Source organism: Carettochelys insculpta, chromosome 8 (genome assembly GCF_033958435.1).
Source record: "Carettochelys insculpta isolate YL-2023 chromosome 8, ASM3395843v1, whole genome shotgun sequence".
NCBI lineage: Eukaryota > Metazoa > Chordata > Testudines > Carettochelyidae > Carettochelys > Carettochelys insculpta.
In genome coordinates, this window is record NC_134144.1 from 37,846,333 (window position 1) to 37,989,221 (window position 142,889).

Below are 142,889 nucleotides of genomic sequence, written 5' to 3' on the forward strand. Positions count from 1 at the left end.
ATCACCAGGGCCTGATGAAATGCATCCTAGAATCCTCAAGGAGCCGATAGAGGAGGTATCTGAGCCTTTAGCAATCATTTTTGGAAAATCATGGGAGATGGGAGAGATTCCAGAAGACTGGAAAAGGGCAAATATAGTACCCATTTATAAAAAGGGGAACACGAATAACCCGGGAAACTACAGGCCAGTCAGCTTAACTTCTGTGCCAAGAAAGAGAATGGAGCAGGTAATTAAAGAAATCATCTGCAAGCACTTGGAAAGTGGTAAGGTGATAGGGAACAGCCAGCATGGTTTTGTTAAAAACAGATCATGTTAAACCAATCTAATAGCTTTCTTTGATAGAATAATGAGCCTTGTGGATAAGAGAGAAGAGGTGGATGTGGTATACCTAGACTTCAGTAAAGCATTTGACACGGTCTCACATAATATACTTATCAATAAACTATGCAAATACAACTTAGATGGGGCTACTATAAGGTGGGTGAACAACCGGCTAGATAACCGTACCCAGAGAGTAGTTATTAATGGTTTTCAATCCTGCTGGAAAAGTATAACTAGTGGAGTTCCGCAGGGGTCTGTTTTAGGACCAGTTCTGTTCAATATCTTCATTAACGATTTAGATATTGACATAGAAAGTACACTTACTAAGTTTGCAGATGATACCAAGCTGGGAGGGGTTGCAACTTCTTTGGAGGATAGGGTCATAATTCAAAAGGATCTGGATAAACTGGAGAAATGGGCTGAGGTAAACAGGATGAAGTTTAATAAGGACAAATGCAAAGTGCTCCACTTAGGAAGGAACAATCAGTGTCACACATACAGAATGGGAAAGGACTGCCTAGGAATGAGTACAGCAGAAAGGGATCTAGGGGTTATAGTGGACCACAAGCTAAATATGAATCAACAGTGGGATGCTGTTGCAAAAAGAGCAAACATGATGCTAGGATACATTAACAGGTGTGTTGTGAACAACACATGAGAAGTCGTTCTCCCACTGTACTCTGCGCTGGTTAGGCCTCAGCTGGAGTATTGTGTCCAGTTCTGGGCACCGCAGTTCAGGAAGGATGTGGAGAAATTGGAGAGGGTCCAGAGGAGAGCAACGAGAATGATCAAAGGTCTAGAGAACATGACCTATGAAGAAAGGCTGAAAGAATTGGGCTTGTTTAGTTTGGAAAAGAGAAGATTGAGGGGGGACATGATAGCAGTTTTCAGGTATCTAAAAGGGTGTCATAAGGCAGAGGGAGGGAACTTGTTCTTCCTTGCCTCTGAGGATAGAATAAGAGGCAATGGACTTAAATTGCAGCAGGGGAGGTTCAGGTTGGACATTAGGAAAAAGTTCCTAACTGTCAGGGTGATCAAACACTGGAACAAATTGCCAAGGGAGGTGGTAGAATCTCCATCACTGGAGATATTTAGGAAGAGGTTAGATAGATGGCCTTCAGGGATGGTCTAGAAAGTGCTTGGTCCTGCCATGAGGGCAGGGGTCTGGACTCGATGGCCTCTCGAGGTCCCTTCCAGTCCTACTCGTCTATGATTCTATGATTCTAAGTGATGTCAGCATTCTTAGCTGTTGATTAAGTTCCTGTTTATCCCTCACTTTTGATTTGACAGGGAGGGGTGTCTTTATTTTTCTTGCATCCTGTTGTAATTAAAGAGAGAAAATACCTAACAGTTCCTCCTGCTTTTATGTAACTGCCAGTCCATGGATTTCACATAGTGCAATAGACAGGTAAACAACCACAATAGAAAAGAGAAGTGTGAAACAAAGCTGGGGCAACTGTGGAAAAGAGAAGTGTGAATCATGAGCTACTGGCCAGAAAAACACATAGCTGTTGATGGAGAGGTAGAAAGGATTTCTAGGAGAGAGAAAAAGGCATACATCACTTTGATTGATCAGTTCTTCAGATCTTATACAGATTGCACCAAACAAAACACACCTTTTATTTTTCTTTTATCCTGGCCTTCCTTCTGCATGTGCTGCCGTGCTTTCACATGATAAAATCTTCCCATCTCCTTGGAGGTTTGCCACCTAGTGATTTCCGTTCCTGTGGGTGCCACTTAGTGACAGCTGCAATCCATCAGCTGTCATTGAGCCTTGCTTTAAGTCTGGTCTGCTGCATTACACTGTACCTGCTTTCAACAAGGATGGGAAAAAGAATTCAGGGGATTTCGATCCATGATTGTGCGCCATGGGAAGTGACCAGACAGCAGATTGGAGTGCAACACATTGCTATTGCAAGCAGGCATAGTAAAAGGACATATATTTGTAGAACATACTGAGAGACTGAAGATGCTAGTTGAGCTTACAACTTTTATCTAAGACAATCATACAGCTAAAAGGAAACTTGAGCAGTGCTGAAACCCTTTAAAAGCACAAATGGAAACATAGTACAACAGAAGAACAAAGGAACAGCTCACTAGAATATTTCTGGCTGTTTTAAATTGACAGCCTAAGCTCAAGTCAATTACTAGAAATATGTGATGAAGACTTAAGATAAAATCTTGATATTGATTTAGGAGACGTTACAATGGAAGAATTTAGACAATCTGTTGGAGAATTTAACAAGGGGAAAGCAGCTACAGAGGATAATATTATTGGGTAGATGCTTAAAGCAAGAGATGAAACAGCCCTCCTGACTTCCCTTGGATTTTGGAAAGACTGTAGAGGGATGAAAAGAATACAACACAGTGAAGAGAAGTCTTATACTAAAAGGGCCAAAGAAGAGAAGCCAGACAAACTGCAATAAAGGGAGAGAAATAGTCTTAATTCCACAGTTTGAGAAAAACACGTGCAACGTAATCCTGAAAGATATCAAGATGCAGATAGGTCTGCATCTTAGCGGAAGAAGCATGTTTAACATAATTAAGATCATGTACATTAAGATCATGCGCTCTTAGATGTAGTGTAGAAAAAAATATGGAGTGGCGCGCACCCCTCAAGGTAGCTGGTGTAGATTTCCAGGGAGTTTTGGAGAACATATACAGGCTGTTTTTGGAAAATTTTGGTGTACTACAGAATACCAGGAAAAATCCTTAGAATTATTAAGAATCAATGTGATAATGCTGATTGTGCAGTCAGAGATAGTGACATTGGTCAGTGAGTTGCAATGACAGTTAGAGTAAGGGTATGTTATATCCCCAGTGCTGTTTGCAATGGTCTTTGCAGAAAGCAACTGAGGAATCCTTTGCACAAATGGTAAATCACAATTGGATGACTTTGTTTTTCCTGATGACTTCGTCCTGCTTAGTTCAGCACATCGCGTAATGGAAGAAAAGATACAGTTTTTGGCAGAAACAACAAAAGAAATTGGTTTGTCCATTGGTAAGGGGAAGATGAAATATATGGCTAACAATGTTCCCAAAGCAGCAATCAGAGCAGACACAGAAAAACTACAAGTCATGTTGCCTTCTTAGGGAGTGAGGCAGGCAGTGATGGAGATGCCATGCTAAATGTCAAACAATGAATATCAAAGCAGCAAATTACTTCCATAAACTTGAAAAGGTTTAGAAAAGTCTCATGACTGGCAGTCGCACAAGCATATGAATTTTAACACCTGTGTCATGCTTTTTCTCCCTTATGGAGCACAGTCACGGAAATCTATAAATGACATTGTTAAGATCACCTCACTTCAAAGTAACTGCCTGTGGACAACCTTCAGAGTTTGTTGGAAAGAATTATTTGTGACATCAATAATTCCTAGGAGAGCAAATCAACTGAAAGCATCACATATAGTAAGGAGAGAACAACTGACATATTTAGAACACATCTTAAGGATGCCACAACCGTGACTTCCACTTTAAGGGACAATTTGGATATTACTAGGTAAAGAAAAAAGTGGGCAACATATACACACAGAACAATAAAGAAGCTAAATCCCTTAACAGGACACTCAGAAGCCTGAACTGACCAGCATAAGGCTGAAATAAGTGGCAAAAATAGGAAGCTACCCTGTGTGCCTGAGGGCATGCGACGATTAAAAAGAAAAAGGAGGGAACACACAAGTCAGGGCCAGTCAGTGGTCCCACAGAGCTTGGGAGACATGTGCTTCCATTCTTGAAAAGGTGAGAGTAAAGAGAGTGCAGAAGAAATGGAGGACTCCATGGACAGGATGAGGGGCCTCCTTGAGTCTTCTAGTGATTTCCAGCATATGTGAGAAGTCCTGGATGCTATATTCCCTGATCTATCCAGCCACTGAGATGATCCCAATGAGATGATGAGGCAGAACCAGGACCTCTCAAAATCCATTCTGGGTTTAACCATGTTAAAACTCTCAAGCTAATAAATGACCAGTGTGGTGTAATCTGGCCTGAAGCACTGTTTCTGTTACCATGGCCGTGTCTACACGTGCCCCAAACTTCGAAATGGCCATGCAAATGGCCATTTCGAAGTTTACTAATGAAGTGCTGAAATGCATATTCAGCGCTTCATTAGCATGCGGGAGGCAGCAGCGCTTCGAAATTGACGCGCCTTGCCGCCGCACGGCGCGTCCAGACGGGGCTCCTTTTCGAAAGGAAGCCACCTACTTCGAAGTCCCCTTATTCCCATGAGCTCATGGGAATAAGGGGACTTCAAAATAGGCGGGGCCCTTTCGAAAAGGAGCCCCGTCTGGACGCGCCGCGCGGCGGCAAGGCGCGTCAATTTTGAAGCGCTGCTGCCTCCCGCATGCTAATGAAGCACTGAATATGCATTTCAGCGCTTCATCAGTAAACTTCGAAATGGCCATTTGCATGGCCATTTCGAAGTTTGGGGCACGTGTAGACGTAGCATGACTGATAAAGATAAATCCCTGTTAGTACTGTATAGGCAAACTGGGCTACAACTGGGCAAGCTATGTTCAAGTGAGGGAAACCTTGGCTGAATAGAGAGTGCTCCACGCTCAGCTTGCAAGGTGATATTTCACTCCTTTTGAAAGACATAGGCTATGTCTACACTACAGCCATCTGTCAGCAGAACTTACTGTTGGAAGAGATCTTCTGGCAATATTTCTGTCGAAAGATCACATCCACACATAAAAGTGGATCGAAGGAGCAATCTGCTGTCGACAGAGAACAGCCAGAAGGGCTGACCGGCAGCTCAGCAAACAGGGCTGCCTGTAGAACTAGAATCCCTGTGGGTCCACAAAAGGGTCCCTGGAGTGTCTACATGGCTTCTTTGTCTACAAAGAACTGTTAACAAAGGAGTTATTCCTGAATGCGGAGAGGCACAATGCTGCCATCGGATATGCCAGATTTTGTTGACAATCTGTCTACAAAGAGCATTCTGATGTAGGCATGCTGAGGGTTTTTCCAACAAAACCCCAGTTGTGTCAGAGAAACCTTCTCATGTAGATGTCGCCTAACACTTTAGTCACTGATAGTTAAAAGTGCTTCTGTTTCTGCTTTCGTCACTAGCAGTAGTGTCACTAAATTTGTTGGACTGTATTCTGTTCTCAGTTACATTGGTATAAATCCAATGTGCTCAGTGGAGTTATACTGAAATAACATGAATGTAACTGTAGTAAGAATATGGCCTGTACAATATTGCCTTGTAATCTTAAAGGACATTACTGTGGTGATGTCTTTTTTATCTTTTCAGGGTCTCTGATTAAAGGCACAAATCATCATGTCCAATCCTGTTGTTCTGCGCAGTATTAAGAGATTTGAAGAAGATAACCACATTTATGACTCAGATGGATCATGTAAGACATTGACTTTTTAATCAGCTTCTGCTTTTAAATAGCACTTTAAAAGGTGCATGCTGGATAATTTTAATACTACTGATGCGTAGCAAATAGCCTGCTGAAAAAAAAATGTACCGTACTAGATATTGCAGTTCACATAATTATGGGCACATTTTTTTCAAAACAACTTTTGTGTACAAACCTAAAGCAACAATCCTTGTTAGGTGGATGATCTCTTCTTATCAGTCTAGCAACATCATCTGTCTGTCTACCAAATGTAAGTCAACTAGCTGGTTTCAGAGGGGTTGCCATTGTTAGTCTGTTCCAGTACAAACAGCAAGGAGTCCTGTGGCACCTTAGAGACTAACACATTTACTGGAGCATAAGCTCTCATGGATTGGATGCATCTGATGAAGCCGACTCCAGTCCACAAAAGCTTATACCCAAATAAATTTCATTGTGCCCCGGTCTTTTTTTGAAGGTGCTCGTTACACACCAAGCATCTCAGTTCAAATGAAACAGGAGGTGGGGGCAGGAGACTTGGGATTTTAGCTGAAGATGAGAAGGCAAAAGAAAAGGGAAGCTACTGAACGTCTTGACCCTATCTTATATGTTTGAGTGTTGACAGATAGAAAATTAAAGGGAAAATAGATTTTTATATTGAAATTGCACATGCAAGCAAGTTAACATGGTAAAATAGGAATTACGAATGTAGCAGGCAGAAGCGAGAGCACATCATAGGGAAACATATGGCCATTCATGCCCTCTGGATTTAATCACAAGCCCACCCCCATTCCATCTAATCCTATGAGCAATGTCCAAGATGCAGTGGAAATATTGTGCTTCCATTATATGAGAAGAGGCGGGTTGAGCATACCATAGAGTTCCTCGGTGTAGGAAATTCTTTGCACCCTGTGCACTGGAGCACACAGCTCTACAGTGACCATGCCAAGCCAGGGGCATGGAAGGGTTCATGCTAAATACCGGGTTGCAGAACTGTAGAGAATGTAAGAGGATGCAAGGTATAAGATTCCATTTCATGTCAGGACCTTAACATGAGCAGTAGGTTGCTAGCACACTGGAAAAATCTAGAGATATACACTGACTTTTTAGGAACATGCACAATGACTATTCAAGACAACTCTGTGCTGCCAGTGGTGTTGCTGTCCAGAGCTAGCTCTTCATTCTGTGTCACACACACTGACTTTGTAATAAATATTTTAAGCAGTCATCCTTAGGGTAAGGCCTTCCCAGAGGGAGCACTGTCAAGACAAGTTCCATTTTAGGGTCATCATCCTTGATGGTGTCTCTTGATGTGAAGGGTCGGATCACGGCTTGTAGGCCGAGGCCTGAATTGCTGTGGTGATTGATGTGCTGGAGTGTAGTGGAGTCCACTTTGGAATCTGCCTCTCTAAGTTACAGTTCCTTCAGGGGCTTTTCAGGAGAAGCCCCTCACAGGACTTTCCTGTGTGAGAGACAGTTCAGCCCTCTTCTTAAGAGATGGAGCAGGTAGTCCTTGCTTTGCCACATCACTGCTGGTGGATGGCTAAGTTACAGTCCTCCCCAACCTTCTTCCACTTTCAGTTGCCTGGCACACTGTATGCAACTGTGCCACTCATCAGCAGGGAAGGATTTTGACCTTCTCAGGCCCTAGGCTATGTTAAGTGTAAGAGGCCCTATGCCATAAAATTGGATTTGTTACTTTCACAGAAAGGACACAATATATAAACACAAAAGATTTGTGTTCTCATAGGACAAAGAGAGATGATATATAATATTTTTTACCTCATGAATACAGAAAATTAGCCCTCTTTTCATGGGAATAAATGATTAATTTTGTTAGGGAAACAAAGTTAAATGAGACCATATATAAAATATATTTACAAATGTTTATTCTGATTTAATTTTTGCTACCTAACACTGAATTGTTGGGATATTTCTTTTGCCACACTATGAAAATATGATGAAGATTCCCAAAACTGATGGAGGGAAGCCAACACAAATGTATCCTCCTCTAGACCCACTTGATCAAGTTCACAGACGATCACCTGCAAGCTCAACCTTGTGAGGAATGGAGAAAGTAGCATGTGCACTCATATACGTAATTGTACCTATGCACAGACCAAAAGAAGAAAAAACACACTAACACTTAAGAAAACAAAGAAAAACAGGAACAAAGGCCCTACATAACTGAGCATGCTGGTCTGTAAACAAGACATGGCAGCCTTCCAGCTATTACCAGCCTCAGAGGATTCAATATATGATGTCACTTCTAGGATGAGTCCTAGGGTTGAGCCCTAGGGTTTAGTTTAAGAGTGCGTCTGTCAGAGAAAATGCATGTTATCAATAATTATTAACTATGATTTGCATTTGTTTTCCCCCACAGATAACAATCATAAGAAGCCAGAGTAAGTCCTGTAGTTGCTCTCTATCAACAATTGTTGTTTGTTTCTAGACCAACCAAGTGAATTAAATATTAACTCAAGATATTAATGCATGCACGGTGTATATGGTATTTGAGAGGCAGACATGCACTGTGCTTCTTGAAGCTGCACTATTTGATTCAGATGAATAAGGCTAGAGAATTCCTTATGGAAGAGGTGAAAGGAAGTGTTGAAAATGTGTAGTAATGGCTGCAAGGTATCAGGGTGGCCTTCAACAACCCCTTCCACATACAGTTTGTGTCTTTTCATGTAAAACAAAAACATGCACCACTCAGTGTGATTTGGAGAATAACATTATAAGGGAAGTTTCAACATTAACTTCATTACTTTTAGAAGCATGAGGACAGAAATGAAGAAATCAGCCCAAATAATTTGGCAGTAGAGGAACTGAGATTGATATGTTAATGCCCAAATAGTCACAAGCTGAAATGTTATAGAGACACCAGTCTGCTGCTGCTGCGACTGGCAAGTGCTCGTAGGGAACATAACACTTCTGTGTTCTTTGAATCTGGAGCGGCTCATCACTAGACTAGATATCCTGGGAACTGCTGTAATTTGTATCCGCTGTTCATTGCCACAAATGGCTGTTTCAGGAACAGGGCATCCCTAGCACTGATTTATTTTTGAGTTAGTTTAATTTTAACAGGATCTCACAGGATACCAGACCCAAATGCAGACTGTCCCTGCCCTAAGTACAAGAGGTTTATTGAAATTGACAGGGGTCCATTATGACACACACGTCACATTGATATCTTATTTAGCACATGGGAGACTTGCTGGCTCAGGCTTTTGAAGAATGCTCAGTATAAATCTGGCTGTAATTTCTCTTACATATTTTAAAAATTGTAAACGTCATATAAACTCTGCACTATTCCACTACCCTTACATCTCAAAACATAAAAATATAATCTTCTGCTTGGTACAATGTACAGACCATTGCTGTTGACTTGATAGGACCTTTAGGCTTCATAAATTACTGCTGTGTGTAATAAGCTGATATGAGCATTGCTAGAGAGTCAAATATTCTCCAACAGAAAGTCTCTGGGATGGGTGAGGGAGAGAGACTCCAACTGACTCCAAGCAGGCGGGTGAGATGTGGTCCCATCTAGTCAGCTCTGCTAGCAGCCTGGTGGATGTGGGAGTAGGAGACGATGTTGAAATTTGAGATTCACAAGAAATACAGGCTAATATCTGTGGCTCTATGGCCCTCTTGCTAATCAGTCGTTCTCTTCTGTGATCTCAAGAAACTCCCAATCCATTTTATAAACAAGTGCAGTGAAATGGGACTTACGGTAGCCCTAGCAGCACGAGCCTTTGTGGTTCTTTAGCCACAGAGATGTGTTCCTAATCTCAGTGCTGCATATTAGCATTTGCTTCTTTGGTCCACCCCGTCTCTTGCACAGTGCTCCATCCTCCTGGTACTCCCAGGTGGAGGGGATTCCACAGGATCACAGGCCTGGGGGATTTTGAGATGGAGTCATCACTCCCCTTTTTGCCTATCATCTGTGACAGGCTAACATTCCCCTTCACCACCAAAGCTAGAAGAGAGTAATCAGGCCCAACAAGCTGTTTCAAGTAGGTTTAGAATTTGTGTTGTTCTGCAAAAGTCATATGTTTCCAGCTTACAGAAAGCCCTACAGCAAATCACTTCCCTTGAGCAAGTCTGACAGAGAAACAAATCATGTAGGAAGTTTGAAGCAAAGTGGTGCAAGTAAAGCATCCAAAAATTTTTGATGTCAAGTGCAAAAATAACAACAACAACAAAACTCCTCAGGTTAGACGTACTTACAGATATTTGTATAGAAATGAAAAACCTTCTCCAGAGAATGAGAGAAAGGGGACAAGTGCGTTAAATTCAGCTTTATGTGTAATCATTAGTCAGGAGAAAAATATGATATAGCTGGAAAGTGCAGTTTATAATTCTGTGTTTTTGTTTTCTTGGAGGTCCTCAAAAAAGACAAAAAATGACATTCGGGTTGGATTCTTTCAACTGGTAAGGAAAGTGTTGGATTTAAGTACTTTACACACATTGTGTTGGTGGGTCTCTGAAATGTATCTTTAATTGAAGTATGCAGTTTTGATTAAAACATTTATTAGGGTAAAGTTTTGACCCTACTAAAGTCAGTGGGAATTTTGTCACTGGCCTCAGTAAAGCCAGAATTTCTCACTGTGTCATGAAGCTATGTGTATATTGCTTATGGGTCATGATTGTCTGCTAGACACATTGTCATACATTTTTTTTCTGAAACTTTTACAAAAATTCCTGTTTTTGTCAAAATCAAAATGTTTTGAAAAATATGACAATTTTGAAAAGTTGCATGGCAAAATATTTTGAAAGTTTGCTTCAGAATTCTCACATTTCACTTTGAATTTTATTTTGTTTTATATTCTTTACAGCTGTGCCGACATGCCCCACCCCCTTTTGGAAGGTGCATGCAAATGTGGCCGATTGAAAATGCAAATAATGTGCAGATTTACAAGTCTCATGCCTCATTTGCATACTCTCGTGCAATTGGGTTTCTGGAAGTTAGTTTTAAAAAAAAAAAAATTAGAAGGTAGATGGGGTACCTTCAGGAAAAAAAAACATTTTTGAAAGATCTCTTCTTCCTATTTTGTTTCAGGAGCCATATAGATACAACTTACATGTTTATCCTATTTTTATTATATGTCAGTAGTAGTAGTAGTGCATAATGTGAACTTAGAAATTGAAATATAGCACTATTTTTATTTTTATTTTAAAAAATTATGAAGGGCAACTGCCACTTATCAAACACTGACTGAATGAAACATTTTACAAATAAAAAAAAATACCAACAATCGAAAATATTTTATGTCATAAAATAATTTAAATAATATAAAAATAACAATTAAAACAAAGTCAACATGAATTTTTGAAATTCCAAAATGAAACGTTTCCCAGAAATTTTGAAGATATTTGTTTTTGTTCTGGTATATAGTGGAAAAAAATTGAAATGTCAAAATTTCCCATGAAACAGAAATTCCAAATTTCAAAAACACGCTGATTATAGTATACTTTGGGGATGTATGTGGACAAAAGTTTGTGCAATGGTTAAAACACACCATTAAGGCTTTGAACATCTAGATTTGCCTCTCATTTCTGCAGTAACTTGCTATGTGACCTTCCGCAAACCAGCTACCTGCTCTGTAGCTCAGTTAAATCTTTACGCCCTGAGTATTGTGAGTTCATGAACTATTTTGAGACTGGTAGCTGGAAAATGGTGTAAGTACAGTGTTGTTAGGTATCTCACTGACAGATTTGTGGAGTTTTGCCTTCATATCACGTAGCTGTGATTTTGGAGCAAAAATTTCAGAGTTCTGTTCCCTGCATCATATATATGTTAAATTGATTGTATGATTAGGTGTAAAATACATTGCATGTATGTACTAGGGGTGGCAAGAGAGCAGATGCCACATACAACTGAACATTTTTCAAGGTTTCATGGCAAGATGATTGACAAGATTCATAAATACAAGGTTTACAAAAAAGATGATTTCGTTAATTTCTCAGACTTCTTTCTTTTTGTAGAAAGTGCTTCCCCCACCTGCCCTTTCTCCCTTTTAATACTGTAGCACTTTACTCTAGCCATGACCTATGCTAGTGGGAGGAATTATCTAGATGGCAGAAGTAATCTCCCTGCCCAAGAGGCAGTAGGCAGGTCAACAGAATATATCTTCAGTTGGTCTACCACTATCTACACTGGAGGGTGAGTCAGCTTCACTTTGCTGTGGGAGTGTGTGAATTTTTTGCATCTCTGAATAATGTAGTTAAGCTGACTTAATTTTCTTGTGTAGACCAGGCCTTTGTTTAGCTTATTGTCCTGAATTTCCCCACCACAATGTCTCTATTTTCCACATTCATTCTACCTATTTCTCTATCTTTTTTGGCCTTGGCACGTTACAGCATCAGCATATTACTTGTATCTCTTCCCCACCTCTCTCCAGTCTGGAAACCTAATATTTTACACTCCATAGTTATAAATACCTGTTCCCCTTTCAGCAAAGGGAGCTCATATCTCTAACTGTATAGTATCTATATAAGGCTCTACATACATAAATTGGTAGTGTGTATCTGTGCAGCATATCAATCTGAGATTGTTGAGTCAGATTTTTACCACATAATCACAGAGCTGTTAGGAGTAGGTTACAATAATTGACCTTATTGACAGGTTGTGTAGCATGTACTAAGTATGCAGATGAAATTGACTATCCATGTGACAATGTGAATTTAAAGGGCATATTCACAGTCAAGCTAGGAATCAATGTAAAGAATGCCAATACCTCTGGAAAGCTGATGCTCTGTTATTTGGGTTTCATTTGTTGTTATTCTCTGCAAGTCTGGTCATACATATACTTTTAAGGTCAAACTCTACACCCATATTCAGGGATAACTGTCATTGTAATCGGGAGGGAGATTGCACCCAGGCAATAAAGAATAGAATTAGTTCAACATCTTGGAGTTAAAAACAGTTCTGAATCTAGTATTCACTTGTAAACATTGCTGAAAATTACTTTCGTGAAATATCAACCAGAGACACGAGACTAAAATCACCTGCATGGCCCCACAATATGCTAATATATTTATGGCTGAACTGGAACAATGATTCCACAGCTCTTGCCCCCTATTACTCCTCCTCTACTTATGATACACTGATGTTATCTTTATGATTTGTACCCATGGTATAGAGAGTCTAGAAGGATTCCACAAAGACTTTAACAATCTGCACCCCCACCGTCAACTTATGCCTCGACTACGCCACATGATAAATGCATTTCCTGGACACTACAGTACAAATCAAGGATGGCCTGATTGGTACCACTGATCGCTATACTTACCTACATGCGTCTAGCTTCCATCCTGCACATGTAACTAGATCCATTGTTTATAGTCAAGCCCTTAGGTACAATCGCATTTGCTCTGACCCTACTGACAGAGACCAAAAACTACAAGATCTTTTCCAAATGTTCATAAGCCTGAATTACTCACCAGGAGAAGTAAAAAAACAAATCAACAGGGCCAGACGAATTCCCAGAGACCAGCTACTCCAAGATAGGCCCCAAAAAGACAAGAACAGAACACCACTGGTCATTACCTACAGCTCCCAACTCAAATCACTGCAATGCATTATTAAAGATCTACAACCTATCTTAATCAGGATGCCACACTCCAGAAGGCCCTAGGTGACAGGTCTGTTCTCTCCTACAGACAACCTCCCAACCTTATGAGGATTCTCACCCACAACCACAGTCTATATCGCAGGAACACCAGTCCTGGAACTTTGCCTTGCAACAAGGCCCGTTGCCAACTTTGTCCATATATCTATTCTGGAGGTACCATCACTGGACTTAACCAGGTTATTCACAGAATCATGGACACATTCTCATGTTCCTCAGCTAACATCATATATGCCATCATGTGCCAGCAATGCCCAGATGCTTTGTATATTGGACAGACTTCAAACTCTCTTAGACAAAACAAAAAGCAGTCAAGTAGCACTTTAAAGACTAGCACAAAACAGACATAAAAACACTCCTGATCCACAAACCGGCCAGTCAGCATTTTAATGGAGTGGGCCATTCTGTTAAAGACCTGAGGGTTTGCCTTTTACTGGAGGAATTTTCACAACAGATTGGAAGGAGAGGCTGCTGAACTGTCTTTTATATTCAAATTTGACACAATAACAAGTGGTTTGAACTGGGATGTGAATTTTCTAGGTCATTATAGGGGCTCTTTTGCATACTTGGCTTAATCTAATTATTGACTCCTCCCCCCACTTCTGCCCCTCTACTCTCTGATTTGCTCACCTTGGTAATATTTTTCTGATTTGTCAACCTTGATTACCTTTTTTTGGTTCTCTGTGCCTTAAATATTGAGTCTATTCTGGTATGGCTATGATCTGAAGAAGTGGGTCTGTCCCATGAAAGCTCATCACCTAATAAATTATTTTGTTAGTCTTTAAAGTGCTACTGGATTGCTTTTTTGTTTTCAAAATCACTTGGACACTTTTGTTTTTTCTCCTTTTAGTTTCGCTTCTCTTCATCAACTGAGATTTTAATGATCGCTTTTGGTAGTTTCTGTGCCATTCTTCATGGAGCAGCACAGCCATGCATGTTACTTGTCTTTGGTCTGATGACAGACACATTTATTCAATATGAAATTGAGAGGCAAGAGCTTAGCAACCCAGAGAAGGCATGTGTGAATAACACCATAGTGTGGATCAATGATTCCCTTCACCAAAATGAAACAAATTCATCAATAAGTTGTGGGTAAGTGGCCCATAGAATTTGTTTCTTTTTCTCTCTTGTGAAACACGGTAAGTGAATTTCTTGCTAGGGAAAAGGGCCTGGTTCAATCTAAGAAGCTAACTGTTTTATGTATAGGGAATGTGCTTATATTCTTTCTGCTCTATGACCATATCTTATGTCTCATTTTGGGATGGGAGGGTATCTGATGCCTATTCAATCCTTGGTCTCCCAAATAGAACTGTTAGAACATATGCTGGTTAGTGGTAGACCCGAAATCCAGGGAATAAAACTGAGACATGCGCCCCCAATGTATTTTACTCAGGTGATTAAACCTACTTTAGAGGGGAAAGAGTTTTGCTAATTTTCCACCTATCCAAACCAAATTTGAATTAGTCGCTTCAAGTAAAAAGTTTCTTAGATAGGTTTCAATTCCCTGAGTCATCTAGGCTGCCAGCAACTTTTGTTGAATTGAAAATTATTTGTCTGACATGCTTTGATGTTTTTAAATTTTCGAAACTCAGTTTCTCCAGGAGGTCATAGTGGTCCTTTCTGGCCTTAAAATCTATGGCTCTGCTAATTCTGAGTTTGATGAACTTCTAAGACAGTCGAATGGTACCTACTCTCATCACGATGCATAGAAATCTAGGGAAGTAGCCAGAAAGCTCCACAGAACTGTTTTGAAATAATGCAAAACTAATAGCAGCAAATTAGCACTCTCCAGGGAGATTAGGAATAATTTCCACATGGCCTAAAGAAAAGGTTCATTCCAGAATGAGTGCCTTTTTCATAATGTAACATAGTATTTAAATGTAAAACAACAGCCTCTTCCACTTGCCTGTACAGGTTGAACCTCTCTTATCCGGAACTCTCTCATCCAGCAACATCTATAGTTTGACATGATTTTGATTAGCCGCACGACCACTTATCATGGGTGTGGCGAAGTTTTCCCGTGGTCCCATAAAATTTGCCCTGGCTCTCACTGTTCTGTGCTGTTATTTACCTGTCATTTACCCTTAAATGTCTTCTCAGATCCCAATATGCAGTGGAAGTGTTGGTAATGTGCTAGACAATATTGACTTCCCATGGTCTGGCAAATTCTCTCATCCAGCACTGGTCATGTCCCCAGGGTGCCGGATGAGAGAGGTTCAGCCGTAGAACATTGTTTGATTTTTGCTTCCACAATGTCTCCATATTCATAAAAAGTAACCAAGGGCTTGTGTACATGAGCAGTTAGTTCACTGCAAGCTGGGGTGTGACGAACACGTAGTGAGGCTGCAATCTAACTGTCCATGTAGACCCTGCTGATGTGCACTAGCTGCTCCTAAGTGTGCTTTGATCTAGTCCTGCTTCATAGTGGGATCGAGCAAATACACTTTTAGTGCTTGGCTGTAGGGCCCACATGGACAGTTATTTCACAGCAGGCTAGTGTGGGATTAGACTCGTATCCTAGATCGGGGCCAGCAATCCTCCAGCACGTGTAACAAGAGTGGCACGTGAGCCAATGTTCATCAGCATGCCAGGCGGGAGCTCAGCCCCAACCTTCTTCCCCCATGCAGCTGGGAGCTTGCTCAAAGCCATGCTGTCTCTGGATTAAAAAAGGACCAGATAACACTACCAACCACCACCTAAATGGTAAAGCTCTGCAACTTAATTTATTATTAATGTTGTAAGTAGGACTATTAGTGACATTATAACATATCACTGGCACTCAGACTATACACAGAGGTCAAAAGGTCAAATTTCCCCACTTCGCCTCGGAAAGGTTGCTGACCCCTGCCCTAGGTTGTGGTGAAGTAAATGTTCATGCAGCCTCGCCTTTAGTTAATTTTGTTCGCAACAAGCTGGGGAATGAAACTATACCACACTAGCTTACCAGGCACTCACTGTCCCTTTAGCCAGCTCCTATGTAAGTTCACTATCTATTGAAAATGTGATGGACACCTCTTCCCCGAAACAATCCTTTCCTGCATCTTTTCATTGCATGTAGTCTAGTGATGTTTCATCTGCTGCAAACTACTTCCTGGCCCCCCGTTTCACTTGCCAGTTGCCCACCCACCTGCATGAGGCTCAGAAACAATGTGACTCTTGGAAACAGTAGCCTGAGTGTGAGTGAAGAGCCTTTAGGGGACTCCCTCTTGCTTTTGATTTCAGAAGAAACTGTTTTGTCACTTCTTACCTCAGTATGGGTGCGTCTACACTAGCTGGCTACTTCGAAGTAGCTGGTACAACGTCGAAATAGCATGTGTCGTGTCTATACGTGCCATGAGCTATTTCGAGGTGGAAATCGACGTCAGGCTGTGAGACTTCGAATTCACTGTTCCTGTCCAAAGATGGGAATAGTGCCCTACTTCGACGTTGAACGTGTAGATGATACGCATCCTTCTACATTGAAATAGTGGGGTCCTCCATGGCGGCCATCAGCTGAGGGGTTGAGAGGTGTTCTGCCCAGCCCCTGCGTGGCTCTGTGGTCGCCGTGTGCAGCAGCCCTTAGCCCAGGCCTTCTGGCTGCTGCTGCAGCTGTGGGGTCCATACTGTGTGCACAGGGTCTGCAACCAGTTGTTGGCTCTGCGGACCTTGTGCTGTGCAAGCCGAGTGTGTCTGTGAGGGGCCCTTTAAAGGAGTGGCGTGCTGTTGCCCCAGAAGGGCTAGTCCAGCCTGTGACCCCATCTGCAGGCTTTCCTGGCCCCTTATTTCAATGGGGAGCTCTTGCGTGTGTGGACGCTCCACATTTCCTTCCAGGGCGGCTCCTTTCAACGTTCCCCATCGCTACTTCGACGTTGAACGTCGACAGCACCAGCCCCGGACGATGTGTAGACAATACGCGTCGAAGTAGCCTATTTCAATGTTCTTACTTCGAAGTAAGCTACTTTGACATAGTGCGCTGGTGTAGATGTAGCTGATGTGATGTTGCACCAGCTCGAGCAATCGGTTACCAAAGTGCCCTTATTTTAAATTATCCTGAGTAATAAATGCAGTGAATGTCTTTGGACGCTGCTGCTAAGTGGATTGTTCAGCAGATTTGTTGTCAGAAATTGGTAATAATATTATTTAATTTTCTGTGTTTTGCTTTATAGGTTCCTGGACATTGAAAGTGAAATGATCCGATTTGCAAGTTACTATGCAGGAATTGGGTGTACGGTGCTTGTGTTAGGATACTTCCAAGTCAGTATTTGGTTCCCCGTGTTATTTCCAACATATGCTTCACTTCAAGGGCTCCTGATGATTGTTTATTTTTGTGCAATGTAATGGAGACGGCATGTGACCTTGCAATGTTTCAGATTTTAATTTCAGGGTGTGAAACTTGTGCTGTGCAGAGGGCTAGCCACTGTCTAGAAAACTGTAGGCTATAAACCCATGTTGGTCTATGGGTTGTACAGGGTGAATGTTCCCCAGTGTGAGACAAGTGCATGCAGCTTCTGTTGCACCACATGCAGAATTTGCTCCATCCTGGTCAGGGAAACAAAAACTACCTAACATGGCCAAGTTTAAAATGTCGTAAGGATCATATCCAACTGACAGTGAGGACAAGCTATTTTTCTGTCTTTGTACTGAACAATATATTATATATTTCACTCTGCTCGTTGAATGAAGGACATAATTCTCTCCAGACCTACATAGAAATAAATCAGGAATAGCTGCAGGGAAGCCTATGGAGATGCACTAGTGTAAAATTGGTCTGAGAGCAGAATAGGCTCAGAATTTTTGGAAGTAATGGCTCAAACCACTGCAGCTTACCTTGTGTGATATGTTGTGTGGTTTTGACCATTCCTGTAGAATCATCCAGGAGATTTTTTTTTTGTCTCTACCGCACATGCTATTTTCGATGGGAGAAGTCATTTTTCATTCTCCTAAACACTTGTGGAGTTTTCTGGTACAGAATGGCTGTATTTCAGCAGTGAGTGATGTGACCCCTACATTACATGCACATATAGATGGCCAAATTTTGTCCCCATTGGTAACCATGCAATCTCAATGAATTCAGTTGTCTTGCTTTACTTTTTCAGCTCCAGCTCTTATTAAAACAACTGCTTGGACCAGACCCTGCAAAGATCTGGGCAAAAAATAGTTTTGATAACCAGTGAAAATTTTCAAGGATTTGGAAATTTTCCCATTCTCCACTGGGACAAAAGTGAGGCCTGAAATAAACTTCAAAATGAGAGAGAGGGGGGCGGGGGAGAGAGAGAGACAGAGAGAGAGAGAGAGAGAGAGAGAGAGACTCTCACTCTAGAATAGCCAATATTCCAGGGATTAGGGCACAGAGTTGGGAAACCCATGCTCAAGTCTTTGCTCTGAATCTAGAAGCAGGGTCACCCAAATCCCAGGTACTGATGAAAATTCCCAAGCAGCTGTACACCATGTCAATGTCACAGGCATGTAGTTAGAATATACTTCATGTTAGTGGTTATCTTGTCACTTTTTTGAAGTTGTGGATGTGGAAAGAATTTTCTTAGCAGAAAGTCAGTACTCATATTACTGTCTTCCCAGATCTGTTTTTGGGTAATGTCTGCAGCTCGTCAGGTTCAGAAAATCAGGAAAGCGTATTTCAGGAAAATAATGAGAATGGATATAGGCTGGTTTGACTGTACGTCAGTGGGGGAACTGAATACTCGAATCTCTGAGTAAGTAATTTAGAAGAACCCTATGCCAAAGTGCATGTCTTTGCAGCTTCTAAAGTGCTACGAACCATAAGCAGTCCATGAAAAGACTTCAGAAACTCATTCCAGCAATGGCCTACTCTACCTCCTATTGATTTCATTGGAAGTTGGATCAGGCTCTAAACACCTGATCCCAACCCCTTCAGGTCTTTGAAAAGATTCATGTTTATCTCAGTGGGCTTTGTATGAGACCTTAAAACCCCAGTGGCAGTCTTTAACTTGGATAAAACAGATACTCTCACAACAGGGCTTCATGTAAATACATAGACTTTCAGAGAGGTTATCAGCTTACTTCTACAGTCCATATTTGGAGAACAGGAGAACTGAATCTTAGAAACAGCTAAAACAATACTACAAGGATCCCATTCAGAAAAAGTACAGCACACAGAAGCCGTGTCTACACGTGCACGCTACTTCGAAGTAGCGGCACTAACTTCGAAATAGCGCCCGTCACGGCTACACGTGCTGGGCGCTATTTCGAAGTTAACTTCGACGTTAGGCGGCGAGACGTCGAAGTCGCTAACCCCATGAGGGGATAGGAATAGCGCCCTACTTCAACGTTCAACGTCGAAGTAGGGACCGTGTAGTCGTTGCACGTCCTGCAACTTCAAAATAGCGGGGTCCGCCATGGTGGCCATCAGCTGAGGGGTTGAGAGACGCTCTCTCTCCAGCCCCTGCGGGGCTCTATGGTCACCATGGGCAGCAGCCCTTAGCCCAGGGCTTCTGGCTGCTGCTGCGGCAGCTGGGGATCCATGCTGCATGCACAGGGTCTGCAACCAGTTGTCGCCTCTGTGGATCTTGTGTTGTTTAGTGCAACTGTGTCTGGGAGGGGCCCTTTAAGGGAGCGGCTTGCTGTTGAGTCCGCCCTGTGACCCTGTCTGCAGCTGTGCCTGGCACCCTTATTTCGATGTGTGCTACTTTGGCGTGTAGACGTACCCTCGCAGCGCCTATTTCGATGTGGTGCCGCGCAACGTCGAAGTTGAACATCGACGTTGCCAGCCCTGGAGGACGTGTAGACGTTACTCATCGAAATAGACTATTTCGATGTTGCTACATTGAAATAAGCTATTTCGATGTTGGCTTCACGTGTAGACGTAGCCAGAGAGAGCAGGGAAGCTACATTCCAACTAGTGTCATTGTCACTTTCCTGTAACAAGCAGAACCTTTGTCCCTCCTGCTTCTTGCGTTGTATAGTGGTGCTTGTCACTGCCAGTAAAGTTCTGGACCAAGGTCACTTAAGTGTGTGGGGGAGAGGAAATTTGAGGAAAAGATTATATAAATAACATTGCATTTCCAGCTACTCATCTTTGGCATTACTTTGTATCACATGCCCATTGTTTGCTCAGCCGCAAAACATCCTGGAAACCTTCCAACCTTGTAAACACACCTCACAAATCAAACAGCATTGTTTTTGCCATGCAGAACTCATCTTACCAATTGCACCAGCAGCTCTGTTTCTCCTGGTGATTCCAAGCCTCCATGCCCTCTGCTCCTCAGGGTGACATGAGCAGGCAGCTTTGCAGTCCTCAGACTTGAGGTGATAGCCAAGAGTGCAGAAGTGTGTGATGCCCTGAGGCTCAGAACGTGCACCACACAAGCGAGATACAGCTGCGTGAGCATCGTAACTGAAAATTGTGCAGTTGCTTTAGGGCTAGATCATAACAGAGACTCATTGCCCTATCACACAGTAAGGGTAAGGGACTGCACAGGAAGCCTTCCAAAGGCCTCCTACAACAGCAGGAGCCCTCTCCCTCCTGCTCCATTTTCTCTCCCCTCCAGGGTAACATGAAGCTGGAAAAGGGGTGGAGAGAGGCTACAAGGGAGAGGGAAGAGTTGGGGTCCTGGCCTTGTTTTCCTTCCAAATATTCCCACCAGGCAGGGCTGGAACACCAAGGGAGGTGACACAGTCAATTTTAAGGGACAAAGGCAAAGACACTCAGCCTTTAGACTGCACACACAGATACCCCTCTTGCCAGTGGATGGAGTGGGGGTGGAATTGCATCAGCTCCCCCTTGCTCTAGCCCAGAGTAGAGGGCCCCAGTTCAGCTCTGGATGACAAGGCAGGGGAAATAAGATTCATTTGGCTTCGCTTTGCTTCTTCTCTACAGTGATATTAACAAAATCAGTGATGCCATTGCGGACCAGACAGCGCTCTTTATCCAGCGCTTCACCACCTTTCTTTGTGGACTCCTGATAGGATTTGCCAGTGGCTGGAAACTGACCATGGTTATTATTGCTGTCAGCCCACTACTTGGGATCGGGGCAGCTACTCTGGGCCTGGTAAGCGACTGTAATGCATTTCACATCTTAATGTGATGATGGTTTAGAGAGAGGGATTGGTGTGCCCTAGGACTGGGGGGGGGGGGGGGCAGGGTGACGAGGGGTCTGAACTGTACGTGTGTGAGGGGGAGGAGGTCCTGGTACAATATCCTGTCTTGTCTGCGTTTTTCCTTGTTCCTCACTTTTCATTATCTGAAATGCAAGTGAACAGGCGTGTCTCCTTTTGGCGATGGGTTCCGTCCGCCTTGCAATTCCCCACATTTCTGCCATGAACAGCAACAAAGTGTCAAAACATGCATCCAAAAGTCCCCCGAGAGGTCTGGCTGGCTGTTCAGGCTCTGCATGTTCTCTCTGGTGGTGTTCGGTCTCCTGCCTGTCCCTTTGGTGTTTTGGGATTCTGTCTATTGAATGTTTCCATCCCTCTTCCCTGCCTCTCCCTAGCACTTGTTTCATAGACTCAATGTCTCTCCTCCCTCCCCTGGCTTCCTCACTCCATCTTCTTCTGGTACCTTATATTTTTCTCCACACACAGAGTCTTCCTGACATCTTGTCCCAGGGTGTTTCCACCTCTCCACCCTGATGGATATTCTTTTCACCTCTGCTGGGCACCGCACTCCTAATTGGCCAGCATACTGAGGTGTGTGGGTGAAAAGCCCAAGCTGCTTGCAGGGCTGTGTGGCAGCACTACAGCTGATTACGGGACTGGAATCAAAGCGGATGTGGGATGTGGGAAGGATAGACATAAATGAGCTGCTGCAACTGTCCTGCCTGACGCTGCTCATGCATCTGGTCCCCAGTGGCTTTGTTCAGGACTGCCACAAAGGAACAAAACAGGAGTGTTGAAGTCTCTATTTCGTTTACTCCTATGATTACCCTATTGGCAACAGGAGCAGATACGCAGGCAGCTGGAAAACTCTTGCTGCTTTCCCCTTACTCTTTATTATTATCACCTCTGAAGAGCTTAGAGCAACTGCTCCCCTGGTCTTCCAGCTGGCATCCTCTACGATTCCGTCCCTTGCTGGCTAACGCTGCCTGACTCTTCCCAGAGCTGCTTACACACATACACACGCAGGAACAATGAAGAAGGAGAATTTGAAAGCGCTCAGGCTATGTCTACATGGTGGGAGCTATGTCAGGATACTGCAATATCCCAAAATAGCTTCCCAGCATCTGTACAATGCACTCATTATTTTGAAGTATTTTCCAAAATAACAGGCATGCTGTTCCAACACCCCTGTGCACCTCTTTGCAGGAGGAGGAAGGGGCACTGCAAAATAGCTCTTCATTTCGAACTACACTCGAAATAAGCGATGCAATTTGTGTAGTGCAAATTGCATTGCTTATTTCGAGTTCAGGCTGTCACGCAGACATAGCCTCATTGTCGGTTCTCTCCCCGGTGACTCACACATTCAGTAGAGTAGTTGGCAATGGGCCACGCATGGCCATGCTGTCCAGGGGGTGGGTCTGGATTGTGGCCACATGCTAGTGGGCATTAGTGCACCAGCAGGACAACACAGAAGATTTGGAGGAGACAAAGTCTGTGCTCTATAAATTGTGCTTACAGTATGCTGGGGAGACACCAACGTGGCAATTATGGTTGGCAGTGGGGAGTGCTTGCTGGCAATGCTTGATTGGCTAAACACTGTATGGGAAGCAGTAAAACGGGAGCAGGATAGTCTTTTACCACTAATACTTCTGGCTTTTTAGGCTTTGGCAAAACTGACAGGACTAGAGTTAAAGGCGTATGCAAAAGCCGGGGCTGTGGCTGATGAAGTGCTGTCATCAATCAGAACAGTGGCTGCTTTTGGTGGGGAGAGGAAAGAAGTCGAAAGGTTTGTTCAGTCATGTTTCATTGAGCTTCATTTCTGTAAATTGAAAAAGTGTTTTTTTTTAAATGGGCTGTTTGACACTGAAACATTTTCTAACACAGCTATGTAGCTAAAATCTATACCTTTACCTACACACATGATACAGACCCACAAGTAGCATAGATAGATTCAAGGCATCATCAGCTTTCATTTGACACCTCACACGGCACCCCTGGCACAATATTAGGGGCCAATAGCCACCTGGGGCATTAAAATGGTTTCCAGACCCAATATAAAAGTCCAACCATGTGACCCCCCACCCCATGCAAAATTGATGCAGGAAGGGATGCCAGTAATATCACTGAATGCATCTCCAGGCCTTCCCACGTTTGGCTTTGGGTCACTACAGCTTCTAAGCCAATATTAGAAGTTCCAATGATCAGTCTGAATGGCTTGTGAAAACCTTGCTTGTCCAACACAAGCTTCATCAGTGCAGACACAGGCTCAGTATATCCTGCTACCAAGTCAAAACAATGCTCAGTTAGAGCAAGAGCGCATGGGATCTGCTGTTGGAGCATGGCTCCTACACATCCCATGTACTCATGCCCAGAGCTGCACAAAAGAGCAAATTTAGCCCTGCAGGCTCCAAATGTTTGGAATTTAGTCCTTAACAGGTAAATGTACATAGAAATGTCTCCCATGGTGTATGATCATTGGCATTTAGCCCTACAAGCAAAATAGTTGAGTGCCTCAGTTTCTCTTTCCATACCACACATTAGGTTTGGAATGCTGCTTCTCATGAGAGAACTTACAAGTCTTGTTACAGACAACAACAGTGACATTTTAGGATTACAAAGTCTTTTACGTACATCTCATGTTTATATATTAATGTCAACATGTTATACGGTTCTTTCCAGCCATTATGCACATTGTACAATTTCACAGCTTTTGGTAACAGCAACACATCCGTTACAACAGTTAACATCAGTAGCAAGAACACAGTCATCGCAATTGTACATTTGCATTGCTTTGTGTCACACCACAGCCTTTGTGCAACAGCCTTGAGAATCTGTCATTCAGGGGCTGAATGGCTGAGGCTTTTCTTCGCACCATCAAGTTCTAGCCTCCCCCTTGCTGTCTGGGTGTGCCCTCCCTTCTAACAATGGCTATAGCTAGGGAGATTCTTCTCTGCCAATCAGTCTGGAAATTTTTAAAAGTTTATCTATTATCTATTATCAGTTGTACCTCTCAAACCTGAGACTCTCTCATCCAGAAACATCCATAGTCTGGCAGGATGTTCCAGGCCCAGAGAGTCCCAGGGCCGGGGCCGGGGTTGGCATCTGTGGGCCAGTGACTGGCTGCCAGGCCGGAGACAGTGTCTATAGGACTTGGGCTAGGGCTGGAACTGGTGCCTGCTCAGCTGGGACAATGCCCAGCCTCTGGCAGCCCTGCCATGGTCAGAGCTGGAGCCTACCCACAGTCGCATGGGGCCAGAGTAGAAGTCCTCTGGATGCCCCATGGAAGTGCAGAGCCAGGGCTGGGGCCCTGTGGCAGTCCCTGGGAGTATAGGTGTTCCTGGAAGCTGAAGCCCGGGAGCTTCCCTGGTCCAGGAGATTCTCTTGTTTGGGACTGCTCGGTCCCAACCATGCCGGACCAGGGAGGTTCAACTTATAGTTAGTCTGAAAACTAGAGAATAATAACTGTTGAAAAACCAAGGAGGTAGTTTACCATAAACTCAGCCTGCCAGCAGCATTGTCCAGTCATAAACTTTAACTCCTTATAACACAAACAGCCAGCGAATGACAGCAGCAGAATAACTCCTTTCCAGTTGCCCACCACCTCTAGGAGCATGTTCGGAGCTTTCCCTGCCAAACTGGCAGACCCACGGCTTTTTCAGTGTCCTTGGAAAGTCATCAAGGACAGGCTATTTCAAGGCACACAGAGCTGCCGATTCCAGCCACGATGTCCTTTAAGCAGCTCCGTGGCCTTTCTTTCTTTGAATTAGCAAACCCAATGACTAGAAATTGATGCAGACCGTACTGATCCCGCCACTGTCCTCTAACTAGCAAAAGTCACTTTCCTAATAAAACAACCCTTGTCATGCTTGTTGTGCCCACTTAAAGGCAGCTGTGCATTAAACACCAACATAGCAGTAGCTGTGGCTTTAAAATGAGCCCTTCAAAACAGATTTTAGAAACGCTGTCTCCAGGCCTGCCGATGGGGGAGGGGCAGCCATGGGTAGTTGCCCCCTGGGCCGCTTTGAAACACCTCAGAGAGCCATGCCACTGCTTCATGTGCAGTGCGTGGGCACGGGGGGTGCGGATGGGGATTGGCCAAGGATTCACTGTTCTAAGGCCACCCTCCCTCCTTGTCCCTGGGCCTGTGCCAGCTGTCTGCACCGCTGAGTGCTACAAGAGCTCTCTGTGTGGGTGTCTTTCAACGAGAAATTACTTGAAAAAAAAATGCAGCCTGTTTGGATGACTGGAAGCTCAGTATTGGGACGTATGATAAAGGCAGCAGATTAACTGAGATGCTGTCAGGTTCATTATAATATGGTTTAGCAATAAACAAGGTTCAATTACTGCAGTTATGAGACATTATTGAAAAAAAGTCAAGGAAACGCCACTCGTGCTCCAAAATAAAGATTTTTGCTGAAGACTCAAGAGAAATGATTCCTGATTTTTTAAAAAAAAATGGGATGAGGGTTGTGAATAATATAAGGACTGTATCTGAAAACACAGACATATGTTCCTTGCCTTGCTTGCAACCTAAAATATTACATTAGGGAGCCTGAGAAAGGGAAAGTGCAACTGATTACAAGCAGTCATGAAACTGGTGATTGCTTAAAAGTAAATTAGACTTTTTTAAAACAATTCTTCATTTTAATAATGTGAATTATTATTAATCACCAAAATTGGCTTTCTGAAGATATCTGTATAAATATACCTGAGCATAGAGACTATGAATCAGGCCTGTAGGCAAGGGTTGTGTGTGAAAGATGCAAATACACCTGCTCCCCGCCATGTCCAATTCTGCTTTCCTCTTCCCTGCTGTGCTGTTCGGGGGAACATGCAGGGCATGGGGGGGAACCCAAAGCACCCTCATAACTGTAGTTCCTTGGCCAGCTTCCTGCCTAGGACACTGGCCCTGAAGCAGGGAAGGGACTACATTTCCCAGTGCACCCCTTGGCTGCCAGCGATGGGAAAGGTAGGAGGACAAGGGAATAGTGTTTGTCATTTTTGATATTACAGCAAGATCCCAGAGGGTAATTTCTATAAAACTTTTATTACTGTACCAATTTTTAATATATCATAACAAAATCATTTTACCAGTCACTATTCCTGCTCAGACTTTTCTTATGCACACTCAATACATAACTGTTTTGAACACATTTATCAGTTAAAAAAAATTGTGGTCTGTAAATACATAGGGATGTGAACACAGGCAAAACAAAATATTATTTAGCGACTGATAAAACATTCACTTTATTCACCTGGGGCTAGTTAAGGCATTTTAAAATGTATTGTTTTAACCTCATTATTTTCTTTCACAATAACAACAACCAAACTTGCAGATGAATAGAGCCATGGTGTCAACTCTTAGTCGTAGCCACTCTGATGCTGAGCTGCATTTGAAGTCTCTTCAGACTGCCAAGGTGGCAGATTCTTGTTTAATTTACATTTTTGCAGTGACTGACTCTTTGTAATTAGATATACTGAGCTGATGTTGTTGTGCAGCAATTCTCTTTGAAATTAATTTAAAATATAGCAAGCTTGCAGGTCTGTCCCAAATTATCCAAAACTTCTGTCTTAGAACAACACAAAGTCATTTGGGTAGGTAGCTGCACTAATTCTGATATTTGTCTGTACTGATACTAGAACACATTTATTGACTGATGGTCCTGCTACACCCCAGCCTCCTGATGAGGTGTGGGGTGGGGAGCAAAGGGGGCAATTTTCCCCAGATGTGACATTTCAAAGGGGTCCAGGGCTTCGGCTGCTTCCTTTGCCAAGCATTAGCCAGAGCTCTGTGGCCCCTTGAATTGCTGCAGCAGTGAGGGAGCTGGGGGCCCAGCGCTGCATGCTGGGTGGTGCTGAGGGCAGAATGCTCTAGGTCCCTCCCTTCTGCTCTTAGTCCTGCCTCTTCCAAGGCACAGAGCCAGGCCCCCTCCCATCTCACCCTGGGGCCCACGGCACCTCTCAGTCCTGCCGACTACACCTTTGCAGTTGTTTTCAGTGTGAGCAGCTCTGGGTCCTTTCTGCAGAGTAGTAAATGCTAAATTTTTAATGGTACCTATCCTCTGTGTTACTGAAAGAGCAAACTTCCATGAAACAGCTTCATTGTACTGGTCATTCCTCATCCTGGTCTTCTGTTAAATGCATTTCATCCACTTCCATTTTCATTCTTTCCTTAGATACGATAAAAACCTAGTGTTTGCCCAGCGCTGGGGAATTAGAAAAGGGATGATCATGGGATTCTTCACTGGCTTCATCTGGTTCATAATCTTCCTGTGTTACGCATTAGCTTTTTGGTATGGCTCAAAACTTGTCCTTGACGATGATGAGTATTCACCTGGGACGCTCTTACAGGTACTGGTTATAATACTTGTCCCTTTATATCTGACAATTTTTCAGAACTGTCCCTCAAATGTACATGAGTTGTCACCAGCTTTCAGTGCGGTGAATACTGTCTGGCCATGCTTTCCTTTTCTGCTCTTTGCTTTTGTTGTTACCAAAAGTTCCATCTTCTCCTCTACTCCAGGATTCAGCTGCTAGTTCTGTCGGCAGACTTCAAACTCTGGTTTCTGCGGTAGTGTGTTGGAAGTATGTTGTACCAACTTTTATGCAGAGCTGTTAGGTAGAGCAGAATGGCTGTTCTAGACACCAGTGGTTTATACGTTATAGAACCTGAATCCTTAGATATTTTAATTATTCTCTACTGCTGCCAGATGGCCCTCAGATGGAAAAACCTGGAATTACCCTTGGCACTAGCAGGTCAAAGCAGTGATAAATCATGCCAGAGATGTTCTTGACTTGTATCCAATAACTTGTAGTTCCACACGCCCACCTGGCAAATGGCAGCAATCTTGGAGCTGACAAACTGCAGCCATCATTGGAAGGGCCTATCTCCAACGCTGCCTTTATTGTCTCTGCTCTCTTTCAGTTTCCAATTATCTTTCTTTTGCTTCAGCTGTCTCAGCACTCTAAACATACGCACCCGGGCTGCAAACATGCTTTCCTTGGCGATGGGGCGGTTGTGCTGCAGTGAACACCATCTGATTAATTCAATAGGGGTTAACCAAGCAATATTTCCCCTTGTTATAATGAAAACAACTGGGCCTGGTTCCCTCTTCCTTACTCTGATTTCACAGCAGCGTGGCTTGGATGAGTTCAGTGGGGTCAGTTATAATAATATGAATGAGAGGACAATCTGACCGGTGTGTTTTTCCTTCTCTCCAGGCAGTAGGGCTTCGCTGCCACACCCTGCCAGCCTCTCTTTTACAGAGGGATGCCTGTCTGTTGTTCTCAGAAGGCCACCTGAGTCCGTGACTGCTTCTTAGCAGAATTCCACAGGCATTCCCCAAACCAATGTAAACGCTCACACATAATACTCTTCGCATTTTCCATTTGTTTCTAAGCTGATCCGCCATGATAAAGCAAAAAGATGGGCCAAAATCAAAGAGCCTATGCCAGCCTTTCATTCTGTGCTATATCAAGCTACCACCTGAGTGCAGGCCTGCCGACAGGGTGGGTGGGGGCAAGGGGGCTGATGTGTCCAGGTCCGGCATTTCAAAGCGGCCCGAAGCTCCAGCCGCTGCCAAAGTAGTGCAACTCTGAGGGAGCAGGGAGGGGTGGGGCTCAATGCCCTAAGCCCCGCCCCTTCTGCCCATGGCCCCATCTGTTCCATAGCTGGGGAGCTGGGCTCTCCTCCCACTGTGCCCGCAGGCCCGCAGCAGCTATCGACGCTGCTGCCTCAGTGATAATCGTGAAAAAGGGATGGCAAAATCAAAGTAAATTCTAAGCGAAAACTGAATTCTAATGAGGACAACATGGAAAACACTTGCCAGGTTAATATTACATAGATTAAATTACATCCCAGTTCCTTGAAATAAAAACAGCTGAGTAATTATTATACTAATGTTCAGGAGGGTGTGTGTAATTATATAATGAAGAAGCCTTCCCTCTCCTGGATCTTTGGTCCCAGCACTCTATTCCTTGAGTTCCCTACCCTTGATTAGACTGACTGACACTATCAGACTTGGGAGCCTATAGTCAGGCATATAAATGTGCTTATTTGCACCTTAATAAAAGTGGTTTAATTTTCAGAGTGGCTGAGTAGTCACAGCTCCCAGTGAGGTCAAATTCTGGCAAATGCTTTTAGCATTCTGGCCTCCTCCCCAGCTTTCCTATTTCCCTGTTGAGCTCTTGGGGTATAGCTACACAGCAGAGTTATTTCAAAACAGCAGCTGCTTTTGTGAAATAATTATGTGAGTGTCTGTAGGCTACCATTATTTTGAAATACTTTCCAAATAGTGGCTGTCTTATTTCTAAATAGGCAAAACTCATTCCACGAGGAATAGCACCTATTTTAAAAAAGGTATTTGAACTAGGGGCTGTGGAGACAGGGAATAGAGCCTATTTCAAATTAAGCCACAGTGTGTCCAATGGCTCTATTCCAAAATAGGCTCTATGGCTATGTCTCCACTTGCATTCCTCTTTCGAAAGAGGAATGCAAATGAGGGAAATAAAAATGCAAATGAGGCACTGATTTACATATCTTGCACATCATTTGTATAATCTCTTTTCGGAAGAGATTCTTTTGAAAGAAAAAAAGCAGTGTAGACAGGGGTCTTTCGAAAATAAACCCCATCTTTGAAAGAACCCTTCTTCCTGAAATAAAAGAGGAAGGACGCTTTCGAAGATGAGGTTTAGGTTTAAGACCTATATGGCTTTTCCTTCGAAAGAAGTGCTTTCAAAAGACTATGAAATTGAGGCATCAGATATGTAAATCTTCACCTCATTTGCATTTTGATTCCCCTCATTTGCATGTCTCTTTTGAAAGAAGAATGCAAGTGTAGACACAGCCTGTATAGCTGCTCTAGTTTGAAATAGGTGAAATGCCTTTGGGCTATGTCTACACTAGCCCAAAACTTCGAAATGGCCATGCAAATGGCCATTTCAAAGTTTACTAATGAAGCGCTGAAATACATATTCAGCGCCTCATTAGAATGCTGGCAGCCGCGGCACTTCGAAATTGACGTGGCTCGCCACCACGCGGCTCGTCCAGACGGGGCTCCTTTTTGAAAGGAACCCACCAACTTCAAAATCCCCTTATTCCTAACAGCAGATGGAATAAGGTGATTTTGAAGTTGCCAGGGTCCTTTAAAAAAGGAGCCCCGTCTGGACGAGCCACGTGGTGGCGAGCCACGTCAATTTCGAAGTGCCACAGCTGCCGGCATTCTAATGAGGCGCTGAATATGTATTTCAGCGCTTCATTAGTAAACTTTGAAATGGCCATTTGCATGGCCATTTCGAAGTTTTGGGCTAGTGTAGACACAGCCTTGGTGTGTAGTGGTGTTATTTCAGAATAAGCTATTCCGGAATACCTTTTCCTACTGCTGTGTAGACATAGCTTTGGAGTGCATTGTCCTCAGTCCATCTGGATATGGCTCCTGCTGGTTGAGCTATCTAGTGATCCCTTCAGGAGGAGAGGCTGCCCGAGGAGCATGACATTTCTTCAGATCCCATGCCAGCTCCCCTCTTGTGCTCCCCTGACTTGGTTCAAAAGCAGAAGATCCTGGGATCTTCAGAAAGGGGTGATCAGCAAGTGATTCCTTCCCTGGGTTCTTGGCTAGAGCGGAGAAGAATGGGCAGGGGTGGGGTGGGTGGATACTGAAGCATTCATTTGGAAAACTGGAGGAACAATGTGGAGCTGCTGCAGAAGTGGAGCTGAGGCGTCCACAAGTACAGCACCTAGGAAGTGGTACAGCACTCTGTGCCCTGTCCCTTCCCTCACTTGCTCAGTTCAAGCACTGACAGGTGGCTCTGATGGCATAGGCACAACTGCTGTGGTTCACTTTTACATAGGGAGGGAACTCTCGGGGAGACCGGATCCTGCCTTTGTAGTAAGCTTTGCAGGTCTGATGTACAGGAAAGCCTTGAACTGCGCGATTTTGAGTTGCACTTAACTTATTACCACGAGTTAAGCACAACTCAGAATCTCACTTTCCCCAGCCCTGGTTCAAACCCCACCCTGCCCTGCACGGCTCTGGTTCACCCCCCGGCTCCCCGCCCCATTCACCACCCGCACATGGCTCCAGCTCATGCCCCACCCTCGCGCCTGGCTCTGGCTCTGGCTCACCACCCCTCATGTGTGGCTTCAGTTCAACCCACCCTCACTCCGGTTCAAACCCCCTGGATATGGCTCCTGTTCAAACTCGCCGTGGCCCAGCTCACCACCCCTGCACATGGGTCTAGCTCAATGCCCCCATGGCCCAGTTCAACCGCCCCCTCTGCTCTTGGCTCCACCTCAACTCCACGCTGCCATCCCCCTGCAGCCCTAATTCACCTCAGGCTTAACCCCTCCAAGCCCCTCTCCCAGGGCCGCAACCCATTGCCAGGCTTAACCCGCCCCAACTGCCTCCCCCAACCCAGGACTTACCTTGCTGATGCTTCCCCAGGCGCAGAACGTGTGTTCCGTGGATGGAAAAAGCTGTTCCCTGACATTCAAAATCTGAGTTACCCGAGGGTGTGTGGGAACAAGACACTACTGCATGTAGAGCCATCAGTCCCATGCTACCAGCAACATACTTTAACCACAGCATATTTTAAAGCTGCTGATCAGGAATAAAGCCAAATAGTACAATGCATTTAAAACAAGGGCACAATCACTGGATCATCCTATATGTTTCAATTATTGGCACATCTCTCCTGCTCGCTGGCCTCAAACATGCCTAGAAGGCTCAGCCCCTAGCTAGTTACTATGCAGGTTCTGTATCAGACTGTTTTCTGTGCTCTCATGAAAAAATTAACTTAAAGCAATCAATATCCTACCCTGCTTTTTCAGGTTTTCTTTGGAGTCTTAATAGGTGCTTTAAGTCTGGGTCAGGCTTCTCCTTGTTTGGAGGCCTTTGCCACTGGCCGTGGAGCTGCCACTGTCATCTTTGAGACAATAGATAATGTAAGTAGAGAATTCCTAAGCTCTTTCAGCCTGCTATGAAAAATTAGCTATCAATGAGCCCCAAGCAGCATAGGCTTTTATTAAGCATGTAAATGAAGGTATTTAAGGAAGAACTGGCTGGACAACAGACAGCTGCAATTCATAAAGCGAGTATCAAATTAATATCTTTAAATGTGTTCTCTAGTAATACTCAAGCTTTTACCAAACACTGAGGCTACGTCTACACGTGCACCCAACTTCGAAATAGCTTATTTCGATGTTGCGACATCGAAATAGGCTATTTCGATGAATAACGTCTACACGTCCTCCAGGGCTGGCAACGTCGATGTTCAACTTCGACGTTGCTCAGCCCAACATCGAAATAGGCACAGCGAGGGAACGTCTACACGCCAAAGTAGCACACATCGAAATAAGGGAGCCAGGCACAGCTGCAGACAGGGTCACGGGGCGGACTCAACAGCAAGTCGCTCCCTTAAAGGGCCCCTCTCAGACACACTTTCATTAAACAGTGCAAGATACACAGAGCCAACAACTAGCTGCAGACCCTGTATATGCAGCATGGACCCCCAGCTGCAGCAGCAGCAGCCAGAAGCCCTGGGCTAAGGGCTGCTGCCCACGGTGACCACAGAGCCCCGCAAGGGCTGGAGAGAGAGTATCTCTCAACCCCCCAGCTGATGGCCGCCATGGAGGACCCCGCTATTTCGATGTTGCGGGACGCGGATCGTCTACACTGTCCCTACTTCGACGTTGAACGTCGAAGTAGGGCGCTATTCCCATCCGCTCATGGGGTTAGCGACTTCGACGTCTCGCCGCCTAACGTCGATTTCAACTTCGAAATAGCGCCCAACACGTGTAGACGTGACGGGCGCTATTTCGAAGTTACTGCCGCTACTTCGAAGTAGCGTGCACGTGTAGACGCAGCCTGAGACTTAATGCTTAGATCTCATAAGTGATCTCCCTAATGATCAGCTATGAATTAAGGCTAAATGCATGGAAAAAGGTATTGATATTTGTACCACAGCCAAACTCCAGGAAATACCTAGCACCAAATCTCCACCTGATATAGCACCACTGATGTGATAGAGCTATACAGATGACACAGCTGCAGCTCCTTCTCCCAAAGTCCATCTATGGCTGTGGCTACACTTGCATTCCTCTTTGAAAGACGCCTGCAAATGAGGGAAATCGAAAATGCAAATAAGGTGCAGCTTTTCCTATCTGGCGCCTCATTTGCATAGTCTTCTTTCGAAATAGCTTCTTTCGGACGAAGAAAACCAGTGTAGACACTGCTCTTTCGAAAGTGAATCCCATCTTCGAAAGAATCCTTCCCATAAAAAAGGGAAGAAGGGCTGTGTCTACACTAGCCCCAAACTTCGAAATGGCCACGCAAAAGAGGAGTGCAAGCGTAGACACAGTGTAGATGAGAACAAAAACCATCCCAAAGGCACTGAGCTTTTAGCCAAGTTGTTAGATGACATTGTGACACTTATAGGGGGAATAAGCTGGATAAACAGCTGTCTATTTGTCATAGCCTGAATGTTCACCACTAAACTATGATTTCATAAAGCCATGGGATCTCCAGCCCCTTGCTCTAGTCTCAGACTGATGCAATTCCATTACCTTTAATGAGGTTACACCTAATTTATGCCTCTGTACAAGAGTGAAGAGTCAGGCAAATGGTACTTGTTGCCTGATGTGCCTGCTGACTGGGAGAAAATCTTCTGTGGGTTTTTCTGGCTGTGACCCTATTTAATATTTTTCATGTTGTTATGCTATCGTGTTATTAATTAACTTGAGTCTAATAGACAGTGAACTTACTTGTAAGTTAAACCATTGTATGCAATGACTTTTCCTTTTTTTTTCCTCTGTGATAAAGCCACAATATTCCTTATATTTTGCCATTACAAACACCCAGCTTTTCTGATGGATTGTTCCAAGTGACATAACAGACAGCGAACACAGAAGTCATTTCTCTTCCCAACTTTCCTCACCATTGACAACCACATTGTCATTCAGCCTGCAGCAGATTCTGTACTGCTTTGAAGTATAGCCCAGAGCAGCTCAAACTGAAGTGTGGCTGTTTTGTATGTTGGAGGGAATTCTGTATCTAATGCAGCGTCTCGGTTGTTTAACAACAAGTAAATAACATGACAAATTCTCCTTTAGGAACCTACCATCGACTGCATGTCAGAAGAGGGCTACAAGCTGGAAGCAGTAAGAGGTGAAATTGAATTCCATAATGTAACCTTCCATTATCCATCCAGGCCCGAAGTAAAGGTAATTTCTTACCACTTTTCTTTTGAATAATTTGCTGTAACTAACCAGATTGTGCTATTATGCTGTGAAGTTTTCCATTTCCAATGAATCCATTGCCATGAAAATTCTTTTCTGTGGACAGCAGGCCTGATGATGGAGGGGAGGCCAAAGGGGGCAGTTGCTTTGGGGCCTGGAGCATCAAAGGGGCCTAGTGGTGGTGGCCAGAGCCCTGGGGCCCTTTCAATTGCCACTGGAGTGCCAAAGTGCCACGTGGCTCTGAGGACTTGGGGGTGTGGGAACTGTGGTCTGGGTGGTGCTAAGCGCTGACTGCCCTCAGCCCTACTCCTTCCTCCCTTAGCCCTACCCCTTCTGGGGATGTGGAGCTGCCCCCACCCCCCACCACTTGCTCCAGGGCCCATGGTGCCTGTTGGCCTCACTGATAGACTGTGACCTCACAAAAATTCATTAGTGTTCATCTGCATACCCTTGATATCATAGATTCATAGGAATGTAAGTTGGATGGAACTTCAGAAAGTCACATAGTCCAGTGTTTCTTAAACTTTTTGGGCCCTCAGAACACCAAACAATAATATTTTTATGAGGAACACCTATGAAAATGTTCTTCAAAAATTGTTGTCAGATTAAAATAAAAGCCAGACAGCAACATATACAGCAAAAACAAAAGGAAATAATTTAATCAGGTATCATACAACAAAGTAATAACATTGTATCTGGTTTTAATAACAGAAAATATATACTTTTAGCATATGATACCAAACATTTGTGACCCATCTGCAAGTTGTTCACGGAACATAATTTAAGAAACACTGATCTAGTCTATCCCCTTGTGCTGAAGCAAGAACAAGGAAATTTATACCATCCCTGGCAGGTATTTGTTCATCCTGTTTTTAAAAACCTCCAATGATAGGGGTTCCACAACTTCCCTTGGAAGCTTTTTCCAGAACTCAACTACCCTTCTAGTTAGATGGTTTCCCCTCACAGCTGTCCTAAATATTCCTACCTCCAGATTAAGACCATTACTTTTTGTCCTCTCTTCATTGGACAGAGAGGAACTGATTGTTATCTTCATAACAGTCCTTAACATAATTGAAGACCGTTATCAAGTCCCCCATGAATTTTTGTTTCAAAAAAACCAAACATTCTTAGTTCCCCCTGAGGTCAGGTTTTCTAAACATTTTTTTCATTTTTGTTGCTCTTATGTGGACTGTCAGTGGTTTGTCCACCTCTTTCTTAAAATGTGCTACCAGAACTGGACACAGTATCTCTTGTGCTTTTAGATTTTGGATAATCTCAGCATGGTCATTAAATCAGGGGAAACAACTGCCTTTGTTGGACCCAGCGGAGCAGGGAAAAGCACCACAGTGCAGCTCATCCAGAGGTTCTATGACCCTACTGAAGGCATGGTGAGTGTCTCACTCCAGCAGGGTTTCTCTAACCCCATGGTGTCCAACCAGTTCTGAGGCAGTAGCCACAGTGAACTAGCCATTTTATTCTGAAAATATATTTATTGTTCAAGGCAGCTAGCCACACTCAACTGGCCAAATAGCCACTTGTGGCTATTGGCAAGCAGGTTGGACACCAAAGCTCTACACATATTCACTAAGGCTGTAAAGCGATTAAAAACAATTAATCAAGATTAATTGTGAAGCTGCTAGGCTTGTCCCGTGTCTGCAGGGCTGCCCCCAGCTGGGTTCTGTGGCCAGGGCTGCTACTGGGGCTCTGTGTCCCATCTGCTTGCACCTGTGGGGCTACTGGGGTTGCCCCGCCTGGGGTCCCTGGCCGAGGGCAGCCCCACTGCTGGGAGCTAGCTGGGACACGGAACCCAGGTAGGTGTTAATTAACACTTGTTAAGGCCTGCAGTTAATGAGTGTTAATTTTGTTCATGCGCTAAGTCTGCCCTGCATTAATCACAGGTGTTAATGCATATTGACAGCCCTAATATTCACTTGGAAGGGTATGGTTCTTTTTCCTCGGAGATGGGAAGCAGGATTCTGTGATGGAGGAAGTGAGCAGGATGCCTTGTTTAGTTCTGTTCTAGGCTCTCCTGAATGATATAAGCAGCAACATTGATGGGAAAGAAAAGAAGATCTTAATGAGGATAAAATATCAAATAAAAATTAAATGATAATTTCAGTGGGAATTGTACTTATGCTTATGAAGGTGGTATCGAGGCGCGCAAATCCAGAAGTGACAAACAGCCTGAGAAATGTGGCACAGAGCACTTAACCATTACCCTGTAATATTGCTACAGTATATGCTGAATGGATTAGCTATGCTTTATTACCAACAGCAGAAAAGTGTAATCTGTAAACCGTTTTATTTCATTTAAATGTGGCTTCACAGAATAAATCACATACAGGTCATTTCAGAGCAACTGTAAGAATCAATGGATGAGTGAAATAGAAACAGTCTCACTTGGAATTCATTCATATAAAAATCAGTCATATTATGGTGATCTTTCATAACTTCCTACTGTCCTAGTCAGAACACTCTCTATATTCAAATCACACCTTTCACCTGAGGCTCTGAATGCATTACAAATGGAGCAGGATGAAAATTACAAGGAAAAATCCTGGTGCGAATGTTTGGTTTCTTCAGTTAGTTTCAGAAAATGTTTATGAACAATGTCTGGTTTTGAACATTCTCATTTTCAAAAAAATTTGTTATTTTCATTATTCTTTCTTTCTTTCTTCCATTTTGTCAGTAAAGAAAGAAAGAGGAAAGGAAAAATGGGGAAAAGAGAGCAGGGGAGAAAATGTAGACTTGAAAAACAGAATACCCATACATTTTCATTTTCCACTCTTGTGTAAGAAACTAAACAAAACAAAACAAAATAACTGTGATTTTTTTTAATCTCATTTTTAAAAAAAAAAAATCCATTTTCTAGAGCCCAAAACCAAATCAGCTGAAATATTTCCACTAGTTCAATTACAAACACCAAGCTGTATTTTAGAGGTAGCCATGTTAGTCTGTTTCATCAAAAACAACAAGGAGTCCTGTGGTACCTTAAAGACTAACAAATTTATCTGGGCATACGTTTTCATAGGCTAGAATACAGTTTGTCAGATACCTCCCTGAGCTATAGTTATTAGAAATCGAAGCAAATGCAATAAAATGTTATTTTTGGGGGAAAAAATCATTCTGAATTAGGACGAAAAGTCAAATATGAAATTTGTCACATGAAGGGATTTATCTTGATAAATACACAGATTATAAAGTTGTGGGGACTGCTGTGATCATAAAGTCTTGTTAGAGGTAAGTTTACCATCTGCCCCATTTTTCCTAGGACAGTTCCTTGTTTAAGCTGTCTCACAGCCATCCCAACTTTTTTCAGAAACTGGGCTAATTATCCCTTATTTTGTGGGGCTTCTATTCCTTGGCACTTGGTGTCTTGAGGCGGCCTCCCCCACTGCCAGGAAGCTACTCCATTGGAGGACTTCCCCATTCCCAGGCATCCCACAGAGGACCTCTTCATTCCCTGACAGTTCCCCTGCTGGGAGGCTGTGGAGCCCCCATCTTCCACTCCCCCCTCATCAGAAGGCTCTGGAGCTCCCATCCCTGGTGCCCAACTGTGGGGCAGCTGCCCCCTTCTCTGAGGCGCCCTGCAATGGAACAACAGCCAGTGTCCCGTATTTGCCATTAGGCAATTTGGTCACCTTAGTTACAGGATTTTTGGTTTCTGTTTGAGCATTTTGTCAAGCATCCACTCTTGAGTACATTTACATGATACTGTACTGTATAGCAAACATCGCTGCTTATGTCGCTGAGGAGTGAGGGGAAGCAGTCATATTCTTGCAGGGTTGTGCTTAGTGTTATTTTTGACTGTATTCTCTGAAGTCCAGATAAGGCTGATATTAATCTCTCTCCTCCCAGAATGACTCTGGAGTAGCTTAGTTTGTGCCTGAAGAGTTACAGCCGCCTCTTCACTTTTAACTGGCATTCTTCTATAGGTTACCCTGGATGGCCATGACATCTGCTCCCTTAACATTCAGTGGTTGCGCTCACTGATTGGCATTGTTGAACAAGAACCAGTCCTATTTGCTACTACAATTGCTGAGAACATTCGCTATGGCCGAGATGACGCTACTATGGAAGATATAATCAAAGCAGCTAAAGAAGCCAATGCCTACAACTTCATAATGGAGCTGCCAATGGTAACTTGTGCCTGTTAAAGTATTTCATCAGAACTTGATGAATAGTGGGAAAATTTCTCTTCCTCTCTGTCTGTAACCATGACCAGGACTGGAGAATGGCAAAACATACTCCCTATCTTTCAAAAAGGGAAAAAAGAGAACCCAGGGTATTATGAGCCAGTCAGCCTAGCTTTGGTATATGGAAAGATCCTGGAACAAATGATTAAGTAATCAACTTATAACCACGTAGAAGATAATAAGGTATCAGGAATAGTGAACAATGGATTTATCAAGAACAGATTATACTGGATCAATCTAATTTCCTTCTTTGACAGGGTTATTGGCATAGTAGATGGTGGGTAAAGTGTGAACATGATATATTTGATATTTAGTAAGGCTTTTGACATTGTTCCACATGACATTTTCATAAGGCAACTGGGGAAATGTGGTCCAGATAAAATTACTATATGGTGGGTGCAAAACTGCTTGGAAGAGCATACTGAAAAAGTATCTAGGAATGGTTCACTGTCAAACTGGGGAAAAGTATTTAGTGGCATCCTACAGGGTTTAGTCCTGGATCTGGTGCTATTCAATGTTTTCATGAATGACATGGGTAGTGGAGCAAAGAGTATGCTTATATCATTTGCAGAAGACAAATTACATAAGCAAGCTCTTTGAAAACAAGATTAGAATTCAAAACAATCTTGACAAATAGGAGAATTCTTGCAAAATCAACTGAATAAACTTCGATAGAGACAAGTGCAAAGAACTACATTTAAGAATTAAAGACCAATCGCACAATTACAAAATTTGGAATAACTGGTTAGACAAGAGTGATGCTGAAGGGATTTGGGGGTTATAGTGGATCACAGATTGAATCTGATTCAGAAATGTGATATGGGTGCAAAAAAGGCTGCTATAATTGTGGGATATGTTAACAGGAGTGTTGTACGTCTGACATGGGAGGCAACTGCCTTAGGGCTAATCCATATTTACCAGAAGATTGCCATGTTGCAGTCAATCTTCCGGCATTTGATTTTGCCACATCTATTAAGACGTGGCAAAATAGACTTCTCTGGGCTCAGCCATCAGCCTCTGTTGGCGTGAGCCTAAAGCAACCCAGACTACGCTGGACAAGAAAGCTGATTCTGATACCTCGATTCGAGCTACATTAATGGCATAGCTAAAATTGCGTATTGGAAATTGACTTTCTTCCCTGGTGTAGATCTTCCCACATTCTACTTGATTCTGGTAAGCAGTCAGCTGCAGTACTGTGTCCAGTTATATCAGTATTGATATCAATGGGAGCAGAATAGAATTATTTGTTATTTATTCAATTTTTCTCTTCCTCACAGCAATTTGACACCCTTGTTGGAGAGAGCGGAAGCCAGATGAGTGGAGGTCAGAAACAAAGGATAGCTATTGCTCGAGCCCTTGTCCGAAACCCTAAAATCCTGCTACTCGATATGGCTACATCAGCACTGGACAATGAAAGTGAATCTATTGTCCAAAGAGCACTTCACAAGGTTTGATATGTTGTATCAGTAGTGAGTATTAATGGGACAGAAATACATTTTCAAAGAACTGAGTGGCAGGGTCTTTTGTATCATTGTTTGATCTTTTTAAAGAGTCTCAGAAGGGACTAAATTTGCTATCAACATTTTAAATCTAACTGAAATATTAAAATATCTGTACACCTGTGGACAAATGTTCTATTAATTCTTTACATTAACATTCCAAAATGGGCATTTGAAATTATATACAATAAGAATGATTTTATACAGAGATGTTAGTCATTGCCCACAGACTGTCAATATGAAAATCCAAGATAGTGCACCCAAACCTGAAGATCACTTAAGTTACTAGGAAACTTCTTCCAGAAAGCTAATACGATGGTGCTGGAGTCCAGAACATCCCTACGGAGGAAATACTTATGCTTTTAGGAGGACTCTGTTCAAGAAACTCATCCAGAACAAATATTTTCATCCATTCTTCTCTTGTCCAGTTTTGGCTTCCTTTAGTCCCTGATATCTAAAAAGACAAAAGAGTAACTCAGCAAGTTAACTCTTGCTTGCTGATTATACTGGTTCTCCAGATCGTCACAGAGCCTCCTTTCTCTTCTCTACTTCAGAGTTCAAGTTCTGCAGTTTCTGGAGGTAGAGAGTACCTGAGGGACAGCTTGAAGAGGCATGTTATTTATATCTTTCGTCAGTTGAATATAAGGGAGCTGTGTGTGTCTAGAGATCTGTGTGTGACTTCTGTCAACTTCTGCTTTAAAAAGTTCTGTGGTGCACAGATACTATGGTGATGTGCGCCCTTTACACACCCAGGTGGATTGGCTACATGTGAGGCACATTTCATACAGTGGCTCTGAGAAGGCAGTAAATTCCAAGAGCATGAGTTACTTTGGCAAGTGATCCCTTTTACTCAGGGCATGCTCATTCTTGAAACCAGAGAGTTCTATATGCACTGTAACTCCAGCTTAATTTTATAACCTTGAACCTTCCAATTACCATTCAAATGACCATTCTTTGCCCTCAGAAGTACCACCTTAGGTAATAATTATTGATATAGCACTGCTAATGTGTACGGTGCTCTACAATACTTGCAGAAGAACTTACAGTCTACAGGCAATGTCATGGGAGGTGCTGAGATCTGTAGAGGCTTGATCCAAAGCCAATTTAAGTCAGTCTTTGACTTCATTGGACTTCAGATCATGCTCCAGGTGCTCAGCTCAGCCCCTCTCAGAGCATCAGGTGGCTGGCCTAACAATGTTGTTTTCCTCTCTCCCCACATCCCTGTCTCTCTCAGGCTCGCCTGGGGCACACCGCCATCTCAATAGCTCACCGTCTGTCCACAGTCAAAGCTGCAGATGTCATCATTGGGTTTGAGCATGGAAGGGCTGTCGAGAGAGGAACACATGAGGAGCTACTGGAAAGGAAGGGGGTGTATTTCACACTGGTGACCTTGCAAACCCAAGGAGACAAGGCACTTACTGAAACAGTAGTGGAAAGCAAGTGTTTTACGTTATTTTTAAGAAATTAAGTTACATCTCACCAAACACAGAGAATCCATGTTGTTAGTTCTCCTGTGGTTTTTCTGAAGGATGAATTTTAGTATCCACAAAAGTGATATACCGATAGCACTGGTCAAAATGTATTTTTTGCACCTGTATGCTGAACAACCTTCCTCACTTAGATCTGTGAACGTATGTCATTTTTCCGCTGCAATTCCCTGGTATTTTATATCTCCTTTACTACTGCCAGTTTAGCAATGTTGTGTTGAAAAAACAGACACATTGTGGAATGTACTGAGGCCACCCCATCTGTTTTTCTAGTGACTGAAGGCAGAAGTAAAAACCTAATATAATGACCTGTTGCATTTTCTACCATTTAACAAGTTGTAATACCAAATGTTTAGAACACCCTAAATAGCTACACCTGGAGTTTCAAAATATAATTGTTACTGGATTCATATTAAATTTACTTAACTTTTCTAAGGTATGTTTTACATTAATTTATATTTGACATATTAATCTAAGGCATAGTGGCAAAGATGAATTACATTTCTTGATAATGTAGTCTAGGAAATATTCCAGCTTTGAACTTGGAATATTTTTCTGGTTTGCAAATAAACAATTGGTTTAGTGCAATTTCAATACAAAGTAAGGAGCTTCTAACGTAATATTTTACAATTGCAGAAAATAACCTGGTTGTCAAGCCACATCTTAAGAAAGGCCCGTCCTTTAGCCGTGGGAGCTATCGAGACAGCTTGCGGTAAGCCTTTAAACCACTGACACCTCTTGATACATTTCTAGACATTTCCATTCTTTAGTGACTTTCTAAATCACCTGGGGCTGAAGCTCTACTGCCATGGATGGTACAGAACATGGGAAGAGAATCCTGCAAAAACTTTTGATAAAGCACAGATGCTTGGCAGGCCTGGCAATATAGAAACTGTATTAAGCCATCCAAGCCCATGAAGTTACTGAAAAGACTCCTACAGTTAGTCTCTTTCCACCCTACATGCACTCTAATCTTATGCCCCTCTGCTCAAAGGGTACGGGAATTCGAAGAAAACTGCAGGAGGCCAGAGGCGAATTGTCATACCTCTCTGATCTCCTTACTAAGGCACAAGTCAAGTATTATTCCTGCTTTACAACAGTATGGATGTTTCTAAACAAGGCAGTTCAGAAGATGGTAATGAGGTGCTGACATGAATATGCAGCGCCTCATAGAATAATGGCAGACGCGCATGATTTGAAAGTGCCATTTTCAAAAAACATGCCACCTGTGCAGACAGGGGCCTTTCAAAAGGAACCCCCTGACTTCGAAAGCCCCTTCTTCCTAAAACCAAACACGGGTGGCGTGCGTTCTGACAGCGGCACTTTCGAATCACGTGCAGCTGCCATTATGCTAACGAGGCCATGCATATTCACGTCAGTGCGTCATTAGCATCTTGCAAACTGCCTCGTTAACATGGAGGGGCCTATGCAGAAAGAGCCTACATGGCTAAATCTACCCTAGAGAGATCTTTCGAAAGGAGCTCTTCTGGAAGATCTCTTCTGAAAGAACTTCTTTCAAAAGAGCGCATCCACACACAAAAAAGCAGATCAAAAGAGTGATCTGCTCTTTCAAAAGAGAGCACCCACACAGCCCCCCAACTGTCTTCAAAGAACAGGCCGGGGATCAAAAAATCAGGTGCCATGAGGACTGTTCTTTTGGAAGAAGGGCCCTGAGGCATGTCTATATACATTTTCTTTCAAATAAAGCTTTTGAAAGAAGGTGTTTTTCCTGAAAAAGGAAAGGAAGAGGGCTTTCGAAAGTAGCACCCCGTTCTTTCAATTTATTTTCAAAAGACTCCTTTTTGTGTGTATACACTCCATGGGTCTATCAAAAGAGCCCCCTTCTTTCGAAAAATCTTTTGAAAGAACTTGCTAGTGTAGACACAGCCCATGAAGCAATTGTGTAGCACTAATAACTTACTCTCATGTACTCGGCAGCAGACTTTGGTTTATGCAAGTGCAGGATCAGGGGCTTTAATATGTGTAATCATTTAGACTATTAAAGCCATCTCTCCTATCTTACACACTTGGATGACTGATACAGATAGCCACTGTGTTGAAGATAGAGGACCAAATTTTGCCTTGTGCTGCACAGGTAATGGAAGATGATATATGCTACCTTTTTGCCCCACACCAAAAGTAGTCAGGATTTTGGCGTAATGTTTTCATATATATGTACATGTCCATATGCATATTCATACAGTTTGCCGTAGTTAAATCAATCTAATAATTCGAAAAACATTACTTAGTGTGGAAGGTATTGGACAATGCGGGAAAGCTGGACATTCTGGCTCAGAAAATACATCTTAATGTTAACGTTCAAGAGCATTTTTGTTACCAGTTCTAGCCAGAATCAAGCTTTAAGGATTATAATCAACGGGCCAGATCCTGAGAGAAGCAACCAGTCCCAAATTCCATCTAACTCCATGGGATTCATGGGTGCTCAGCTGCTAATTTAGAAAAAGATTGCAAAGAAACTGATACTCCTCTTTTCTGCTTTGCAATCAAATTATTTATAAAAATGAGAGCAGGGTCTGCTTGGATTTCACAGCTCATTTCGGTCACTGTGAAATCTTCTGTGCAACAAATTTTATTTATTTTAGGCAGCATTGATTCAGACAATGCTGCCAAACCAGCCAGTATAGACCAGGGCATCATACTGTCATGGGTATGTGGAAAATTACAGTATGTTATTGAGTGCTCATGCTCCTGTTCTGTGCCTTTGGAGTACACAGCTGCTATGTTGTGACTGGGGGCCCTGTGGTGAAATTGAATAGTGTACTCCGAGGGAGCAGGAAACCCTGACTTTTTTGTAACCTTGGCAAAGATATTGCAAGTTGAACAGGAAACAGCCAACCACAATTTCCCTAATTTCCCAACAACTACAAGCTGTTTTTTTTCAGATCTAATAGGACACAGTATGGTATATAAGTCTGAATGGAAAGATCTGTTCCTACCAGGGAATTCATCCTTCCCATAGATTAGGATTGCCTTTTTTACTGCTCTCTTCTCCACTCTTTGGCTTTTGTGGACACAAAATGTGCAGGATTCCTCAGCTTTGCTTCAACAAGCTCTGGTGTCACGGCCCGATATTAGTTGCAATAAAAACTAACCCAGTTTTCACAGCCTATATTGTGTCATTCAGCCCATGAGGCACAGACCTTTTCACTCTTCCATTTCGCAGAGCTTCAATTCGGCAGCGTTCCAGGTCTCAGCTCTCTGATATGGTACCCAGTCATCCGTTATCAGCTGCAGGAGACCAGTCAGAGGCTTCGTATCAAACGCATCAATATGAAGAAGGCACATCCGTGCAAAAGGTCAGACGTCATCATTCATGCTTAGGTTGCCAATAGATAGGGCGTGGATTTACAGTTTTTGCCCCTGATAATAAATGTTACCACTATAGGTGGTTTTGGAGAGATATCATCTTTCATGTGCCCTTTTCTTATTTTTAAACAATATGCAGGCCTCGACTCTCTATGACCTAAGTGCTGCATTGGGTAGCACCTACTATGTATATACCTGAGCACAGAGTAAGTCTATAGAATTGGGTGGAAGTGAGGTTGAAGTGAACATACAAATGCAGGGACAGGTTACGTGAGAGGAAATGCTCATTTTATCGGCTATAACAGTTGCTCAGAAATAGAAATTGCACTGCTTGTTCATTTGTGGAGCCAGTCCCCATATCCTCTGTGGACCCATGGTAGTCCTTAGAGAGTGTAACTGGGGCTTTATTTTGAGGCCACTGAAGTAAATGTGAGAGTGCTGGTGACTTCACTGGGCTTTGAATCAGTTTTCTGGGGTGGTTCAGCTGCATGGAGGATGGGGCGGGATGTATTTCAATGGGCCGTTTAGCACTAACTAGTTAGTAACATGCACAGTGGTTATTTACAAACCTCCTTAAAGCTCCCAGCTTCAATTCCTAGCACTTCATCAGCTCCGTGCAGGGCAGTGCAGGAAGTGGTCCTGTTGCTGCCAGCACCATGCCAGGGTAAACAAAGGACTCCAGTGCTCAGGACTGTGGCTCTGGCACCTTTGGTTTTCATCATCCCACAAGGAAAAAGCCGACCATTCTTCTTCCCCTGCTCCTACATATTTCTGGCAAAACAAAAAAGTACAAAAAGGTACAGTTGCATTAACAGAAGATGAAATAAATGAGCAGGGCTCCACACAGTAGGTGTTCCAATAGCCATTCTCTCCTAAATCAAAGATGGAGGTAACGAATCATTTGACTATGAATCTTTGCACTTACTAGAGGTAATTATGGGCATTCTTGCATGTGATGTAAGGACAATTCACCTAACAGGAGGTGAAATTAGTGTACAACTCTGTGGCCTCCCTTTTATTCTCATTGTAATGGATGCCTAGTCATCTCCCATACACCAGGGACTCAATGTGTGCAACTGCAGTGTTTTGAAGTACTACTTAAGAATTTGCCATGAACAATACAATACATCACCTTCTGAGGAAATGGCAAACTCAGTAATGGCTCGTGCAGCCCTAGAGGGAGGGAGGACAAGGTGACCTGCCTGAATTGCAGCAGCTGGAAGTATAAGGCCAGCATAGGGAAGCAGCAAGTATAAAACTCTTCTTGATCCAGGTGTAATGACACTGGAATCTCAGATGTCACCCAAGGGATCCACGTCCCAGTGTCTTCTGAGGTGCTGGATGGAAAGTGCTTGGTGGCACTCCTGTGGCAGCAGGCCCCACCAGGGAGTTCAGGAGCATAAAGCACTCTTTTGCAAGGACAATGGGAAATAAAGGAACTCCCACCCTGCACTTTTTCTTACGGCCACTGAGGCCCTAAGTGTTCCAATGATACAGTTAAGAGACACGCTAACTTTTTACTACTGAATAGTGAGAGGCAGGGAGACATTCCAATAAAGCCTTTGAAATACACGCTTGAAAGAAAATGTGTAACATAGAAATGATGTATAGTAACAGAGAGGAAGCCGTGCTAGTCTATATACTATCAAACCAAAAAGCAGTCAAGTAGCACTTTAAAGACTAGCCACATAGTTTATTAGGTGAGCTTTCGTGGGACAGACCCACTTCTTCAGACCATAGCCAGACCAGAACAGACTCAATATTTAAGGTACAGAGACCCAAAAACAGTAAGCAAGGAGGACAAATCAGAAAAAGATAATCAAGGTGAGCAAATCAGAGAGTGGAGGGGTGGGGGCGGGAGGTCAAGAATTAGATTAAGCCAATACTATGGTCTGAAGAAGTGGGTCTGTCCCACGAAAACTCACCTAATAAACTATTTTTCTAGTCTTTAAAGTGCTATTTGATTGCTTTTTTGTTTTGATAGAAATGATGTGTCCGTGTCCCTTTTACTGCTTCCCCCAAAAGAAGTTCAGCTTGCTTTTCAACCTTTATGGCATGACATTTTTCTCAGCGAGTTGAGCTTCTCTTGAGCGCTGAAGCCTGTGAAACCATGTGGCAGTTTCAAGCCAGATCTATGAGTGGATGGCTCAGCTGCGAACACGTTTTTTTCTCCCTCTTGGCTCTACTTTCAGAACTAAGAGAATCTAGGAAGACCCAGGCAATGGAGGCCTTGGCTCCATCATATACGCTTATAAATTGTAGCTCTGAGAGACACAGTTGTCTGGTGATCTGAATACAGAGAGTAAAATTATGCTCCCAAGAGCCATAAAAGCCCCTGTGTGGTGCTTACTAACTCCCACATAGTAGTAGGGCATGAGCTGCCTGGGTGGCACTGTCCCTCTCCCTTGCAGGATAGGGATATCTCTGCATACAGCCAGCATTTCCATGGGTTATGGGGAGTATGCAGGCTGGGGCTGGGAGAGGTGGCTGCATGATCGGTAGGTGCAGGGGCTACACTTCATTCCAACACCAGCTTTTCAAAGATTGCCTGGGAAATACTCCTGTGTGCAGTATGGAGGTGTTGCTTGGCAGCCTGCTCAGAAGCAACCTGTGATGCCACATTTGTAAGAACACCATTTTTCTGTATTATTTTTAAAATCTGACTATGGTGAAGTAACATGCTGAAGTTGCAGTGCCTGGAAGTTCTCTGCAGATGTGCTGTCTGCGGGCCTGAATAGGATAGCATGGGGTAGGAAGTGGAGCTCACTGAAACTGTACTGATGTGGGGAGATGAATCTCTTCTGGGTGTCATAATGGGAATATTTATGTTTCATAAATCAAATATATTTTGTTAGCAGATGTTTGAGGAGGAAGAAGAGGAGGTGGAGCCTGCGCCAGTCACCAGGATTTTGAAATATAATGCTCCAGAGTGGCCATATATGGTGTTTGGATCTGTTGGTGCCGCTGTGAATGGGGCAGTCAGTCCCCTTTATGCTCTATTGTTCAGTCAGATTCTTGCAGTAAGTCATGCTAATATTTTAAAATCCATACAGTAGTGTTGGCTTTTCCTCTTACACCGTTAGAGCTTACAGCAGGCAAAAATGGGAGAACAAACTGAGCCAGGAACTATGGACTCAGCACTGACTTTGTCATCTTGGCAAGTCTTTTAACATCTCCACCTCATTTTCCTAGTCTAGCAAGTGGGGTAACCCTTCTTTCCAACCAGAGCAGGGTGATCTGATGAGTCAGACACTGTTACTTCTCTTTCTACATAGCTTCTCATGGCACGCCCATCAACTCAGTTTGTAAGCACCTTGCAGAACCACAGTAAGCCCTGTGACTAACATCTGTCCAGTGTGGTTCCTTCTTTCTGTCATCCTCTCCCCAAGGGGAAAGAAATGTGTGCCGTGTAATGTAATGTATCAGTAGCTTGGGGTGTTTTGTGTGCACATATGCTGCTTTGTGTTCACTTTAGATGTGGAGTAGTCAAAGACGTACACCGTACACTTGGGACAGGAGATGGTGAGGTTTGTTATGGCTCCTGAAGGAGTTTGTTCCACTGCCTTGGGCCAGCCCCCCAAGAAAGCATGTCTCCTGCACAGATGATCTTGTTTTTTAATTAACTTCAGATGAAGAAAGCTAGTTCCCAGAGCAGATGTAACAATTAACATATGAGCTGTTCTCATACTTGCGGTATTATGTGCTGGTTACAGGTACAAAATGCCTATTTTTATGAGCCATTTTCATCCCATTTATATGAAGCTTAGACATATATTATGTGCTTAGAATGTTATGTAGTGCAAGGATACAGAAAAGGACTAGCATTAAGAGTAATTAGATCTGTGTTCTAATCTAGACTCAGTGGGGGACACCATTTTTTGAGTCACTGAGTTCAGCTCCTTCTGTCTCATTCATCTCAGGTATAACACTAGACTAAATCTTATTGGGAAACAGATGCTAAATCCTAAATTTTATCTTTCCAGTTACATAAATTGCAAATATTTCCCAAAGTCACTCACAACTGGAGAAATTAGAGATAAAACGAGCTATAGAGAGGATGGAAAGGTTGCATCCAGGGAACAAGAACACCAGCAGATGCATTCTTGTATACTATGCTCATATTATGATGGATTAGTAAGAAGAGATGATATAAAACTGTGGTGTAATTTTTTTTAAATAAACAAAGTTAAGTTTGGCCAAGCAATACACTCTACTATTGAAGCACAGACATCTGGAGTGGACTTTAATCTCTCACCAATCAATGAATCATTCTTTTGGATTTTGCAGGGTTTAGTTTGTTGCCAGGGAGCTGATATTGAAAGTTTAACATTATGTTGAAGGGGCCCAGCCAGGGCCCAGTTTCTTCCAACCAATATTTTTTATAGAACACGGCTGACCTATAAATTCATTAGCATGACCTTTTAAGACTAAGGCTTAAATGTATTTTGTGGTATTATATTGGTTGCATTTGTAACTAAGAAAAAAATATTCCAGCAGTCCTTTTTATTGTCAGTTATTTAGTTGCAAGAATTTAGGACAGTGTAAATATAAGTCTTAAAGGTCAAATCTGCAACCTATTTTTAACTGCTCTCAAGAGCTAAACATGTCACTTGCCAAGAGGACTGTCAGATGTATAGTGATTGTATTTGTGAAACCCAGTTAGAATATTAGAACTGCTGTCAATTTAGCAGAGAAGTCCAAACACAAGCTGCTGCTAATACCCATGAGCTGTAAAATAAGCGGCTGGTAGGTATTCAAAATGACAGTAAGTCCTATGAACTGGAACTGCTAAAAGATTGAACAATTACCTCCTTGGCAATCAGTTTAATGGCAGTAGATAAAAAGAACAGACATAAAGAGAGGAGATAAAAGATCAACATTTGGAAAGGAAAACTATTCCTAATTGGAGCTCTGGGCTTGTTCTTCAAATGAATTCTTTTCCTTACTCAGATTGCCAAGAGAATGGCTTATTTTCACATTGGTTCAACAACGTGTGGGGACCTATGGTCTCCCTTTGAAGCACACCTATATCTCCCATTTGCAGCACCAATGAAAGCAGTTCATGTGTACCAAAGGGCGATTGTCTTGTTTTGCAAGTATGTATTTGGCACATAAGTACTTGATTTTGTACTTCCCAATGAACCAACAGTTGTCAGAGATGTTATGGGTGTTAAAGGAGTTGCTCTCTTGCTGCTTTACAGAAAGTAGAGAGTAATTGAGTCCACTAATCTTTTCCACAGGCTTGTGACTTCAGCCAGCATTCTCTGGCTCAGTATCAGAACCCTTAACTCTTTTTTTGAGCGTGGTAGTGGGGGAATTGTTTTGTCTGTAATTTGCTATGTGCAGCAAACAGTGACTGCACATAATATCTTGTGTGTCTATTTTTATTCTCATTAACCTTACAGCAAGCCTTCACCAGGAAGAAAAGGCCAGACTTAGTTTAATAGGGTGACCACCCATCCTGTATTGGGGACGGTCCTGTATTTGGGATGCCAAAAAGGTGTCCCAACTTTTTTTCAAAAGGGACTCATTGTCCCGTATTTGACCCCCACCCCCTCAGCCTTGAGGAAGCAGTGGGAGTGTGGGCAGCTGCTGCTTCCTCAGATCTCCCAAGGAGGCTGGCAGATGTGACTTCCCTGGGGCTCCTGGGGAGTGCTGGCAGCTGCCACCTCCTTCCCAGCTTCCCAGGGCTTGCAGGAGCCATCCCTCCCCCCATATCTCCCTGTCCTGTATTTGTAATTTAGGAAAATAAGAACTGCCACACTAATCTTAACAGGGCCATCCAATAGCCTGTCACTTCCAGTGGCCATTTCCAGGTGCTTTAGAGAAAAGAGTAAAACCCACCTAAAGGGTAACTATTCCAAGGGAAAATTTCTTCCACCATTGAAGCTGTTTTTCTCCCCAGTAGCAATTGATGTTTACGATTTTGTGGATAATTTCAAGAACAGGAAAGGTGAAAATAGGCACCTTTGTCACATATCAGAGTATGCTGAAGGATTCTGGATTATGTGCAAGACAACAGAAGGCCACCAATGCGGCATTCAGTGAACATCTTTCAAACAGCTAGAGGACACTGATTTTGCTGACGATGTCTCCCTCCTTTCACACTGACATGAAAGCATGGAAGAGAAGGTTGCAATGCTAGACAAAACTGCCTCAGTGACTGGACTGAGTATCAACAAGAGAAAGACCAAGACATTGAGTATCAAGCAGTCCAACAACAAAACCATCACACTGAGCAGGGATGACCTGGAAGATGTGGAGCAGTTCACCTACTTGGTGAGTATTATGGGCAGAGATGGAGAACCAGAGAAGAATATCAATGCCAGGATAGGGAAAGCAACAGCTGTATGCAAGACTCTTCTCCTCATATGGAGCTCACAAATAGTATCTGTGAAACTACAGATCTTCAGCAGAAATGTGAAGAATGTGCTCTTGTATGATGTGAGACCTGGCATCCTAAAAAGTCTTCAAATCACAAGCTACAAACATTCATAAACAGAGGCCTGAGGTACATCCTTCACATCAAATGGCAAGACTTGGTCACAAAAGGAGGTTTGGAACAGAGCAGGACAAGAACCACTTGACGTTCAAATCAAGAGAAGAAAGTGGAAATGGGTTGGCCACACTCTCAGAAAACCATCATCCAGCATAGTCCGTCAAGCTTTCCAATGGAATCTGCAAGGAAAAGGCTAAAGAGGAAGATCTTGAACAACGTGGAAGAGATCTACGGAGATTAAAGGACAACAACTGGGGTACTTCTTGAGTCAGACAGAACTTTTGTCTCACGACAGAGAGAGGTTGAGGAGACTTGTAGATGACTTATGCTCCACCTGGAGTACAAGGGTTTAAGTCTTCTTGTTAATTGGATACAGTGTAGTAGCTGTAGAGCACAAATGATAGAATACCCTGAAGCTCAAGACTGATATTTATGAGTTTACAAGAATACAATAAGGTTCATTCACTTTTGCTCTTGTTATACGGAGAGATGATCTTGAACTAGAATACTGAATCTAACCCCCTGATCTTGCAGAAGATCTGGATCTGGATTTGGACCCATGCTTTGTGGCTGAGGTCCATCTCAACAAAGTACATTTGAAGTAGAACTTATTTCAGAGCATAATCTGTTTCTTCTCTTTACATCTCAGGTTTTTCACTTATTATATTTGAAAGTTTGACTCTTCACAAGCAGATTGTAATAAGAAACCGGAAGCTGTGACTGTAAATAAATGCAACAAAACTCAGACACTAAAACACTTGCATATTTATAAGGCAGTATTGTGCTTTAATCTTGTATAAATCAACACAAATAAAATAAAACCCGGGCACTGAAAGTATGGTGTTATGCACCTGTATTTCTCCTGTGAAACTCACAGGAAGCCAGACCACATGAGTTTTCCAAAGGTTAGCCCACACCACAGTACACACAGTCCTGAAGACAGAACAGAATACAGGTTGGACCTCCATGGTCTGGCACCCTTGGGACCTGACTGCTCACAAACAAAGGAATTTGCCAGGCCAGGGGACATCCCCTGCCACAAACCACAACCAACCCCTAATCCCTCTCCCCACCCACTGCCAACCTTGACTCTGCCCTGGCTGGCCCACACTAGTGCCAGCCCTGGCCTCGCTGCTGCTGGCTGCAGCCCTGCTGCAGCTCTGACCCTAGCCCTGCTGTTACTGGTCATGGCTCCAGCTCCAGCTCCAGCTGCTGGCCTCTGGCTCCAGACCTGCTGCCGCCACCTCTGGCCCCAGCCACACATCTAGATGCTGGCTCTGGCTCCTGCTGATGCTGCTGCTGGCTTCGGTACAGCACTCTTTGGTCCAGGAATATTCATGGTCCTGCTGGACCAGAGATGTTGCCAGACAAGAGAGTGCCAGTTTTAGAAGTACAACCGTATTAATAAAAACATGAGCTATGCAGTGAAATGAAATCCACATCTATTGAAAAATTTAAAAGATTCTAAACAAGTGATTAAACTTTCTCTAGTATATTTAGACTGATTTATTTATATCGATGCCCTATAGCTCCAATTCTGCATGAAATAATCAAGTAATAAAGACTGGTTGAGTTTTTAATTTAGAGTACACCAATCAGGATCCCAGAATCTTATAAAGTCAGTGTAACCCTTCTATTAATGCCAGGTGCCTGACATAAGGGCCGGGTTCAGCTCCTAGGGGTTTCCTGTCAAGGATACAACCAACCGGCTCGAGCCCCGGCCCAGTGGCCTGGGACAATCTCACCCCACTTGCTGGGTGCCGGTAAGGCAGTCCCACCCCCCGGCAAGCACAGAGTCTAAGATAGAAACATCTTATTTAATGACAATAACCTACCCCAAGTTTACTGTGACAGATGCAGTATATCTAAGCAAAGGAGAGACAAACCCCTTTAACAAGATACCATCCCCATATGCTGTAAAACCAAGTCTCTTGCTGGGACTCTTGGCCTTTACCCCACACTCAGTTACAGGGTGTACCTCTCGTGGTGCAGTCCTGGACCCAGAGCCCACAGATACATCACCAGGGCAGTACTAGCTGTCCACTTGTCTGCAGCATCCCACCTGCTGGCCGCTGGCTACTCCTCCTACCGATCGCCTGCCGGTCGCGCCGTCCATCCAGCCGCTGCTGCTCCTCCTACTGGCCGCCTGATGGTCGCCGTCGTCCACCGCTCCTCCTACTGGCCACCTGATGGTCGCCGTCGTCCGCTGCTCCTCCTACTGGCTGCCCGCCGGTCACCGTCGTCTGTCGCTCTTCCTACCGGCCGCCTGCTGGTCACTGTTGTCTGCTGCTTTTCCTACCAGCCACCCGCCAGTCACTGTTGTCCGCTGCTGCTCCCTTACCGGCCGCCCACTGGTCGCGCTGCTGGAGGATCGCCCTGAAGCAGAACCCTGTGATTTCAGCTCTGCTTGGCCTCAGCTGCCACTCTGTGATTTCAGCTCTGTGTGGCCTCAGCTACCACTCTGTGATTTCAGCTTTTAATATCTCCAGTGTGGAGTTTCATGAAAACCCTAGTATCCAGCTCTGTCTTTCAATAGGTGGGAAGGACTAGTCAAACCAGGCTTATTGCTATATGGCCAAGGTACTCAGCAAGCTGGCTCAACTAATACCCCTCCCCTACTGCCTTACAGTACTTTAAACCAGGGAGCCCTGTGTAATCAATGTCTTATGCAGCTATGGCAACTGCCCTGTCCCCCACAACAACACAGAGCATTGGTGAGGTCCCACAACTCCCACACTGAGTGTCAGCATAAATTGTGATTTTACAACAATGTGTTTACAATAGACAAAATCTCATGGCTTACTTGCTACCCATTAGGCTTTGCCTGAAAGGTATCACACATGCACCCCTTTGCATTCTCATGCAAATGATCTCTGGGAGACACAATCCTCCCAGCCTTCAGCAGCATTGCATTCCTGCTGCCACATTCCTTCCAGTCAGATTAAGAAATAGCAGAATTTTATATTTGGAAGATCACAGATTTCTATTAGAGAAAGCAGGGAGTGTTCTCATAAGTCCTAACTACAAAAACCTGTACATGAGACAGTCAGCTGATGTAAATTGGCAAAGCTCCACTGAAGTCAGTGAATTTACACTGATCTATACCAACTGAGGATCTGGCCCATGACTTTTTTCATTTGATCTTCATCTTTAGGGGGGTGAAGTGAAAATTTTCTGCTATATTTCACTGGCTCAGACAAATTCTGCCCATCTTCTTCTAATACTAATACTACTATTGACATTCTGATGTTATGACATTCTTTTTTTGTTTCAAAAGACCTTTTCCATGCCTAATGAAGAAGAGCAAAGATACATGATCAATGGTGTCTGCCTGCTTTTTGTCCTGGTTGGAGCTGTATCATTTTTCACACAGTTCCTTCAGGTAATGAAAATTCATTAAACTTCTGCTTTGCTAGTTTCTCTTCATGTCTATTTGTTGTGGATGTCTGCATAATAAAACTATTTGTTTTTATACATACCAGGGATACACATTTGCAAAATCTGGTGAGTTGCTTACAAGACGATTAAGGAAAATGGGGTTCCAAGCTATGCTAGGGCAAGAGATTGGTTGGTTTGATGATCACAGAAACAGTCCTGGTGCCCTGACTACAAGACTTGCAACAGATGCATCGCAGGTTCAAGGGGTAAGAAACCCTATATTAGGAATTATTTTACTCTGTGCTAATTACTTCGTTATTATGATATATGATGTCATAAGAATTATCTAGTGTACAAATAGTGTATAGTATATCTAGTGTGTAAATAGTAGTATAAATATATATTTAATCCTCATTGTCTCTACTCTCACTCTATCTATATGAGTGTACTATCTGTTATAGACTGGCACAGTGATCAGTTACTCTCCATATAAAAAACTAAATGCAGCACTAGAGACCGATTCTGTTCTCCAGTGTACAAGTGTAAACAGATGATTCTTTAAAAGTCAGTAAAGTTACCACGACTCACCCATATAACTGAAAGATGAAGTGAGGGTATGTATGGTCTTTCATTTCTCATTCCCAAAGCAGGAGTTTTGCCATAAGCACTAAATGCAGATTTCTGAAGTGCATCACGGTCATTTTCAACCAAATTCATCAGTGGTAGTATCTGATTAAACAGAATTTTAGAGATCTACAATTTTAGTGCCTTTGAGATCTGTGCGTGCCTTACAGTAGCTGTGTAAGAGTATGCTTGTGCCTGCACTCTACATAGAAACAAAACCATAGCTGTGAAACGAACAAAGTCAATAACTTTTCCCAACTCTTCAGTTTAGTTTCAGTTCAGTTCTGTTATTAATAAGCGGTCAAATGAACCTCAGCTGGAATTTATTAATCAATGATAATTAGCCAAGGAGTAACACAACACAATACAAAACATAGGAAGGGTAGCATTACCAAACCAGTGTGAAAACTGGACAAATTACTGCTTTGAGGTCTCCCAGAATTAGTGCTGATCTGCCAGTGAGCAGTAAAAGCAATCCAGCTGATCTGAACAGGATATTTTAACAAAATGATATTACTTCATGTTGGAAAAAAAATCTCTTCAAACAGCTTCAGGCAGAGTTGGTAACCCTAGTTACTGCAGATCAGTTCTCTCCTGTCGAACGCCCAGGAACTCTGCTCTTTTTATACTTGTTCAAGACAAGGAAAAAAATCTTTCCCTTTCTGATCTACTGCAAGAGATCCTTTTATAGCATCTCAGCTTACCTAATCAATGAGCTAAAGAGCTGATCTATTCTTTTATGAAACCTTAGCTTATCTGTCCTGATGATAGAAAACATCTGTGGCACCAAGTAATTCTTAATAAGCTAAAACCATCTCTCAGTGGGTCATTATCTCATCAGTCATTGAGACACTATCTCATCCAGCAAAAGTGGTCCCCTATTCGACATTGGGATATATTCTTCACAGGTCAACAGGATCAGGGTAAAAATATTACAGACATTACACCATTTAGTCACACAGTAGACTTAACCTAAGGATACAGTCCCTAGGTACAAAATATTTAAGTTCATGCTTAAAATATCATGGGATTTTATACACAAAGAGTCACAAGGATTTTGACTCATCTGCTAACAGTCCCACCTTTTCTGCCTCGTTTACCAGTCCTTGCAATACTAAACTACTTGATGTTCTAGTTAGTGCATTCAGGATGGATAAATGGTGTTTTAATAAACTATGCAAGCAACAATACAAACATAACACAACTAAACCTAACAATGTTTGTATAAACAACAGACCCCTTAAAAGTAATTTCTATGTATATATTAGAAATAAATATGTCCAAATCACCATTGTATAGTAAGTCTTCCACATCTTTATACATGCTGTTGGTAATTTGAACAACATAAGGGCCGTTTCTACACATGCCACTTTTTCCAAAAGTGGAATGCTAATAAATGACCCAAAAATGCTAATGAGGCGCAGATTTAAATTTCCAGCACCTCATTAGCATATGGTCACATGATTTGGAGTCCAGAAAAAGGTCTTCCGGACTCCAAAACAGTGTGTAGAGGCACAGCCCTTGAGGGATCCCCTGGAAGGAAATCCTCCTATCGAAAGCCCCTTCTTCCTGAAAATTTCCTTCTGGGAGATCCGCGGGAGTGGCACCCTACACGCTGATTTGGAGTCCAGAAGAGCTCCCTCTGGAGTCTGAATCATGTGACTGAATGCTAACGAGGTGCTGCAAATTTACATCCATGCCTCATTAGCATTTTTGGGGCCATTTCTTAGCATGCCACTTTCGGAAAAAGTGGTGTGTGTAGAAACAGCCAAGTCTATTTTCAGGCTAGTAATGTTTTCAGATTTAAGGTCAGTGGATCAGTAATAGGTTTCCAACATCTTTTTTCAATGGTTGGGTTCGCTTTGACTAATAATTTCATTCTGAAAGGCTGGTACATGCATAATTGTAGTTTTTCCAATAATATTATATGCACGAGATGCAAAACAAAAATTTGGGTTGGTGACATTGCATGCAAGGTTTTCCTGAAGAAATCTATAGTCCCAGAACCAGCAAGGATCGGGAAATTCCCTTGCAGCTCCTTCTAAAGGAAACTCTTAAAACTAGATCCTCTGGACCTAATCAGGCATTGGAGCTTAGATCTCAGAGATCAGTCTCGGCTTCTGTGACTGCCAATGGCACCAAGCATCTGAAGGTTCCAAGAAGCCACAACCCTTATGAGGCCTGGATTTGGTTTCTGCAACTGTCTCAGTCAAATCTCTGTGGCTACATATATCTGAAAGATTGGTAGATCTGAACTTTCATTCCAGAAGGGAAATCAAGAGACAGTTTGGCCATCCTCACTGATTCCCCAATTTCTACCTTGCAGCTATGTGACCCCAACAGAACCCTATGGTTCCCGTTTCCATTTCCAGACCCAAGAAGATGGAATTGATCAGCATGTCAGAACTAGAGCCAAAAGCGTCTTCAGTTCCAGTTGTTGCAGCACTAATGAAAAAAAATCATAGAAATGGACCGGCCACTGTTAGCTGTGCCAGTTCTCATAGATCAGAGCTGCTGGATCTGACAAGGCTTCTCAAGTTCCAAAGTAGAGAAAAGTTCCAGCTCCAGGGAAAGGGGGTTGATTTGTTTGTAATGCTGGATTCAAGATTGCCCAAATCAACAGACCCGTTGTCAGTCCCCTGTTGGTTCTGGCTTGATTCCAGAGAGTCCTGGCATGGTGACAGCACAAATTCACTTTTGAACTCTGGTTCATGTGTACGATTCAAATGTGACATGCAAGGTTTCTAAACGAAGGCATGTTTCTCTGATCCCATGGTCGTCTTCCTTGCCTCATTCTGGAAGAGCAGACAAAAAGTTGTTGCTGGCCTTTTCCTGGAACACCCTATGCTTCGTCCTCCTACAAGCTCTACCAGGTCTCCACAGAGAGATGGGGCACCATACTGCCCACTGCATCTGTTGTTATTCCCAGTGCACTCTAAGATTCCAGACCTGGTTCTTTATTGTGAGAAAGTTAGAGGACAAATGTAAAGACCTGTGGTTCATTTCATGATGGCCTGTGGGGTCTGTCTTCTGTAAGCATACTCCCAAATCCAAAGTCATGGGGAAATTGGCCGTTCTGGAGTCTGTGCGTTTATAGGGACCAGCTCCAAAAATTATCCTCCACATGGATGGAAAGGTAATATGCCATCTACAGAGGATCTGGTAATCCAGAGATCCTTGGGACCCATCTCCTTTAGATTCATTGTCACTGAAGAAAATTATGCCAGAAATGCTGTCCAAGGACGAAAATGAGGAGATAGTTCTTCTCTTTGAGCAGGAGCTTATGAAACCAGACTTCAAAACTGATTGATTACTGGATGAAGATGACATTCAGGTCCACAGTTTGGTGGATTGCATGGTCACTTTTGTCACCTTTTTCTGGCTTCTCCTAACCATCCTTCCAAGAATACAAGTAGCCACTACACCACTCTGCATGATGTCCACTTTCAATCTACCTGCAGCAGTCTACCTGCATTATATTCACTTTACATCTATCGGCAGTCTCTCAAGAGACTTCTAACCTGGTGTTTAATATTGTTGGCATTAGGGTTTATATAGCCCATTATGATCACTTCTTTGTTATTCAAAGATAAATAAATGCATAAAAATAAATATTTGGGTCAAATTCAGCATATTGATGCACATAAACAGCTTTCATGGAAGTCAAAGGGGGTCATTTAAATGTTAAACATTCACCCCTAAATTACATGATATTGACTTTTATTACCATTTTTAGGGATCGTTTTTTTTTTACTAGTCCTTGGAAAGGTCCATGGGTCAGGGAATATTTGAGAATTCATCCTTCAGTCTTTATTTTGACAAAAATTGTCATTTAACTTCAATGGGAAACAGACCAGATAGACTGGGCACGTATTTATGCCAGTGCTCAGCAACCTTTATCACCTTGTGGCACACTTCAGCACTCATTATAATTTCATGCCACACCCAATATATATAAAACTTAATCACCTCCCTCTCTCTCAGAGCAGGCACCCTCAGCACCCACTGAAAATATATTCTAACCCAATCCACCATCCCTCTCCCAGAGCCAGGCACCCCTAGGCCCTGCCACACTAACTTGATGCTGGTGACTCACCAGACCCACCACCACTGCTGCTGCCACCCCAGAGTTGCTGCCACTACTGCCACCACACAGGTCTCCCACCAAGTGATGGGGCACCTGTGCAGAGCAGCGGACGGCACTCCTGGCGTGCAGGTCTGGTCGTGGAGCACTGAGCTATGTGGCCAATTTAAATATGCCAGTCCATGCTGTGTTATTTTAATACCTGACATACACTAAGTTTGATAGGAAGGTATTTTATTGTGCTGTGAAGGATATATGATGATTGATACCGTAGGAATACAATTCAGTAACCTACTTTTGTTTTATTTTAAGGCTACTGGATCTCAGATCGGAATGATTGTCAATTCCTTAGCCAACATTGGAGTGGCCATTATCATTGCTTTCTACTACAGCTGGAAACTAAGTCTAGTCATAATGTGTTTCCTGCCCTTTTTAGCCTTATCTGGAGCTGTGCAGGCTAAAATGTTGACAGGGCTTGCCTCACAGGACAAAAAAGCTATGGAAAAGACCGGACAGGTACATTTTTTGAAAACTAATGTTAGGTTAACAGGTATTTGGGGAGAAGGAGTTGTCAGTCATAACTCACACAGTTGGAATTATAACAGACAGAAAGCCGTGCTAGTCTACATACTATCAAAACAAAAAAGCAGTCAAGTAGCACTTTAAAGACTAACAAAATAATTTATTCAGTGATGAGCTTTCATGGGACAGACCCACTTCTTCAGATCATAGCCATACCAGAACAGCCTCTATATTTAAGGCACAGAGAACCAAAAATAGTAATCAAAGTTGACAAATCAAAAAGGAATTATCAAGATGAGCAAATCAGAGAGTAGAGGGGCAGAAGAGGGGGTGAGGAGTCAAGAATTAGATTAAGCCAAGTATGCAAAAGAGCCCCTATAATGACCCAGAAAATTCACATCACGGTTCAAACCATGTGTTAATGTGTCAAATTTGAATATAAAAGAGAACTCAGCAGCCTCTCTTTCAAGATTGTTGTGAAAATTCCTCTTCAGTAAAACACAGACTTTTAAGTCCTTAACAGAATGGTCCACTCCATTAAAATGCCGACTAACAGGTTTGTGGATTAGGAGTGTTTTATGTCTGTTTTGTGCCCATTAACTCTTTGTCTAAGAGAGTTTGAAATTTGTCCAATATACAAAGCATCTGGGCATTGTAGGCACGTGATGGCATATATGATGTTAGTTGAGGAACATGAGAATGTGCCTGTGATTCTGAATAACCTGGTTAGGGCCATTGATGGTATCTCCAGAATAGATATGTGGACAAAGCTGGCAGCGGGCTTTGTTGCAAGGAAAAGTTCCAGGACTGGTGTTTCTGTGGTATAGACCGTGGTTGTGGGTGATAATCCTCATAAGATTGGGAGGTTGTCTGTAAAAGAGAACAGGTGACTTTCCCAGCTTTACAAGTATACTTGGGCTCTGACTTCCTCCTCAAAAGGGTTGTCAAAAGACAGTAAAATGTGAGCCTCTAATTTCCATCCCTTTTCTTGTTAGGTTTGAAAATGCAGATCTGAAGGTGCCCTCTTGCACTCTTAGGCTACATCTACACAAGACGCTTCGGCTGACAGAAGTCACTGTTGGAAGGGATTTTCCAGCAAAATGTCCTTCCACGCATTGCATCTACACATAAAAGCAGATTGAAAGAACAATCTGCTCTGTTGACAGAGAGCAGCCAGACTGCCTGGCCATCTCTCAACAGAGTGGCCCCGGAGCATCTATATGGCTGTTCTGTCAACAGAACGTTGCTGAGAGAGGTGTTATACCTGAATGGGGAGAGGTATAACGCTACCAGCAGATGTTCCAGGTTTTGTAGACAAACTATGGACAAAGTGCATTTTGTGTGTAGATGCGCCACATTTTTTTCCGACAAAAGCCCAGTTTTGCTGGGAAAAGTCTTCTAGGAAAACTAAAAAAGTCATGTTTGTACACATCATGAATTAAAATAAGTACCACCTCATAACACTGATAACACTAGTTCAGACAGACATCCAAACTTTATCAAGAATTAATGCTGACTATTCACTCGTTCACAAAGGCTAAATTATTTACAGCAAGTGATCGATCAAAATACCTTCTTGTAATTGATGTAGAGATAGAAACTTGACAAATGACCAGAGTGTCAGCCATTACTCAGTGGAACGACACCAAGGCCAGGAAGAGAAGGGCATTCAATAGCACTGGCAATGACTGATTATGTTTGGAGATAGTTTTCTAATTTATTCAATAGCATAGCAGCCAAATACAAAAAGGTCTATTAACGTCTTTTCTACAAATGATTGCTTATCTGCTATTTTAAAATGCAGAACAAACATAGTCTGAATGATCAGGTTCACAGTGCTTGTTTCCTCTCCTTCAGGGTACATGCTAAACATACCAGGACTAATTGTTCTCACTGGCCTAGAAAAAGAACAATGGAAAACTGACCTAAAGCATTTCTAAATATTCATATTGAGGTCACTTACTCTGTACTGTGTGCAGAATGCTTCCCTCAGCAAGGAAACAAAATTTAGTAAACATATCTAGAGATAAGAGAAAGCAAAACAGACTGAGCTATTGCAGTTGGCAAGCAAGTGACAACAAGCACCTATAAACATGACAAACCAGTAAACTGAAATACACAAAACAAATGGAGTGAAGCAATCATCTGCTGTAGAGAATAAACTCAGTATATCACCCAGTGATGAAAACATAGCTCCGCTGGGGGGCTGAGACTTGAATTTTACAGGTAAACTTGAACTTTACAGGTAACAAATCTTGACTCTAATCCATACAACCGACAGGAGTTTCAAAGAAGATTCTAAAGCAGAGAAAAAGCAAATGAATAACCACTTCATACTCTGCATTATATTATTATACTGTATATTAGCATATAGTCAGGCCTGGGATTACTCTTTATCTACTCTCTGGCTGAAATCCCGGTCCCACCGAAGTTAACGGGCAATTTGCTATTGGTGCCAGCATGGTAAGGATTTTACCCTCATCTGTATGTTCCATCGAGACATTTTTTTTCTTGAACATGAACCAGCAAGATAGTAGTGGAAGAGATTAAGTAGTAAATTTAGCTGCCTTTAATATAGAAAAAGTTTAGATTCTGACGAAAGAGAGCTGGCAGGTACCCTTTCTCCCATGATCACTGGCGTACGAAAAAGAAAAAGAAAAAAATAGAGAAGAATTGAAATTAAAAAATGAATGTACAAATAAAAAATAGCTATTTTTCACCTGTGGTTAACACCAACCTTCCCATTGTACCATACGTTTAAATTGCTAAACATTATGGCATACTCTGCGTGGCTTTGTTTAGCTACAGATTACTGTCTAAAATGCCATTGACAAGACCATGTTCATGCTTAGATCTATATTACAAACCACTAGGCTTATGTTCAGATGAATACAGGTCTCCCTGCACAACACAGAAATATTTTGGAGATGTTTCAGCCAATGAAAGGGGCTGCCAGAACAACCACACTTCTTTGTTTGGAGATGGACACATTTTATTATAAAGCAACAGCTGTGTCAGTTCTATATAAAAAGTGAAATTCACTCAAGTGGGAGAACCCAAGCAGGGCCATCCACAGTATGAATGTTTAGCAGTAGCCTAGTCTGAAGAGGGTTGACTTCAGAAAAGGTCTTGTTTGAAATTTGGTTCAGTTCCTATTGTATCTCAACCAGTTCACACATCATTAGTTTCTATAATGTGCCAAACAATCATGTTGCCCTCCCACCAAAAAGTTAGGTAGAGATTTTCAGAATGATTCCTGTGTGTTTTACCTGTGACCTCTTCTTTCTTCTTCAGATTTCCAGTGAAGCCCTCTCTAACATTAGGACTGTAGCTGGAATAGGGAAGGAAAGAAAGTTTATTGAAGCCTATGAAGAACAGCTGAAAATCCCATATAGAGCCGCAGTCAAGAAAGCAAATGTTTACGGACTCTGCTTTGGCTTTTCCCAATGTATAGTGTTCATAACCAATTCAGTCTCTTATCTGTATGGAGGATTTTTAGTGGCAAATGAAGGACTTCATTATAGCTATGTGTTCAGGTAAGAAGACACCGGCAGACAGCAACATAGTCTTCTGCGGAAGTTTTTTGGTTACAATAAAATTCACAAATGTACATAACCCCAAGGTAAAAGGTTTCCTACTTGACTGCAGGGTGATTTCTGCCATTGTGACTAGTGGAACTGCTTTGGGAAGAGCTTCTTCATATACTCCAAACTATGCTAAAGCAAAAATCTCTGCTGCACGTTTTTTTCAACTGGTGGATCGGCTTCCCCAGATCAGTATTTACAGTGATGGAGGGGAAAAGTGGGTAAGAGCTGAGATGAGCAATTCAGGAAATGTCATTATTCCGCTCAGTATTGTAGAGCTTGAAACCTCAATTATGGCCAATTCCATACACACTGCTGTTGGTGAACAAGGTGAGGTGACATCAGAATACTAGCTCTATATCCTTGGCTTTTGGGAAGTACTGTGCTTTAATTTAAGCATGGGGCATGCTGTTCAGTTATGCCCAGTCTCTAGGAAATTTCACCCTGAGTATCAGTAAAGGATGAGTAGATTTTAATAACTGATCTCAGAGTTGAAAGTTAGATGGGATTCATTGGATAATGAGATTTTCTTCCACCTCCACAACACCGCACTAAATCCAGTTGAGTTCAGTAACTAACAATGGTTATAATCTGCTGCTTCTTGTAGGAGCACATCACAGAAACATCAAATATGTCATTAGGTGGCACCTCTGTTGTCAGTCAAAACCTCTGAATGGAGCTGGAAAATGTAGAACCTTCTCAGCTCAAGGCAACTGGGCAGTACGGTGTGGGTAAACTTATATTGGTAGAATGAGTACAGCAGCAAAGTTATGGCTAAATAGAAGATCCCCATCCCAGGAGAAAGCCTGTCAGTCTTCCAGCTCGTCAATCTACAGGGTTATTTCACAAGTACTTAAATCACTCACAAAAACTAATATTGGAAACAAGAGTCATATTTGACTTTTTTCACTCTTTATAATTCAGTTCTCAGTACTTTCTTTCTCACTTTTTCACCAGGACAATTTTAAGGGGAGCATTGAATTTATCAACTGCAAGTTCACATATCCTTCACGGCCTGATGTGCAAGTTTTGAATGGCCTGTCAGTGTCTGTACAACCTGCACAGACACTTGCATTTGTTGGAAGTAGTGGATGTGGCAAAAGTACCAGTGTCCAGCTTCTGGAGCGCTTTTATGACCCTGAGAAAGGACGTGTGGTAAGCAGCTTTTGCTATTTGGATCATTTTAATGCTTGGTATCTGCAGAAATTTTCACATTCAAAACTTCTTCTCCCATGTCACACAGGAGATCACTAAAGCATCACTAAGTAACGTTTGTACACCTGAGTGGATTTTTCAATCCATCCATAATAACTTTCTCAATCTTTCCTCAAATGCGCAGTCTGAAGTGCTGCAATGATCCAACTAAAGTTGATGAACCTTAGCTTTGATGCTCAGTGACGGACATAGAAAGGCTTTAAAGGGAGGTAACACATCTCTCTACAGAAATCCTACCACCCAGATGGGCCTGGCATCATGAAGAGGAGCACCTTCCCTTTCTTACACCCTGATGTCCAGTTTGGCCACCCAGAATCCACATAGCACAAGTGTAGCGGCATCTGAGAAGGTTAGGAAGGAAAATTCCCTGCCTTCGATTAGGACAGGGAGAGTCACACTCATAAGACTTACCTCTTCAAGGAAACCTGCTGGGAATGAGCTGGACCTTGCTTTTTTAATCAATCTTCGTAACAGCAAAAGTGTCATTGAAATCAGTGGGAGCTTTGAGTAAGAACTGAGCAGTTAAGGTCCATATATCAGGATATAAGTGATGAAATCTGATTAAAAGTCAATGCATACAGCTCTGAGTAAAGCCACTTGGTCACAATGAGTGTACAAACATTTTATGCCTGGTGTTGTCCAATGAGAGAATGTGGCATGTACATTGACCTCCTTGAACCTGTATAATTCCATAGATTTCAAGGCCTGAAGGGACCCTTTTTAATCATTCAGCTTGACCACCTGTGTAACATAGGTCATAGAATTTCATCTAGTAATTCCTATGTCATCAGAGCCAGACCAGCAGGGCCCAGCTGGTGGGTGGGGCCCAAGGCAGCATGCTGAAAATGGGGTCTAGCTGGTGGATGATGGAGTCAATTGGCGCACGAGGGCTCTAAAGCCCTGGCGCCCAAGGCAATTGCCTTTCCCGAAGGCCAGGACTGTGTGTCATACCCATAACTTCTGAATCTGTTAGAGAATTTAGATTTAAAAATTTTGAGTGCCTAAGAATCCACCACATCACTCAATAAATTGTTCGTGTGGTTAGTTGCTGTCATTGCTGAAAATGTGCACTTTCTGTCCAGTCTGAGTTTATGTAGGTTCAGCTGGTAGCCTTGGTCTTCTGACGCCTTTGCCTGCTAGACTAAAGAGCACACTGCTATCACAATTTTTCTCCCCATGTAGGTACTACAAAATGTAGCTTATTTTTCAGGGTGCCTTGGGCAACCAAAATACTCACACACAGACTTAACTTTTGGTAGTTAACCATTCCAGGTGACTTCAATAGGTTTAGTCACATGCATAATGTCAAGCATGGGTTTAACTGGATCAGAGACACACCCAGTACATGTTTATTTGCCAAGAACAAAAAAGCTAAATCTACACCAGAAGTCAGCAACCTTTCTGAGGTGGAATGCTGAAATTTGACCTTCTGACCTCTATGTACAGTCTGAGCGCTTGTGATATTTTTTCAAGGCACTAATAGTCCTACTTACAACAGCTTCATTAATACATAAATTAAGATGCAGAGCTTTACCATTTAAATGGTGGTTGGTAGCATTAGCTGGTCTTTTGTTCATCCACAGGCAGCAAGGCTTTGAGCAAGCCCTGAGCAGCATCAGGGAGGAGGGCAGCACTGAGCTCCTGCCTTGCATGCTGATGAAACTTGGCTCACATATCACTCTTGGCATGCATGCCAGGGGGTTCTGACCCCTGATCTAAACAGTATTCTCATTCCAGTTACTTAAAGTAGCATGCTGTCATGCAGACTTTACTTCACAAAGGCTACGTCTACACGTGAACGCTACATCGAAATAGCTTATTTCGATGAATAACGTCTACACGTCCTCCAGGGCTGGCAACGTCGACGTTCAACATCGACGTTGCGCAGCACCACATCGAAATAGGTGTTGCGAGGGAACGTCTACACGCCACAGTAGCACACATCGAAATAAGGGTGCCAGGCACAGCAGCAGACAGGGTCACAGGGCAGACTCAACAGCAAGCCGCTCCCTTAAAGGGCCCCTCCCAGACACACTTGCACTAAACAACACAAGATCCATAGAGCCGACAACTGGTTGCAGACCCTGTGCATGCAGCATGGATCCCCAGCTGCAGCAGCAGCAGCCAGAAGCCCTGGGCTAAGGGCTGCTGCACATGGTGACCATAGAGCCCCGCAGGGGCTGGAGAGAGAGCGTCTCTCAACCCCTCAGCTGATGGCCGCCATGGAGGACCCCGCAATTTCGATGTTGCGGAACGCGCAACGACTACACGGTCCCTACTTCGACGTTGAACGTCGAAATAGGGCGCTATTCCCATCCCCCATGGGGTTAGCGGCTTCGATGTCTCGCCGCTTAACGTCGATGTTAACATCGAAATAGCGCCCAACACGTGTAGCCGTGACGGGCGCTATTTCGAAGTTAGTGCCGCTACTTCGAAGTAGCGTGCACGTGTAGACACGGCTAAAGTCATATTTATTTAAAGCCTTGTTATTGTAACTATTTATTTTCAGCAAGAGCTGTTCATTCTCTGTATGCTGCGGTTCTGAATGATGTATCTCTTTTTTTTGTTTTACTGGTAGTTAATAGATGGCCATGATACCAAGAAAGTAAATGTACAGTTTCTTAGATCTAAAATTGGAATAGTGTCTCAGGAGCCAGTGTTATTTGACTGTAGCATTGCTGATAATATTAAATATGGTAATAACACCAAAGAGATCACGATGGAAGAAGTTATAGAAGCAGCAAAGAAGGCCCAGCTGCATGACTTTGTTATGTCCCTTCCAGATGTAAGTACACACTATTTGCAAGTAACTAAAAAACTGATTAAAAAAAAAAAATAAAACAGATGCCCTGATGGGGGCCAAGTAGAGACTACAAAGGACAGCTCAGGAAGGCAACAGATTTGTTACAATGAGATTTCTCACCACAGCAAACTAGACCTATCCATGGGCCAACACTGTGTTTTACATTCTCAGATCTCAGGGGGCGGGGTGGCTGGGTGGATGGAGAATAGCATTACGTTGTTTTTGTTGTGATTTGTTTCATGGGGACTGACTTTTTTTAAAAACACGTGTTGGGCAAACACTTGACAAATTAAATAACCAACAGAAAGCTCTGTTTTCTGAATTTAGAACTCCAATAGGAGACAGGAAGCAAATGTCTAGGCATAACAAAACAAAAAGTGGAGAAGGCAAGGTTTTGTGGACTCAGGGCCCACACCCCAGAGTATTGTTCTAGTTTATGCATTGTTGTGATTGCAAACATGCTCATTTAGGAATAAAATTTCCCCTGTTGTATATTTTTCAGAAATACGAAACTAATGTCGGGGCTCAAGGATCCCAGCTTTCTCGTGGGCAAAAGCAACGCATCGCTATAGCTCGAGCCATCATACGAGATCCTAAAATTTTATTACTAGATGAAGCAACATCTGCTTTAGACACGGAAAGTGAAAAGGTAAATGTGTAATAAAAGAACAGGGAGATTCAGTATAATTATCTAGGTGTGTTCTTGTAAAAGAAATGTCCATAGTAATGATTGATCTTCTGTCTGGTACAGAAATTTTGGAAAAGTACTAGAAAAAAAAGAGACCCTATTATCACAGTCAGTATTTGTTCTTGGAGTAAATTTAGCTGTAAAACACTATTTATGATGGTCTAATATGTAAAAATACAAAACCAACCAGCAGGGGACTGGACTCAAGGACCTCTCAAGGTTCCTTCCAGTTCCATGATATGACCTTTTTTATAGGGGAAGAGAACAGCTTAGTTGTTAGACCATTGGCCTTGTAAACCCAGGGTGCAGCCCGATGCAGCCTTGACCCACAGTTTGAGAACTGCTGGTACAGAGTAAACAGGGGGTCTCCATTCCAGCTGGCACATTTTCATTCTGATACTTTGCCTATTGTTGACAGACTGTGCAAGCTGCATTGGATAAAGCCAGAGAGGGACGGACCTGCATTGTCATAGCACATCGGTTGTCTACAGTTCAAAATTCGGATATCATAGCTGTCATGTCTCAAGGCGTTATTGTTGAAAAGGGCACTCATGATGAACTGATGGCCAGGGAAGGTGCTTATTACAAACTCGTCACCACTGGAGCACCCATTAGCTGATTGACTATGGGGTCTGAGTAAACTTGAAAGATGGCATTTTTCTAACTGAGACCTCTAAAGTAGGTATGGAAATATTGGTACCCTTTTGATTTATTACATGGTACAAAACTGTCTGTCATAGTTACATGGGAAACTATCAAGCCTAAAATGTATCTGGCCTTGCGGAGTAAGCAAACTCTGTCGGATCAAACATGGTAACTACAGAGTAGGCTGATTTGTTCAGAAGGTAGCCTCACCCATTGTGTAGTGGACAGAAAGAAATTTCCTGGAAAGGAAGCCTTTAAGTGGGGAGAGCAACAAAGGGTCCTTTGGCACCTTATAGACTAACAGAAAAGTTTTGAGCATGAGCTTTCATGAGCACAGACTCACTTCATCAGATGCCGGTCAATGAAGTGATGAAGTGAGTCTGTGCTCATGAAAGCTCATGCTCAAAACTTTTCTGTTAGTCTATAAGCTGCCACAGGACCCTTTGTTGCTGTTACAGATCCAGACTAACACGGCTACCCCTCCGATACTTTAAGTGGGGAGTTCAGGTAAAAATGGCTTTGTAGTACAGCTGCACAGTGCCTGACTGGATTGACTAAATGTCAATCAAGGAAGAAACTGCCCTGCATATTAGCCTGCTGCAGCTTCGACTGCTTCTTTTGGTAAGTTAGAGGGCTAAAACAATACCAGGGGGATGATGCTATATTTTATTTTAGTGGTGGGATCATGTATTTCTTAACATGAAGGTTTTACAGACAGAATTAAAATAGATACTGTCAGTGTGGTTCTATAACTCTGCCCCTGCCCTTTGTCTCTTATCTATGTGGATTGTGATCTCTTTTGGGTGAGGACTGCCTTATACTGTGTGTTTGCATAGTGCCTAGGACCATGGGACCCTGATTTATATTGGAGGATGTAATGATACTGTGAAACAAATAAAAATAGTAATAAGTAAGCTTCATGCCACTATGGTAAAGAGATTGAGAAGAGAAATAGATGCTAGTAAAAATTAGTTCTTTAAATTAGCCACTTGATTAAATGCTCTCAACTAATTGATCTGAATATGAATAAATAGTCAAAGCAAGTAACAACAATTATTTTTCAATGTTATTTCTTTCCTACCTTAAAATTGTCTTAGCTAAACAGAGAATATCATATTCTCATCCCTGGAGACCACATGATGCCATTTCTTTTTAAGGAGAACTTAAAAGATTTTCAGTCTTATAGATCAAGGAAAATGTTCACAGTTATATTAGGCTGGGTTGACCTTTTTACATATCATGCTTCAAAGCATAAGCCAAATACTAAGTGAAGGGTAAGAACAAATTTCCTCTGGAGTTATAAGTTATTCTGTAATTTTTCATTTTGAGATTTATTCCACTTTTCTCCAAAGTTTTCTTTCCTTTCTTTTTTTTTTTTGGCCTGCCTAATTATACTTTTACCTTTGATTTTTAGGTTTATGTTCCTTTATTTTTCTCACCAGAATTTCATTTCCAGTTTTATAAAGGATGCTTTCTTGCCTGTAATCAATTAATTTCCCCTGCTGTATGGTGGCATGATTTTGGGCCTCACTGGTTTCTTTTTAGTTGGGGTTATGCATTTAGTTTAAACCTCTATTATACTATTTTAAATAGTTTCCATGCAACTTGTAGGCATTTCACCTTTGTTACTGTTTCTTCTAATTTCCATTTAAATAGCTCCCCCATTTTTGTGTTATCAACTTATTTTGAAGGTGATACTGTGTTATTTCCCCCTGGCCCTACAAAATCACTTTGTGATTACTATGACCAAGAATTTCAGCCTTCATTTTGTTAAATTAAACAAGCTAACTGCTGCGTCTCCTCTCTTGAGATGGTTTGTCTATCCCGCTGATACAAAGGAAGTCAAAGCTAGAATGCTGGATGAGCTGGACTCCTGACCTGAAGTGGTATGACAGGTCCTCTGTTCGTAAGCTCCTCTTGATTTTAAGCACAGAGTAAATAATGTGCAAGAAGATTCACTCCTGGAGCTGATTTGTCTATTGAAAAACAGCCATCCTCCCTCTAGGGCAGGGGTTGGCAACCTGCGGCTCCAGAGCCACATGTGGCTCTTAGATAAGTCATTTGCAGCTCCAGGTGCTGCTGCTGCTGACACCTCTATGGCTTTTTACTGTGCCCCCTGACAAGAGCCCCCTGGGCAAGACCTGGCCACAGAGCTCGCCTCAGGTAGGCTCCCCACTCTGCTAGCCGATTGCCGACCCTGGGACACAAGAGAAGTCTGGGGTATGCGTGCCTGAGCCACACGTTCCTCTTTGAGCACTAAAATGCTTGGAGCTGTGGGAGCGCTGTGCACTGTTGTGTGTGCACGTGTCCTGCCCCAGCACTTCAAGGGAGAAGCACGTGGCAGCAGTGATGGTGGCAGCTCTGGTGAGTTCCAAGCTTTGGTTAACAGTGGGCGGGGGGTACTGTGGGTACCTGAGTCTTGAGGAGGGGAGAGGGGATTTAGTTAAAGTGGGGAAAGGGTTTGGGGGTGCCTGGCTCTAGAGAAGGGGAGGGGGGATTGCGTTAAAGCGAGCAGGGGCTGGGGAGCCTGCCTCTGGGGGTGAGGAGAGGGATTGGGTTAATGTGGGGGGGCAGAGATGGGGAGGGCCTGGCTTTGGAGGAGGAGGGGGGGGATTGGGTTAAAGTGGGGGGGGGGCTGGAAGTGCCTTGCTCTGGAGGATGGGAGGGGGGATTGGGTTAAACTGGGGAGGTCTGGGGGTACTTTTTTTTTTAAAAGGGGTACTTTTTAAGAAAAACAAAGAGGTTGAAAAACACTGGTGCAGAGTGTTGATGTGAATATTGCTCCTTCCTGCTTAAGAGCCTATCCCCAGGCACTGCGTTTTTCTTTTCCTCATTTGTTTTCCAACCCAGGGGTGAAAGTAACAAAATTTCTAACAGGCACAAATCATTGTGTTTGCTCTGTTCTTAAAATAGGGTTTACAAAACATACAATTTGACCTTATTTATTAAGGACTGTCTCGTAGTCAGGTGCACTGGAGCTCTTGAAGTATTGATTTTGTAACCAAATTTGAAAAAATGGCTCTTTTCACTGTTTAGGTTGCAGACTCTTGCTCTAGGTTTATGCCAAGGAGAGATTCAGTGATTGACAGCCAGGGCTCCATGAAACCCTAACAGTTGTGGCCACAGTTCATCTAAGTGCAGGGAGGGTTAGCCCAAGCTAGCTAACCAACCTTCTAAATTGAACTGTCCCCTTCTGAGCTTCTGAATACCATAGACATGGAGGGCAGACAACCTATTTAGTTTCACTAGCATTCTCCTGTTCTATTGATCACATTCAGGTATTCTGGTGTCTACTTAAATAATTGGGCCATTACCTCCTGGATGGAGAACCTTAAAGCCCTAAAGTACAGAGACCAATACATATTTAAGGCTGCATGTAAGAAATCTCCCTAGCAACAGCATTAATGGCAGATGGTTCAATAGCTGCTATGAGGTTTTCTGCCAAGACCATGCCATCCATATCGGTGGCCATGATTTCATCCATAGAAGATAGATACTACAGATGAGTCCTCTGCTCCTCTAGGCTACGTCTACACGTGAAGCCTACATCGAAGTAGCCTATTTCGATGTTGCGACATCGAACTAGGCTATTTCGATGAATAGCGTCTACACGTCCTCCAGGGCCGGCAACGTCGATGTTCAACTTCGACGTTGTGCAGCCCAACATCGAAATAGGCGCAGCGAGGGAACGTCTACACGCCAAAGTAGCACACATCGAAATAGGGCTGCCAGGCACAGCTGCACACAGGGTCACAGGGCGGACTAGCGCTTCCGGGGCAACAGCTAGCCGCTCCCTTAAAGGGCCCCTCCCAGACACACTCAGCCTGCACAGCACGCGGTCTGAGGAGCCATAGGCACGCAAACCTTGGGCGACGCAGTCATGGACCCCCAGCAGCAGCAGCAGCAGCAGCAGCAGCAGCAGCAGCAGCTAGAGGTCCACCCAGCCCTCCCGGCAGGAGCAGGGCTTGCCCTGACCCATGCCATGTGGGAGGCAGCTGAGCACCTCCTTGCCCCAGGGGAGGAGATGCCCCCAGGGCAGCAGGGCTCAACCCCTAACCCTGCAGCACCCCGCTCCACCCCCCCACCTCACACGCCGGCAGCTGTGGAGCTACCCCACCAGCACTGACTGGTGGGAGCGGCTGGTGCTTGGGGAGTGGGACGACGACCACTGGCTCAGGAACTTCAGGATGACCTGGCAGACATTCCTGGAGCTGTGCCAGTGGCTCACCCCCTCACTCAGGCACCAGGACACTGCCATGCAGCGTGCCCTCACAGTGCACAAACGGGTCGGCATCGCTGTCTGGAAGCTGGCCACTCCGGACAGCTACCGATCCGTGGGACAGCAGTTTGGTGTCGGAAAGGCCACCGTCGGGGCTGTCTTCATGGAGGTAAGCGAACCCACGGGGGGAGGCCAGGGCAGGGCAGGGGGGCCAGAGCAGGGGGGCCAGAGCAGGGCAGGGGGGCCAAGGCAGGGGGGCCAGAGCAGGGCAGGGCAGGGCAGGGCCACGCACACCCTGCTCACCCCTCATTGGTGCTGTCCCATGTGCTTTCTCTGCAGGTTGTGCGTGCCATCAACGCCATGCTCCTGCACAGGCTCGTGAGGCTGGGGGACCCAGATGCCACGATCGCCGCCTTTGCCACCCTGGGCTTCCCCAACTGCTTCGGGGCTCTGGATGGGACTCACATCCCCATCTGCGCCCCGCATCACAGTGGCGGACGATACCTCAATCGCAAGGGCTACCATTCTGTCGTCCTGCAGGCCTTGGTGGACAGCCGGGGACGTTTCCAGGACATTTACGTGGGCTGGCCTGGCAGCACCCACAACGCCCGGGTTTTCCGGAACTCGGGCCTGTGCCGCCAGCTGGAGGCGGGGACCTACATCCCCCAGCGGGAGATCCCTCTGGGGGACACCACCATGCCCTTCTGCGTCATCGCAGATGCGGCCTACCCCCTCCGGCCGTGGCTCATGCACCCCTACACGGGCCATCTCTCCGCTAGCCAGGAGCGCTTCAACGAGCACCTGAACCATGCGCGCCAGGTGGTGGAGCGCTCATTTGGCCGCCTGAAGGGACGCTGGAGATGTCTCCTGACCCGCCTGGATGCGGGCCCCGACAACATCCCCCAGATTGTGGGTGCCTGCTGCGCCCTGCACAATTTGGTCGAGAGCAAGGGGGAGACCTTTCTGCAGGGCTGGGCTGCGGAGGCTGGCAGGGCACACGTCCAGCCACCTGCTGCCCCCAGTTGGTAGGTGGACCCCAAGGGGACCCGGGTCCGGGAGGCCCTGCGGGCCCACTTCGACGAACAGGCCGCGGGGTGAACTCTGCCCAGGCCCCCTACTGCCCGCCCCTTCCTCCCCCACACTCCTGCCCCACCGCCCACACCATGGAGCACCCCACCGCCCCCCCCCCCCCCACTTGTCCTGGACAAATGACAGCACGCACTTGTGGCTGAACGTAAATTTTTTTTTTCTTGCCGAACCTTTTTTTTTTTGGGTGTAAATAAATATGTGAACCACAAACAGAAAACTAGGTACAAACGTTCAACAAAAGCAATATGTACAAAAATAAAACAATCCAAAGAAACAACTGTGTGCCATAAGTAATAAAAAGAAAACCAGGGAGGAGAAAGGGGAGAACTATTTACATGGGGGGGACGGGGCAAACGGGGGGACCAAAAAAACAGGGTGCAACTATATACAAGGGGGGGGGGCCATGTCCCGGGCCCCTCGCCCCTATAGCCCGGCACTGGGTGTGGCCGTCCGGGAGCCCCGCCGCCCTCGCAGCCTGGTCCGTGGCTGCGTGGGAGCGGGCTGGACCGGAAGGTATGGGGGCTGGCGAGTGTCAGGTGGCTCCAGGGGTCCCTCGGCGCTCTGGCCCTCGCGGGTGGGTGGCGGGGCGACGGCGGACGTGCCGGCGACGGGCGGAGCAGCTGGTGGTGGGGCTGCAGGGGCGGGCGATGGGTCGGCCGGCGCGGCATGGGGGGCCAGGTAGTCCACCAAGCGGTTAAATGTCTGCATATAGGCCCCCCATGCCTCCTGGCGCCAGGCCAGCGCCCGCTCCTGCAGCCGGAGGTGCTGCTCTGAGACCTCCAGCTGCCGGCGGAGGATGGCCAGCAGCTGGGGGTCCGTCGCCGGCGGCGCTTGGAGGCGCGGGGTCTGCCGTCTAGCCCGCTGCGGGGCCGGTCGGTCCTCAGCCGAGGGGCTGCCCTGGAGCGATGGTCCCGGAGGGCTCTCCGGGACGACTGACGCCTCGCCGGCACTCTCTTCCGGTCCTTCGGATGGTGCAGGTGCAGGTGCAGGACACAGGAGAGGAGAGGGGGAAGAAGAATGGAGACAGGCGTTAGTGTGGGCCCCGAGCCGTGGCCTTTGTCCCCCCAGCCCTGTGCTGCAGGTTCCCCATCCCCGTCCCCGGGAGATGCTGCTGTGATGGATGGGGTTCAGGGGTCCCCCTGCCCTGCACCCCGTCCCCTGGTGGGAGCGACTCTCACTTCACCCCGCAGGGTCTGAGAGCAGGAGAGGTTTCTTAGGCCACAGATAGCCAGTTTCTGGCAGGAGTGACAGCACCAGCTGTCGGAAGAGACAGTCCTTCCAACCCGTCGTGGGGAGAAGACCCCAAGGGGGGCCCCTCTGGGATGCAGCTTTCCCCCTCCTCCGGCTGGCTGCCTACCAGCTCTCCCTTCCCCTAGCCTCTACCTGTGGCCCCCGCCCTCGCCCCCCAATTCCAAGCCAGCTCGGCTCCTCCCTCCTGTTTGTTCAGGGCAGAGGTGTCACCTGCCAGCTGTAGCGCCAGGATCCTCCTTTGGCCCTGGGAGCTCTTCGGCTCTTGTGGCTCATATGTAGCCTGAGTCTCCCTTTGGCACTCCCCCCACTCCATCACATGCTGCTGCTGCGGGGTGTCCCACCCCCTCCTCCCGGGGGCCCCTCGAGGTTCCGCTCCCCCCTGGCCCGGGGATGGGGCATGGCACTGTCATGCGGGGTGGGGGGGGCAGGGGCTGATGGCTGCAGTGCTGTGAGGGCCATGGCCCTGGTGTCCTTGGGGCCATGGCCATGTGAGCATGTGGGGGGCCCTGGACACATCTCTCTTACCCCCGCCCCTCAAGCCCACGGGTGTCCACCAGAGAGGGGTACCTACCTGTTGGTCCGCTCCCACGGTCCAGAGATCCCCGGGGGTCGGAGGCCCTGCTGCTGCTCCGGGATGGCAGGAGGAGGATCTGCAGGCTGGATTCTGTGGAGGAGGAGCCCCCCTCCTCTCCTCCTCCTCCTCCTGCCGCGATGTCCCGGGGATGGCCTCCGGGGGGGGCTCCCGGGGTGCGGGGCTTGCCTCCGGGGCGGACTCCGGCTGCAGGGCCTGCTGGGGCTCGTCAGCCGAGGTGTCAAGGGTGGCCGGAGGGGAGGAGGTGTGCCGGGAGCCCAGGATGTCCCTGAGCTCCCTGTAAAAGGGGCAAGTGACGGGGGCGGCCCCAGATCGGCTGGCTGCATCCCGGGCCCGGGCGTAACCCTGCCGCAGCTCCTTGACCTTACTCCTGACGTGGTCAGGAGTGCGGGCAGGGTGACCCCGGGCAGCCAGGCCGTCGGCCAGCCGAGCAAACGCATCCGCGTTCCGCCTCTTGCTCCCCATTACCTGGAGCACCTCCTCCTCGCTCCAGAGCCCCAGCAGGTCCCGCAGCTCGGCCTCCGTCCAGGAGGGGCCCCGCTGCCGCTTCCCAGCCTGGCTGCCCTGGCTCCCCTTGGGGGGGGTCCCCTGGGGGCACTGGGGGGGCTGCCGGCCAGCCATCGCCGCTCTGTGGGGCTGAGGGTGCTGCAGGCTGCCCGCGTGTGCAGGCTGCAGCCTGCACGTTGCCTCAGCTTCCTGCAGAGGAAGGGAGGGGGAGGGGACCTTTAAGGGGCTGCTCCACGTGGCCACCAGTGAGCTGAGGGGCTGGAGAGAGCATCTCTCAACCCCCCAGCTGATGGCCGCCATGGAGGACCCAGCAATTTCGACGTTGCGGGACGCGGATCGTCTACACTGTCCCTACTTCGACGTTGAACGTCGAAGTAGGGCGCTATTCCTATCCCCTCATGGGGTTAGCGACTTCGACGTCTCGCCGCCTAATGTCGAAGTTAACTTCGAAATAGCGCCCGACGCGTGTAGCCGCGACGGGCGCTATTTCGAAGTTAGTGCCGCTACTTCGAAGTAGCGTACACTTGTAGACACAGCTCTAATTTCATAGGACATCTCCTTTTTGGAGAAAGATTGGGTAAGATAGTGGCTGAAAACTGCAAACTTAAACAGTCCTTTCCCATTACATTTAGTCTTTGAATAAGGCATTAGAAACTCACTATCAGACAGCCATGTCTTTCATCCTCCTTCCTCACAGAGATTTCAGAGGTGAGATAACAGATAGGGAAATGGAAAACCTTGGAACAAGTGGATAACCTTGAAGTACTTCCACAACATCCAAGGGCTTATTGCAACAGAGAGCTAATGTGTTCTCCCCAGATCCGAGCTAGAGAGGCCAGGATTTCCCACTTTCCAGATGACCGGTTTGTATCCACCAAAGACAAACCAATTTGAGAGATGGTGCCTCCAGAGCACTCCCTCCTGTCTCCACTCCATCTCTTCCTCATCCACTTGCACATCTCCAGCAGCCCTATCAGACAAGCTGGTTTAGAATGAGATCTTCCATCATCTGGATGTAGGTGTGTGCCTGCTTTGGGTCAGTTCCACAACATCACCAGCCTCTTAACATAATCTGAGCCGTCCAGGTCCCCACAGACCTTACTATTTACAAGCTAATGATAGGCACACTCCAGCCCACTAGCTATGCCTTCTAGAGCATCCAGCCCCTGATTCAGGGAACTGCTGCTCCCAAAGGAATAGCTCATACTAGTGTACTAAATGGGTCTCAGGATCATGATGTCACTCAACACACAGCACTTAGATATGCTAACAGTATGAACAAGAAATCTATTTAACAAATATATATTCAAAAAGAAGCAACTAGAAACAGTGGAAACAAATGGTTACATGTAAATTAAAATCATAATTTTTCTGTAACCTAAAACAAGACATTTTTACAGACTACAGAGCAAAACCTCACCCAAAAAGCCTTCCACTGTCTCACAGCCAGGCTTGGCTGTGATCTTCCACTCATCAGATAAGTAATGCTGTCCTCTTGACTCAGTGTAAAGAGCCTTTGTATTCCTTAGTAAGCTCACATACATCAAAACAGTCCTCTCATCTTCATTCATAATCAGGGGCCCCCTCCCCTGCCCAGTTGTCTTGCTCCCTCTGATCTTCCTTGCCTGTTCATCATCTAACCTTTCAAGAAGCATTTGGCTCTACACCAGATAGGCTTACATTGTGAGACACACACAATACACACTTGACTAGACAAAGCAAGAACTGTTTCCTATCCCTCACCTGGCCAGAATCTGTCCAAGGCTGGTCACCACATGGTGGCCTTCTTTTAACTTTAAGGCTTTAAGAACATAGTTTCCAGTAAATACACATAATGTCTTAATTATTATCTATATATACTTTGTACAATGTTTATGATGAAACACACAACACAGACTTTCAGTAAAAACTTAAAATGATATCCTTTGATGAACTAGTAGGAAGCTATCAGACCCAGTGGATCCCAGTAACTCTTATGCACGCCTGTGCCCTCTGCCTGGTGGCAGCATAGCACACATCACCTGGTTCATACATACATCTACAGTCCAGTATAAGCTGCCAAGACAAGCTACTGAGACTTGCTTATGGCATGGACTGCTACCAATACTGAACATTGCTATTTAGTTTCTCACCAGGGCATCTAACAAAGATGTAGGTGGTATTCACTACACAGATCCCAGGGAATTCACTTATACCTTTCTGGAAAGCATCTAAGTCAGACCTCTACCCAGACGTGGCTCTGAATCTCCTGCAAGTGCACAAATTCAAGATAAACACCTACAACCATTGCCTGGGACTGGACTGTTCACCATCTCAGGAAGCTGATGACCTGCTCTGGGACTAGAACCTGATCTCACATGGTTGCCAGAGATGGCCCCCATACTTTCAGGATAAAGACCTGGAGGCATTTGATCTGTGAGCTCGTTCATGCAGTGATCCCTCTCCCCAAGAACAGGAGGCCCCGTAGCTGAGGGCACTGAGTTATCGTTGGGCTCTTACGCTTAACTAGCATGGATATCAAATCTTGATTCGTGAAGAATCTGTTGAAGATGAGTAGCTCTGTATCAATGGCATGCCTATTTCTTAACCCAAATGAATAAATGAGGGAATCATGTAATTTTTCTTGGTGTTTATCATAAATCTGTGCATTTTCAAGAAATTCAAAGTCAAGAAACACAGCTCTTCAAGTGTCAGTCCTCATTAGTGTCCTGGTTGTAGATCCTTGGGCTCAATAGTGAGAACTCTAGATCCCTCACAGCAGTCACAGCACTTTTGTTTAAATGGGACCTACAGCCGGTATTAAAAGCCCTAATTCTCCATCCCTGTGAATCGCTGACATTTATATCATCATTTTACTTCTCAGTCCAAACCATCATGTCCACAGCCTTATTCACGCAGGAACCTCCATAATGTAAAGGTTGTGCTAAAAACTCTAGAAATGTTCCTGCATAAATGATTTTCAGGCCTCATAGCAGATTGTCCTCCCTTCATTCTGTCCAAAGTCACAACAACTTGCTGGGCAGATATGGCACCTTTTGGACCACAGATAAGTATCAAAGATTTATATCAAGTGGCCAGAATCCACAAAGAGATTTGTTCTTTTCCTTTCACTCAAGGTATCAGGGCCTCAGAGGAACCTTGGCCAGATGGATTGTCGAGGCATACAAGGCACCCAGAAAGAATTAAGGCACATGCCACAAGACCTAGGACAACCTTGTGGGCTGAAACAGCATGTTTCACTGCAAAATTTGCAGAGCAGTGCCTGGATATTGGCTAACACCCTTTATCAGATTCTGTCTTCTGTTTTCCACAAAGGCCCCCTTCAGCATGCTGTATGGGGTGGCTCAACAATAACCTTGCTGTTACCAATAAGCTTTTCTTTTTTTTTTTTTTTTTTTTTTTTTTTTTACATTGCTCTGTAATGAATCTACTGGCAGAAGGTTGGAAAAGGAGCATGGCCAGAGCAAGTGATTCTATAGCTTTAAATTGACTTTGGAAATGGCAGACAGGAGGTAAATGGTTCGTATGTGGGTAGATTGTGGAAGATGCTGCTAGAAGAATGGAAATGATTGGGCAAGAAAATTTGCATTCTTGTTAATATTACCATGTGCACGGTAACAAACCAAAGTGAGCATATTACACTTTGCACCCAGAATGTGTATAACCAAAGTTATTTTCCTTTCACATTGTAACTACAGTGTTGTTCTCACGTTGACTTTGGTGGTGGGGACATGCATAAAAACCCTGCCTTATACTCTCCTAACCCAAACACAAATCCAATATATTAAGGCCAGTCAGTAGTATTTGGAACCTGCTATATGTTTGCTAAATTAGAGTGCCTAAGTACATGCATCTGTACTTGGAAGACGGTAATATTATGGATTATCCCTGCATGTTATAGTCCAGTCATAACTTTCGTATGCACTGATAGCTGTTCTCAATACTGGATGTGCTTTCATTGGCAAAAGTTGCGATTTCTAGAACCAAGTTGCCATCCATTGTCACAGATACTCTTTGCATGAAAGACCCAAATATAAGCACTCCTAAAATAATCTGATTTCCACTTTTATCACATTCCTAATGAAAAATAACTATAATGCTCATGAAATAATTTCTTTCTGCTCAATCTGTTAATTCATTACTTCTACATTGCTAAAATAAAATAAGAATTTCCTTAGATCATTGTTACAATTGTACAAAAAGCATAGTTAATCTGGGGTGAATATTGAGATCTGAAACCAAAAGGTCTCCTAGGGCTTGTCTACACTTGCCCCCAACTTCAAAGGGGGCATGATAATCAGGGTGATGAGAGAGTACTAATTAAGGGGTGTGGTGAATATGCAGCATACTCCCCAAAGAATTAGCCTAATGAAGTCCTGCATATTCACCACAGCTCTTCATTAGTAATCTCCCATCACCCTGATTACCATGCCCCCTTTGAAGCGGGGGGAAAATGTAGACAAGCTCTAGGCTAATTCTCCCCTGTGGCAACTCTGAAGTGTCAAACTTTGAAGTGCCGGCATGCGCATAGCTGTGGGCACTTCAAAGTGCCCATGCTAGTTTGAAGTGCCTTTACTCCTCAAAATTTTGCATGCTGGCACTTCAAAGTTTGACACTTCAAAGTTGCTGCGGGGGAGAATTAGCCTAATGAAGTGCTGTGTATTCACTGCAGCACTTCATTAGTAATCTCCCATGGCCCTGATTACCATGCCCCCTTCAAAGTTGGGGGCAAGTGTAGACCCAGCCCTACTGTAAACAGTATTTCAAGGATTTGGGGATATAAGGTAGAGACTTTCATGCACTGCAAATTGCATTTACATTAGGATTGTCACTCTTCTTCAGAGGTTTTTTTATTCTGGCTGCCGATGTTAGTTCATGAAGCTTTTGCTTAGATTTTGATGCTATTCATTTTGCACTGAAATGTCATGAATGATTACTAAATTACTGACATTGCACTAAGGAAAATGCTTTGTAAGTAGTTAAGTAAAGCACTTAGTGCAGATGTGCTCATCTGTCCCTATGCTTATCTGTCAAAATTATCCATCTTTTTCATTGTTAGGATGTTTTCACATATTTGCAGATAGAACATAGAATAGTTCAAGTAAGGGCTTGACCTTTGTTCATCTCTCTAGAAAGAAGTAGATGCAGTCTCTGAATTAGCTAGTGAGCTCCTTGTGAGACTGACTGGCTGTATCTACACTAGCCAAAAACATGCAAATGGCCATTTCGAAGTTTACTAATGAAGCATTGAAATACATATTCAGCACCTCATTAGCATGCGGGCGGCCACAGCACTTTGAAATTGACGCAGCTCGCCGCCGCATGGCTCATCCAGACGGGGCTCCTTTTCGAAAGGACCCTGCCTACTTCGAAGTCCCCTTATTCCTATGAGCAGATGGGAATAAGGGGACTTTGAAGTAACTGGGGTCCTTTCAAAAAGAAGCCCCATCTGGATGAGCTGCGTCAATTTTGAAGTGCCGCGGCAGCCCACATGCTAATGAGGAACTGAATATGTATTTCAGCGCTTCATTAGTAAACTTCGAAATGGCCATTTGCAGGGCCATTTTGAAGTTTTTGGCTAGTATAGAGGTAGCCACTACGTCCTGTTGGAAGTTCAAATAACACTGAGCATGTTGGCAGCATTCGGTCAATATACAGCAAGCTTTCATTGATGCAGCATTATTTCCCAATTACCTTTCCACTTAACTGAAGAGAATATAAGATGTGTTGTTCTGGTCTGTATAAGTATACAGTACCAGATGCTCCACCATGGCCAAGGGCACAATTCAGGGAAGGAAAGGCAAAACTGTCTGCCCACAAGTTTGGTTCCCAGGTGTAAGAGTGTTCTGAGGGTAGTTCGGAAGTAAACCAGCTTCCAGTGGTTCCAAACACTGCAACAGCAACCAGGGATCACTGGAGCACATGGAAGCCCCAGTGATGGTCATAGCGAGTAGGGAATGGAGGATGAGTAGTTGAACTCCCACAGTTGTGTTTTTTTCAATGCTTGCAACTCTATGGTACCCTTGTCCCTGGTTTTACCTTCCACTTGGATAGTATCAATAGGGTAGGTGGGAGTGGAGGGGGAAAGACTCACAGCCAGACCCTTCATTAGAGGTTTCTTCTGCCACTGGAAAGCAGTGCTTCTCCAGGAAATGGTTATCCTCTTGTCTCCCTCCTGCCTGGGGGCTGCTGGAGCTTCTTTTATATCGGACTTTTCCCCAGCAGCATGCTTGCAAGTGGAATCATAGAACCACTGGGTTAGAGAGGATTGCAGGAATCATCTAGGCTAACCCTCAGCCAAAGTGCCTTAGTGATGGAGCCTTCCAGTCCTAGTGCTGCTTCAGCTATCCTCCTCCATCTCAGTCTTAGTGTGGGGTCTGAAAATCCTCTCAGAGGCACCAATACAATATAGCTGTGCTGTGCTCTGAAAAGGTATCCCTCCCAGAAATTACATGGGACATCAATCTTAGAAAGTGAATGTGCAATGACAGAAATGCAATAAAATACATGCAAAGGTATATAATTGATTTTACATATTGTCAGCTGTAGATTTATCAGCCCAGTCAGCTCACAAATGAGTATGCTACATATACTGTAATAAAGGTTATCTCTGTGGTTGGGCAAACAAAGTTGGCCAAATGCAAGCATGTTGTGGTTTATTCTTTAGTCACTTTTTCATTACATGGCAACAAAGAATTAACTTGACCATCCCTACCCCTGAATCATGACTCTGGTTGGGTACTCTTTAAATGAGATTATTAGATTGATTTACATTTGAAAGGAGCATGCATGACACACTAGCAAGAGTGTTGAGATGACATGAATTCATACTCAGTGACTTTCTGCAGTTTTTACTCTGCCTACGCAAATAATACTGATTAAATGTGCTATATTCTTGTTTCCACAAAATTAGATGTATCATAGTTTTAGTAAACAGAATTTATTGCCTCTTCATTTCAAGATTTGCATTTAGCTATTTAAAAAAAATACAAAAAGCAACTTCTCAATACAAAGTTAATTGCTCTGTTGATAGCCCCAGAAATAGAATCCAGTGGCTTGAAATTGCATTGTTTCAGACTAATCTTTTTAAAAATAATTTACTCTTCTATCCCAATTCAGCCAGAAGATGCTTCACTCAGAAAACACTCTAAATTAAATCTAAAAGTTGGCAAATTATGTAGAGCTTCATCACACTACATGGCTGTATTCATGCAGTTACTGTGATTTTATCACACCGTATTTTCCAGCAATTCAACAGTCAGCATATAAAATTGAACATGGAATGATGATCTGGGAGATGAAGCACCATGTAATTGAACGTATTGAAGAACTACAAAATCTGCAAGATGTGGGTAATCCCAACATGCGTAAATATATGTGCATACCCGCAGTGGTGTGAGGCATTCATACTGCATTGTCAATCTCTGCGGTACTTCTGGGAATGAAGTCAAAGTGCAAGCCAATTAGTGATTCTGACACGACAGCATCATTCCAAGATGTACTTACCTGGAGAACAACAAATACACAGTGACAGCCACCTATGTTCAAAATGGAGTAAAAGAATAATGACCCTTGCAGTAGGTTGCAGACAACCGCTTGTATTCAGATGCACCCACATTTTTTCAGACTATTTTGAACGTTCATCTAATTTAACTTTTTTTCAGTTGGCCTCATTAACAAGTGTATGCAGTATGGGACCAAAGCAACTACAGTGAGAGGCACGGCTGCACTTTTACAAAAAGAAAGAATATAAAATAAATACTCAGTATGTGTAGGTAACTTGACAAAGTCAAACAACTGCAAGGTAGCTAAAGAAGCAGCTATGCACAGTAGCCTGAAACTCATTTTATATCCATTTGTACCTTTACAGCTCATGATGAACATTTCAGAATTAATGCCAAGACCTAACCCAAAGAGTGCACCTAAATTTCTCACCAGTCCAGCAAATGGAGTTGTGTCAATATTTATCCAATCCGGATTGGCACACCATTTCTTTGCTTTTGGAACAGACCATAGAAGATCAACATCAATCAGTTTGAGAAGTAGGTAAAAGCCAAGAGCAAATATGAAGAGAAACAAATTTGTCTTGATGTACATTCTCAAGCTCGCTGTGTGGATAGCAGGGGTATGTTCAAATGCTTCAGCAACGAGCATTCCTGTGAATTAGAAATGCAATATTTGGGGATGCATTATGCTCTTGGCTATTCAAAAAGAATAGTTTTCTGGGGCCTACTACTAAAAGCAGAATTAGACCTTCTAAAGAAAAAGTATGTGTGGTTTCCCACTTTTATAATACACGCAAAAACCTCACTCTTCCTCAAAACTGCCAAGTCAAAATGGGTCTCCTTTGGTATTTTAAATGCCAGGAGCCATAGTTTCAGAAGAGACGTGTAGTTTTTCATTAGTAAACCTCGCATTAGCAAACCAAACAGGGCAGTCTCTCTCCTTTTTCATTTAGATTGCAACCTCCTAGTGAATCAAGGTTATCTGTGCACTTGGTTGTCCCCTGTTTCTGAGTGCTGTAGGAAGAATTTATTTTTTCCCTCCCATTCCCCCATCACCCACTTCCTGGTTATGAACAGGAATAGATACGAATCACAGTAACTTTAAACCACTGGCTCAACACTAAACATGTTGATTTACACATGGAAAGTAGCATTGAGAGTTCCCTGGAATTAATATTCCAATCACTCTGAAATCAGAGAGTGATTAAGAGAAGCATTTTCAAAAATGCCTAAATCCCATGTTTAAAAAAATGATCTGGGGCTTAGGAGCCAATATCTCATAGAAAATCAATGGGAGTTAGGCTTGCAACAGCCTATGTTCCTTCAAATATGTGACTAAACTATGTGATACTAAGATTGTAGGAGTCTGGGGCCATCTCTTTGTTCAGTTTTTGTACAGCACCTAGCACAACAGCTGCCAAGTCTGTGATTAGGGTTTCTACATGCCCATCTCATAGAACTGGAAGGGACCTTGAGAGGTCATCAGGTCCACACCCCTGCACTCACAGCAGGACCTATGTCACTATCCCTGAAATAGTTATTTTTCATTCACTCAGACCCCTAAATGCCCCCTGCCTCAAGAATTGAACTCACAACCGTGGGTTTACAAGGCTGATGATCATGTTTCTGAGCTATTCCCCACCCCACAGGTAATACAAATAAATAAATATTCAAACCCTTAGTCTACCCAGAAATCATGTGCAGTTCCAGACAGACAGAATAAAAAGCCCTCTAAATGCCTATGACTTGCTTTTACACTTAAAACAAATGTTCAAATTATGTATTTATGTTGCAAAGCATAGTAATAAGCAGTATTACCACCAATTACTCCAAGAATAACTTGATGTGGAAAGTGTGTTGCTATGAATACTCTGGAGACACACACACTGATCTGAATAATCCAAAACACACTCCAGAGGACTGACCAGGTAAGTCTATGAAAGAAAAAGGAAACAATATGCATGAAATTTTTTAAAAAAACCAAAACATTACATTTCATTTATGTCGTTCAATTGGGTCCCATATTTTAATAGCCAGAGGCACAAATTCAACTGTCTAGAGAAAAATAATAGACACCTGGAGCCACAGAAATTAAACTGACAAAATAATAGTATGATCTTGCAACCCCATTTACTTTATTGGAATTTTGCCTGATGAGACACTAATACTTCAGTGTATAAGATCAGACGCTTATTTTTGCTGTAAGATATCAGTGAAAAGCTGAAGTGGCAGATGTATTTTTCCCATGTGTTTTTCATCACGAAGGCATAATTAAACTCCTGATCCAGGCAGTCAAATAAAAATCCTTTCAACCTTGGTAAAAAGTCCAACCAGTCATAAGGACTCATACAGAACTGAGTAACACACTGTCTCCACCAATAATATTTGCCTTTTCTTTATAATAGAGTATGAATGACCATTCCCAAAGTGGTAAATTTAATGCACTAACCAGAAGATTTGACAAAGAAAGGCACTAAATATAAATCAGGTTTGCCAATATTACTGACCTGTCCTACTTCCATAGTGGGGAAGCAGGCTGGGATCTGTGTTAAGGCAATGTCAGTGAGTTAATTAGATGTCACCCTAAAGAAAGGTATAAATCTCCTCTATATTCTAAGTCTTTCTCCTAAACCAGTAAGAATGAAGACATGTCAACAATTTAAAAGGCAAGTGGGCAAAAATGAATTAAGAATATATGCTATAATAATGCCCATCAAAACTAATTATATAAAGCCATCAAAATAAAGGTCTCAGAATATCAGAAACAGACTGACCTGTGCAGAGTAACTGAATATACATCTTTCCACCTTATTGTGTAGCTAAGTGCTGCTGTTATCATTACATACCAGACACAAGAAGATCCCATGGCATGGCCAGAAGGACTTCCTGATAAAATAAACAAATAATATTTTAACTTAAAAAGCATTAATAATATAAGTTTGGAATATAGAAAAGAATAATTATTCAAACAAACAATCAATGAACCCAAAACAGTAAAAAATAACAGACATTTACTGGAACCATGATGGCTTTTCAAAAACTGGGACAGGTTGTGTTAGCTACGTGAAGAAAAAGCATCCACAGTTTCTCCAGCATCTTTATCAGAAGCAGAGTAGCAGATGACTTACAGACTCTGTGTTAACGTGAGCTGTGATGCTGAGAGAAAAATATGGCAAGTACATTAATGAAACTGGTCTTTGCTAACAACTAAGGTGGCACAATGATTGGAATTATCCATTGGATATGCTCCGGGTTATGGGTGCCTAATAAAATGTTTTCCATAGTAGTGTCTACTAATATGTCTAAAGCAACAAGACTATGCTAAGCAATGGTACTAAAGGACTGGTGGACACAGTGAACTTCATATTGACTTATGATACCAGAACCCAAGGTATGATGGCTTGTGGCATGTTACGCGCAATTCACAACCAAAGATTAGATAGATTTTGGGAGGGCAGCTTATCCTTACGATAACCTAAGGGAAGGTATGTTACGTTAGTCTGATAGTATCATCAGGATAGAAGGAAAAAGCAAAAAAAAGTCATTTTGATTATATTGGAAGAAAGGGGCTTATTTATGTTCAATCTGACATGATATCAAAAGTGTTGAAAATTAAATGAAAATTAAGGTGGGAAAAGATGTCAATAGATCCCTTCTCATTAAAAAATATAATGTTTTGGAATTAATTAACATTACCCTATAGTAGCACAACAAATGGGGCACTCAAGAGACACAGATATCTGCATATTGAACTCTTTATTGTGTGCCATGTCATTTATCTAAATTTCAGAGAAGTCCTTCTCAAGCATACTGAAGACAGTGTGGAGATGCGGAGGATTTCACCCACATCTGGTGGAACTGACCAAATGGCAGATCTCTCTGCACATACCAAGGGTCAGTTCTCTACTTCATCAGATTTACAATCACTACATGTGGTGTGGGGAAGTTCTGGTTCCCTAGTTCTCACTGGTCCTCAGTCCTGGTGCAGAGAATCTGATTCTGTATGTAATTAGGCTGGTGCATCATGACTTTTTGTGAAGTTAGAAAGGTAGAGAAGTTTTTAGGGCTTGTTTTGTAGACAGTGGAAATCATTACAGACTATGTTGTGACCAGTCCAAACAGAGGTAGTCCATTAAAGCCTGGGATATCTTGGTAAGGTAGAAAGTTGCATCTCAGAAGAAAAATTGCATTGATTTCTTTGCAGTAACACAATGTTTCTGGACTTGACTAGGAGATTCTGGATAAAACAGTAAACCCGTGATTAAACAGCCCCTGATATAACAGACTTTGGAAATAACTGACACTGTCTGCCAGCTCTACCACTCACCCTAAATAAATGTCGGAGATGTACCAGTGCTACTGCCAGAGCTGGAGAAACTGGTGGAGTGGCTGGGGCTGTGGGGACCATCTCAGTGGCTGGGACCATGGGGCCAGAGGAACTGGTGGGGAAGGGCTGCAGCAGAGCACAGGAGCTCTTCTCCCCCAGCCCCGTGTGCATAAAGCATGTTGGCACCCGGCCGCCACTACCTGCAATGTGCTGAGCAGCAGCCATGGTGCTGGAGAGTGCTGCCCACTGGCAGGCTGAGAGTGACCATGCTTTACCTTCACGCAGGTGGCTCGGAGCTGGGGGCTGGAGGAGCTGCAGCAATGAGAGCTGCAGGAGGTGGAAGGAGCCAGGCTGGCATTCAGCTCCTCTCCTGGTAACTGGGAAAGGAAGAGGGAGGTGTGAGGGGAGGAAGGGACAGGAGGAGAGGAAGGGGAGACTGGGGGCAGAGGACAGGAGTGAGTAATGGGCTGGGAGGGTCAGTGCTCCATCATACAGTATAACCATTCAGATATAATGGACTTTCAGCATTAACAGACACCCCTTCCCTCCCATTAGTGCGTTAAATTGAGGGTTTACTGTAATTCCTTCTTTCTTTGAAACAGAACTTACATGTGCTTCAACATAATTATAATTAATTTTACTGGTTAAACCAACTTATGATCTCATATTTCAGTATTTGAAAACACTTTTTACTTGCTATTTGTTGCCAACTCTTTCATCTGACTATGGTTTACCATATCCCATATGCAACGTATTCATTAGAGATGGACCTAAAGTCCAAAATTTAGATTCAGATTTTGGAACTCCTCCAATATTTGTGAGATGGCTGGATCTGATGTTTTGGTTCAGCCCATTGGAGCCAGATGCAAAATTCAGATCTAGATCCAAGTTCAAATACCAGAAAATCTACCCCAAACTTTGAGACGGTAAAGATGCAGATTTTTTGTTCAAGTTATCTGCAGTTCTTTTGTTGTTTACTATTTTACCTACTTGGCTGATTTACATATTCATGTTGGCGAACAATGTCTGCCATTCTAGTCTCTTCATTTAAACTACATAAACATTTTAAATAACAAATTTAGAAAAGGCCACACTGAACAAAACAGAACTATTTTCTTTTTAAACAAGAAGAAACATGCACTCTGTTCCAGTGAATCACATGGAAACCTAAAAACTGGTACCTAACTAAGGGCTCAATATTGCAAGGGTCTGACTGCCCTTAGCTCTGAAATCATTTGAAAGGAGCTGAGGGAGGCTCTCCTTTTCTTTGATTAGGCCCCAAGTGATTTCATGGTCAGGTGAGACAGAGAACAACCCTAAAGGTTTATAGCAGAATTTCACATGAAATAATAAAACTGTCAGATACAAGGACTCTTCTTCAAAATTGGAGCTAATTATGATGCAGCAACTCACTAAAAGAGGGGGGGAAATGCAACATTTTGCAGCACTTCCATAAAGATGAAAACCTACGGTTACCATATGAAAAAGAGGACACCCCTGAGAGTGAGTGTATCTACCAACTCAAGTTGTATTAATGCATTACAGTATATATAGTACATTAATACAATGGAAGTTGGTAGATACTGATACAGACACACTCTCTCTCCGGGAGTGAATTATTTTTGAAAGGTCAGATATGGTAACCCTAGAAAACCCATAGAATCGCAATTCACTTTAATAAACAGTTACTGCACATTTCGCATATATTTGGAAAAAGGCATTTTGTGGGAGACCTTGTGAAAATAAATGCATAAAATTCAGTCTCGAGTAAGAAAGTCTGGGCTTACTGTGCTTAATTTCAAACTTCATGTGTTCAAGAGTTCATTTGTGACTTGAGCAGTATTTGATTTACTTTGCACTTAGTAAAGAGTACAAAAAAAAGAAGCAGAGAGGATGCTGAGTGAAACAGTCCAGTGAAAGCAGATACATTAGGCATACATAACATCTATAGCGTATTCCTTGATGTCAGCCTATAGCTTTGAGGTGAGTGGGGTATTCTGTCCTGAATAGATAATTCAGGCTTCCCTTTAGTTAGAATATAGGCAGCTGTTGTTCATTTTTTATTTTTTAAGCTAAATAGCTTCAGGGTGGAGGAGGACAGAGGTATTAGGAGTTTAAATATCAGGGAAAGGATCACAAATTTGTGTTACTTTTGTGACTCTAAAAATTGCTGCCGTTGCTCAGAAATCCCCACGCTCTGTAAGAGTCACCTGTTCTAATCTCGAGGGCTCTTAGACAACATTGACTTGCACATATGCTTGGATAGCAAAATATTTCACCTGCTAAGGGCATCTACTTACCTTCAATAAACTTCTGTGGTGTCACTTGCCTCAGAAATATGTCCAAGAATGACTTCACAACAAATGTGAATCAGCATTTCTGGAGCTATAAAGTAATAATTGGATGGACATTCCTCCAGCACTGCTGTCTGTCATACCTATGATTTCTGAAGTGATGTCTTCACTGATCAAAATAACTGAAACAAAAGTTCTTGCCAATATGTAGACCAGATAGGTACTTCCATGAAGAGCAGAGACTATCACTCATGTTTAGGTTCTCTGTTGATGCATTCTGATGCTTCTTCAAAACTTAGTTCAGATGCACGTACACTATATTTGGTTTTCAGTAGGTACATAAATTTACAGTATAATCATTATTACCGATAGCTATTTGCTGAAGTAATACTTACAATTGTGCAACACTGAAGCCGCAAACATTCCTTACCTGGCCCAGTTTCACATGTTATAGGAAATTGTTCGAGACATGGACTCGACTGATTGGGATAGATCATTGTTTCTTGGACCCACCAATATGGACGATGGCCAAATAAAATCCTAACAAAAAAGGAGAACAACACATAATATGCACATACAATAAAATGATGCCTAAGTGAGTACAAAGGTCCAAACAAAGCATGATAATTCACTTTATGCTATATGCAAACATTTTTATTTTTAGAATAATCATATAAATGCTTTTTTGGGTTCTTCACTTATTAAAATGTCTCTGTAAACACATTCACATTTTGTAAATCCTTAATTTTGAAACACTTTTTTTTTATATATTTAAAAGGCAAAACTACATAGGTAAAGCCATTCATCAGGTAATAAAAACCTGCATCAGAAAAAATATGTTTTAAAACAAACAACTTCTTACCATTTAAATATGAGGTTGAACCAATCTCCAATGACTGCCACCCATATCATTTTAGTACCAACCATTTGGTTAAGCTGGAACCAAAGAGGAAAATAAATTAAAAATATATTCCGTGGATCTCCTACTTGTGACATGAAATTTAGAAAGTTCTGGTATGACCTGTAATCCTTCTGTAAATGCTGAATTATAAGCACACCATTACTATGAAGGAGATCCATCTTTATTGATTAAACTATACTAAAAGGAAAGTTTCTGAAATGTTTAGTTCCTAATGGCTAAATTAGAAGCATGAAGGAGAGCTATTAAACATGAGAGACAATGATTGACGTTGCTTTTATATTGTACCAGTGTGTGGCTGGCTATTCCTGAAACATGTGACTCTCCACATCTGACAAGGGACACGTGGGTTTCTGAGTGGTGGAAATCTTTTCTGTCTGCAGTTTTTAATTGGAGGAAAAGAAGTGAACTATATGCTGATCAGCAGCAAATCATGGGGAAATTTTTGTAGCAACACAATGACTGTCTTATGCAACCCTTTGTATGAACAGTTGGAAAATATTTGCTTGAATTTTAACACAGTTCATTTCTCTGAAGGATGGACACTAATAATTTGTATGCCTGATTAAGTGTTGCCCTTATAAGACTAGAAAGAATACATGACTAATTGGTCTAAGCAGAAGAGTCATTAAATTTGTGCATTAAATTTGAAACAGAATGTGGCTACAGTGCTGTATTTATTACTTAGCACGGCATGTGTTTTAAATTGTGATTAAAGCCAAACAGCAGGTGTAAATTAAAGAAAAAAAAACAAAAAAAACCAAACCCAACTTTTATATGAGAGGTTGTTTTCCAAAATGATAGTTTTCCCAAAGACTTGAAAAACAATCATTTGTTTCTTTTACATAAGATAACATGTTAACTGCGGATACATCAAGGATGGATTTTTAATATAAATTAACACAGAATAAAGAGGGTATTGACTAGAATGGTGCAGAGGACAAAGAAGGGGCTATGTGGTCTCTTCTGCCAAAGCAGCTCAAGCATAACCTTCCGCATCCTTGAATTTTTTTGTATAGTCTAACATGAATGCAATAAAGGTATATGTGATCTTAAGTAATATTTTACAGAAGCTGGATTTTAATGTTTAAATAATATATACTTTTTTCTGAGGAAACAAAAAGTGGACCTAAAACAAAACTTTGAATCAGACCTAAGTATCTAATGAATAGGCAGAACTAAAGGCCCAGTTCAAAGCCCACTGAAATCAGCAATAGACATACTCTCATTAATTTCAATGAGCCCTAAGGGTACGTCTACACTATGATAAAACACCTATAGCATGGCTGCAACTGACTCAGGCGCATGGGGCTGTTCAATTGCAGGTTAGATGTTTGAGCTCAAGCTAGAGTCCAGGCTTGGAGACTCACCATAGGGTTATTTAAACATATCCTAAAGCTGCAGATCCTAATATTCCCAAACATGGAGAATAGGTGTGGTTGAAATCCGAGACTAAATCAAAGTTCAAGTTGCTTGGAGTCAGTTCTTTCCAGGAAGAAGTTCAAACTATGAATTTATATCCAAGTCTATGGTTTAGATACAGGAGTTTAGTTGAGTCCTGCCGCTAATTAAAAAAAAATAAATTAAGTATCTTTCTTCACCAGAGGTCACATTTATGGAGACTTCTAAAAAAAATTCCTCAACTGATCACTAGCCCGTTGGGGGTTAGGGTTATTATTCAAGGGAATTAATATTGTTGAAATTGACAGTCCTGAAGAACTAAAAGGAAGGTCCAGCATGGGCACAGTAGAGCAACCTTTACCACACTGCTCTGTCTCTCTGCCTCAGCCATGATTGGGAAAACCATGCCTAGAATGAGAGGGTATGCCACATTTCACAGCCACAGAGTTCTTGGTCTTTCTGTGTAGATTGCACTAAGGTGCTAATTAATGCTGACCAAGGGGAATAAGGAAAGGCTTTTTGTGATCTGGTCTTGTATCAACAGACACTAGGCAGAAACCACTACTCATTTACCATCCCTGGCTGGATTCATAAGTGAAATTTGACCCATCTCTCCTCCCTTTACCAACACTTTTAGCCCTATCTAAGGTTACCTAGCACTTCCCATTATAAGATCTGGTTTTAAATTGATTATAACTTTGCCAGCCCTGACGTGTTTCCTGCTGGATGTGTACTTCAGGCTCAATTTCTTTTTGCAAAATTTCAGCTAAAATAATTCTACCATTTCTGAGACCAAGGCTAGGGGAAAATACGTTGTTTTGTCCAGGTTAAAAATGTTGGTGACTCTCTGTTTGAAAAGCTCTTTCTTCCCTATGCTTTGAAGCAGGGACTTGAAATTCAGCTTAGTGCTAGGGATATTCCTTTTGCCATTTCTGTGAAAGTCTAACTAAATTTGGCCACATTATAAAGGTTTTGAAAAATTATCCTTCACACATGCTCAGTAGACACGTCAGCGAGTTCTATGAGCCAGGGTTCCAGGTCACCAGCAAAATTTCAGAGCCAGGTCTCTCCCTCAGCCCTGCCTGCCATGTCCAGGTGCTCCTGCCAGTGCATCCTCTCTGCCAGTGCTGCCTTCTGGACACTTTAAAAGAGCTTGGGGCTCCCCTGCACACCAGAAGCAGCAGCACTGTAGGGCGCGAGAGAAACGTGTGGCCACTCACTCTGTGTAGCTCTCAGTGTGACCCTGTGGCCCCAGGGGGATGGTGCTGCTCCAATCCCAAGTGCCCCTGCAGCCAATGGGAGCTCCAGGGGCAGTGCCTGAAGGCAGCAACACACAATGATCCCCATCGGGAGCTGCTGCCAGAGGGGGGTGTCCCAGACAGGCACTCTACATTCTGCCCCTGCACTCCACCCTCTCCCAGAGCCTGCACCCCTACCCAGACCCCTCTCTCCCACACACCCTCTAGCCCCCAGAGCTTGGACCCTGCATCTCATCCTATGCTCCAGCACAGAGCCTGCACCCAGACTCCCTCCCAGAGCTTCAGGGAGGTGGGAAGTTTGGAAGGGGGTGTGGTATGTTCTCTGGCTGTTCTGAGCACCATCAAAATGCCAGGAAATCTGCTGCTCCCTCAGTAGAGACTGCTTAGATTCTGTGTGCGCTGAGCATGCTACAGCTTGGGGTGGAGCAAAAATTAGACTTTCCCAGCAATTACAACTCTGGGCTACTGCAAGCCATGTCAGGTCATGGCACCGAATAGAGAGCAGACTTGTGTCTCTCCAGCTTTTCTTCTACTCTTCTCTGAATGATTAATGAGAGTAAAATCTATTAGAGCACAATCAGTGAAGAAGTTGCTGCATTTGAATGTAGAAGGAAGACAAAGAAGACCTACAGAAGAGCTGGGGAAAGTACTGCGGATTGGAACAAGGAGTAGGGGAAGGACTGTGGGCTAACTGTGCAATGAGAAAAACCGGGACTGGGAGTTTAGATGGTAGGGGGACTAGAACTGGCAGGACAAGGAGACTGGGCAAATTAGGCAGGCACATATTAGATAAGGAGTCCAAAAAGGGAGACTGGGGATACTGTGGGGACAAAGGATGTGGGCTTGAGGACATGAGCTGAGGAAGGATGCTAATCAGATCACTTAAAAGAAACTTTTCATTAAAGGTCACTAAATTTGTGTTCTGTGTTTTACAGATATCTGATCTGAAAGTCCTGGACTAATTTGCAGTAGGGCTGAGCACTTGCAGCTGCAAACTGAAGTCAATATGAACTGGGCTTTGAATATATAAAGTGCTGTACAATGCTAAAGGTTCTGAAAATGTAGGTCCTAGGCATCTCAAATAAAGTCCATAAATTAATGGATACTTTCAACCTTATCTGTCTGTGTCCCAATTCTGCATCTGTAAAATGGGGATAATATTACTCATTGAGCTCACAGGAATGTTGTGAAATGTTTGTGTAGCACTCAGCTATTATAGTGAAGAATACCACACAGAAGGAGGAAACTGATTAATTAATAACTCTGTGTTCAGAGCTAGTTAGACTGTGCTATAACAAGGCACAGGGTCACATACTGAGGAATGAGGATAAAACAAAATATTTAATAGATGCTCATTAAGAAAGCACCATCCATCTGATGCAATGTATGAGTCAGGCATTATTTGGAAAGAATACTATGGGATCATGGAATTAAAGCCTGATTCATAATGAATACACATAAAAGGAGTTGAATTAAGGTTGCACAACACGTCAGGGCTGGCAAAGTTATAATAGTAATTCGCTTTAAATCTCAGTGCAAATATAGGATGACCACGTAGCCCTATGGCAAATACAGGACACTGGCCTCTGGAGATGCTCTCTGATGTCAGAGCTCCTAGGTGATGGATGCTGCTGTCCCATGGTGAGGCACTGGGGATGGGTGCTCCACAGCCTCCTGATGAGAAGCATAGGATGGGGGCTCAGCAACCTCTTGACAGGGGGGCTTCCCCCACTTCCAATGGGGTGGGCATGGGGCAGTTGCCCTGTTCCCTTGAAAGAGCTTCCCTGCGGCAGGAGCTGCCTCACAGAGCCACAGGGTGCCAGGGAACAAGCCAGCCATCCCAAGGAGGGGCTCCCTGGCAGCAGGAGGTGCCTCCCCTAGGTATGGAGTGCCAGGGAATGAGGCAGCTATCCTGTGGCAAAGCTTCTTGGCACTGGAGGATGACACTATGTGGTGTCAGGAAAAGGGGCCACTTCCCCATGGAGGTGCTCCCTTGCAGCAGGAGCTGCTGTGCCGAGGCACAGGGCACCAGGTTAACAGGGCAGCATCCCCACAGATGAGCTCCCTAGCAGTGGAGGTGCTATCCCAAGGCTCAGGGTGAAGAGAACTGGGCAGCTGCCCTGCAGTGGGACTCCCTGGCAGCAGAGGCTGCCGCCTGAGACACAGTGTGCTGGGGAACAGGAGCCCCACAAAATATGGGACAATTTGCCCATTTTCTTAAAAAAGTCAGGATAGCTTAATAAGGGACAGTCCCAGGAAAAACGGGCCAGATGGTCACCCTCTGCAAATGCCATATGACAATAGGTGCTACTTTAGCTGCCATCTTGGTTTTAGTGCTTAGTTAAAAGACCTCTGATAAGTTATTACTCAGTAAGCGTTGCCTATTAAAAAACAATTTTGCAACAAGGAGGTTTATGGCACCCTGGAATCTTTCAAGATACAACAAGATGAGCTCAGGAGACACGTTCCTGCAGCAAGAAACAATATTCCAGCCATACAATTTGTTTCTCTCACCCCACATTTGCCACTCTTGAAAATATTAGAATGACCCTGTGCCATATGGCATGATGGGACCACTTTATTAACCTTATATACATTGGAGTGTTCATATGGTAAAGAATGGGTCAAAACGGGTCATTCTCTTTCATTGCCTTGCAACAATGCAACTCCATTTGCCGAGGCTGACTCCACCTACCGATGCAACTCTTCAAGGCTCTCTTTAGTTATTTCTCAGTGATACCATACAAAGGTGAAATTTATTTCCCAGCAACAGCCACATGCTCTCTCTTTCTACAGGAGGCTAACAAAGGCTTAAAAGGTGGCACTTTTATACCGGGGGAGACAAATGTCCTTCCAGATCTTTTCAGCTCTGCTAGCAATGCCCCTTGCATATATGAACTACTTTTGTTCAAACCACTGCTTTCAGTAAAACACTTTCCATTTGGGCTAGTATTCCAGGACTTTTGACATACCTTGATTACTTTGTAGAATGTGGACTTCCCACAGTTGTCCAGGACAACGTCATCAAACAGGTGTTTCTTTCTCTTAGGAAATTATGTTAATCCATAACAAAAGACTCAAAACAATCACTTAAACTACAGCAGCCATCTTACTTCTAGTGACCAGCTGAGGAGAGTCTTGGAGAAGTTATGATTCCTTAATAACGTGCTTCGCAAAACTTACTGCCACTTTTTTGACAAAATTATATCCATTTGTTGAGAGGGTCAAAAGGCTCTCCTCCTCTTCTTTCTGCCTTTTGTGGAACATTGTAAGACATTTCACAAGCAGAGATACATCTGGTCCTTGAAGGCATTTAACAGTACACATGAAGTACAATATACAGTACGATCATTTTGGTAAATGAAATAACTAGTGGGGAAAAATTACTAAGAACGTATCTGAAAATGTTTGAACTGTGTCCCATCTAGCATTCTAAACTGGGTCAAATTTTGTTATGGTTTGAACGAAACCCCACTGAGATTCACAGGTTCGTGAACTCACCCTTCAATTAACATAGCCTTGAGCATAAACTCCTAGCTAAGACAAAAGGTATGTGTGAGGAGGGATCTGGTTTGGTTCAAGAGACTTGCAGGTTATCAGATAAGAAACTGCTCCTTTTGTTTCTGGTTTCTTCTTTGATCAGAGACAATGGACTTCATACATTTCTTGTGAATAAACAAGACTGCATCAAAGAAAATACCAGACTCCATCACTTTCTACTTCCATCTTGAACAATCCTAGGGCCCTGAATTGTAAGTAGCTGCTTGAGTTGAAAAGGAGCAACAATACACTTGAGTATGTTTGGGAATGGGTAGGCTAAACATTTTGGAAACAGGTTTGTTTGGGTTTTGAACATAATTGAATGTTTACATACTCAGCAGAAGGTAAACCAAGTCAATTTTTTTTGTTTATTGCTACTTCATTAACTTTTGATCTATAAAGATAACTGGTGCCTACCCTAAATTTTATGCAACCTTGAATAGTTAAAAACACAATCAAAGATTAAGGGTGGCAAAGAAAATAAAATGATCATGATTTCTTTACACCTACCTATCAATGCAAATATTATGTAATAACTGAGTCTGATGTTGCTAAGCAGATGTTTGCAAAGAGAATGAGCATCCATCAAAGCAATCTACGTACCGATTTTCTGGTACACCTTTTTTTAGTAAATGCAGCCCTAACATTAATTTCACATGGCATAATTGTCACTGGCATTGGTCCAGCTGCAAAGACTGGCGAGTTCTGACAAATTCAGATTAGACAGCGGCTAGAGTTCTGGAAGACAGTTATATCAACAATAGAATGGTAAACATTCTTTTTTCCCTATGAGCTGAAGAGGTTACCTCAGGTCAACAAAAGATACTCAATCCAATTAAGGGATGTCTGTGTGGCCTCTGAAAATCCCTCTTTTGGTTGGAGCGAAGCAAGAGAGAGAAGCTGCAATAAGGCAAGTGGCAACAAAGAGAAGAGTCTTCTGGGGCAGAAGGCTGCATTTCTATAGGGGATGCAAACCCAATGCCAATCTGGTTGCCAGGCTGTTCTTACCAATACGCAAAACATGCAGCCATGTAGAGCACCGTGAAATTTGGAGCATCAAATTGTCCCAAATTTCATGATGCCTTAGCAGCTCTCTGCTGTGTGGGCTCCAGGAACCCACCCCTCATCCCTCGGGCTCAGTGCCAGTACTCCAGACCTATCCCACTGGCTCAGTGCCAGGGCCCTTGGCCCCATGCCCTGGCCATGTCTCCAACCTCCCCCATGGGCTGTGCCAAGCCCCTGCACACCAGATAGTGGCAAGTGGCGCAAGCATGGGCCAGAGGAACAGTCTCTTGCAACTGGAGGGAAGCAACAACTTTCACCTTTAAAACACCCTTCTCTCCTCCCAGCAGCACCACCACCTGATGATCCTTCAGAGTCTTCCAGCCTGTGCTCGTACCACCAACTGCCATCACCTGAGCCTCCCACTTGGTGCCCTGAAGCTACAGGTGTTTCCCTCCCTGCTGTCATGGTTGCTAACTCTCCTGGACCAGATGTCATTACTCCCCACACCTTCTGTGCTCACAGCCCTGCTCCCCTTGAGCAGCTGGCTCCCCATGGAGCACCCCCAACCTCCATGGGGTGTGTGTGCGCGCATGTGCACAGATGCTCGGCTGCATAGGGCACTTGCATTGGTATGGAGAGCCCTGCTGGTGGCCTCTCCCATGGCCACTGCTGTATGCCAAAGCATTCAGCACCAGTGTAGTGATCTTTACATGATGCAGAAGATACATGGAGACCCTCAAATGTGCAGGCGCTTCAGTAGTACACCTCGTTTTGTAGCCCAACTATGGGATACAAAGTGTTAGAGCACATTCTCCCAAGACAAATGGTATTCTCTAATCACAATTAAGAATCTAGTATTACATGGACAATTACTTATTTGTAGTTCCTTTTATTGTGATTTTCATGAAAACAATGAAAGAATACATCCACTGGGTCAATATAATATACTTAGATGTTAACTGAATGCTGTCTGAATTGTCCATAAAGGGAGAAATACACATTTTATTGACTACTGCTGTAATTAATTCTCTTTTCTAATCAACAAAAGCATGTTGTAAAGATCACTGAGGTCAATGGTCTGTTTGGCCTTATTGTTTATCATAACTCTCAGGCAAAAATGTGAACAGGAAAGCTGATTTCAGATGTGTTTTGTTAACACAGATGTAGATCAGCACTATGAAAATGGGTCTTGAAATCACAGTAAATCCCTAAAAAAAACAAGTCTGTGGGTCTGGATAACAACTCCAATATTTCTACTCGAGGGATCCTATGCACATACCACTTTCATTTTATTTTTCCAGAATGAATACAAGTTACTGGAACAAGAGAAAAGATGTTTTTGGTTCTTAACCATAATAACTAACTGGATGTTATTTAGAATTATACATATGGAAAATCACTACATACAAATGGCATTATGGAAACTCTTGAGGAACAACAAGAAATGTGCGCAGTTTACAAATTAAAAAAACAACATTTTTTCTTATTGCCTGCATTACAAACTCCAAGAGTCATTAAAATAATACAGTAAGTAAACAGCCTCTTTATGTATAGAATCCAAATACAGAAGGTGATAATGTAGTCTGAGCTGCTGTACAAACACATAATACAGAATTTTCACCAAAATAATTCCTAGAGCATATCTTAAAACAAAACAAAACAAAAATATTGATTTTAAAATTGCTACAGATGGGAATGCAAAGATGGTAACTTATTCTGGTGGTTAATTATTCTAATAATTAAAAATGTATACCTTAACTCTAAATTTCCTTAGTTTCATCATCCACTTTTAGTACTGCTGTATCTTTCTCTGCTAGAATAGAGACAATTATTAAATACATTCCCCATGTAGCTACTTATAGAATGCAATCAAGTAATCTCTTAACCTTCTCTTCATTATGGTCAACAGATTGACTTGAAGAGTCTAGTTAATATAAGGTGTGGTATCTAACTCTTTAACCATTCTAACAGCTCTTCTCTGATCCCTCCCCAACTGAATTGTGGACAATAGAACTGGACATTGTATTCCAATATCAGTTGCACCAGTGTCAAATATGGAGGTAAAATAACTTCTCGATTTTTTCCTCAAGGTTCCCCTGTTTATACCCCCCTGAACAACCATACACACACAGCTTTACATGCACACAAATCTTAAAGCAATTTGAAAGAAAAAAAGTCATCTTACAGGAGAGTTATTTTTAGTATAATATTCAAAAATCACTAGGCAGGCACACAGACACTTTATCAGAACCTATACAGCCATTAAAAAGACATCAGGTCTTTTCAGCTGTGATTGGCCACACAATTAGTTTAGCCATTTTAATATATTCATTCAGATATAAAAACTTCTCAGACATTTAGAGGTCACTTTGCCAGTTCTGCCCCTCTGAATGAAATGGGAAAAAAATCATAAATGCTTGCTTAATATAAGTAACGTGACATTTTGTACTACATATCCACAACATTTTAAAATAAAATTCATTTTTAAGATTTTCAATGTAGATGTGTATGAATATTTATTCTTCTATACATATAACTCATTCCTCCTTAAAAGACACACATTTGTAACACAGCATAGGTTTAGAGAAAGAAGTGAACATAAAACTCAATAGAACACTTCTACTCATGATCATTGACTGCAAAGATATAGTCTGAATAAAAGCAGTGAGTTTTAAATGCATGCTGTTGTTAATAGTTTAGGTAATACATACAGATATACCTATTTTTTCATCAAGGGAAGATATGCTGATGTACTGTCCCATTTAAAAGGAATTACGTAATATAAAAAGGAACAGTTATGCTAGTTGTCATATTAATGAATCTTTAATGACTAACTGAGAAGGCTTGATAAATACAATCTTTCCCCACTTACATCTATGCAGAATATTGCTGGAAAGATCATGTCCCTGACCTATTGCTTTGACCATGTCGTCTAGAGCAGTACTCTGCAACTGGTGGGCCACAAAGCAATGCTTAGTGTGCCTCAGAGCCAGGTACTGGAAGTGCCATTTGCTGCTCCACACACATGCCCCACTGCTTGGTAAGAGAAGTACATGGCAGCAGCAGCGGTGGCAGCTCTGGTGAATTGCTGGCATCAATTTAGTGCAGGGGATGGATTGGCAGTGCCTAGCTCTGTGGGAGGGGATTGGGCTATATATATTGGGTGTCCTGTGAAATTAGAGTGAGTGCTGAAGTGTGCCATGGGGTGATAAAGATTTCTGAGCATTGATCTAGCGTGACCATATGTCTCAATATGACATTCTGGGCTTTTTCTTGCGAAGGTGCCTATTACGCCTCATCCCTGTTCCAATTTTTCACACTTCCTATCTGATCACCCAAAACTCACTTCTCCCTCTCTCAGGCTTCTTCTTCTCTATCATATCAAACATGAGCTACGTATGTTAGTTTTCCAAGCCCTTTACACCTAGACTCACCCTACCTATCATCTCTCATTCAACACTCAAAGGTCAGCTCTCACTTCTCATTAGCCATAGAAGCAGACTCCATAGCCCAGTTGTTACAATTCCTGACAAGCAGCTTTATTGTCTTCCCACCATTCATGCTTGGGAGAAGCTCCCCAAGAACGTCCAAATTATCCTTTTTTTAAACTCCTTCTTACAACTCCCCTATGCCACAATGCCTGAAAAAATATTATTGACTTTACACCCTATCATGATGGCAAATACTGTTCCTTTGTACTCTCTGGTCTGTATCTATCTCCTGTTTCTTACATTACACTTAGGACAGGTCTACACTATGGGATAACGTCAACCCAGATCATTCAGTTCCAGCTATCTGAATAACGTAGCTGGAGTTGATAAATCGCAGGTCCATGCTGTGTCAATGGCAGAAACTCTCTCGGAGACTTATCTTACACTTCTTGTTCCAGTGGAATACTGGAGTTGAAGGGAGTGTATTTGGCAGTAAAGTTAGCAGAAACCTGCTAAATCAACCCACGGTGGATCAATTGAAGCAGCGTAAATGCACCCAATACCACAGTTCAGCCCTTAGACTCTAAGCTCTCTAAGGCAGGCATTGTTTCTTATTCCATATTTTTACAGAGCCTAGTATAAGGGACTCGTAGGGGCTAAGTAAGACAAAAATCAAATGTGTTGGCCTCCTGCCCAACGTACAGTACCTAGATGTAGAACACAAAGCACAACAGTTAGAAAGAGAAGCTTCTCCATAACTGTTGCAGGACAATAGTATTCATTTTGTATTAGCTACCACAATGAATTAAATAAATAACCATTTGCTGTTATTGTGTGTTACAGGTAGACCGTTTAATTAATAATTGAAAGAGTCACCTGAGTAAGTGATAAGCAGCTTGTATGAAGTCCTATTTTAAAAGGAGTTTGTTTGTTTTTTTCATTTCTGAATCTTGCATGTAGATCAAGCTCCTCCTCTGGAACAATGATGGACCAGCAGAATACACATGTATGTCAACAAGGCCCTCAAGTAGCCTATTTACTGAACAGAGCTCTTCAAAAACTGGTGGCATCATTACTAGCAACTTGCTGGAGAATGCAGGAAAAGAAAACCAAAAAGCATAAGGTGCTGCAACTACCACACTTTAGAACTAGTAACTAAACAGTCCACCAAAGAACTACGTGATAGCAGAGAACTATGTTTACAACTGGTATTTGTAGTGGGTAGGCCCACTGCTCAGTCAGAAGGGAGAAACAATATCAGAAAACTTGGAAATGGCAAAGGTGCTTAATGATGTCTTTGTTTCGGTCTTCACCAAGGGGTCTGATGATTCTATGATGTTTTGTCTCTGCTTACCGTAAATGACAAAAGAGGTGGGGGGGAAGCAATATTCTGCTAAACTCAGTGCCAGTCACACAAAAGGAAAATCCCTTCATTCGAGGGCACTGAAGGAGAACCAATTATAGACCGCTCCAGCTCTGATTGAAAAGTCTGCTATTGCAACAATTTGGGGGTGGCACACAACTGCATGAGTCAGTGACCCAGACCAGCAAACAGCTTCAACTTTATCTAGTCCAGGGGTGGCCAACCTGCACATGAGAAAAACCAGACTTTACCACTGTATATTGCCAAAGAGCCACAGTAATGTGTCAGCAGCCCCCATCAGCTCCCACCTTCTATGGGTCAGTGCTTCCATCTCCCTCTCTTTGCCTCTACTCCACTGCAATCAGCTGTTTCCCAGAATGTAGGAGGTTCTTCAGGAGGAAGGAGAGAGGATGTGGCGGGCTTAGAGGTGGAGACAGGGGCAGGACTTGGGGAATTCCAGACTCATACAACTGGAAGGAGTCTGGGGATGTCATCAAGTCCAGTCCCCTGCACTCATTACAAGACGAGGCACCACGGAGATCTGTGGTGTCCAACTAGTTCAAAAGCAAGCCAGCTAGCCACACTCACCCAGCCCAACAGCCACATCTGACTGGTGGTTTGTGTGTGCACACCACGAATCTAGCCCATAAGGATTAAAGCAGGGACAAGGCCTGGGGCAGAGCAGGACGCACCCCTGGTGCATGGGAAAGGGGGCGCCCATAGCTCCAGCCCCAGAGTTGGTACCCAGGCAAGCAGCCACACCACGTGCGGCTCCAGAGCCACAGGTTGGCCGCCCCGATTTAGTCTCTCGGGACGGCCACGCCACTCAGCCACCCAGGAAGGACAGCGGGTGCGCCAGGTGCCGCCAGGCCCGAGGCAGCGGCCTCTCCCGTTACACCGGCGCTAGCGGTGACTAGCGGAGCGGGTGGCCTGCGCCCATCTTGTATTTCAAAGCTACCGCCGTTCACAGCGGCCGACCGGAAGCACGAGGCGCGACATAGCGTCCCCCGGCCCGTCTGCCTCGGGATGCAGAGGGGCGAGAGCCCGGCCGGAGCAGCCAGCGCCCCCATCCGCGGCAGCTGTGCGCCGGCCGGGCCGGGCAGGGCAGCCACGCGCTCGTACACGGGCTGGCCATGACCCCGCCTTCGGGGGGCCCCGGAGGCCGGACCGCGCTCCCCAGCCAGCATCGCGTCGCCTCTCCCTGTGCCCGGCTCCCTCAGCCGCCCCGAGGCCAGCGGCTCAGACGGGACCCTGCGGGCGCGACCAACAGCGGCGCCAGTGAGCCGTTGTTGGGGGCGGGCGGGGCCGCGAGCTGCTAGAGCCCACCCGGCTTGTCGTCACTCTCTCCCTTGATTCCCGTTTGACCACGGACCACAACTCCCATCATGCTCCACGCTGCTCCACCAATAGCCCGGGAGCTTCTTGGCCGGCTGCGATTGGAACGAACCCGTCGTGGCGCGCGCTGTAGCCGGAGTAGGCGGAGCCCCGGCCAATCAAGTGGCGGCGGGAGGACGGTTACGGTTTGAACGGAGTGTTGGGGAGCTGCGCGGGGCGATCGCCGTGGGGAGAAGAGGGCGCGGAGCACGTAGGTGCTGCGTGTTCTGGACCGGAAGCGGTCGGCGGCGGCTCGCACTAAAGGTGGCCTGACGGGTGCGGTGAGCAGGGGTGCACTCAGGAGCCTTGCCACAGCCCAGTGGCAGGGTGAACAAGGCGGCTCGGACCCTGCCCCCAGACAGGCCCTGGTTCGGGCTGCTGTTGTGTTTGCTATATAATCGGGCCCGAAGGGCCAGCACCTCAGGCATCTAGATGCTGCTTTCCCGTTGATGCCAATGGAAGTCGGACACCTAAGGGGGTGGATAGCTCAGTGGCCTGAGCACTGGCCTGCTAAACCCTGGGTTGCGAGCTCAGCCCTTGAGGGGACCGTCGGGGGCAAATACATAATATCTGAGGGATTATGAGAGGTGCTGCTCTAGGTGCAGGGGACTGGCCTCGGTGGCTTCTGAAGGTCCTTTCCATCTCTATGAGATAGGTGTCTCTCCATATATCTATATATATATAACATTCGCAAAGTCAGTTGTTTGTGAGTGGCTCATGTTCTCCTGCACTGTTACTGCTGCAAGGTGCCCTAACTCCCTGTGTGGCTCTGGTGTTGCTGCCACATGCAGTGCTTGCGCGGTGCTTCTGGAGCCAGGTGCCCTAGACATCTGTGTGGTGCGTCCAGATATTCATGAAGTTCAACACCCCTAAGGGTTCTCTGCACCCCACCCTTGCAAATGTTGCAACCCTACTGTAAATGGTAAAGGATCTGGCCCAAAGTCATTATGACCTATGTGTCACTGGCATTTGTGATCTGCTGGATGTCAAATCTCGACAGTGTTAGAGCTGTCTGAACCAGCAGTTCAGTATCAAAGGTTCTCATACAAAAGAAAACTGATTGTGAGAAGCTGAGTTAAGGTGGTAGTAGAAAGAGCACGTTGTGCTGCAAAGCATCAGCCAAGAAATGTGTTCTTAGGCTGAAAGAGAGAGGTGATATTCCAGGGTGTCATGTTAAGGGTGTTACCCTTCTGCTGATGATGTGATATGGCCTCAAGAGAGTAAACTGTGCTGACTTCTCTGTCCAGTACCGGCTGGAAAAACATCAGTGTGAAATACTTAACACTTCAGCACCAAGGCATTAGGAGGGTAACACATGTGAGAAACATCTGCTGAAGAACCCCTCGATCATCCATAGTAGCTATCTGAGTGAAAGTGCTCTCAGACTGAACTTTCTTGCTTTTTATTTATTTTGCTAATTGGCATTTCAGGCTAAACAAAACCTGTTTAGTTATATTTACAGTATCATTAGTATAATGTATACATTATGCATTATTATAAATATTAATGTATCATTGCAATAATTTTTGGTATGCTGTTGTATTTGGTAGTTGTTTCAAATGTAAATTTTTTTTTAAAGGGAAAATTATTCAGTCCACTTGCACCTAGATGTGGCTGTGCTTGAAGCTGTGAAAAAATCTGTCAAATGTCTATTTTATGATTACAGTACGTTATCCTGATAAACTTGTGGGAATTCTCCTTATTTCTTTGATTGTTATCTGTCCAATATGTAGCAGCCACTTGAAAACATTCTCTCCTTTTAGACCATAGTTAAATCTTCGTTCCATATAGTGTTTAATAATCTGATTCTTGTTCTGGAAAAGAAAAAACATTTTGCTTTTTTCCCCCACATACATCTTCTCCCTCCCCTATAACCTCCCATCCCCCTCTAAAATATGCTTAACTTAGTTCAAAATGAGCCAGCATGTGGCGTTTTCCCTATTTAGTTTAGTAAAATACAGTATTCGGAGGTTTTTGGGGAAAAAAAGTCTATTTTATATGCATAGTACTATGTCATCCTTCAGTATATCTTCTGTTTTTCTGCTCTATATGTAGATGATAAAGCCTCAGAAAAGAACATGATTTTGTATCCTGAATTTTTAGTTGGACAGTTTGAGGTATTTATATTCATAATCAGATGCTGGATAAAATAAACTGAGCTACACCTTGCTTGTAATATGGCAAATACACACAGCAGTAACGTCCATTGAATGCTATAACATAATTGCCATAGTAACTGATGGAGCTTTCAAAAACCTACAAGAGGAACAGCATTTAAAGTTTCAACAGCAATCAATGTTAAGGAAACATCTCTTTATTAATCTATAATACTTCAGCTTGTTCTGTGTGATTGTCACTGTGTTGTGCTTTTATATTTCCTACAGCACGATGTCCCAGATAAAAACAGAAGATGAATTGATTCTTTTTGAAAAAGAGATCAAAGAATTTTGGACAAAATTCAAAAGGATTTGTGGGAGTGAACAGATCAATCAGACTTTGGGACTAAGAGAGTCGTTGAAAGAATCTATAAAAGCACTTTCAGGTACAGTCATAAGTTAACATTGCTAATTTAATTTTAATTCTCTCTTCAGTTGACTGAACTTAATCTCTTATTACAGAGAAATGGTCCAAGAAGTTAAAAGAAGGGGATCTAATGCTTGACAAAATTCAGGAGTTCCAAAATGGTATGATATCAGATATTGAATATTTTATTTATAACTTCTAAAATAAACTAATGTATTCTGTCAGAACAAAATATTTCAGCTGAAGATAGTTCAGTTAAAATGAACTGCAAAGTCAAAATGAATATGGTGTTAGACCAGACTTTTTGGTGAAAAATGCCTTCATTTAAACAGAAATGCCAATATCTAGTTAAAAGTTCTTGGATAGCACTGAGTAAGCTGTTGTCACTTAATAAGAAATGAATAAAGAAGAGTCTTGCCAAGCTCAAGAAGACAGCTGTGGTGGTACAAAGTTTGTCTTAATATCCCCACCCCACGCCAGAATTACTTAGCTATCAAAGATAACTTGTGCAGTAGAGTACAATTTTGCAAGGCTGATAGCCCAGAAATAAGCTAACTGTCTCCCACATCCTGATTATGGGCAAGGTCGGCTTTTCAAGCTAAGATTAACTCACTCATTTTAGCTTTGCAAGTTGCCGTTCAAAGTTAGGGATAACAAAAATCACAATGTAACAGCAATGTTGCTACGATTACAAATATAAGACACAAAATGAGTAATAAGAGGATGACTGTACACTTTTAAAATGACAAAAACAGCGAGAAGTCCTGTGGCAGTTTATAGACTAACAGATTTTTTGGAGCATAAGCTTTCATGGGCAAAGACCCAGGAACTCAAAAGCTTCTGTCACTGAAAACAAGCCAGATTTCACTTCTGAATAACATGAGATGCCAGAGGGCCTTCACTTACAAAATTGTTTCGTACTTTCCTCTATGCAGCCAAATCTTTCAGAATCATTTTTGCTTGTACTTGAAGCTTGCAGTGGAAGACCTGCCACAGACACACAAAAATGCTGATTTCTCAGGTGAAATAACTTATGTAGCCACGCTTTTGTAGCACTTGAGTCTAACTTTACTCACACAAGTAATCCCTACGCAAATGCACAAAAGCATCTGGTGGTAGAATCAGTGACTTAGCCTTATTTAAAGGCTATGTTTTTTCTCTTCTTTGCAGAGATCCTGCAGCAGAACCAAACCATTGAAGAAAAGCAAGAACATTTAACTGAAATGATTTCCAAAAGAAGGCATGAAGAAGAACAAAAGAGAGACTTTATTGATTGCATCAGAGAGCTCAAGGAAGAGTTGGCCAGAAAAAAGGAAAGTAAGTTTTGTAAAATTGAATGAACATGAAAACTGTCTATGACTTTATTTTTTTAGAATGTGAAGTCTTCTGAAGATTGTACTGGTGGCTTGGCAGGAGACCTTTTCAGTTTTGTAGCTGTGCAGATTTTAGATTGTTGGTAATATAGTATTTGTACAATATAGCCAACAGTGGTTTAGGCTAATGTGTGCTTAATCTGAAAATTTGTATGTAAATGTTCACTAATCAATGGAGCCCTCTAATTCCTCATTCTAAAAGGATATATTTTCATAACTGGCAACTAATGAACAATGCTTTGAATGGTAAAGTGTAGTTTAAAACAGTTATTTGAGTCTTACAATAGCATTCATAATATCAACCAAACAAAACACCATGCTAGAATGTGTAAATAATTACTGTGGCTCAGATTTAAATGCATAGAAATAGGGTAGTTGTCATGATCAGTATGATTTAGCAAAGAAAAGACACTTGCTTTTAACAGACTTACTCTGCAGGTTTTCCATTATTCTAAAATTTGTTTTAAAATGCTTTACTTTTGCTTGACACTTTAGTTATGTCTGCTAAAAACAAGGCTACCAAAGAGAGGCTGGAAAGATTGAGTAAATCTAAAGAACTGTTTGAAGAGCGGCTTGGGTTAGAAATACGCCGAATTCATGGTGAGCTTCCAAGTATACCTGTATTCAGTTGTTTACCCTAGTCATGCCCTTGACAAGTTGGCCAAATGCCACCATCCTCACACGCTATACAAATGGAGCACACTTTTTTTTCTATGTGCAAGCACAATTTAAAAATACATGTTTATGAGTTCAAGTGAAGATAGGTCACACTAATAGTCAATTTGAGCAGCATGGTCCTGATTTATTTTCCGCAAATTCTCTCTTCTGTCTGTTCTGTATTGCTACAAAGCAATAAAAATGTCTGTTATTGCCTTAGGAAGGCTTCTGAATGGATTGAGGTGAAATAAGACAAATAGCTATAAAAGATTCAGATAACCCAATCTCAGTTTCTCTGATGACTAAAATCCTTTAAAGTATGGTACAAATAAAGATTTGTGGACTGCATACATGTGTCAATGTAATAAAGCATCTAACAATTTTGTTTTGAGAACTCATTGGATCTATAGTCCCAAGTCCAGTAGTTTAAAGGGATACTCGTAGCTGAGGCCCAAAAGCTGGGTTTTTCTTTTTACAAAAAGAATATGCCTAGGTTTATTATTATTAATCTCAAGAATATTTTTTTACTAACTGAAATTTAACTGCAGCTTAATGTGGACGCTACTGAGTGTGCCACAAACCATTACTGGTTTTATTGAATTCTCTGTTTGCTTTGTTTTAGATGAACAGTTGCAGTTTATATTTCGATATATTGACCACCAAGATCCTGAAAAGCCATATATGTTTACTCTCCATATAAATGAACAGGGAGAGTATGAAGGTATGTGTAAATATTAAATGAGTATATTGTCTTTAAAATGGTTTTAAACCAATCTCACGTGTGTGCACACACTGGGGAGTAGCAAGTTCTATACTGAACAGTTCAGTCGTGGGGCAGAGCTCTATCTGTAGGATTCTTAACAAGAGCTTTAATGGAAGCTGTCCCTTGATGACCTCTTCCCTGCCACTACTGTATTTTCCTGAAACACCACATGTGGAGCTCTTTCTGGGCACTTGCCCTTGCCAGTACCTCATGTAAGAGTGGCTGGGGACTAGCAGCAGAGGACAGAAAATATACAGAAGGAGGGCTAACCAGGGCTAATAAAAATGGTTTCCAGTTTTGAATCTGGCCCTAGCCCTGCCTTGGAGGTACCAGAAAACTATTCCTTAGACTGGCCAGTTTTCTAAGAGTTAAAATATTGTTTCATTAGAAAATTGAGGGCAGAAACTGGCTTTCTAACTTCTGTGCACATGCACTGGTATCAATGAATTTGGCCTGGGGCACCCATCTGGAAAACATCACTTTAAACAAATAGGATTTCAGAAGAAAAAGTATGTCTTAATATAATTAAAGACAGCATTGCCATGCAAATGCACAAGAGAGCTCAATTCAGGTTGCACAAGCAACCTTAATTCTGGTATTTTCTACCTTTTGGATGCTTGACTGTGTAAATTGAACATTCTTTTAAATAGCTGTTTTTCCTCTTCCATCTTTGTGTGTAAAGTGCTGGCCCTTGAGCTGAAAGGCAAAGAAATGGCTGGGGGGAAAAGCTCAGAAAAGAAATGAGTGAAGCATGAAGGAAGGAGAGACAAAAGATAGGGAAGGAGTGTGAGTGACCATCTCAGGTTTTCCATTTAGAATTTTTTTGGGATGCCAACTCAGAGACAGCTTCCCAATATGCACTTTGGGAGCCCATTAGCCACCAAAACAACTTTATTTCCTCTTGCTAACAAATCAAAATCTGCATCAAATGGGAGAGACGAATGAAAGGGAACTCATCCATGCCCCTCTAACCAGTTCCATGTACCAATCAAATTTAGACAGCATTAATGATGCTTTTCTTCCACTATACCCTCACGCCCTAAAGCCGCATCTACACTACAGTGATCTTTCAAAAGGCAGTCTTCCGGAAGATCTTTCGAAAGTGTATGTCCACACACAAAAAAGTGGATCAAAAGAGAGCGTCCATACAGACCCCATTCTTTCAAAAGACCAGGCCAGGTATTGACAAATTCTGCACTATTTAGAACAAAGGACCCCCAGAGCATCTACACATGCTTTTTTCCAACAGAATCTTTCGGAAGAAGGCGCTCTTCATTTGGGAGAGGAAGAGAGCTTCCAGAAGAAGCACCAAGTTCTTTCGAAAGAGCGTAGTTTGTGTGTGGACGCGCCACTTGCTCTTTCAAAAGTGGGCCTGATTTTCTGAAAGGACTTGCTAGTGGACATGCAGCTTAAAGGAATACAGCTTTTAGGAGCTGCTTTTTGAACTAACTGCTCTCTCTCACTGCTAGAATCCCTTGAACTTAATTTTCAAAACACAAATCCTATTATTCCTGGAGCTTTCCTCAGGAATTAATACCATACTGTATTCCAAAGGGTCTCTTAATCTTTCTTTTTTTCCCCCATCCAGCTTGTCTGAAAATTGACATAGTCCAGCAGTGACCAGTGGGCAGAATATGCTGCAGCTCTTGAGTTAGAGTAGTCATTGTAACAATACCTCATGTTGCAGTAACAGGAATGACACAAGAGGAACATCTGTGCATGACAAAATAATGTGTCCTCAAGCAATGTCTTGTATTCCCTTTGGCTGAAATTTATGGATTTTTAGGCCTAAACTAGATAAATGGAGCACATGCAAAGCTACAGTCTATGGTTAGAGTACTAAGTCACTACAGGCAGTGAAAGATGGACCTCAAAGTTGGCATACAGGTGGTATCCAACTCATAAAAGAAAAAAAAATTAAGTCACACATTATGAAATAATTGTCTTGGTTTTGGGAAAGAATATTTGAGACTAGGTGGTATCACAGCACGCTTCATTTGTCTTGAAAATAAAAATCTGTTTTCTTTTAGTGACAAGCAGTTCTCCTCCTCTGGATTGTATAGAAGAACTCCAGCTGAAAGTGAGAGAAACCAATAACTTTGCTGCATTTGTTGCCAACATCAGAAAAGCTTTTACAGCTTTGTCCTATAAGTAAATCTGCAGTTATATTTAAAACTGTCTTCAAATATTTCTTCCCATCTCTGTGTGCATTCCCTGCCCTTCCTTTTTGAATTAATGTAACATTGGAATGAAGCAAGATGTATGTATGTTTTAATACTCTACTTTCTAAATAAAGAAAAATGGTGAAATGTTTAGTCCATCTTTATCAGCCAGATCTATTTTTGATAACTCATTTAACAATACAATTAAAGCAAGTATTTCGTTGGTCCAGTGTCTCCACACGTGTAACTTTGGATTGGCTGTGAACCTAATCACCAAATTTGTAACTCAAAAGGAAGCCGGCAAATTATGTTCAAGGAAATTAGGCCAAAGCAAGGCAATGTAAGAGGCTATTCTAAATTCACTCTCAAAGGGTTTGAGTCATGCATTCGAAGACTTCCAGAAAAAAAATCATGGTACCATTTTAATAGAGAAATAGTATTTCTACTCATTGAGGAACAGCCCAGGATTAAAGTAGCAGTCACTGGTTTGTTTTTAATAAAGGTTTACAATAATGGAGATGTTCACCACACTCTGGCTATACATCAGTGATGGGAAAGAACATGTAAGCTGCGTCTACACGTGCACGCTACTTCGAAGTAGCGGCACCAACTTCGACGTTAGGCGGCGAGACGTCGAAGTCGCTAACCTCATGAGGGGATCGGAATAGCACCCTACTTCGACGTTCAACGTCGAAGTAGGGACCGTGTAGACGATCCGCGTCCCGCAACGTTGAAATTGCTGGGTCCTCCATGGCGGCCATCAGCTGGGGGGTTGAGAGATGCTCTCTCTCCAGCCCCTGCGGGGCTCTATGGTCACCGTGGGCAGCAGCCCTTAGCCCAGGGCTTCTGGCTGCTTCTGCGGCAGCTGGGGATCTATGCTGCAGGCACAGGGTCTGCAACCAGTTGTCAGCTCTGTGGATCTTGTGTTGTTTAGTGCAACTGTGTCTGGGAGGGGCCCTTTAAGGGAGCGGCTGGCTGTTGAGTCCGCCCTGTGACCCTGTCTGCAGCTGTGCCTGGCATCCCTATTTCGATGTGTGCTACTTTGACGTGTAGACGTTCCCTCGCTGCGCCTATTTCGATGTTGGGCTGAGCAACGTCGAAGTTGAACATCGACGTTGCCGGCCCTGGAGGACGTGTAGACGTTATTCATTGAAATAGACTATTTCGATGTTGGCTGCACGTGTAGACGTAGCCGTAGAGTTCAACAAGAGTTGAGGCAAATTCAAACAACGAGAGGTAGATTGCCTTTCTGTATCCCCCTGGCAAGGAAAAGTCTTTGATTATTTAACAAACTGAACAATTTAAAAAAATAATACCTTAGGCACTTCAATGATCTGAATTTACTTATCCTTTTGAGGCTGTTTCATCTATGGCAGTAGGGAATGCTCCACATATGCAGCAGCAAAGTGAGCTTTTCTCTGTTTTCAGGTCCCAGACCACCATCCATTATCTTTCTGAGGGCTTGTCTATACATAGGTGATTCTAGCTATGGCATTTGCATATTGGAATTGACTTCTTTCCTAGTGAAGACCCAGCCTCTTGAGTCGACGTCCCATACTCTTTGCAAGAGCAGGGGTCGATGGCCGAGACCAGAGGTCTATTTTGCTGCATCTTCAGACATGCAAAAATTGACCTCCGGAAGATCAACCACCAAAGCGTCGATCTTCCAGTAAGTATAGACAAGCCTTGACACATGACAATCAAGTCGCCTGTTGAGAGAATGTACAGTAGACTTTCATATCTGGCAGCCCCGGAACTGGGAGGTTGTTGGATAGTTAAATATTCTGGATAGTAAAGAGATATACCTAGCAATGCATACTACTGAAGAAAAACAAAGTTACATATTAAGAAAAACAAAAAATGTGTATGCAGTGTACTTTATTTAACCAACAATATTAATATTGTATGCTGTAAACATACTGTATTTGTATTTTCACTATACTGTACTTATGGAAAATGTAACTAAAATTTACTTATGGTTAAAATGCTGGTTATATGAGCATTCTGGATGATAGACTGCTGAATTAGAGATTTTACTGTATTCATCAGGATTTAGACGTGTATCATGTCATTTCTACTTGTGCTTTAATACTGCTCGCTTCCCCTGCCTTCTTCATAGCATAGTCTAAGTTTGCGTGTCACTGGCTAGTTTAAGATGGAATTGAAATTAGATGACAAGCCACACCACAGCATAACATCACAGTGCCCTATTCTCCATTACGTTCAAGACTAGTATTTCACCTGAACTAGGTTTTGGAAAAAAAACCAGGAAGATGTTAATTTGCCTTTTTGCAAAATAGGCTTCTCTCTTTTAGCTGTAGAGAGGTAGCCCTGTTAGTCTATGTCTTCACAAAACGAAAAAGCTGTCCTGTAGCACTTTCAAGAGTAACAAAATAATTTATGAGAGCTGAAGAAGTGAGGCTTCCCCACGAAAGCTCATCACCTAATAAGTTATTTAGCTCTCTTTTAGCTTGATAGTCATACAAGGCCTTGGAGGTACCATTTGCTGGATTGCTGGCCCCTGGTTGTGTAAAAGTTATTGGACTACTATCACTAACAGTGCCATATACCTGTCATGTGTAATAAAGTGTTTGTTTTTTCATGTTCAATTTTCTAGACGTGGCCAGAGATGTAGTGCTTACAGATGCAGACAGGTACTTAGCAGGATTTTCCTATTGATTTTGATTCATTATAAGTGCCTAGGCACTTCTGAATATCCCACTAGGGGCCTGTCTGTGTTACTAGGCATCTCAATATTAATTAAAAATGTGATGGTTAATAACTAGTATATCATTAAGGCTACATCTACACTAGCATTTGGGTTTCACTTACTTGGATATCAAACACTCCACAACCACATCTTCTAGCTTTAACTGAGGTAACAAAGTCCTCAGAAGGGTCTCAGCTGTAACCATGTTCCAAAAATTAGGTTTGTGCCCCTCCACTATCAAAACTTGTAGAGTTGCCACATGCGTACATGTAGGCTATGTCTACACTAGCACAAAGCTTCAAAATAACCATGCAAGTGGCCATTTTGAAGATTATTAATGAGGTGCTGAAATGCATATTCAGCACCTCATCAGCACACCGCCGACCGCAGCTCTTCGAAATTGCCGTGTTTTGCTGCTGCGTGGCTCATCCAGACAGAACTCCTTTACAAAAGGTCCCCTCCCGCAACTTTGAAATCCCCTTATTCCTACCTGCTGAAGTTCTGGGGTCCTTTTGAAAAGGACTCCTGTTTGGATGAGCCGCGCGGCAGCGAAATACAGCAATTTCGAAGAGCCGCAGCCAGCGGCATGCTAATGAGGTGCTGAATATGCATGTCAGCACCTCACTAGTAATCTTTGAAATGGCCATTTGCATGCTTTGTGCTAGTGTAGACATAGCCTAAATGTATGCATGTGGCAACTCTACAAGTTTTGACAGTGGAAAGGCACAAACCTAATTTTTGGAACATGGTTGCAGCCGAGATACCATTCTGAGGACTTTCAGTTATCTCAGTTAAAGCTAGAAGATGTGGTTGTGGAGTGTTTGATATCCAAGTAAGTGAAACTCAAATGAGAGTCTGATCAACTGCCTAATTACTATTGATGAAAGTTGGATTAGGTTTAAACTATCATGGGACCCCACAGAACTATGAACCTAACAAGGTGAACAGTACACCGGGCCTATGGAGGTTCCCCCGTCCTTCCCCTTTTTCCGTGCTGCCACGTGAGTTCTAGGTTCGTCTGGCAGAAAACTCAACTTTCTAATCTGTTAACCACCATGGTAAACTCTTTTGGATTACTCTAGGCTACTAGCATGACCAAAGGCTAGCTCTGTACTGAGATGTTTGTTGAGAATTTAGCATTTCTGCAACCGAATTACAAGTTGCCCATGGTTAGATCCACACACGTATATTATTTGTAAGATAGTTCCCAGAGCACCTAATTGGGCAGTAATTCCTTTTGGTACTTAGCAACTGTTTTACCACAGAGACATTGTGTTGGCTAGTTTAGGCCCTAGACTGAGGTCTCCTTTAAAAGTTTTACAAAAAAACTGAACCAGTGGAAATATCCAGTGATTTAATTAAGGTAGATTAATTTTTTTTTACATAAAAAAAAACCACCAAAGCTATGTCTACCCTAGCCCAAAACTTCAAAATGGCCATGCAAATGGCCATTTCAATCCTTATTAATGAAGCACCGAAATACATATTCAGTACCTCATTAGAATGCCGGCAGCCGCAGCACTTTGAAATTGACACGGCTCATCCAGACGGGGCTCCTTTTCGAAAGGACCCCGGCAACTTCAAAATCCCCTTATTCCTATCTGCTGTTAGGAATACGGGGATTTCGAAGTTGCCAGGGTCCTTTCGAAAAGGAGCCCAGGGTGGATGAGCTGCGCGGTGGCAAGCTGCGGCAATTTCGAAGTGCCGCAGCTGCCGGCATTCTAATGAGGCGCTGAATCTGTATTTCAGTGCTTCATTAGTAAACTTTGAAATAGCTATTTGCATGGCCGTTTTGGGCTAGTGTAGACACAGCCCAATTGACCCAAATACATACTGCTGATTTATAAATTATACTATTGTAGCATTCTGACTGCATGAGAGCCAGACAGTGAAGCTGTATTTTCATCAACCCATCTTGAGCAATGTGCAGTGTAAACTAATAAATGCTAAAAAGTTAAATTATATTTGCAAAATCTGTTTTTAAAAGCAAAGGCCTTCATCCTGCAAACACTGCCATCCTTAGCATATTGGGGAACCACGTCATGTTCTGATCATGTCCATCTAGTCAATATTAGTGAACACTTATAGTGACTAGTTGGCAGGGAGGGATAGCTCAGTGGCTTGAGCATTAGCCTGCTAAACCCAGGCTTAGGAGCTCAATCCTTGAGAAGGCCACCCAGGGATCGGGCCAAATAGAGGGCAGGGATGGCACCTGGTCCTACCAAGGGGGCAGGAGAGTAGACTAGATGACCTCCTAAGGTCCCTTCCAATTCTAGGAGATGTGTATCTCCACTTATATATATATTACCATCTTATTCACGCTAAAAGTTCCCATTCCTTAATCACATCCTATTACTCTCATTTATACTGCATTGTGTTCCACTCTCAATATTTCCTCCCTTCTTCATGTATAAACATTTCTGATGCTTGTGGACTTGTTCCCTAGCAACCACAATAATTCGGTAGCCAAGCTGCATACACTTTATTTCTTTCAAGTCTGTCTAGCCATTTGTGATTTTTATTGCCCATTTATAAATTGTTTGTGCTGTTGTTTCTGGAACTGGGATTATAGGTAGGACTAGCCAGGGCTCAGCTAAGTAAACTCGGTCAGGAAGTCCAAGTAGCATTCAGTGTATAGAATGCTCCCAAGGGAAAGGGGATATAGATGGAATACCAGTGTGCTCCAGTCATCCCTGGCTGCCCCAGAATCAACTGGCTGCAACTTAGAGCAGATCTGTGGTTACTTGAATTTGTGCTAGAACCTCAACCCGACAGCCCAAGACTGGGGATGTGTGTGCAACAGTGGCATGAACTTTTAAAGAGGGGTTTTGCTTTTGTTTTTTTTTTTTGTCCTGTTCCAAGGCTAGAAGGCTGAAGGTGCAACAGATTCTCCAAACTGTCTTGGATGCAAGCAGGCCTAGGAGGACCTCCCTGGGTGCATGATCATTTAGAGAATCACTTCTGCTTGGTTAAATAGGTCACCCTAGAAGAGGTTTCTGACTGGTGAGTAGGACTTGTCAAACTGTCGCCAAACATTGTTCCTCCTCTCCATTATTTTTGTAATGTAGACATCCCCTGTGATGAAGTTATCTCCAAATCTGGAAGGTGCTGGCTGTAAGTACTGCACAGTAGTAGTAGTAGTAGTAGGCATCCGTCAGTCTGCACAGACTATGGATCGCGCCCTTTAAAGTTTCAATTTAAGACTTCATTTACAGAAGCTCTTCATCTCCAGCCTAGAATACTCCCAGTCATCAGTAACACAAATAAATCAGTGATCACACCTTAGAGGCAATCAGTCAAAGTTGAAATGTTCTGTTTATAGAACAGATCAGGTCTTTTGTCCTTCTGCTTCAGGGCAGCAGAGTCATTCTTCCCCTTCATCTCAAATCTTTATAGTTCCTTTTGTTCCAAAGTGCCCTCTACTTTTACACAGACCCCAGTAATCAGGCAATCATTTCCAGCATGGAGGACAAAAACCAGGGGCAATACTATGCAACAGCAGCTGTGGGGGAAGTTGTGGCCGTGGGGCAAACCTTTTACTCATAGGAAAAATGTTATGACGTATTTAATGTCCATACAGCTATACTTCTGATTTGATAGGCTCTTCTCACCCACAGGCACCAATACACTACACCCAGCTCTGATTTATCTACCTCAGAAAGGCGAAGGGGTAAATAGGCGCTACTGAAATTTAAACATCTAAGACCAGGGAGCCTAAAGGCAAAAGTTAACCCATCACTTAAGTAGCCACAATGCCACTGACTTCAGTGCATTTGTGCCACCTTATAGGCAGGTCTCATTTCATCTGAGCAGTTTAGACTTTAAATCACTGACCACCAAGTCATACCTCCAGCTACAAATATAGTATTTTGTAAGCTTTTATTTTGAGCCACCAAGGACCACACCTCCTTTGTGCCCACATGTAATTCCCATCAAAGTTCACCAGGTCTCAATCAGTGTTTCCTCTAATTTTTTTCCATCCGTGGGCAGAATAAATTTTGTAATTTGCACTTAGCATACATGGATGTGAACCACCAACAGAAACACATACTGCCCACTGAAGGTAGCTGTACGCACTGCTAATCTACTTGACAGAACCTGAATCTCTCCTGGGCTACCACCCAAGTGCTCATATTATAGGGAACACTGACGCCAATGCACTGCTTCACACAAACAAACAATACAGTATAGGGCACACACTAAGAAAAATGAGCAGAGGGCAGGCAGTCGTTTAGACCATTTGTCATAGAAAAGCCTTTTAAAGATAAAAAGTGGAAAGGCAGCATGAATCAACAGGACAGCTAATTCATGTCTGATGCTTGGGCTTGCAGTGCCAAAGTCCTGCCTCCTGTTTTAGTTCTGCCTGCTTTACAGTCTTCCATGATCAATGTTAGTGTGCGCTTCTCTCTTCCTGCTTCCGCTGCTAGCTTCATATGATTCATCAATAGACCATTTTTTGCCCCTGGTAATAGTACACAGAGTCAGGTTCTCCATAGGTAGGGAAGGTCCCTTGGAGTCACAGAATCATAGAATCCTAGCACTGGAAGGGACCTCAGGAGGTCATCGAGTCCACCCTAACTAAATCATCCCAGCCAGGACCTTGTCAAGCCAAGACTTAAACCTCTAGGGATGGAGAATCCACCACCTCCCTTGGTAATGCATTCCAGTGTGTCACCACTCTCCTGGTGAAATAGTTTTTCCTAATATCCAACCTATCCCTCCGCCCCTGAAACTTCAGACCATTGCTCCTTGTTCTGCCATCCATCACTACTGAGAACAGCCTCCCTCCATCCTCTTTAGAGCCCCCCTCGGGAAGTTGAAGGATGCTATCAAATCACCCCTCAGTCTTCTCTTCTGCAAACTAAATAAGCCCAGATCTCTCAATGTCTCCTCACAAGTAATGTGCCCCCTAATAATTTTTGTTGCCCTTCACTGAACTCACTCCAAATGCGGCCACCTCTTCTTTATTGGGGGCCCAGAACGGGACCCAATACTCCCGGCGTGACCTCACCAGTGCCGAACAGAGGGGAATAATAATTTCTCGAGATCTGCTGGAAATGCTTCTCCTAATGCACCCCAATATGCCATTAGCCTTCTTGGCTGTAAGGGCACACTGTTGACTCATATTCAGCCTCTCATCCCCTGTAACTCCCAGGTCCTTTTCTGCTGCACTGCTACTTAACCAGTCAGTCCCTTTGCACACTATTATAGCTCAGTTCACCTAATATTTTCTACTCTAGTGCACAGATTGAATTACTCCACCCAAAGTCAACCTGTGATGTGTTTAATGTTAAACGAAGAATAACTACACTAGACTGGATCCAGCAGAGTGAATTCAATGGCATGGAAAGGGAAGCAGCCCAACTTTTATTTCCTCTTGAGTTTTTGAGGGGAACGAAATGCTTATGTCAGTTTACATGTATAATTCACTGGACAATTGACTGTCAGCTACAAGGTTATTTCCACATAATTAACCCATAATTGTAAGCTAAAGACGTCCCCTACCCTTTCCCATTGACTAGACTAAAGACATGTCCTACAAAGAGACTTGAACAGCAGATTGCAAAGGGAGATGTGTGAACTGGGGTTCATACTCAAATTCGATACATTAAGGCTTGGCCTCAGTAAAGATAGCAATTGCCTCGTGCATTACAAGGATTGTTTCCCTTCCTTTGGTATTCATAATGATCTTGGGCAGGACACTTAGTATCTTGTACCCCTCACTGCCAACCCCTTCAGTTCTATGTATCTGATTAGTCAGTTTTTATTTCAATGTTTTTGGACCTCTGTGTTATATAACTGTCAGTCTGTACTGATCTCCAGATCTGAAGTAGTAGGTCTGTCCCCTGAAAGCTCATCACCTAATAAATTATTGTTAGTCTTTAAAATGCTACATGACTGCTGGTTTGTTTTGTTAGCATTATGACAGTGAGTAATGTTAAACACTGTGTCATTATGCTGCGGCAGATGAGAGGCATATGAAGAGAGAAAGATAAGGAGAAGGCTAACCAATGAAATATATTTCTCTCTGAATTTCCTAAAACTTCACTGCAACATGATGATAGATATGATCTTGATAAGAAGATGGGTAACATCAGTATAGCAGTGCCAAACTTTCCAAGGACCGGTTATACACTCAGACCACAGTCTACTGATCATGAACATCAAGCTGAAACTCAAGAGAAAGTGTAAGACAATATAACAAAAGAGACGTGGCAAGGCCAGGTGAGGAAGAAATAGGGAATGCGTACAGAGCAGTGTTCAAAAAGATCGTGAATGGGGGCACAGAGAAAGACTTGGATAAGAGAGTTGAAGAGATAGCTAAGGCAACAGAAGAGAAAATTGAGCAGATGTTTCTGGAAGAAGAGAAGATCAATAAGAAATGGATTACAGAGGAGACACTGAAGTTAGCCCAAGAGAAGAGCATGCTGAAGATCAGCAGGAATTTTTCTAAGAGGGTGGAACAACAAGAGAGAAATGCAATGAGGTAAGGAAAGCAGCCATAATGGTTAAGGCAAAGTGGTTGGAGGAGCAATGTGAAGATATAGAGAGGTATTATGGTGTGTGTGAGACCAGTGAGATGTATAAAATGATTAGGAATCATAATAGGAAGTGGCAGCAGAAGCAGGTGGCAATCAAAGAAGAGAGCGACAAGGTGCTCAGAAATAAGAAGGCTGTATAGCAGTGGACAAGATATTGCACCGATCTGTCAAAAGTACAGTTGGACCCAAGTATCTCAGAGACCAGTCGAAGAACTGAAAGAGATATCTCCACTGAGCATCAGGAGCAAGAATGATATTTTGAAGGAGGAAGTAGAAAGAGCGGTGTTGTGACTAAAGAACAACAAGAGCCCCGGAAATTATAAGATCACAGGAAACATGATCCAATACGGCGGAGAAAGTCTGATTCCGGAAACACACCAGCTACATAATATAGCTTAGAAGGAAGGGAATGTATCTAAGGACTGGACAAGATCTGTGCTAGTGACAATACACAAGAAAGTAAGGGTGTTGGAGTGCAAGAACTACAGAACACTTGACCACTTTACACATCTATTAAATGGCAGCCTCCAAAACTGTGGATCAGGGCTCATGAGAATTCTATTGTCTAGAGGACTCCTCAAATAGCACAGAGCCAATGTAACAGCTCTGATGTTGCCCCTGCTCTTAGCCATGTGCAGTGCAGTTGCCGCATCTCTGCCTCCAGAGGATACCCAAAGATTAGAGAAGCTCATATGAGTCATGACCAGTTGACATGTAACAAGGCAACTCTGCAGCCTGAAATCTACTTTTGCTCCCTCACCCCAGACTGCTGCCAAGAAATCTTGGTTGGGCTGGAGAACATGACCCCAAGAATGCACAACATAATGTTTTGCTGGGGATGAGGGACAGAAAGGTTAAGTGGGTTTTTGGTTTCCTTGCTTTGTCTTGAAGGAAGTAAATATTGCCCGCATACACTAAGTTCTCTGATTTGATTCAGTCTCACTCATGCAAAAACATAGATTGAAATGCTGCACTAAATAACAGCTACAAAGTAGGTCTTACCCATGAAAGCTCATTACCTAATAAATAAATTTGTTGGTCTTTAAAGGTGAGTCAGGACTGCTTGTTTTTTGTGAAGCTACAGACTAACATGGCTACCTCTCAGAGAAAGACCAAGGCTTTTACTTACATCTTTTTCCTTTTGTTTTGTGTTCTTTCCAAGACAGGATTAGTTGAGTTTGTCTTCTAACTGAGTTGTTTTGCAAGTTTGCTGGGTGCAGAACATAAACACACACATACAATTGCTGCAGTAGTATTTATATAATTGGAAATGATTTGCCAGAAAAAATGGTGTGTCTAGTAGTAAATGCTCTGGGCCTATGCCCAAACAAGCAATAAAGGAATTTTATAGTGCATTATTTTAAGAGAATGGAGATTGCTTTGACATTTGATTGACCAGTGCAAATCAGATTCAGATTTCATCCCTTCAGAAACACTGAGCCAGGCATTACAAATGCAGCCAAAGATAGGGGGACCCCCCCCCAATGGTTTTTTCCAATGGCTATTATAAAATATCAAAGGCGAGATCCTCACATCGTGACTTCTCTGGAACGACACTGACTTATGGCAGCTCACGACCTGGTCCAAATCAACACTAATCACCAATCCCTTATTCATTCACCATTCACGTTGCACTAACCTCCAGCAGAACTTTAAGTGCTAAAGTGGAACATGGTGTAGCAAGTCTTTGGCTAAGAAAAACTTTTCCTGATTGGCACTTTGCTGCATGCAATGGCCACTTGGATCTTCACAGGGAGTGCAGGGGTAGATTCTGGTTCTTCTACTCCTAAAGCACATTCCCTCAGTACTTGAGGTAACGAAGAGAAGGAAAATTTACTCATCCTGAGCAAGAATTGTAGTTCTTCCAGATGTTTCTCCGTAAGTCTCAACTTCAGGAGCACAAGTGTCTCTTGAGCCCTGGATTGGATATTTCTACGTAGCTGTGCCCATCTGGCCTGTGGATGTCTCCTTGTGACAGGCAAACAAGGCTTTATAGGGGAGCATAGGCCACTTACCCTCAGTTCTTCCTCTGCTCAGTCATCCTCTGAGGGACAACCAAAGTGAAGAGGTCAGGCAGCTGAGCACCCATAGGGCGTGTGCCTTGAAGTACAGTTACTGCACAGGGTAAATGACATTTCTTACTACTTCTAGTAGTGTTCCTGTTGGTGCTTCACTTCAGGTGGCTTCTGAGCCCTATCCCCAGAAGGAGGGGGCAGGCTGGCTTTGGAACAGGATCCAAAGTTGAAGATAGCTTTGCAGAGCCAAGTTCCACACCAGATCTGACTGCATGTTGTGGGAGTTGAGTCATAATAATCTGAAAATGTGAAGACCAAGTACCAGCTCTACATATCTCAGAAACTGGATATTCTTTAAAAATGTGGTAGATGTCACTTGTGAACTTGTTAAAGACACTCTCTCCCTGGTGGGTGGGGGGGGGATGCAAGGGCTTGAGCATCTGTAAATCATAGCAAATACATTCAACCTGACACCCATTTAAAAAAACTCTTTGGGTGGAAATGAGGGCCCTGTTAGACATAACCACAAAAAAGATGAAGACTCTAGGCTCTCCCCTAAACTGCTTAGTCCTACAGAAGTGTGAGGTTAAGGCTCTTTTAACATCCAGGGTAGGAGGTAGGATTCCTGCTGAGACCTGAGAGTTTTCAGAAAGAATACCACTAGAAAGATAGTTTAAAATGAAAATCTGATGCAAGCTTAAGTAAGAAGCCTAGGATGTGGCTGTAAAGAAAACTTAGTCATAAAACATGGTAAATGAGGGATTCTGCAATCAAAGCTCCACTCTCCACAACACTATAGGCTGATGTGATGGCAACTAGAAAGGCAATTTTCATAGGTAAGTGAAGAAGGGAACAGTGGCTATTGATTCAAATAGAGATCTTGGATCATGGCTGAGAACCAGATTGAAGTCCCAGGATGAAAGTGCGGCAGCTAATGTTGGGAAAGAATACTGACACGCTCTACAAATCTGCATGACACTGGGCAAGCAAAAATGGAGAACACCTCAAATCCCTGGAGGATATAGAAGACAGATGCGGCTTGACTGAGCTGATGGACACCACGGATGTCTTCGGAGTCAGCAAGTAATTCAAGATGAAAAAAAAAAAACTCAGCCCACAACTAGTGACAAGCATACCACTGGGCAAATTTGGTCCAGTTCTGTAAGTAGTGTGGGTTGATGTTTTTTCTCTGTGGAGCAGGAAGCTCTTATTCCTGAGACCCAGCCAGGAGCTAGGCTCTGAGACACAGAACCACCAGACTCTCATCCTGAGACAGGAGTCGAGGCACAATTAGGAGGTAGCTTGGGAGTTTGGACACAGAAGTATTGAAGATAAGGGTATTAGCCTTGTCTCAGGCAGGTATGTACTATCAGAATAACACTGTCCTTGTCCTGCTTCATCTTTAGAATTCAGGCATTTGAGGGGGGGAATAAAATCATAGAACAGACTCCTCCAATGGCAGAAGGAAGGTGTTGCCCAGGGAGAGGTGGGATGTTAAAATTTGGGTATGCACCAGTTCCAGCACCTTACAGCTTCAGCACACCACTCTTAGGGTGAGCAGACAGATGGCCCATGATATTAGTCTCTATATTAACTTGTTATAATGCAGAGCACTTGCTTCCATTTCCTGCCCTTCATTTCTTGCTATTCTTTGTTTGTTGATGTAAAACACCTGGGATGTATCGTCCATCAGGACCTTGACTATTTTTCCTGTATGGAGGTTGAAGATATGGTTGAAGACAGACCAAGGGAAGGACTCAGCACTGGAAATTATCTTGGCCTTAGATGAATCTTAGGTATTTCCTATGTGATAGGTGTATGTCTGTATGGAAGTAGGTGTCTTGCAGGTTGAGGGACAAAAAACAAACATCCTCCCTCTAAACCAAGAATTATAGTTACAAGAGTTCACCCTCTTCAGCTTTAGAGGTTCACAACTTCAGTTATTTTAGATTTAATAGCAGCCTCTAACCTCCATTCTTTTTGGTACTAAGAAGTATTTTGAATAGAACATTGATTCCATGAAAGGAAGGGGCTGTCGTTCATGCTCCCAACCAGAGGAGAGTGTCTTTTGTGGAGCTGACTTCTTAGATATAGTGTCAACCCTCTTCCCCCATTTTTTCAAAGTCTTCCCAGAGGGCTCCAAAGTCTTGCTTTTTTCTGAAGAAGCATGCCCTTAGGTGGAGGGGGTTCTGGATTTTTCCAGATACATGTATAGGGCAAATTTTATGACTTGTGTTAGAAAGTGGTTGCCTGGAATGTTCTGTTGTCCCCAATCTGACCATTATTTCACAGTTCTTCAAGCCAGATGTAATGGCTAAACAAAAGGACCACTTCTGGGAGATATGGGACTCCTGCAGGCAAAATTCCAGTTGGAGTGATCATTGTTCACTGGTTGGGCCTCCCACTAGGAGATGCAGCATTTGAAGTCTGAGGAACCAGACATACTCTGCCTGGAGAGGACCAGTCTTCTGAGGAAAGGAGAGTGAAAACAATATACCTACACTAATTCTTAACATTAATGACAACTCTAACTTTTAAAAGGAAAAAGTAAAGGGGAAGGCCAAACATGGTCTAGGTGGACATGCTAGTGTTCTGTTTCAAGCCAAGAGGGTAGAGAGACAACTCAGGCCAGTTTGCCTGCATACCTCCCTGTAGCATCGGCATCTGCCACAAGGAGGTATACTTGGATCAAATGGGAAATGCTAGCTAGAAATCTCCAGTGCAGGCACACTTGAAATGAAGCACCTAGAGGGACACTGGAAATATGCTATGAGTCTAAGGAATGTTGGTCAGCTAATATAATATGGGCTATTAAGGATTAGTGCATTGTGTGAACCACACAAATTGCCAGGAGAGGCATATACCAGCTGGATGTCAGCTATGAAAAACATTTGTTATTTTATGCATTCAGACTATAGGAGCTGAGATTTTTGGTAATCACACCCTCATATAATTGTGTCTGGTGGGTGGTGCTCAAATGGTTTTTTCATTCCATTGCATACTGTTTAATGTTTTAAATATACTGAAAAAAGAAACCATTGTTTATGAATGTGAAGATTAAAGAAGAGAAACAGCATTTGCTGTACTTGTTTCCTTTACATTCCGTCTCATTTTTGAATTTGGTAGATGCTGCTTACTTTAGCTTCATCTTAGAATCACAGATCAAAGAACAATGGAGCTGGAAGAGACCTAAAAAAAGCCATCAAGTCCAGCCCCCTGCCCTAGGCGGGACCAAACCTATCAGATCAGCCCAACCAGGGCTTTATCGAGGCAAGACAAACACCTCCAGGGATGGAGACTCCACTACTTCCCTGGGGAGACCATTCCAGTGCTTCACCACCCTCCTAGTGAAAAAGCTTTTCCTAATGTTCAACCTGGACCTTCCCAACGGCAACTTGAGACCATTGTTCCATGTTCTGCCATCTGTGACCACTGTGAACAGCCTCTCTCCAGCCTCTTTGCAACCTCCCTTCAGTACGTTGAAGGCTGTTATCAAGTCCCCCCTCAGTCTTCTTTTCTGCAGACTAAACAGTCCCAATTCCCTCAACCTTTCTTCATAAGTCATACGCTCCAGCCCCCTAATTATTTTCGTCGCCCTCCGCTGGACCCTCTCCAGTGTATCCACATCCTTCCTATAACTGGGGGCCCAGAACTGGACACAGTACTCCAGATGCGGCCACACCAAAGCCGAATAAAGTGGAATAATCACTTCCCTGGATCTACTGGCAACGCTCCTCTTGATGCAACTTAATATGCCATTAGCCTTCTTGGCTACAATGGCACACTGTGGACTCATGTCCAGCTTCTTGTCCACTACAACTCCCAGGTCCTTTTCTGCAGAACTACTACTGAGCCAGTCAGACCCCAGCCTGTAGCAATGCTTTGGATTCTTCCAGCCCAAGTGCAGGACTGTGCACTTGTCCTTACTGAAACTCATCAGATTTCTTGTGGCCCAGTCTTCCAATTTGTCTAACTCATTCTGGACCCTGTCCCTACCCTCCAGTGTATCTGCTCCCCCTAGCTTAGCGTCATCTGCAAACTTGTTGAGGGTGCAATCCAATCCCTCATCCAGGTCATTGATAAACATGTTGACCAGAACAGGACCCAGAACCGAACCTTGGGGCACTCCACTAGAAACCGACCGCCATCCCGACATAGAGCCGTTGATCACTACACGCTGGGCCCAACCTTCTTGCCACCTTTCTATCCATCTTACAGTCCATTTATCCAGTCCACATTCCTTTAACTTGCTGACAAGAATATTGTGGTATATATATTTGCTAAAGTCAAGATAAATCACATCCATTGATTTTCCCCTATCCACAGAGCCAGTTCTCATCGTAGAAACTAATCAGATTGGTCAGGCATGACTTGCCCTTCATGAATCCATGCTGACTATTCCTGATCACGTCCCCTCCTCCAAGTGCCTCAAAATGACTTCCTTGAGGAGCCCCTCCATGATTTTTCCAGGGACTGATGTAAGACTGACCGGCCTATAGTTCCCTGGATCATCCTTCTTCCCTTTTTAAAGATGGGCACTACATTTGCCTTTTTATAATCATCTGGGATCTCTCCCAATCTCCACGACTTTTCAAAGGTAACGGCCAAAAGTTTGTCAACAACATAGGCCAACTCTCTCAGAACCCTCAGATGAATTAGGTCTGGGCCCATGGATTTATGTACATTCAGTCTTTTTAGATAGCTCCTAACCTGTTCTTTCCCCACCAAAGGCTGTGCACCTTCATCCCACAGTGTATCACTTATCGCATTAGTCTGGGAGCTGTCCTTGTCCGTGAAGACAGAGGCAAAGAAAGTACTAACTACTTCAGCTTTCCCTACATCATCTGTCACTGAGTTACCTCCCTCATCCAGTAGAGGTCCCACGCCCTCTGTGATCACCTTCTTGCTCACATGCCTGTAGAAACTTCCTGTTATCCTTCACATTCCTTGTGAGTCACAATTCAAGTTGCACTTTTGCCTTCCTGATAACTGCCCTACATTCTCAAGCTATACATTTATATCTCCCTAGACATCTCTCCAAGTTTCCATTTTGTAAGCTCCCTTCTTGTGCCTAAGTTTTCCAAGATTTCCCCATTAAGCCAGTCTGGTCTCCTACCATATTTACTTCTCTTGCTGCACATCGGGACAGTTTCTTTCTGCACCTTCAACAGGGCTTCCTTAAAATACTGCGAGTTTTCCTGGACTCCTTTTCCCTTCATGGTAGCATCCCAGAGGATTCTGCCCATCAGGTTCCTGAAAGAGTCAAAGTCTGCTCTTCTGAAGCCCAACATGGATAATTTACTGCTCTTTCCTTCCTTTGGGCAGCATCCTGAAGTCTACCATCTCATGGTCACTGCATCCCAGGTTGTCACCCACCTCTACCTTCCCTATTAGTAAGCAGCAGGTCGAGCTGCACACGACCTCTGGTTGGGTCCTTCACCACTTATACCAAGAAGTGATCCACAACATTCTCCAGAAACTTCCTGGACTGCTTGTGTACTGCTTTATTGGTCTGCCAACAGACGTCAGGGTAATTAAATTGCCCCACGATAAAGAGAGCCTGGGATCCAGAAACTTCTCTCAGTTGTCCAAAAAAAGCCTCATCTACCTCATCATCCTGATTTGGTGGCTGGTAGCAGACACCAACCACCAGATCTCCAGTGCTGCCTACACCACTAAGCTTGACCCATAGATTCCCAACAGGCTTTTCTCCCTCTCTGTACTGGAGTTCCAAGCAATCATAGTGCTCTTACATACAGTGCAAATCCTCCTTCTTTTCTGCCTTGCCTGTTCTTCTTGAACAGTTTATAACCCTTCATGACAGTGCTCCAGTCATGTGAGTCATCCCACCAAGTCTCTGTTATCCCAATCAAGTCATAGTTGTTGGACTGTGCCAGGGCTTCTAATTCCTCCTGCTTGTTACCCAGGTTTCTGGCATTGGTGTACATACACCCTAGATAATCAGTCGATCTCCCTGTCCTCTCTACTTGAGCCAGGGGTCTGATTTGTTGTACATTCCTCTTTGCATTTCTTCCTGGCCTCTGAGTTCCTGTCTCCCCTCAGGGTTTTGGTCACCGTCCCCCAGTGAACCTAGTTTAAAGCTCTCCTCACCAAGTTTGCAAACCTACTTGTGAAAGTGCTCATTCTTCTATTGGTTAGGTGGACCCCCATCTCTTCCCAATAATCCTTGTGCCCGGAACAGTGTCCCATGATCGAAGAATCCAAAGCCCTCTCTCTGACACCACCTGTGTAACCATGCATTTACTTCCTCAATTCGACGGTCCCTACCTAGCCCTTTCCCTTTGACAAGAAGGATGGACGAGAACACCACTTGCACTCCAAATTCTTTCACCCTTCTTCCCAATGCCACATAATCTGCAGTAACCAGCTCAAAGTTGTTCTTGGCCATAATGTTAGTTCCCACAAGCAGAAGTAGGAAGGGGTTGACTTGGACACTGCTTTATAAAGCCCTGAACTGCCTCAAAGTTCCTCCTGTTACTGAGGCTCAGACATTCAGCAGAAGCTTCTAGAGATCATGGTTATTTAGAAGCCAACAGTTTCCAGTTGCCAGTCCCAGTCCTCCCTCCTTGGGGGTGGGGACAGGACAGAAAAAAAAGCCATACTCCACAGAGCAGAAAACCACCACAGCCACAGCCAGAAAGCATAAGACACACCCAGATAGCCTCTTACTTGAGTCCTGTATTTGCTTCTCCTTTACATTGAGAACTCCTTCTCTAAACTGCCTGTTTGCAGTCCCCTGTTCACTTGCACACTGCTTTATAAAGCCCTGAACTGCCTCAAAGTCCCTTCCCTTACTGAGGCTCAGCCAATCAGCAGAAGCTTCTAGATATCAAGCTTATTTAGAAGCCAACACTTTCCAGCTGCCAGTCCCAGTCCACCCTCAGTGGGGGGGGGGAGGGGAAAAATACCACACACACACACACACACACACACACACACACACACACAGAGCAGAAAAACACTTCAGCCACAGCCAGAAAGCCCCAAAAACACACACCCAGGCAGCTTCTTACTTCAGAGTCCTCTATTTGCTTCTCCTTTACCTGGCAAACTGCATCTATAAACTGCCTGTTTACAAACCCCTGTTCACTTGAACACTGCTTTATAAAGCCCTGAACTGCCTCAAAGTCCCTCCTCTTACAGAGGCTCAGCCAATCAGAAGCTTCTAGATATCAAGCTTATATAGAAGCCAACAGTTTCCAGCTAACAGTCCCAGCCCACTCCCCGTGGGAGGGGGGTAGTGGGGGGAGGAAGAAAAAATACCACACACCACAGAGCAGAAAAAACACTTAAGCCACAGCCAGAAGCCCCAAAACCACACACCCAGACAGCCTCTTACTTGAGTGTCCTTCATTTCCTTCTCTTTTACCTGGTGAACTCCCTCTCTAAAATCCCTGTTTGTGGTCCCCTGTTCCCAAGCTCACCTGTTCACTTGGATACTATTTAATAAAGCCCTGAACTGCCTCAACGTCCCTCCCCTTACTGAGGCTCAGCCAGTCAGCAGAGACTTCTACATATCAAGCATATTTAGAAGCCAACAGTTTCCAGCTGTCAGTCTCAGTTGACTCTCTGTGGTGGAGGAGGAGAGGAGGAAAAAAATACCACACACCACAGAGCAGAAAAACACTTCAAGCACAGCCAGAAACCCCAGAGACACACACCCAGACAGCCTCTTACTTGAGAGTCCTCTATTTGCTTCTCCTTTACCTGGCCAACTCCCTCTATAATGTGCCCGTCTGCAGTCTGTTGTTCACTTGGATACGGCTTTATAAAGCCCTGAACTGACACAAAGTCCCTCCCCTTTCTGAGGCTCAGCCAATCAGGTAGTAGTAGTAGTAGGCATCCTTCAGTCTGCATAGACTATGGATCGCACCCTTTAAAGTTTCGATTGAGGACTTCATTTACAGCGTCTATTGTGACTATGAAGACTCACACGAGAGTGACAGTCCTTGCTGCATCTCTTGCAGATGTAGTGGGTGTCTGGCAAGTCCTTATTGTGCGTTTTGTGCACACGCTTCTCCTCTGCTAGCTGTCTGATCTTCATCTTGCCCTTCTGAAGGCCCTTGTGTAACCCCTGCCTCCATCTGCTGTGGTCATCTGCTAGTTCTTCCCAGTTGTCCAGCTTGAAGCTTCTAGCTATCAAGCTCATTTAGAAGCCAACAGTTTCCAGCTGCGAGTCCCAGTCCACCCTGGAGGGGGGAGCGGGGGAAGCAGGGTGTAAAAATACCACACACCACAAAGGAGAAAAACACTGCAGCCCCAGCCAGAAAGCCCCAAACACAAAACACACCCAGACAGCATCTTATTTTAGAGGCCTCTATTTTGTTCTCCTTTAGCAGGCAAACTCCCTCTCTAAACTGCCTGTTTGCAGTCTCCTGTTCGCTTGGACTCTGCTTTATAAAGCCCTGAACTGCCTCCAAGTCCTTTCCCTTACTGAGGCTCAGCCAATCAGCAGATGCTTCTAGATATCAAGCTTATTTATAAGCCAACAGTTTCCAGCTGCCAGTCCCAGTCCACCCTCGGTGGGGGGCAGGAGGAAAAAATACCACAAACCACACAGCAGAAAAACACTGCAGTCACAGCCAGAAACCCCATTAAAACTCACTCAAACAGCCTGTATTCGCTTCTCCTTTACCTGGCGAACTCCCTCTCTCAACTGCCTCTTTGAATTCCCCTTTTCTCTTGGACACTGCTTTATGAAGCCCTGAACTGCCTCAAAGTCCCTCCCCTTACTAAGGTTCAGCCAATCAGGAGAAGCTTCTAGATATCACACTTACTTAGAAGCCAACAGTTGCCAGCTGCCAGTGCCAATGCAACCTCCGTGTGTGTGGGGGGGGGGCAAGAGGAAAAAAACCCCAACACTCCTAGGAGCAGAAAAACACCATAGCCCCAAACACAACACACACCCAGACAGCGTCTTACTTGAGAGTCCTCTATTTGCCAACAGTTTCCAGCTGCCAGTCCCAGTCCACCCTCTGGGGGGCAGGTGAGCAGAAGAAAAAAAAAGAACACAGGGCAGAAAAAACACGCAGCCACAGTCAGAAAGCCCCAAAACTACACACCCAGACAGCCTCTTACTTGAGAGTCCTCTATTACCTTCTCTTTTACCTGGTAAACTCCCTCTCTAAAATCCCTAAAATCCTTCAGCATACTCTCAGGAGTGCGACAAGGGTACCTATTGTCACCTTTCCTGTTCTTGATCTCAATGGACTGGATTATGAACAGGACAACAGATGGCCATCAATAAGCCATTCAGTGGATACTTTTCAAACAGCTAGAGGACATTGATTTTACTGATGATGTCGCCCTCCTTTCACACCGACATGAAAACATGGAAGAAAAGATCACAAACACTAGACAAAACTGCTGCAATGACTGGACTGTGCATTAACAAGGTAAAGACCAAGATAATGAGGATCAATCAGTTCAACAACAGCACCATCACACTGGGAGGGGATGACCTGGAAGATGTGGAGCAGTTCATGTACTTGGGGAGTATTGTGGGGAGAGATGGAGGAACAATAAAGGATATCAGGGCCAGGATAGGGAAAGCAACAGCTGCATTCACGACTCTCCATCCCATATGGAGTTCACAGATAATGTCTGTGAAGAGGAAACTATGGATCTTCAACACCAATGTAAAGCATGTGCTCTTGTTTAGATGCAAGGCATGGTGTAAAAAGTCTTCAAATCACAAGCTACAGACATTCATAAACAGCTGCCTGAGGTACATCCTTCACATCACATGAGAAGACTAAGTCACAAATGAGGAGCTTTGGAACAGAGCAGGACAATAACCAATTGACATTCAAATCAAGAGAAGAAAGTAGGGATGGCTAGGCCACACTCTCAGAAAACCATCATCCAGCATAGTCCGTCAAACTCTCACATGGAACCCACAAGGAAAACACGAAAGAGGAAGATCTTGGACAATGTGGAGAAAATCTACTGAGATGGAAGGACAACAACTGGAGTCAGCGAGAAGTTTTGTCCCGAGACAGTAGTAGCAGGAGGAGGATGGGGAGTAATAGTAGTAGTACTTAACGTAGCTGTGAATAATGGCAATGACCCAAATCATGTTAGTTTTTACTACCTGAACAGTATTGTACTTCAGGGGATAATAAGATATTGTCTAGAGAATACCAGAAAACAAAAACGTTCATTATTATTTTGTGGTTTTGAATAGACTTAATTAACAGCGATATTATTATAAAACAAAAGGCATCTGTCTGTCTCTCTGTCCCACCCCAACTGGCTCCCTGGGGCTGGAGCTGCCAGTTGAGCTCTGTGCCCCAGCTGCCAGGGTACTTCCAGGTTGTGAGCTGCCAGTTCCCAGCTGCTGGGCTTCTCCTGGCCCCGGCCTGGTCCCTGGGGCTGGGGCTGCTAGGGTTCCCCCAGCCCCAGCTGCATCCCTGGGGCTGGAGCTGCCAGCAAAGCTCTGCACCTCAGACAGCTCCTGGCTCCAGGGCTGCCAGGGTTTCCCTGGACCCACCCAGATCCCCAGAGCTGGAGCTGCTGGTGGGGCTCCGTGCTCCAGCCTGCTCCCAGCCCGGGGCTGCCAGGGTTCCTCCAGCTCCAGCTGGATCCCTGGGGCAGCAGCTGCTGGCATAACTCTGCACCCCAGCCGGGTGTTGTCCTGGGCTGCTGCAGTTCCCCTGGCCCTGTCCAGGTCCCCAGGGGCTTGGGCTGCTGGCCTTCCCCCAGCCCTGGCTGGATCCTCAGGGTGGAGCTGCCAGTGAGCTCCTGGCTTGGTAACCACCACACAGGGGTGGGTCCTGCTACTTATATATAAATTCCATACAAAAAACACAGTCAAAGAACATGAAGGCTGATAAGCCAAGCATTCAGAAGTTAGTAACTACGTGTATTAAGGTTGCCTGGGGACACTTAATTTAGCTCCCTTGTGGATTTGCATTTTGCAGCTGTTTGGGAGACACCCCTGCTTCACTCAGGGTGGATAGAGCTCTGGGAATGAATCAGGTTTGTACTGTTAATTGGGCTGTTGTCCCAGTCTCCTTGCCCAGCCAGTCCAGGCAAGAAGCTAGAGCAGTGTCCTAGACACAGGAACCTGCTTTTTCCTTTGGCCAGGGTTGCTCAACCCTTGCTCAGCCCCAGGTCCCACCCCCACTTATCCCTTTCCCCTCAAAGCCCTCCTGCTCTGCCTCCTACTATCCAGTTTCATCCCCTCCTCTGAGCATGCCCCATCCCTGCCTCTCCCCCTCCTTCTCAGAGCCTCCTGAACGCTGCAGAACAACTTGTGGCAGAGGGCAGAAGACACTGGGGATGAGGGGGGAGCTGGCTGCTGGTGGGTGCTAAGCACCCACTAATTTGTTTCCATGGATGCTTCGATCTGGAGCATGGGGTCAGGAGCTATGGTCCAGGACAAGGTCTAGACACATTAAATGACAAAATATTTAGATGGCGATATTAAAGAAGATACAAATGGTGTTAAGCTGATTTCCCCTCACTTATCATTAATATATCTAGAGTTGGGAGAGCTGATCTGAAAAAGAGCTATGTTAATCTTTACTGGCTATTCCATTTTTACCAGGGCTACTTTTCAGATTCACCTCTATGTGCCAGACCAGTTCTTTTACTGATTTGCCTGTATGAATTTTTTTGGACTAGGTACAACAGATACTGGGCCCAATTCATTATTATCTTGCACCTTCTGTAGTGATTTCCATCAGCACAAAGTGCATCAGAACTGCTACATTCCCTTTTTAGGTATTACACGGATTCACACCCATTGAGAATGTGGTCCACTGAATGCAGAATGAGTAAAAACGGTTACCACTCCAATTTAGCCGTATGCAACATCTATCTCATACAGGCAGGCATGACTGCAAAAGGCACAGGGAAGCCTAGAACCAGCCCCCCAGCCCCCATGTTAACTAGTGGCTAAGGCATCTAAGAAGCAGTGGATCCATATTTTAGAAGCTGGAAGAACACAAGTGAGGGATAAATAGAAATAACAGAAGAGGAGCAGCCTGGCACCTTTGGACACACAGGGGACTTAGCTGCATAATAAGTGTTCTTTGGAAAACTAATTTTAGCAGATTGTTTCCCTAATTTTACAAATCATGCAGCAAAATCATCATCAGGAAACAGTGGATCAAATTAATGTGAAAAATACAGGGGACCAAATTCATCCCTGACACACTCCTTTAATGGCGCTATGACAGGGTGGTTGTAGACTATCAAGTTTGTCTTCTGTTTGGCTCTTGTTCTGAATTTGATTAAGCACAAGCTTCCTCAAAACTCCTTCTCTGCTGTGCAACGCTAAGAACAGTTATCTGCAGTGTTGCAGCAATTCTCTGTCATTTCAAGCTCCAGGCCTCACCTGTATTGGTCCATGATTCTTGAAATCCAGGCTGCATGGGATGGCATTAAAGCAGATGTCACCCTGTACAAGGCCTCTGCTAATGCACCCTCATGAATCAGTTATGTGCAATTTGCATTCAGTGTTCATTTAATTTACATGAGAAAGCCAGCAGCCATGCCTGCTGGCTTTCACCAAAACATAATTTATCAACACTGGTTTTCTGGTGCAGAACAGAAAACTGAAATATGGAGGGAGGGAGCAGAACAAAAAGACAAGAGAGAGACTGAGGAAAAAGGAAGGTGCCTGGCAGAAATGACAAAAATAACCCCAAATCTCTCTGCAGCCCTCTACTGAAATATAGCAAAAGTCCTGGTCCGGAGTACTGATGGTCAGACTCAGGCAGCCAGAATTTACACAGCAGATAATCCAAGATGACATTTTCACAAGGACAAAAATGGTCCTGTTCAATTTCTCTGTTGCTCTTCTGCAATGGCAGCAAGTAGGTCTTTGCTAGTGAGAATGTAGAAGGAAAATATCACGGGTGCTCTGTGGCAGTTGGCTTCTCCAGAAATAATTTCTGTCCCATGAAATAGAGTAGAAAGGATCTAAGACAATCTAAACTTCCATGCAGGGTGTGATTTGCTCCTGACAGCCCAACCCTAGGGGAGTCAGTTCTTGTTCCTTGCACTGGTAGTACACAAGCACAGTTCCCTTGACTTCCATGGACACGCTTCTTATTTACACGGGATTTAGATCAGAACCAAGCTTGGAGATTAAACACGTTGGGCTAAATCCTGCCTGCTTTACATGGATATACACTATGCGAGGGCAGAATTTGGCCCTGTGGGCTTTCCTCAGGTACAAGATATTGTCCCATCATCTGTTGTTGCAGAAACGCAGCTGTGATGGATACCCACACATTGAGAATGCATTACCGCTTAGTGAGTTTGGAGTGCATGTGTGTTTGTGACAAAACCAAACACCATATGTGTTTTGTGCGATTTTGAATTTGGTCACCATTTATATGCGGCTGGGGGCTAATCAATATGGTATAGTGAACAGAGTGTGTAATAAGAATAGTACTGGGACTCCAGAGCAACACTAAGTGTGTGGGCGGAAAGGTGATAGTGTGTTCAGTTCCGTAGTGACTCGTAGAATTCCAGCGGTCTGGAGGACAGCTCCAAGCCCATGCCCAGTATTGGGACACTATGTTAATCATGCAGTTGTCATACTTCAGAGGTGCTGAGACGTACCTATTGATTGATATGTTTTCAAGAGGTTGGCAATCAATGTCCAAATAGAAAAATGAGAGTGATAGAGCGAAAGCTGGGGCAGATTGTTCCAGTGGATAGGGCACAAGAATGGGACTTAAGCGGCTCGGGACCTATGCCCAGCTTTGACACTGGCCAGCTGGGTAACTTGGGGTTGGTCACATCACCCTTCTGTGCTTCAGTTTCCCCAACTGTAAAATGCTATCTCTCTCTATCCTATAGCATGTTGGGAATCTCTTGATGAAAAATGCTGCACAAGGCCTTGATAAGGTGCCTCCTTGAATTAAATGAAGATCAACTGAGAGCTAATTATTTCGCCAGCTTCTTCAAAAATGTCTGTAAAATGACAAGCCTTTGTGTTGCTAGAAGCAGCTCTTTCAACGCCTCTTTAGGAGGGCAAGTGTAATTAAAAAGGAAGATGCTCTTTATAAAGAGCCCAGATTGGAAAGAGAGCTGCTGAATAGATTAACACAGAACAGAGGTGATTAAATATTTATTTTCAAATTTGATTAATTGTTGCATGGTGCTGTTGAATATCATGGTGATTTTTTTCATGTAGGCAGATCACAAAATTTGCCTAATTAAGGCCAGACATCCCAGGGCCAAGTACTCATCAGACTGTTTTAATGAGCTGTTTTGGAACCACTGAATGTGCTGCATGGCATTTCTTTCTCTCTCAACTGATACCCAATTGGACAAGGCTGGTGGTTTGGCTTCCCCCTCTTGTTCAAACTGGCCATTTTGTACAAGTATCAAAGTCGATGTTAGTATTTCTGGAACTGCGGTAAATCTAAATTATTCCCTATTAACTTCCAGCTGCTCAGACACTATGTACAAGTTTGGTGTACAAAGAAGGCTGCACGCGTGCTGCATGGCAGTGGTAGGTCCTGCATGATTTATGGTGAGATAAACTTTAGACAGAAGGTTAGCCTGATAAATTTAGCCCCTAGGTATTGTGCTTTAGTTTTGTTTCCATCTAGAATCCATTTGTTTGTATTTTTCTTATTACGTCTTGAATCTTAACTTCTGCATGAACCACTTGTTGTTTTCATTATAAATACGTCTCACTGCTATGGTATTGGAGAAGAAGCGGATTCTGAGCTGAATCATATATGCTGTAGTGTATTCTGGTCCCGAGGGGACAGCAGCTGTGATGCAGCTCTGAGGGTTTATGAGATAAAAGGAACAGGCACTCCACCGGAATACTTCAAAGGGGCTCAAGGACTGGGACACAACTAGGGTTAACCCACAAGGCAAATGAAGGGCTAGCTTGAAATTTATTTTTCAAACTATGGGCTGTCTCCTTTTAAGAAGCTGACACGTGCACACACGTGACTTGCCTCCTGCGCTAGGCTCCCAGCCCCTTCTGCTGTGGGGCAAATGGGAGCGCCATCTCCCAGCCCTGCTCTGCTGTGGAGTGCAGGGGCTCAGCCTCCCAGCCCCATGGTAACTTCCCAGCCCCGGCGGGAGCTCCAGCTCCTGGACCTGCTCTGAAGAAAGGTGCTGGTACACCGTACTGGCATGTACTGTCCCCCAGAAAAGCACTGTATCTATCAGAGTTCAACTCTTCGTGTCTGTTACCAATCGCTTTGAGTCCTCATACCTTTGCTGAAGAACAAACATGAGCTGTTAGCAGAAATTGTATCCATTTTTTGAAAACCCTTTTAGATCTTGGTATGCTCTGTCCTACTGAAACACAACAAACAAGGAGGAGATGTGCAGAAGTACAGCAGAGGCATGCCTGACATTTGCACACAATGCATTTTTCTTTGTTTTCCAGGAATAGCTGGGATGTACAGTAGTAATACAGTTTTGCAATCCACTTCTTTCTTGACCCAACTTTCAAAACAGATCCATTTTAAATGTTGCTACAGAAACATCATTGTTATCCATAAACAAAACAAACAAATCAGCCGTGTTGAAGCTTTTGCCTTTTTCTTGGAATACAAAAAATGAAAATGTATGTAAATTTTCCCATGTTTATTTCTATGCATCAGAATGAGAATACACTAGAAAATAATACTTTTGTAACCACCTCCACCCCCAAACTATTGGGAAGTAGTAGGCCTGATTCATATGTATCATTTAATATGCTGGGTCAAATGTCATCTGATCCTGCTCCTATGGAAATCAATGGAAGCTTTGACATTTGCTCAGTTACCTGCTGCAGCCCAGAAACATTTTCACTGGTAGTGCTAATGGAAGAACTTCTCCCTGCAGAGAATCTGGGGTAGCAGGACTTCATTCCACCCTTCTCCCTTCCCTTGCCTCTTTTCCACCCCAGCCACCCCTCCCTGTCTCCTTAACCCTTGCTGTGTCAGGCTGCACAGCAGGTGTTTGGGAAGCAGGGACCAGCTGAGCAGCCTTGGCCATCTCTACAAAGCTGGAGATCCTCTTTGGCCAGAGGGTTGGGAGGAATTCTCCAGGGACAATCTCTGGCTAGTGTGAGTTTACTTGTCTCTGGGTAAACAGGGAAATTGCCTAATGATGAATCCGGCTCAACTTCCATAGAGCAGGGCAGTGCCCTGAGCGAAGTAGGGCATATACAACAATGATGTTCTTTACCAGAATGGTACTTGACAGACCAGGATATATATCCCCAAGTACTGAGAAATCCCTTCTCGGGATCTGTTATGGAGAAGTGACTTGGCATTCCTCTGAAATGCAGCCAGTCAGCTCTGTGCAAAATCAGTTATTTAACAGCAAGTAGCCATACTGCAATACAGTTTAAGACAGGAAGTGTCTTATCCAACTAAAACTCAGAGAGGTGGGAAGGGTGGAATGACACGTTAGACACACAGAATGTAATTACTCATTGCAACTCAGCCAGGGTCCTGGAGCTAATGAAAATTGCCTTAGAAAATTTAAATCATTCGGCATCTAAAAGATGGCACCTCAGACAGCAGTGTCTTGAGCTGAGGCAAAGATCCAATACTGACTCAGAGGGAAGGGCGTCATCTACTGAATCATCAATACTGCTTTCTGCAGCACAGCTCCAAGTACAGCCCCTGCCTGGCTCATGAGATCTGGTGCAGCAATGGAGGTACAGCAGCTAGCTCTTACCTTCTTGTTTAGTCTTTATGAAGTTGTTGTATCTGTTGCAGAGTCCTGCTTTTAAACTTTTCCATATTATTAGGTAATAACTGAATTGTTCCTGATTCTCCTTATTGTGGGATTTTAAGACAACAAATTCTGTCCATACAATGAACATTTCATACGCATTGCAGGGGAGAGCTGCACACAGCCTATATCACCAAAACACACGTGTACGCTGTCGAGGCGGACCTTAAAAATGAGGCATGGGTATGCTGTTAAGGGAACTTTCTCCCCTGCCATCCTTGTTGCAGTCTTTAAGGTGGACCAAAAGGAAGCACTGGGGAGTGAAATCCTATTTATGAGAATTTCCTTGCATTTGATCTGAAATTATTTTCTGTCAAATGCCCTTTTATCTTTTTCAAATAGGAACATATATAACGCTGGGTAAAATTAAGCAAGTTAACAGGCGAGAGGAAATGTTCCTCTCTCACATCGGTATCTATTATCTGTCCCCAGTACATTAATATCCAGCAGACCGCGTACTTTATAATATGCCTGAGCTTCAGGTTTACTTCAGCTTTGCTCAGAGATCACAGTCACTGAAATTAAAAGGCTGCAAAATCATGTTGGAGTTGATGGTGACTCTGCATATGCCCTTTTGTTATTATTTGGTAAATAGGTTACTTTTCAATTAAACCAGCCTCCTACACATCAGAGACACATAATGATAAAGAGCTCCCGATGTCCTCCATGCAAACATCAGGAAGCAAGACTTCATTGACATAAAATACCCAACAAAAGATTACTCACTGTACAGCTGCTCAGGGGGGTCACAATAGTAGAATGGTTTCCGCCTTTGCTTTTTCACTTCTGAGCCAAGCTCCCTGGAGACCGCTATAAAAACTGGGTGTTTCCTGCGTTTCAAAGGTGGATTCCATAATACCAGTGGATTACATATTGCCAACAAAGGACGCTAAATATAACCGGGGCAAAAACTCCATGGATGTCCTGATAACATAACAAGATCCAAAGCAGAAAAGGAAGCCAGTGGTGAAAAGTACCTGCGGAGAACTGAGCCGATGATTTTTACAGCATTTATGAAGAAAAACAAGCTGAAACGTAGTTAATTTCCTTCTCTAACTAGCCTATAAAATGGCTCTTATTCACCAGCCCACTATTCCAGTTTCACAGTAGTGATTTTAATGGTGTTACACTGGCATAGAACTGAAGTAGTGGGGTGGTAGTCGGACAGGTGTGCTTTGCTTCCCGTCTGATAGTTGATACTACTAGTTCACTCAGTAACAAGCAGGCTGTTGCTCCAGTGCTCAGCTCCTCCTTTTCTTCTGCAAACCTTCTCTTGTTCTCCTCACAGGCCCAGGATTACTGATAACCTCCAGCTGTTTTGTATTTTTCCAGCAATGCAAAAGATGCTGTCAACCATCTTCCTTAGCCAGCTGAGAGTGGTTGATGGATGCTTTGCCTCAGCAGGGTGGCACAAAGCAGCCAGATCTTCCCAGTGAATTGGGGCTAAGGGGTTCATTCTATCTTTGTTTGGAGTTTTCTGGTTTCACTCACCATTGCCTGACCCCTGTACATAATTGCATTCACGTGTGCAGAATCAGGGGAAAGCCCTTCCCAAGAAGAATGCAGGTCTTACTGAGAGGATCAAGGAGCATTCTTCTCAAGTGCTTGGAGGATAAGAAGCAATAATTGTAACTATACTACCACACTAATACATTCATATAGTGAATTTAGCAATGGTCTTTTTATCCTGTGGTTATTCATTATAGAATTTATTTGTATTATAGCATAATAGAAAGAGCAGGAAGAAGCACCTGAGTCATTTAGGTTTTGTCAGGGCAGGATTTTTCCTTCCACCACTTCATGTGCTGGAGTATTTCACAGTCTAACATAACTCACCCTCAGGATGGTTTTTCTGCTGTTCAGTTTAGGTTTCCTCACAGGTATTTCCCATTATTACCAGCCACACCTCTTTGGACCACCTTAAATAATTCTGCTCCATCCTGGCTCTTAAGGTTCACATACCTCATAATTCAGACTGAGAGATGTTCCTTAGTTGCGGTTTAAACAAGGTACGTATTAACCTCCTGAACCTCTGGCTTCCTGTGTGCAGACTGCTGTACTCATATGGCACCACCACAAGTAATACGGGACTCCGGGGAGGCATTTGTGCACAAGAAGTTACTGATTTGGAGACTTAGTTTGTTAATAGCACTTCATTAATCAGCCACTCTAAGCATTCTGGTCACTTAGAATTTCC

At 43.6% G+C, this 142,889-nt stretch overlaps 3 protein-coding genes across 6 annotated transcripts; 2 read left to right on the plus strand and 1 right to left on the minus strand.

Annotated features, from left to right (window-relative positions):
• Positions 1 to 5,602: 5,602 nt before the first annotated feature.
• Positions 5,603 to 69,448, plus strand: ABCB11 (ATP binding cassette subfamily B member 11). Its single transcript, XM_075000643.1, has 27 exons — positions 5,603 to 5,678; positions 8,047 to 8,068; positions 10,049 to 10,097; positions 14,148 to 14,389; positions 17,443 to 17,530; positions 18,854 to 18,987; positions 21,132 to 21,303; positions 23,011 to 23,135; positions 27,526 to 27,700; positions 32,178 to 32,291; positions 34,458 to 34,568; positions 35,846 to 35,971; positions 38,519 to 38,722; positions 40,057 to 40,227; positions 41,513 to 41,714; positions 42,402 to 42,477; positions 44,950 to 45,082; positions 47,948 to 48,112; positions 54,869 to 54,973; positions 55,074 to 55,235; positions 59,990 to 60,193; positions 63,494 to 63,735; positions 63,848 to 64,004; positions 64,741 to 64,938; positions 67,577 to 67,783; positions 68,304 to 68,450; positions 68,908 to 69,448. Exons 1-27 carry the CDS (start codon positions 5,603 to 5,605, stop codon positions 69,106 to 69,108), a joined length of 4,008 nt encoding a protein of 1,335 aa, XP_074856744.1. The 3' UTR covers positions 69,109 to 69,448.
• Positions 61,786 to 92,435, minus strand: G6PC2 (glucose-6-phosphatase catalytic subunit 2). Of its 3 annotated transcripts, XM_075000645.1 has the most exons (8): positions 91,781 to 92,435; positions 91,349 to 91,458; positions 87,072 to 87,183; positions 86,116 to 86,231; positions 84,728 to 84,948; positions 84,299 to 84,330; positions 63,469 to 63,530; positions 61,786 to 62,497 (listed from the first exon to the last, which is right to left on the minus strand). In XM_075000645.1, exons 1-8 carry the CDS (start codon positions 91,996 to 91,998, stop codon positions 62,439 to 62,441), a joined length of 930 nt encoding a protein of 309 aa, XP_074856746.1. In that variant the 5' UTR covers positions 91,999 to 92,435; the 3' UTR covers positions 61,786 to 62,438. The 3 variants fall into 3 exon arrangements, 2 of the variants coding, with proteins under 2 accessions (XP_074856746.1, XP_074856745.1); XR_012646332.1 differs by lacking the exons at positions 61,786 to 62,497; positions 84,299 to 84,330 and adding an exon at positions 62,794 to 62,833; XM_075000644.1 differs by lacking the exons at positions 61,786 to 62,497; positions 63,469 to 63,530 and having other exon boundaries at positions 83,350 to 84,948.
• A 7,499-nt stretch (positions 92,436 to 99,934) lies between these two features.
• Positions 99,935 to 112,823, plus strand: SPC25 (SPC25 component of NDC80 kinetochore complex). 2 transcript variants are annotated; one of them, XM_075001041.1, is made up of 7 exons: positions 99,935 to 105,421; positions 107,595 to 107,752; positions 107,829 to 107,894; positions 108,904 to 109,050; positions 109,602 to 109,706; positions 110,386 to 110,484; positions 112,557 to 112,823. In XM_075001041.1, exons 2-7 carry the CDS (start codon positions 107,599 to 107,601, stop codon positions 112,679 to 112,681), a joined length of 696 nt encoding a protein of 231 aa, XP_074857142.1. In that variant the 5' UTR covers positions 99,935 to 105,421; positions 107,595 to 107,598; the 3' UTR covers positions 112,682 to 112,823. The 2 variants fall into 2 exon arrangements, with proteins under 2 accessions (XP_074857142.1, XP_074857143.1); XM_075001042.1 differs by having other exon boundaries at positions 105,415 to 105,486.
• Positions 112,824 to 142,889: the final 30,066 nt, after the last annotated feature.

Bases quoted from the DNA above. Each gene is read 5' to 3' on its own strand.
- ABCB11 (XM_075000643.1), top strand. From the start codon at position 5,603: ATGTCCAATCCTGTTGTTCTGCGCAGTATTAAGAGATTTGAAGAAGAT. The intron at 27,701-32,177 runs GTACTGGTTATA...CTGCTTTTTCAG, and splicing joins CACCTGGGACGCTCTTACAG to GTTTTCTTTGGAGTCTTAAT. The intron at 41,715-42,401 runs GCAAGTGTTTTA...TTACAATTGCAG, and splicing joins TACTGAAACAGTAGTGGAAA to AAAATAACCTGGTTGTCAAG.
- G6PC2 (XM_075000644.1), bottom strand. From the start codon at position 91,998: ATGGATCTCCTTCATAGTAATGGTGTGCTTATAATTCAGCATTTACAG. The intron at 87,184-91,348 runs GTAAGGAATGTT...TTATTTTATCAG, and splicing joins AACATGTGAAACTGGGCCAG to GAAGTCCTTCTGGCCATGCC. The intron at 86,232-87,071 runs GTCAGTCTGTTT...TTTCTTTCATAG, and splicing joins TATTCAGTTACTCTGCACAG to ACTTACCTGGTCAGTCCTCT.
- SPC25 (XM_075001041.1), top strand. From the start codon at position 107,599: ATGTCCCAGATAAAAACAGAAGATGAATTGATTCTTTTTGAAAAAGAG. The intron at 107,753-107,828 runs GTACAGTCATAA...CTCTTATTACAG, and splicing joins ATCTATAAAAGCACTTTCAG to AGAAATGGTCCAAGAAGTTA. The intron at 109,051-109,601 runs GTAAGTTTTGTA...TTGACACTTTAG, and splicing joins GTTGGCCAGAAAAAAGGAAA to TTATGTCTGCTAAAAACAAG.